At 42.5% G+C, this 121896-nt stretch overlaps 1 protein-coding gene across 1 annotated transcript; it reads left to right on the top strand.

The window, feature by feature from the left end:
• Positions 1–1030: 1030 nt before the first annotated feature.
• IDO2 (indoleamine 2,3-dioxygenase 2) lies at positions 1031–62599 on the top strand. The gene is given in 9 exon segments (XM_005897536.3): positions 1031–1230; positions 19516–19611; positions 26499–26618; positions 29947–30080; positions 33510–33609; positions 35019–35136; positions 51695–51746; positions 59415–59563; positions 61948–62599. Coding segments are annotated over 9 exon segments (1224 nt in total). The 5' UTR covers positions 1031–1131; the 3' UTR covers positions 62304–62599.
• The last annotated feature ends 59297 nt before the right edge of the window (positions 62600–121896 follow it).

Here is a 121896-nt window from a genome sequence, read left to right as displayed (position 1 = left end):
TAGAGAAAGGGAGGGAGGAGAAGATGTCTAGGTACAAGTCAGCCTCCAAATAAGTTTGTTGACAACCTGGCGACTTAAGTTCAGGGTCCAACTGGACCAAAACGTAGAATCTTTGGAATTTTCACAGTGCAAATCTATCATCTGGATTATTACTGGGCTCCTTGTTTCAGTGAATTCAAACCATCATGGCACCTTTTACAGACAGCCTTGCAGCCTGATCAAGTGAACAGAGAAATAGCTTGGAGATAAAGATAGCTCAGCTTTAGTCCATAATTAGTGGAGAGGCAGTGGACAGGGTTATTTACATGTATGTACTTCAGTTTACTAATCTGTAAAGTAGATCTGGTAGTACCTGGTTCATAGGTAAAATCACCCATTTTAGAGGTGGATTGTCAAAATATGTTTAATAAACATAGAGGGTTAAACAGATGATACATTAGGTTTTTCTTGAATTTGTTAATATCTGTTACTTTGTTTATCAAACTTCACAAAACATATATTCTCTGAGTGTTATTGAAGTTTTTTAAAAAATTAAACAGTATTTCTTAATGTCACTCAAAGTAATTATAATCTTGGAATATGCTGTTCAAACTACACACAGAACCCTTCAGAGGTTCTGATATGCCCACAGAGTCCTTGTCCCCCTCTACTCATGTCAATCACTGACATGTCTGTCTGAAAGTACTAACTTCTGGTTTTAATAGTTTATGCCCAAGACCCAGTTGTCAAAGTTCATCATGGACCAGGTTCTGTCAGAGTGTTTGAGATCAACAAAAACTCTTGTTTATCTCCCTTTTTCTAAAGAAGAACAGATTTGTCTCTGGGTTTAAAATCAATCTTCTTATATTCACATGTATGAAAAGAATTTGTGTGTGTGTGTGTGTGACGTGGTTTTGTTTGCCTTGTTTGTTTAAACCAGCAGTCTTTAACTGTTTACTCAGCTTTGTGTCAGAGAAAGTCCCATGGTAGTGTGGAATTTAACCTCAGAACAAGGTTCTCCCCTGTTCCTGAGACAACTGGACAACTAACTGTGAGGAAGAGATGCTATTCTGAAGCTCCCTGTGTCTTTGACATATTTGGAGCAGTTGTCTCTTCAGCAGCAGTCTCGGCACAGATACTTCAAACAACATTATGGAGCCTCAAAGTCAGAATTTGAAGACAGCACCATTCTTGACTTTAGGAAGATTTCACATTTCTGAAGATTATGGCTTTCTTCTCCCAAATCCTCTGGTAAGGCTGGGGTCTTAGAGCAAATCAGTATAGTTTTCTTGAGATGCTGATTTGTGTTTGTTTGTTTAATGATGTAGTCATTAAGAGAGATGCAACATAAATGCCAGGTCTGTGATGTGGGATGGATAATACAAATAAGTGCAGGTTGCTCACTCATGTCCAACTCTGTGACCCCATGGACTGTACAGTCCATGGAATTCTCTAAGCCAGAATACTGCAGTGGGTAACCTCTCCCTTCTCCAGTGGGTCTTCCTGACTCAGGGATTGAACCAGGGTCTCCTGCATTGCAGGTGGATTCTTTACCAACAGTACAAATAAGGCACAGGGTGATTACCAGCAAAGGCAAGTGACAGCTACAGCAGCAAGAGAGCAAGTGAAATGTTTTAATGTCATGTTTTTGTTTGTTTGTTTGTTTGTTTTTTAAATAGATTTCCAGTCATTCCAGTGATTTGTGAGCAAATGTGCAGTTATCAAAAAGAGAGAGAGAATTAGATAAAGATCAATTATATGATCCCTGGGTCTGGAAGATCCCCTGGAGAAGGGAATGGCTATCCCTCCAGTATCCTTGCCTGGAGAGTCCCATGGACAGAGGAGCCTCGTGGGCTACCCCAGTTAAAAGGTCACACAGAATCAGACATGACCAAGTGACTAAGCACTAAGGCAAGAAATTCAGTTTACCTTGCCTGGCTGCTGCTGCTGCTGCTAAGTAGCTTCAGTCGTGTCCGACTCTGAGCCACCCCATAGACGCAGCCCAGCAGGCTCCCCCGTCCCTGGGATTCTCCAGGCAAGAACACTGGAGTGGGTTGTCATTTCCTTCTCCAATGCATTAAAGTGAAAAGTCAAAGTGAAGTTGTTCAGTCATGTCCTGTTCTTAGCGACCCCATGGACTGCAGCCCACCAGGCTCCTCCGTCCATGGGATTTTCCAGGCAAGAGTACTGGAGTAGGGTGCCATTGCCTTCTCTGATCTTGCCTGGCTAGTGGTAGAGAAAAGAGAACACAGGTGGACCTCAGGTGTCCTTGAGGATAGCAGGAGGGATTCGATATTCACAGATATTGCTGTGAAGAGGAAAAAACCTTTGAGAACAAACTGAAACTATTTCTTATTTGTTCTTAATGCAGTTCCTTTTCAACATTGTTTAAATCTTTGAATGTGGTTGAGATGGAAAATGTTAAAACTGCAAGGGTTATTAGAAACTGAAGACCAGAAGTGGCTTGCCCAAAGTCATATTACTGGAAAAAGCAGAAGTACTCAGGACTCTTTATTTCTTTTTTTCTACTATGTTATAAATTAGGGCCAAGACTACTCAGTTAAAAATCTAGAGATCCAATGTTACAATCACTGCAATCATTTATTAGATCCAATTTTTCCTTCTACAGACCTAATTGGTGATTTAATCATGATTAATGATTGACCTAGAATTTAATTAACTTTTATGGAGTGTGATAGAGGAATACAGATGAAGATAGGATCTACTTGCTGATCCCCAAGTGCTACTCTGTAGAGCTGTTAGTTTTGAAATCAGATCTGCAAGAAACTTGAGCACTAACAGTAATGACTCCAGGGTGTTAGACGACAGTTGTGGCCCAAAACATTGGACTGTGTTCTCTGACCCTGCCACTAGGGTGACCAAGAATGTCCATTTGCTAGAGGCCAAAGGGGATTCCAAGAAGCAGGATTTTCTGTGCTAAGCCAGGAAAGTCCTGCACAAACCAGATACTTGAGTCATCCAAGGTTTTGCTTACTAACTCTTGTGACCTACAATGAATCATCAGCATTGCCTGACCCTCAGTTTTCACAGGCACTGGAAGAGATCTAGCCCCACTCCCACTGGACTGCTATGGAGCATGGAAGCACTTTCATAAATCCAGTGGACTGCTAGAAGCCAATTTGCCTGACCCTCAGTCCAGAGCTTATTCAAAACTTCATTTTGTGTATATAACTTGATTTAGGCACATTCAGATCATCTCTAGTTCACAAGAAAGAGCCAATCTACAAGCCAACACTCTCTTCTTGGGATTAAATATATACACTGAACTGAGAAAAATACTATTAAAATTATTGGATTGGCTGAAAAGCGTTTTCGGGTTTTTTGATAACATTTTATGTGTGAACATTGGGTGGGGCCACCATGATTGTGTTCCCATTCTTTGCAGTTTCCTTTCTTATAAATAAGAAAACCAGATGGGAAACAGTAACAACATCAAGTGATTGTGACTTTCTGAGACAATACAAGACCCCATCTGCCCTGTGGTCTGGTTGATGCATACTCCTTAGAAGAAATTTCCATTCTGGAACTCAGATAGAAATTTCCTGGCAAACTGGATCTGTTCTCACAGTCATTTGTCAGAGTTTTAAAGATTGCGAGTCTTTGTTTCAGTTTTAGTTTTCTCTCCCAAACACCTCCCTTTCTGGGAAGAGGTAGGGGAAGAGTGTTGAAACCAGAATCTGTCTCAGGTTATTCAGCTGACCAGAAGAGAAGCCCTCACTCATCACCAAATAAATAGCAGTGTTGTCACAACAGGTCACAAATCGAGAAATATCAGCCTGGTTTTGCTAAGGGCTTTGTTTGCTTTTAGGAAAGTGATGGGGTGGCTCTTCCGTTGTCAATCAGACCAAAGATGCCCTTCCAGCAAGCTTGGTTGTTTACCATAAATACTTAGAGCATGTGAGCATAATTATGTACCACGGTAGCAAAGATCATTATGTTCCAATGATTTTAATAGCATTTTTAGGTAAAGCTAATAAACACAAGAAATGGTTCTGATTTTTATCAGTAACAAAGAAGAAAAGAAAGCACAGTCAAACTAATGAATAAGCAATCATTCTGGCTCTGCGGGAAAGGGCTGACCTGGTTTAACATACTCTACCCTTCTGTTTGTATAAACTCTCAAACATCTGTAGGGTCTAACATTTCAGTGAGGAAAATGTGTCTCTTTTAGTCCCATAGGAAAGCCACAAAAATTGCTTGCCAGTCATGTAATCTGTGCGTGCATGTGTTTGGGTAGGTGGGTGGGGAGAAAGTTTTCTTTAAAGAATTTGAGCAAATCAGCTGGGCAGGAGAGGAGGGACCAAGATAGATGATAGCAGATTGGGGTGAGACCAAGGGAACTCAAATGTTAGGCTCAGGAATTTGCATTTCACACATCTGGTAAATGTCTTCCACAATGGCGTGTAAATGTATTCCTAGCAGGTTAAGTGCAGGCAATGTTCTGACAGTGATTGCTGGATTGTGTGCTAAAATTAGCTGGGGAGCCTAAATAAATACTGATGCCAGAACCCTAGCCAGTAGTTAAATCGGAACCTCTAGGCTAACTAGCTCAATACTTGAAAGTAACAGAATCTGTAAAAGACAGTGGAGGTTCACATGAGCAATGAGAGTTTTTGAAGGTTGTTTTTGGAAAGAAATGTGTTCCTAACTATGAGAAACAGTGAGAAGGGCTTGCGTGTATACTAAGTCACTTCAGTTGTGTCTGACTCTTTGCGACCCCATGGACTGTAGCCCACCAGGCTCCTCTGTCCATGGGATTCTCCAGGCAAGAATGCTGGAGTGGGTTGTCATGCCCTTCTCCAGGGGATATTCTGGGCCCAGGGACCAAACCTAGGTCTTTTAAGAAAAATAAATATACATATACTCTCCTGTAAAAATTCAAAGCACTTGTGAGAAGCAGTGGACTCCAGCTGTTTAGAAGGAAGAGTAGAAAAATTATTAACACAGAAGACCATAGTTTTCTAATGAAAAGTAGAGGTAGGAAGAAATCTAATATTTCCTTGAGAAAAAACTACCATTATTTACTAGTATCTGAGCTATATGCCTGACCATGTCAAATGAGATTTGAGGCAACGATGGCTATATTTAGTTTAGTTTAATCGCTCAGTCATGTCCAACTCTTTGCGACACTATGGACTGCAGCACGCCAGGCTTTCCTGTCCATCACCAACTCCCAAAGCTTGCTCAAACACATATCCATGCTTTATTTTATTTATTACATATTATATTACATATATACACATGGTTTATTACATACTACATAGCCATATAAATGGTTATATCACCAATAGATATATTATTATTATTATATCTACTATATTGCAGAGATACACACAAAGAGATCAGATTTCAGAACCCTGAGTGTAGATTAATAAAGAAAGGTGAGTTTGGGGGTGGGGAGGGTTGGACAGGATGTAGATTTCCATGCCAAAGTTAAGAAACCAAGAGAAATGTGAGGCAAGCCAATGGGGAAGTGATTGGACAATGGGGATAAAAATGGGGAAAAAGAGGCCAAGATGGTCCTAGAAACTGGAATCCGAAACAATGAATCCGCTCAGAGTTTTTCACCCTCAGGGTATCGAAGCTGTAGAAAAGCTTAAGACAACACGGGGAGAGCTGAGCTGAGTCATCTAAGAAAGGATGAAAAAATCATGCATCATGGAAATTACATATCTGCTATTCTCAGTCAAAATGAGGCTCTGGAAGTGAATTAATTTCCTAGGGCTGATGTCAAAATTACCAAAAATATGTTGCTGGCTTAAAGCAAGAGAAATGTACTTTCTTAGACTTCTGGAGGGAAGAAGTCTGAAATTAGGGTGTTGGCAGCATTCTCCTGCCCCAGCAAAGTCTCTCGGGGAGAATCCTTCTTGGCCTCTTCCATCTTCTTGGGGCTCCTGGCGTCCTTGCTCCCAGCAGAAGGACTCCACTCTCTGCTCCATCTTCACATGGCCTTCTTCTCTGCTCTGCAATCTTCCTCCCTCTCTCTCTGTCTTCTCTTATAAGGACACATGTCATCACATCCAGGTTTCCCAGGTAGCGTTAGTGGTAAAGAACCTGCCTGCCAATGCAGGAGACATAAGAGACATGGGTTTGATCCCCTGGGTTGGGACGATCCCCTGGAGAAGGGCATGGCAGTCTGCCCACTCCAGTATTCTCACCTGGAGAATCTCATGGACAGAGGAGCCTGGCGGGCTACCATCCACATTGTCACAAAAGACTCAGACATGACTGAAGCGACTTAACACACATCATCACATCCATGCTAATCCTTGGATTCTTATCTTGTGGTGACTAACTAAATGATATCAGCAGAGACCCATTTCCAATTAAGGTCACATTCACAGTTTCCAAGCAGACATGTCTTTTGGGGAGAAAAGGGTTGGCACAAGCCATTTGGCTCACTATAGGAAGTGAGGCAGAAAGATGAACAGTTAGAGAAAGGGAGATCCTGGGAGATGGAAACCAAAGCCTTGTTAGTTTTTTTTTAACAATTATTGATCAATTGATTTTGGGGGGGCTGCAGTGGGTCTTCACTGCTGTGAGAGCTTTTCTTTAGCTGTGGCAAGTGGGTTTCTCCTTGCGGTGGCCTCTCTACCTGAACACAGGCTCTAGGGTGCTCAGGCTTCATACTTGCAGTCCACAGCATCTGGAGCACAGGCTCAACAGTTGTGGTGCACAGGCTTAGCTGTGTCACGGCATGTGGGATCTTCCCAGACCAAGGACTGAACCCATGTCTCCTGCATTGGCAGGTGGATTCTTTACCACTGAGCCACCAGCGAAGCCCCAAAGGTTTGTTTTGCCCTGAGACCCCCAGAGCTGACCAGACAGGAGGGTAAAGGGCAATAAAACGTGATGGTGCAAAGCACAAAATGATCAAGGAAGTACAACGGGACTGTTAAATATTGACTGGTTTTGTCAGCATATTATTAACTTGTGTTCACCACTCTCTGATCTCAATGTTCTGAAAAAACTGAAGAATATTCACATGCTCTGCTGAAAATTGTAGCTTTAAGATCAGAGAAAAGCTGGAATATGAGAAAACACCTCATGAGCAAAGGGTAGACAGCTAAGCTAGCTCACATGAGCTCAAAGTCCAGCCTTGTTTTTCAAATGTGAGCACAGTAATTACATGACCACAGTTATATGGGAAAGCAGTCTCCATGTCAGCAAATTTGGAAAACTCAGCAGTGGGCGCAGAACTGGAAAAGGTCAGTTTTCATTCCAATCCCAAAGAAAGGCATGCCAAAGAATGCTCAGACTACCTACCGCACAATTGCATTCATCTCACACGCTAGTAAAGTAATGCTCAAAATTCTCCAAGCCAGGCTTCAGCAATACGTGAACCATGAACTTCCAGACGTTCAAGCTGGTTTTAGAAAAGGCAGAGGAACCAGAGATCAAATTGCCAACATCTGCTGGATCATGGAAAAAGCAAGAGAGTTCCAGAAAAACATCTATTTCTGCTTCATTGACTATGCCAAAGCCTTTGATGTGTGTATCACAATAAACTGTGGAAAATTCTGAAAGAGATGGGAATACCAGACCACCTGACCTGCCTCTTGAGAAACTTGTATGCAGGTCAGGAAGCAACAGACTGGTTGGAACAACAGACTGGACATGGAACAACAGACTGGTTCCAAATAGGGAACGGAGTACGTCAAGGTTGTATATTGTCACCCTGCTCATTTAACTTATATGCAGAGTATATCATGAGAAATGTCAAGCTGGATGAAGCACAAGCTGAAATCAAGATTGCCGGGAGAAATATCAATAACCTCAGATACGCAGATGACACCAGTCTTATGGCAGAAAGTGAAGAAGAACTAAAGAGCCTCTTGATGAAAGTGAAAGAGGAGAGTGAAAAAGTTGGCTTAAAACTCAACATTCATAAAACTAAGGTCATGGCATCCAGCCCCATCACTTCATGGCAAATAGATGGGGAAACCGTGGAAACAGTTGTTGACTTTATTTTGGGGGGGCTCCAAAATCACTGCGGATGGTGATTGCAACCATGAAATTAGAAGACGCTTACTCCTTGGTAGGAAAGTTATGACCAACCTAGATAGCATATTAAAAAGCAGATACATTACTTTGTCAACAAAGGTCTGTTTAGTCAAGGCTACGGTTTTTACAGTAGTCATGTATGGATATGAGAGTTGGACTATAAAGAAAGCTGAGCACCAAAGAATTGATGCTTTTGAACTGTGGTGTTGGAGAAGACTCTTGAGATTCCCTTGGACTGCAAGGAGATTCAACCAGTCCATTCTAAAGGAAATCAGTCCTGGGTGTTCATTGGAAGGACTGATGTTGAAGCTGAAACTCCAATACTTTGGCCGCCTGATGAGAAGAGCTGACTCATTTGAAAAGACCCTGATATTGGGAAAGACTGAAGGCAGGAGGAGAAGGGGACAACAGAGGATGAAATGGTTGGATGGCGTCACCGACTCAATGAACATGAGTTTGGGTAAACTCTGGGAGTTGGTAATGGACAGGGAGGCCTGGCGTGCTGCAGTTCATGGGGTCGCAAAGAGTCAGACATGACTGAGCAACTGAACTGAACTGAACTTTCCTGTATAAATATTGTATTGGAATATAATTGCATTGCAATGTTGTGTTAGTTTCTGCAGTACAAAAATGCAAATTATATATATATATGTATGTATGTGTGTATATATATGTGTGTGTGTGTGTGTATGCATATATGTCCCATTCCTTTAGAGCTTCCCTCACATGCCCCCATCTCACCCCTCTAAGTCATCATAGAACACCGGGTTGGGCACCCTGTGCTATACAGCAGCTTCCACTAGCTATCTATTTTACACATAGCAGTATATACATGTCAGTCTTACTTTCTCAATTTGTCCCATCCTCCTTCCCCTGCTGTGTCCCTAAGTCCATTCTCTGCATCTGTATCTCTATTCCTTCCCTGCAAGTAAGTTCGTCAGTACCATTCTTCTAGATTCCATACATACATTTTAATATACTATATTTGTTTTCCTGACTTACTTCACTCTGTATAATAGATTCTATATTCTTGCATGTCTGTTTATCTGACTCATATTTGTTTCTTTTTATGGCTGAGTAATATTCCATTGTATATATGTACCACAATTTCTTTATCCATTCATCTGTCAATGGACATCTAGGCTGGTTCCATGTCCTGGCTATTGTAAATAGCGCTGCAGTGAACATTGGGGTACATCTGTATTTTTGAATTATGATTTTCTCAGGGTATATGTTGAGTAATGGGATTGCTGGATCATACAGTTGTTTTATTCCTAGTTTTTTAGGAACCTCCATATTGTTCTGCATATTGGCAGTATCAATTTACATTCCCACTAACAGTGTAAGAGGGCTCCCTTTTCTCCACATGCTCTCCAGCGTTTATTGTTTGCAGATTTTTTGATGATGGCCATTCTGAACAGTGTGAGGTGATACATCATTGTAGTTGTCGTTCGCATTTCTCATAATAAACAATGTATATCTTTTCATGTTTTTGTTGGCCAACTGTATGTCTTCTTTGGAAAAATGTATGTTTAGGTCTTCCAGTCATTTTTTAATTGGATTTTTTTGTTTTTCCAATATTGACCTGTATAAATCTAAAAGGATAATCTAGAATCATGTTTCTGAAACTGTGGGTTATGGAGTGGGGAGATGGAAGAGGAGTAAAGATATGCTCCTATGGGTGCATAAATGCTGAGATGTTTAGTATTGTGTTTTAATCTCTGACTAGATATGGAAAGAAATGTTTTATATCATGGAGATAATGTGCAATGAAAAAACATTTTCCATAAAAAAGATTTTAGTTTCCTTCTTTTTTCCAACTCAGGTTTTTGAATCTTTGGGAAATTATTCTCTGGGATTCATGAAAATTATTCCTTAAAGTCAATTTTATATATTCCTTTAGTTGAGAAACAGTAGATGATTAATATTACAAATTCTGGTTCACAGCACTGACAACACTATAATATTTTTGAATTTGAATTTGATTTGAATTTGAAGTCTAGATAAATCTCTTACTAGTTTTAAAACTAGCAAGTCATATTTGCTCTCTTTTTACCTACTTTACTTGTGTGAGGATAACATGTCATGTATGAGGAGGATCAAATTAAGAAAACCCCTCATTATGCTGACACTCTGTGATTTCAGTCTGAAACTAAAGACTAAGCCAGGCCCAGGTCCAGGTCCTGTTAACAACAGGATAAGTTACTACTATATAATATAGATTTTCTAAATCATGGCCAATTTGAGAAGGAATATGTTATGACATTTCATACCATAATTATGTCAATATTTATCAAATTATGTCCTAATTTGATTTTATAGTATATAATTACCATAATTGTCTCCCAACTGCTTTTAATCACAACTTCCTGCTGCTGCTAAGTCGCTTCAGTCATATCCGACTCTGTGCGACCCCATAGACAGCAGCCCACCAGGCTCCTCTGTCCCTGGGATTCTCCAGGCAAGAACACTGGAGTGGGGTGCCATTGCCTTCTCCGTAATCACAACTTAAGACCCCATTATTGATTAAAAAAATTCTTTCAATTATATATAATATCAGGTTAATGTGTACTATAAATTGACCATCCTCTGCTTGAAATCTTACTTCAAACTCCTTTTATTGAATATTTATTTTATTATTAATCTTTAGAAATTAGGAGACTACTAAAATTCAGTGGCACATCATTAGCGACAAAATTTTTTATGAAAAAAATCTAAATGTGAGTATTTTGTTACCAACTTAATAAATTCATATCAAGTTCACATTGGAAGATTCTTAAAAGTAGGAAATTGATTATTCATAACTCTACCATAAAATCAATATACCTTAGGTATCTGGGGATAATTTATCTAAGGGTGTGTATGTTTGGCTATGTATTTGTCTGTGTATATATGTGTGTCTATGTGTTTGCAAAGCTGCAAAGTTGTAATTCTATTGCATATCCAAACCTGCATTGTGTGTTTTTAACTCAATGCTATAAAATAAAACTGCCTGAAATTAATCAGTCTTAACAATATAATTTTAATGGTTTCATTAAATCCTATTTGCATGATAAAACATTCCAATTTAATGGCATTAGACATTTTGGTTAATTTTCCCTCTATAAATACAACCAATATATGAAACTTCTGATGGTTTAATTCAAACCAACCAAGTCATTCCCACAAAAATTGCTTATCTTGTTCCTAAAATTAACTTGTAATCGTGAGCTAATTTTGAGGACGTTTGCTTAGGATGCTTCCCCATTCTTCATTCTAACCTCTGGGCATTCACTCTCTCTAGTGTCAGATTAATGTACCTCCCCTGATTCGCTATTTCTTCAATTTTTTTGCTGGGATTTTTTTTATCGTTTCAGTCCACTGCATATTTTTGCACTACTTTTAATGTTTCAGAACACTTAGTTTACAGATGTGAATTAATGTGAACTCTCTGCTCCCAGCCTAGAAAACAATTTTGATAGAGGATGAAACCAGAACAAAAGATGTAGTTCCCCTAGGTGGATGAATCAGTTTGTCACCAATGAAAAATTTTAATGCTTGTCCAATCTTCATCGTAGAAACTCCTGCGCTCTTATTCTAAATGGAGACAAGTGGGCAGAGATGGTGAACCCCTCTCTGTAGTAGCTGCTGTCCAAATCTACAGAACCTTAGTACCAAATCTATTTACATCCTCCAGAAAAAAAGACAAACAAAAAGAAACAGTTAAAAAAAAAAAAAAAATTTATCGTTGCCAAGTTCCACCTTGGAGGGCATTTTAACATCCATTTACTGTTACTTTGGGGCATCCCTGGTAGCTCAGATGGTAAAGAATCCACCTGCAGTGTGCGAGACCTAGATTTGATCCCTGGATTGGGAAGATCCCCTGGAGAAGGGAATGGCAACCCATTCCAGTATTCTTGCCTGCAGAATCCCCATGGACAGAGGAGCCTGGTGGGCTACAATCCAGGGGGTGGCAAAGAGTCGGACACAACTGAGCGACTAAGCACATTGTTAGAATCATAAACTTTGGCATGCCCTCAAACAACTTATCAAAATATTCTTTCTAAACATTTTCTATACTTTTTCTTGGCTTTTCTGATTTTACGTATTGTAACAACTTTCCAGGGGCCTCCCTGGCAGCTCAGTGATAAAGAATCCACCTGCAATGCAGGAGACATGGGTTCAGTCTCTGGGCGGGGATCCAGTGGAAGAGGGAACGATAACTCACTCTAGTCTTCTTGCCTGGGAAATCTCACAGACAAACGAACTTGACGGGCTCCAGTTCATGGGTTGCAAAAGAGTTGGATACATCTTAGCAACTAAAAGACAACAACAACTTTCCAATGTCAAAATATGCTCACAGTAATGCCAAACATGGGTTGGTCTTTTATACTAGTGAATTCAGTTTGATAACATTTTATTTAAGAATTACCTTTTTGTATTCATACACCACAGTAGTGTTACAGTTTCAGGGGTTAGTCCTGAGGGTCTGTTATCTTCACAAATTGCATTAAGTGCTTTCTCATCTTCATCTGTGCTCTGGAACAGATAATATATTATCATTCTTAAGAAAGGACAGATTTTAGGTGATACGTTTTTAATTATATTTTTCATTTCCTCTATGCTTATTGGCCTAGAAGCTTATTTCACCTAGAAGATTTCACACTTCTAGGTGAAAAAAGAACAAACAAAAAACGACCTTTTACAGTTTTTCAATTGGGGTTTCAATTCAGATTTTCAAAGTATTAGCAAAATTAATTGATATCATTCTTCTATATTTCATTGAGAATGGAATTTTTTAGTTCCTATAATAACCCCTTTATAATATATAGTTATTAAATATTATTTAGTCAGTGTTCACTTTGTACTAGACCTGTGTTAACCTTAACTACGTATTTTGTAATTGAGTCTTGCAGTAATCTTTATTATTCTCCAATGACTCCTGTGAATGAATTCATCCCTGTCTCTGAAATCTAGCTCTTGGCTGCCCACCTTTCTTTTTCCACCCTAGTGCAATCCACCACCATTTCTTCCTGGACTGTTGCTTTGTAATCTGTCTTTATTTCCCCTCTTGCCCAACTATAATACACTCCCTGCATGGCAGTCAGAGTGACCCTTAAATTAAAAAAAAAAAAAAAAATCAAACCACGTAACTCCTCTCTTTAGAACAAAATCCTATACTTTGGTAAGGTGTATCCTTAGGGACTGCTCGTGCTGCCTACCCATCTCTTCAAAGTCATCTAATATTTCTGTCTCCTCTTTACTTGGCAGCTATGTCACACCAGCCTCTTTCCATTTTTCCAGTCTTTTATTTCCCTAAAAATCATCTCTTTCAAATTCTACTCAGTCCAATAGATCACATTCTAATTTTTATGATACTAACATTATCATCCAACTTTTCCGTATTGACATTTGACTGGTTTAATTTCACTTAAACTTTTAATTTTTTTTTTTTTTAGCTTTCTGTACTATTTTCTTAACCAGAAGCTGATTTCATGAACCAGTATAATACAGTTTAGTGTTTCTATAAAATACATGACTCCTATAAAATCTGTTCTTTTTTAGATTATAAATGTATTGAGAAGAACTATCCAAAGCAGAGCAAAAGGAGGGCTGAGTTTTAGTCAATATCACCTGGAGCCCTGTCTAACTAGCAGTTTCACTTTAGGATTACTTAATTACCTTCCTTAAGAACTATGCTTCTTTTTTGACATGCTACTTACTGTTGAGTAGGACTGAATCTCTGAAACAATGTGTTAACTTGCAAAATTTTGTTCAAAAGAGCTGCAAGTGATTTCTTTTGAGTAGAAAATATAACCCTAAAGTTTGTGATGGTTGTGCCACATAAGACATTAACCCATTACCATGTCTTTTAACATAGAAATTAATTTTTTAGTGTTCATTCCTTAAAAAACTGGAAATAGAACTGCCTTATGATCCAGCAATCCCAGTGCTGGGCATACACACTGAGGAAACCAGAAGGGAAAGAGACACGTGTACCCCAATGTTCATCGCAGCACTGTTTATAATAGCCAGGACATGGAAGCAACCTAGATGCCCATCAGCAGATGAATGGATAAGAAAGCTGTGGTATATATACACAATGGAGTATTACTCAGCCATTAAAAAGAATACATTTGAATCAGTTCTAATGAGATGGATGAAACTGGAACCTATTATACAAAGTGAAGTAAGCCAGAAAGAAAAACACCAATACAGTATACTAACGCATATATATGGAATTTAGAAAGATGCTAACAATAACCCTGTGTACGAGACAGCAAAAGAGACACTGATGTATAGATCAGTCTTATGGACTCTGTGGGAGAGGGAGAGGGTGGGAAGATTTGGGAGAATGGAATTGAAACATGTATAATATCATGTATGAAACGAGTCGCCAGTCCAGGTTCGATGCGATATACTGATGCTTGGGGCTGGTGCACTGGGACGACCCAGAGGGAGGTATGGGGAGGGAGGAGGGAGGAGGGTTCAGGATGGGGAACACAGGTATACCTGTGGCGGATTCATTTCGATATTTGGCAAAACTAATATAATATTGTAAAGTTTAAAAATAAAATAAAATTAAATTAAATTAAAAAAGAAAAAAAACAACTCTAAACACTTCAGTATATCAAGTGCTTTTGAAGGAACTTGTGTGTTTACTCTCAGGAGGTGCTGGAAAGTACACTGAACTTTGAGTCAGAAGTGATTTGGCCTGACCACCAACGAGATGTGTAACCTTGAGAAAGTTTCTTAATTTCTCTGGCTTGAACTTCCTCTATTTTGAAAGAGCACTGATGAGATAATCTATCCTAACTCACAACACAAGTGTAGATAGATTAGAGAAGTAAGCATCAACAGTTAAACTAGAAATATTCTAAAAAGAAGTAATATTGGGACAAGAAAACTTTCTAAGTATAACCAAAAACCCAATGCATAAATGAAAATGCTGGCTCATTTGACTACCCTGATACGAATGGCAGTTTCACACCTGCACCCAAAATGCAATGACAAAGCATAAGACAAGATATTCAAACTCATCAAAAATCACAGAAATGTAAACAATACAATGATAACATACAAAATTTCTGGAAAACCACACAAACTTCTGAGGGTCATTACTGCTAGATGAGAGGATGAGAACAAGAGTAATTTTACTTTCCACCTTCCAAATTCTATGCTTTTTGACTGTCTTGCCATCAACATTGACTACATTATTTTAATCATCATTTTTGAGAAAGGAATATTTTTGGATGTTTATTTTATTATTGAATATTAAAATAACTATAGAATTTTAGTGCAAAGAATCCAATGTATGTATCTTTAAAAATAACAACAAAAAAGTTTGGTAATGCTCAACCTTGTTAGAATCATAAATAAACTGGCACTCCCATTATATGTTACATATTATATAAATGCAACTATCAATTCATGTAACTTTTCTGTAAGAAAACCAAGAAGTAGCTCTCAACCATTCCACAAGCAAAAATCTTTCACTCAATAAATCCATATTTATAAATTTATCCTGTTAATGAGACAATACCTAAAAATGCACATATAAGAATGACTATTTCAGATTTGTTAATGATAGCCAAAAATTGTAAGCAATTACCAATATTCATTCATAGCACATTAGGATTCTCTGCAGGTGTCTAACACCGAAAGGGATGCTGTGTAGAGAAATACTCATCAGCTCAACCTGCCCCGACACTGTAATTTAAAAAATAATCTGGCAGTCAGAAAGTAATGAACATAATTCAATATTTTATTCAGCTCCTAGAGGAAAAGCCCACAGGAAGGGTGGGTACTTAAAAAAAAGAGTTATTTGTTTATTTAAGTTTTATTTTTGGTTGCTCTGGGTCTTCATTGCTGTGCGTAGGCTTCCTCTAGTTGCGGGGAGTGGGGAACTATCCTTCCTCGAAGGGTGCTGACTTCCTATCATGGTGGCTTCTATTGTTGCGGAACACAGACTCTAGGCACCCGGGCTTCAGCAGTCACAGGGCACCAGCTCAGATGCTCCTCAGCATGTGGAATATTTCCGGATCAGCAATCAAACCCATGCCCCCTGTATTAACAGGTGGATTCTCAACCACTAGACCACCAAGGAAACCCTGGTGGGTACATTTTTAATGGATTGTGAACTAGCTTTAACATCCTTTTTCCCTTCGCTTTTGAGGTCGCCATATCAGTGGTTTTCAATCTTTTGGTTACATTAGTTTCACCTACAGGGCTTGCTAAAACACAGAAGCTGGGTCCCAGCCCTGAGTTTTGGGTTCAATATGTCTGGGGAGAAGCCCTCCAAATTTGCATATCTAACAAGTTTCCACATCATCCCAATGCTGCCGGATGGGGACTGCACTTGGAGAACCCAGAGGTTCTCAAAGCTCACTGTTTTCTTATACTTGCGGTGTGATACCAGAGTCCAAACACTTGAACTGTTTAAAGAATGGAGTGGATGAAAAAGAGGAAGAAGGGTAAGAAGCATCTAGGAGTCTAAGGGGAAAGGAGATATTAAAGAATAGAGGGTGGCTTAGATTGAGGAACACTGGAGTATTTAAAGATTTCCATGTAAGCCCAGAAACATAAATCCTTTGGCTGTGTCACATGGTTTGTGGGATTGTAGTTCCCATATTGGAGAAGGCAATGGCACCCCACTCCAGTATTCTTGCCTGGAAAATCCCATGGATGGAGGAGCCTGGTAGGCTGCAGTCCATAGGGTCGCTAAGAGTCAGACATGACTAAGCGACTTCACTTTCACTTTTCACTTTCCTGAATTGGAGAAGGAAATGGCAACCCACTCCAGTGTTCTTGCCTGGAGAATCCCAGGGACGGGGGATCCTGGTGGGCTGCCCTCTGTGGGGTCGCACAGAGTCGGACACCACTGAAGCGACTTAGCAGCAGCAGTTCCCATATCAGGCATTGAACTCAGGCCACCAATGTGAAAGTACCAAGTCCTAACCACAGGGAATTCCCCAGGGTGCTTTAATTCTCAGAATATGATCCCTTTTCTAGGTACCAAAGAAAGAAAGCCAGAGGTGATGACTTACTTACAGATTTTTCTCAAACCCATTTTAAAAAGACCTCCTGAATACTATGAGTCTCCTTCTGTGATTTCCTTTGAAAATATTATATTCCCTTGTCTCTGTTGCTGCATTCAATTGTTGTTTGTAAAACAGCAGAAAAACGAATTGCCAGTTCAGAGTCAGTTAACTGTAAATCTCTCTGCCCCTGTGAGTGTGAGCATGGTTGACCCTGCCACCACTCTGTAAATCCCCAAACTTGGGTCAGTTATCAGCTTTCTTCAACTCTGCATCACTGCTAGGGGAAATGACCATTATGCTTATAAATGACTTTTACTCTGAGAGACTAGGGGAGTGCAGTGGACTCTACCTTGAGAAACTGAGGGACTGAGTGAAGAATACATGAGGAGAAAATGGTACAATTTCTTCTTTGTGAATACCCATATTGTTGGGGCCCTAGGAAAGTCACCCCTGAATATGCCTCAATCATATTGATTATTTTGTCTTCTGTTCTTTACATTCTTTCTTTCTTTTTTTTTTTTTTTTTGATGTGGACTACTTTTAAAGTCTTTCTTTAATTTTGTTATCATATTGCTTCTGTTTTACGTTTTGACTCTTTGACTACAAAGCTTGTAGAATCTTCATTTCCCAACAAGGGATTGAACCCACACCACCTGCATTGGAAGGCAAAATCCCAACCACTGGGCCAGCAGGGAAATCCTTCATATTGATTATATTGAACTAAAGTTACTAAAGAAACAGTCAGGGTGGGAGTGGGAGGGAGGTTCAAGAGGGAAGGGATATATATATATATATATATACCTATGGCTGATTCATGTTGACATATGGTAGAAACCAACACAATATTATAAAGCAATTATCCTCCAATTAAAAATAAATAAATTAAAAAAAATAAAATAAAAAGGCCATTTAAAAACAGAAAGAAACAGTAAATTCAAACGGAACTTTGACCTTCTTTTCTGTCTCCCTAGAAGCAGGAAATAAATCTCTCCTATGAAAGATGCCCTGCTTGCATGTGGAGACAGGAAGACACCTATATCACCATAGGTAGGGAATGTGAGCCTACCTATGGTGATGCAGCCATAAGCATACATATATCCCCTCTCCTTTGAACCTCCCCCATTCCATCCCACCCCCTAGGTCATCACAGTGTGCCGGGCTGGGCTCCTTGTGTTATATAGAAGCTTCCTACTAGCTTTCTATTTTATGCAGAGTAATGTATACTCTTGCCTGGAAAATCCCATGGACCGAGGAGCCTGGTGGGCTGCAGTCCATGGGGTCGCCAGGAGTCGGACATGACTGAGCGACTTCACTTTGACTTTTCACTTTCATGCATTGGAGGAGGAAATGGCAACCCACTCCAGTGTTCTCGCCTGGAGAATCCCATGGACAGAGGAGCCTGGTGGGCTGCTGTCTATGGGGTCACACAGAGTCGGACACGACTGAAAGCGACTTAGCAGCAGCAGTAGCAGCAGCAATGTATAAATATCAATGTTACTCTCTCAATTCGTCCCACCCACTCCTTCCCCTGCTGTGTCTACAGGTCCATCCTCTGTGTTTCTATTCCTGTCTTGCAAATGGGTTTATCAGTACCACCTTTTTAGATTTCTTATATATGAGTTAATATATGATAGCTCTTTTTCTCTTTCTGACTTACTTCATTCTGTATAACAGGCTCTGGGTTCATCCACCTCACTAATGAATGAGTGACTCACATTTGTTATGAGTCATTTGTCATTAATTTGTCATGTCTCTTAAACTTTAGATTTGAGTAATACGGAATGAACTATAATCCCAAGAACAGATGATTTATCCATCATCTGCTCTGTTTGAAAACATGCCTTCTCATCTTCAAATTGCCAACTAGAAATGTCACTTTCAGACCCTATTACTGGCCCCAACAGTCATGTTTCTATGACCATTTCCCTTTAATCCTCTAGAATAACGCAATTAACCACTCCCTCCTCTCCTAGTTATTAAGCTTACTATGCCATGCTAAGTCACTTTAGTAGTGTCCAACTCTTTGTGACCACATGGACTGCAACCCTCCAGGCTCCTCTGTCCATGGGAATTCTCCAGACAAGAATACTGGAGTGGGTTGCCATGCCTTTCTCCAAGGGATCTTCCCAACCCAGGGATCAAACCCACGTCTCCTGTGGCTCCTGCATTGTAGGCAGATTCTTTACCACTGAGCCCCCGGGGGAGCCCTTTCTTAAGCTTACACACATCCATAATCAAACATATTATACTGCATGGGTTACGTCTGATGACACTTTACTTATCCCTTAGGAGTCACGTGCTCCTAACTGCAAGCACTGCATTTTAGTCACCTGGGTATCTGTAGTGCCTCACATTGGATTCAGTGAATTCTCAGTATTTGTTGAATAGAATTGATCTGAATTCTGCCTTAAGACTGAAATCTGAAAGTAGCAATGAGGCTGCTTCACAAAAAGGTGTAAAATACTGAGACATTTGAATTTTCTGAATGCAGAGAGAACTCCCTGGTCACTATAGTCCTTGGATGGAAATTGCCAACAGACTTCCCCAGTTGATTGAGAGCCGCCAGCTTCGAGCTCAAGTAAACGAGGTACAACATCTTGTGTTCTTCTCCTTGACCCTTTCTCACTACCGTATTTTCATCCTCTCACCACTTTTCTTTCTCAACATTGTAGACATGGGTCAGCTGACCACTGACTATGGTGACTTTATCCACAGAACTAAAATAATCTCACCCTTGGTGATGAGTGGAATAACACTTGCTTCTGGTATGATATGTGTTTCCCTAAAATTTCCAGAGCCTACACAGAAAAATTCCTGGACTATATTATATTAAGCACTCAACAAATATTTGTTCTTTAAATAAAGAAGGCAATCTGGTTGAGAATTGTCAGGAAATTGATGGATAAGATGTAGCTGGGTCAGAATAGGCATGGAATTCTCAGAAGCCCCATGGTTAGGGTTCCTCTCCCTCTGCATGAAGTCACACTGATTTATTGTTGGAGTCCTATAAAAGAATTGAGCCAAGAGACTTTCTCAGTTATACAGCCAGTGTTAGCAGATTCTTCAGAAATCGTTGATAAGCCTTAATCAGGAAGGAATAACAACGAAACTAGGGGACTTACCGGAGAAGGCAATGGCACCCCACTCCAGTACTCTTGCCTGGAAAATCATATGGATGGAGGAGCCTGGTAGGCTGCAGTCCATGGGGTCGCTAAGAGTCGGACATGACTGGGCAACTTCACTTTCACTTTCACTTTCATGCATTGGAGGAGGAAATGGCAACCCGATCCACTGTTCTTGCCTGGAGAATCCCAGGGACGGTGGGGCCTGGTGGGCTGCCATCTATGGGGTCGCACAGAGTCGGACACGACTGAAGCAACTTAGCAGCAGTTAGCAGCAGGGGACTTACAGAGGAATATAGGACTATTTATCTATGATAATAAGTACTAAAAGGTAATTTAACACCTATTTGAACAGCTAACATTTTTTAAAAATCTGGAGATAGCAAACACTGGTGATAATATATGCAAAGAGACTCTCATTCACATTGCTGATGGGAATGCAAAATATTACAGCTACCCTGGAAGAAGGCCTTCAAAATATCACAGCTACCCTGGCAGGTTCTTTAAAAAAAAAAAATGTATAATTTTGTGTTAGGGTATGGCTCTGATGGCTCAGAAAGACCTTTGCCTGCAATGGGGGAGACCGAGGTTTTGTCCCTGGATTGGGAAGAGCCCCTGGAGAAAGGAATAGCTATCCGCTCCCAGTATTCTTGCCTAGAGAATTATATGGACAGAGGAGCCTGGCAGGCTACAGTCCAAGGAGTCTCAAAGAGTCAGACACAACTGAGCGACTAACACTTTCACTTTCACTCATAGCCAATTAACAATGTTATGATAGTTTCCAGTAAACAGGGAAGAGACTTAACCATACACATACGTGTGTCCATTCCCAAACTCCCCTTCCATCCAGGTGGCAGATTCAAATCAAGAATTACCATATGACCCAGCAATCACATTACTAAATATTTACCCAAGTAAACCAAAATTTTGTGTTCATGCAAAAGCTGATGTGTAAGTGATTATCTAAACCAGAAACCACCAAGAGGTCCCTCAACAGGGGAATTTCAAACTGAGTACAAAGGCCTGAACATTGTCGTTCCCAAATTCATACATTGAAACCCTAATCCCCAATGTGATGGTGTTAGGAGGCAGAGCCTTTGAAGGTGATTAGTCAGAGATCTCCTGAGAAAGACTCTTTTTTGTTGTTGTTGTCGTTTTTTTCAGGAGGCAGAGCCTTTGAAGGTGATTAGTCAGAGATCTCCTGAGAAAGACTCTTTTTTGTTGTTGTTGTTGTTTTTTTCCCCTATCTATATAGAAAGAGACTTATTAGGAGGGATTGACTCACATGATTACCTAGGCTGAGAAGTCCCACAATCTGCCACCTGCTAGTTGGAGGAGGCCCAGGAAAGCTGAGAATCCAGGGAGCCAGTGTGCAAGTTCCAGTCTGAGTCTGAAGATCTAAGAACTAGGAGTGCTAATCCTAGGGATCAGGGGAAGTGGCTGTCCCAGCTGAAACAGAGCAACGTCACCCTTTCTCCACTGTTTTGTTCTATTCAGGTCCTAAACAGAGCAGTGATTCCACATGAGCTGGTGAGGTGAGGTTCCTTACTCAGTCCTCATCTCTTCCAGAACCTCTTCCAGAATCTCTCAGAGACACACCCCAAAATGTTTACCAGCCATCTGGGCTTCTCTTAGCCTAGTCAAACTGATGCATCAAATCAACCATCACCCAAGGTAATCAGATCATGAGAGAAGAAGGGGATAGTTATAAATAGGATGAGTGCCCTTATCAAAGTGACCCCAGGGCTCTATGACACTCTGTTGCTGTCATGGGAAGATACAGCAAGAAGACAGCAAGATGGTTCTCAATAGAACCCAATCATGCTGGCACCCTGATCTTGGACTGCCAGCTTCCAAAATCAAAATAATTAAATTTCCGTTGTTCATAAGCCATCTAGCCTGTGGTACTTTGTTACAGCAGTCTGGAAGACACTGAGTTGTCTTCATATGATGAAATGCTATTCAATGGCAAAAATGAATAAGCTATTGGTTTATTCAACAATATGGATAAACTTTATGTACATTTTGCTAAATGAAACATGTCACAACCAAAAGGTTACACATCCTGATTCCATTCATGTGACATTGCAGAGAAGGTGAACACTATAAGGACAGAACACAGGTCAATGGTGATGAGGGACTGAGGAGGAATGATTACTAAAGGAGGATTTTAGGATAACATAACTGTTATCTATGGTGTTCTGGTGGTGGATATGTGATTCTATGCATTTGTGAAACCCATAGAATTGTGTATCACATAGTGAAGTGTCTGCAAGTTTTAAAATATTAACCAGAATGTTGGGAGATGCTGGAATGGAATGCAGACAATAACACCTAGGTGAATCTAGCTGTCCTACAGATGCGTGACATCATTTTAGGGAAGAGGGTAGGGAAAAGGAGGTGACCTAGGTTACTCAGGAAAGTGATGCTGTGACTGGTGCTGGATTAAAAAAGAACATTTGTAATCACTGCGCTCAAGTTGGTGAATTTGTTTTGCAAAGCAGTACAGTTGAACAGTTCTGAAACCGCTGTGCGTGTGTCTGTGTGTGTGTGTGTGTGTACACACACACTAGCTGAGCAAATAAATAAATGAATTGTGGATGATATTTCACTGTCAGAGATGCAAGTTATACATTAGCAAGGGAGGAAAATAAGATCAACCTGTGACACCAGGTTAGAGTTGGAGACATCTGATATGTTTAGCATTTTAGCATCATTTATGTGGGTTCTTTGGAGAAGGAAATGGCAACCCACTCCCGTATTGTTGCCTGGAGAATCCCATGGACAGAGGAACCTGGCAGGCTACAGTCCATGGGGTCGCATGCATCGGACATGACCCAGCGACTAAGCCACCATCACCACGTGGGTTCTTTACCACTAGTGCCACCTGGGACGCCCTTATATACACACACATGCACACTGATACATAGATGGACAAATACATTTGTGTGGATAGACAGTGTATATAATAGGTGTACGGGCTTGCCAGGTAGCTCAGTGGTAAAGAATCTTCCTGTCAAGCAGGAGATGCGAGTTCTATCCCTAGGTAAGGAAATACCCTGGAGAACGAAATGGCAGCCCACTTCAGTATTCTTGCTTGGGAAATCCCATTGACAAAGGAGCTTGGCGGGCTATAGTCCATGGGATTGCAAAAGAGTTGGACATGGTTTAGGGACTAAACAGCAGTGGCAGCATAACAGGTGTACACACACACAACTTGCTGCTTATTCATCCAGTCGTGTCAGACTCTTTGCAACCACATGGACTGTAGCCTGCGAGGCTCCTCTGTCCATTGGATTCTCTAGGCATTAATACTGGAGTGGATTCCTATGCCCTCCTCCAAGGGATCTTCCCGACCCAGGGATGGAACCCAGGTCCATTGGGTTCTTTGCATTGCAGGCAGATTCTTTACCCCTGAGCCACCAGGGCACACCCCCACCCCCATACACATGCACTATTCCCTAACTTTGCCCACTGTGAGGATCTCGAAACAGTGGCATTCCAGTAGCAAAGAGCAAACCCAGTGCCCATTTATTTGAACTCTTTTCCAATCAACGGAAGTAGGGCTCCTTGGAGAAAAAGAGTTGATTATAAATCTTGAGCTAGGAAAAACAGAAGGTGACCCCAGAACATCTTGGAACTTTATTCCTTTACCTTGAGGCTGCAGGATAGGTACCCAGTAGCCACTCATGGCCACTGAGCCTTTGAAATATGACTGGGACAAATTAACATGTCAGATATCCATTGGATTTTGAAGACTTACTATAAAAGGAGAGTGTGAAATATCTCAATATTTTAAATATTGATCACGTGTTAACATTTTGCATATATTAACCTTGATAAAATGTTATTAAAACTAATTCTACTTTAGTGTTTTTTTTTGTTTTGTTTTTTCTTTCCTATTTTCAAAATGTGGCTGATAGAAAATGTAAAATGACACATACGGCTTTCAGATTTCCATCTGGCAGAGCGGACTTCATAGCACAGGGCAGTGGCCAGCAGAACTGAACTGGAACCCTGGCTCAGTCCCTCCTGGTTCTGTAACCTTGGGTGAATATCTTACCCTCGCTGATACTCGGTTCTGGCCTACGGGTCTTGGGAGAAAATGGGATACCAACCTGAGTGAGAAGCTTTTAGCATCAAGGCTTGGACAGTTTAGTAACTGCCTTAGCATAAGTACTGAATAAATAACTGTGGTTGTAATTTTCAGGCTGGTTCTTGTTAAAATGCAATATGTCACTGGTCCCCCCAACCCCGCCTTTCCCCTCTTCCCTCCCTCCCCCGCCCACACCCCTCTAACGCACAGAACTTTCAAGATTGTATCTCAGCCAATTTTTAGGGTGAAATGTGGAATCTGGTACAAAGCAGAAGACAGGGAAAGGCTGCCCCTAGCAGACCACGGAGGACGGAGTCCCATCCCAGGGACAGAAGCCTCTGCGAGGCGGTGGGCGATAGGACCCCTGGTCCCATCCCACTCCTCTCTCAAAGAGATACATGCCATGTCCACAGCCGCCCTTCTGGCGCTTGGGATCCCAGAGAGGGGCACCTGGAAGGATCTAGATCTGACTATGTCTAGAACTAGGGGCAGGATTGGGGGGCACCGAGGAAACCCAGCAGGGATGTGCAGGGAAATTAGAGCTCAGAGGCTGTTGGTGTCAACCGAAAAAGGCAGGACTGGCCAGAACTAAACCAAGAAACTGGTACTGTTTGCATAGGCAGGGCTGTCAGCGATAACATATTTGTGTACAGGGTGATGATTTCAGCAGCAACATGACCTTCACACTTCCCTATGACTCATCTTGAAGAGGAAGCCAGTGGAGAAGTGGAAAGACCCACCCAGGGTCACCTGGAGGGTTAGGACAAGGACTGAACAGCCTTTGGGCTCCCCCAACCACCTCCTAGGAGGGAATTTGTTGGGTGGATTCCTAATTCCGTTGGGCTCCGTTTACCTTTTCATCTGGGAATTACACCGAAAGAGTCACGCCCACAGCAGCTGGGCTGTTACTGGAGTACAATGGTACCCATTAAGCAGAAGGTGTTTGATAAGGCAGGATTGTAAAACTTGCCCTGGGAGACTCCACATTTGATACATGATGTCAGTCTTGGGACTACTTTATTCTGTTTATAGAACACTCCAATCAAGCTGCCACTTCAGTAATGGTGACCAGTGTCCAGGCATTACCATGGGGACAATTTGGGGGCTTGCATGGGATGTAAGTATTGGTATTTCATGAACAACATCATGTGAAAGACCTCTCTTACTGCAGTATCCTAAGATCAGGGCAGAAATGAGTGTGTGAGGATCACCTTAACTAAAAGATAACCTACCAGTTACACCCAAAGGACCCTTCAAACCACAAAACTCCCAAGGCCATTTAGTTCAGTTCAGTTCAGTTCAGTCGCTCAGTCGTGTCCAACTCTTTGCGACCCCATGAATCGCAGCACGCCAGGCCTCCCTGTCTATCACCAACTCCCAGAGTTCACCCAGACTCATGTCCATCAAGTCAGTGATGCCATCCAGCCATCTCATCTTCTGTCGTCCCCTTCTCCTCCTGCCCCCAACCCTCCCAGCGTCAGGGTCTTTTCCAATGAGTCAACTCTTCGCATGGGGTGGCCAAAGTACTGGAGTTTCAGCTTCATATCATTCCTTCCAAAGAAATCCCAGGGCTGATCTCCTTCAGAATGGACTGGTTAGATCTCCTTGCAGTCCAAGGGACTCTCAAGAGTCTTCTCCAACACCACAGTTCAAAAGCATCAATTCTTCGGTGCTCAGCCTTCTTCACAGTCCAACTCTCACATCTATATATGACCACAGGAAAAAACATAGCCTTAACTAGACAGACCTTTGTTGGTAAAGTAACGTCTCTGCTTTTCAATATGCTATCTAGGTTGGTCATAACTTTCCTTCCAAGGAGTAAGCGTCTTTTAATTTCATGGCTGCAGTCACCATCTGCAGTGATTTTGGAGCCCCCAAAAATAAAGTCTGACACTGTTTCCACTCTTTCCCCATCTATTTCCCATGAAGTGATGGGACCGGATGTCATGATCTTCATTTTCTGAATGTTGAGCTTTAAGCCAACTTTTTCACTCTCCTCTTTCACTTTCATCAAGAGGCTTTTGAGTTCCTCTTCACTTTCTGCCATAAGGGCGGTGTCATCTGCATATGTGAGGTTATTGATATTTCTCCCGGCAATCTTGATTCCAGCTTGTGTTTCTTCCAGTCCAGCGTTTCTCATGATGTACTCTGCATAGAAGTTAAATAAGCAGGGTGACAATATACAGCCCTGATGTACTCCTTTTCCTATTTGGAACCAGTTGCAACTGGTAACCTCTGGACATTTCTCCTGAACAGATGCCGCTCTTGAACTGCCAGTTCCTTACAGGTTACCGAGAGTGGCGCCTGGCACGCCTAGTCCTGAGCTTTATCACCATGGGATATGTCTGGCAGGATGGAGAGACGCAGCCCAAAGAGGTAGGGACAAAGGGACTCCTGTCTTGTCATATGGAGGTTCCCTGTACCTGGAGAACACTGTCCACACTGTTTTCCTGGTAAATGTGTCCTTTCGTGTTCTTCCCTTTGGGTCTGAGATGAAGGAAGCACAAAGGCTTCCCAGGTGGGTCAGTGGTAAATAATCTGCCTGCAATACAGGAGAGATGAGGTCAATCCCTGGGTCGGGAGGATCTCCTGGAAAAGGAAATGGCAACCCACTCCAGTATTTTTGCCTGAGAAAGCCCAGGAACAGAGGAGACTGGGGGCCTACAGTCCGTGGGGGTCTCAAAGAGTCAGACATGACTTAGCTATTACCCAAGAGCAGCAGTAAAATGAAGTGCAAAAGGCCCATTTAAATGAAAGACCATTTCTCCCCACCTGGCCAGGCAGTTAATTTTCTTTGGAACTGGAAGCCCTTTCATTTGTTTTGGCATTTTCTTTTTATTTTTCTTTCTGACACTCACCTTCTTCTAGGAATTTTAAACTGTTGCATTTGAAGGCAAGTCATAAGATATTAGGAAACACTGAATGACTTCCGTTTTACAGCATTTTGTGCTCTTACACACATCAGTAACCACAGTGTTCACAACCTGATACACTAAGTATAGCAATGCCGTACCCATTTTACAGACCGCCAAGGACTACAGAAGGTAAATTTCTGGCCCAAGGCTAGGTAGCAAGTTTGTGGAAAAGCCAGGGTCACAACCCAGACCTTCTGATTTCCCTAATGCAGCCTTCATTCCCCAGAGACACACATTACCGTTTATAACACTATGCTTATTTTTTTGATGTTGCTTGTTATCTACCAAATGCTGGTCTGTCTCTTAAAATTTCATGCAAATCTCTTCTGACTCCTTGCATAACTTTTTACAGTTTTTATCTGAATCTCAGAACATGAAGTCTTTGAGTTTCACTTACCTCAGTATAAATTACTATTGGTTTCACTTTTTTATAAATGGACCTTTTACAGAAATCAGGATGTTACCCTTGTTTTGCTTCTCCAAGCTTGAGTGAGCTACCTGTTCTTAATTTGTTTGCCTAGGTTTATTCTACCATTTGTATCTCAAGTAATTAGAGGAGACTCCCAGTGATGAAAGCAAAGCAAAGCGAGATAAGAGCCAGGAAGTAAGCAGAGAGCTGCTGCAGACTGTTTTAATGTCAGGACGTCTAACTTCAGAGTCATGTGTCTGATGTTGGAAAGTTTGAAGTCTAGGCACACATGATGGAACACCCCAATGGATTTTTCCTCCTCTTTCTGTTCTCCAGACCAGCATCCTCAATTGGGGAAGGGATGAAGTAGGTGACAAGGGAGGAAGACACCAGCTTCTGGTGTGTCTATGACCTTCCAGATCACCACTGAGCTCCCTACGCCCATTCCCACATGCAACCTCAAACCATCTCTACTTTCCCTGTATTTTCTCCTTTAACTTTTCTTACTATAGAGACACCTCATTTCTGCACTGTCTGTCCCTCCCTTCTCCTGCCCTCCATCTTTCCCAGCATCAGGGTCTTTTCCAGTGAGTCAGTTCTTCACATCAGGTGGCCAAAGGACTGCTTCAGCTTTAGCATCAGTCCTTCCAATGAATATTCAGGACTGATTTCCTTTAGGATGGCCTGGTTGGATCTCCTTGCAGTCCAAGGGACTCTCAAGAGTCTTCTCCAGCACCACAGTTTGAAAGCGTCTTCAGTGCTCAGCCTTCTTTATGGTCCAACTTTCACACCCATATATGACTACTGAAAAATCATAACTTTGACTATATGGACCTTTGTCTCAGATTTTTAATATGCTGTCTACCCTTGTCATAGCTTTCCTTCCAAGGAGCAAATGTCTTTTTAATTTTGTGGCTGCAGCCACTGCAGTGATTTTGGAGCCCAAGAAAATAAAATCTGTCACTGCTTCCACTTTTTCCCCATCTATTTGCCATGAAGTGATGGGACTGGATGTCATGATCCTAGTTTTATGAATGCTGAGTTTTAAGCCAGCTCTCTTTCATCCTCATCAAGAGGCTCTTTGGCTCCTCTCCACTTTCTATGAATAGATATTTTTACTTTAAGGGGGAAGGAAGTTGGAAGTGGGAAAGAGGAGGCATAAGAATTCTTTTGGATCTATTTAGCTTTGTTGATGGTTAGAGCCCCCCACTCCCATCCCCATGGGTCCTGGTAATTTTTCTGGATATTTGGACAAATAGAGTTCTTTAGAGTGGCCCTCAGATTACTCAGGGATTGAATGGGGACTGTCCTAAGGTGACTTACTTGAAGTTGCTATTGGGTATGATGAAATGTTCTAGTCTTCCCATCCATCTCTCTGAGAAAAGGACACAGGCACACAAACATATACACATATTTGTTCCTAAAACTAAGACTGTACACAAAACACTTGTATGCATTTATCTACATTATGTATCTGGATATATATAAATACATATATATACAGAGAGAGAGGGGGATATTTTCCCACTGCTCATGAACTCAATCCCCACTTACACCTCAACATTTGTTCATGCTCTGCATTGTACAATTTTCAGAGATTATTTTATACTACATATGTACATGCATGTTCCAATTTTGTACTTTTCACATATATTTCAGACCATACTCATAAATAATACATCCACTAGGTTGTTAAAGAATAAATATGAGAGTGAATTGTGTGTTATACTTGTATTAATTATATGGATATATGTTAATTAATTATATACATTAATTACATGGATTAATTATATGGATCACTCATATAATTCCATTTTTATTCTCAGGTTGTTTCTTTACCACACAATTTTTAGGAATTAAAAACAGATTGACATAGTTGCTCAGTCATGTCCAACTCTTTGAGACCCCATGAACTGGGGCTTTGTCAGGCTCCTCTGTCCAGGGGATGCTCTGGGCAAGGATACTGGAGCGAGTTGCCATGCCCTCCTCCAGGGGATCTTCCTGACCCACATCTGGATGGAACCCACATCTCTTATGCCTCCTGCATTGGCAGGTAGGCTCTTTACTGCTAGTACCACCTGGGAAGCTCATACACTATTGATACCATGTATAAAATAGATAACAAATGAGAACCTAGTATATAGCACAGGGAACTCTACTCAGTGCTCTGTGGTGACCTAAAAAAAATCTGAAAAAAAGGGGATGTATGTACACATGTAGCTGATTCACTTTCCTGTACTAACTACACAGGAGCTAATTATACAGAAACTAACACAGCATTGTAAAACAATTATATGCCAATAAAAAGAAAAGAGACAGATTGTGTCCTCCATTGCATTCTTTCTATAATGTGCTAACCGTCTGCATTTATATCCGCAAGATTCTGCCAAGAAACCTTGCCCTGCCCTTTGTTGAGGTCTCCAGGAAACTGGGGCTCCCTCCTATCCTCGTTCACTCGGACTTGGTGCTGGCCAACTGGGCTACTAGGAACCCAGGAGGGTAAGACAGGAGAGGGTGCTTGGGATCTGAACAAATGAAAACTGGATAAGGGAGAGGTTTGTGATTTCTCTTGCTACAGGAGAAGTCCAAACTTTCTCAGCTCTTTTGGATGAGGGATGCTCATATTTATTACCTGGGGCATTCCCTCATGGCTCAGATATTAAAGAATCTGCCTGCAATGTGGAGACCCAGGTTCAATCCCTAGGTCCAGAAGATCCCCTGGAGAAGGAAATGGCCACCCACTCCCCTATTCTAGCCTAGGAAATTCCATAAACAGAGAAGCCTGGCATGCTACAATCCATGTGGTCACAAGGAGTCAGACATGACTGAGTGACTAACACACTTGTGGTGCCAAAGAAGGGGTGAACTTAAACACAAGTTCAAAATTCATAGTTCACAGGAGTTTCCTCTCAACCCACTCTGAACACACTGGGACAGGTTGTTACAAAGATATAAAAGGAACAAGATAAATTTTCTGGATGGCCACAGTCTCAGTGTTTTGAGTCTGATATGTATATTGAGATTTGGCTCACTCTGTTACACCAAGACCTGTAGGGAAGAAAACTTTGCCCTTCTTCACATCTAGGCTCCTTGGCTAGTCTAATCATCAAACTGACACAAGACAGATGAACAGAGGGGGCTTCCCAGATGGTGCTGGCGGTAAAGAACCTGCCTGCCCAAGCAGAAGACGTAAGAGATGCGAATTCAGTCCCCTGGGTCGGGAAGATCCCCTGGAGGAGGGCATGGCAACCCACTCCAGTATTCTTGCCTGGAGAATCCCATGGGCAGAGGAGCCTGGTTGGCTATGGTCCATAGGGTTACAAACAGAGAGACATGCCTGAAGCGACTTAGCACTCATGTACGCACAGATGAACAGAGGAAAAACAAATTTAATTTGCACATGTTGGAACTCCATAAAAATATGAAGCTGAAGATGTGACTGAAGCGGGCAGCTTTTATACCTTCTAGACAAGGAAGCAGTACATTTGTAAAAACTTGACAAGACACTGGGGTTTAGGCTTGGGGTAGCTAATTAGGGGAGAGGTGGCAAGGCTTGTTTCTACAAGCTCCACTGCCCTGACTCCTTGTCTCTGGTGATAAGACTATCTCTCTACCTCCTGGTACAGGGAGGACGCCCTTCACCTGGAAGATTTACTTCCTCCTTTCAGGGGCACAAAGAGGTCAGCGTGTCCTTTTGGCATCTGCTGTTTCTCAAGTACCTTTAATTGAAAATAATCCACCAAAGTGGTGTATTTGGGATGGTGCATTCTGCTGCCCTCGGGTCCACAGTCTAGTCGCAGCCCCTGACATCCAAACTGTGTGTGTGTGTGTGTGTGTGTCTGCGGTTCATTTGCTCACAAATGCACAAGACTTGTGTACACATGACCCTGGAAGGCATATCAAGTTTGCAAACTGATTTGTTCCTTTCTTTTCTTTTTCTTTTCTCAATCACTGAACTTGGACTAGACCCCTGGAAATCAGGTAAGCTATCAGAAACCCTTCACTCACTTTAGTTCAGTTCAGTCACTCAGTTGTATCTGACTCTTTGAGACCCCAGACTCACTTTAGGATTTTCCTAACTGTAAAAACTTACAATAAAATAAACACACAAAAAAGAAAGCATCCCATATTGCATGTATAATATGTAAATTATAGAAATGCACACACAAAAAAGACTAGAACATATGCCTCAAATCAACAGCCCAAATGTTAACAATAGTTGTCTCTGCTATGTGTAAATTAAGGAATTAATTTTCTTTGCTACATTTTTCAGTTTGTACATTTAAAAAAAAGTAAAAGGCAATGCAAGAAGAGAAAACAAACAAACTACTCCTCACCACCCCTTAAACACCAAAGCTTCACCAGTTCTCTAATTCTTTGTGATTTTTTTCAAGTCTAATGATCTAGTGGTAAAGAACCCGCCTGCAATGCAGCAATGCAGAAGTAAGAGACATGGGTTTGATCCCTGGGCCAGGAAGATACCCTGTAGGAGCGCATGGCAACCCACTCCATTACTCTTGCCTGGAGAATCCCACAGACAGAGGAGACTGGCAGGCTACAGTCCATGGGGTTGCACAGAGTCGGACACAACTGAACCAACTTAGCACACATGCACGCGAAATCTGAAAAAGATCTCTGGTCTCACCATAACTTCTATGAAAGGACAAAGGGCAGGTTGTGGCTGCTACAGCTACAGAATCCCTTTGAAATATTACAGAGACTGGAGCTTGCAGGACAAGTCTGGTTGAGACATTTTTAAACTCCTCTTTCACTAGAGAGCACAGTTAACCTCTAAGTTGACATTGCCTCTCTAATCAACAAACCTCAGCTCAATAAGGGGTTCAGCATAAAAGCTTTAGCTCGGAAGATGGAGAGATGAAGGGTGAAGACCCCATTTTGCACAGAAATGTGACTCTGCTGAAACTATGGGGGTCCCTGACTTAGTTTTCTTTTGTGTTTTTCATTTCTTCTTGTTTTTAAAATGTTAGAGGCAGACGTGATTTATGGAATGAAGTTTGCATGCTTCATAGACTGGATCCAGCTCTGGGGTATTTGAATCCATGTGATAATAGGTCATTTAAGAATGATCATCTAACTAATACAATTATGTAAAGTTTAAAAATAAAATAAAATTTTAAAAAATGATCATCTATTAGTCTTCAGCTTTCACTACTATAATACAGAATTTGGTGGGGGATGGGGCGGGGGGGAGACTGATTAGAGAGAGTCCCAGCCTGAGTTATGAAACAGCTCTCAGTTTCATAACAGGTCCAGTGACTAAGCAACTGGATGAACTTGGGCAAGTGAGTTTGCTTCTTTGGGCCATATTTTTCTGTCTGTAGAAAAGGGGTGTGGAGTTAGCCATGGCCTGGGCCTTCCAGGTGGCTCAGATGGTAAAGAATCTGCCTGCAGTGTGGCAGACACAGGTACAGTTCAGTCCCTGGATTGGGAAGATCCCCTGGAGAAGGGCACGGCAACCCAATCCAGTATTCTTGCCTGGGAAATCCCATGGACAGTGGAGCCTGGTAGGCCACAGTTCATGGAGTCCCAAAGATTCGGACATGACAGAGCAACTATCATTTTATGCTTCCTGGAGCTCTATGACTCTGTGTTCCTAACAGGAAGGGTGTGTGAAAAATCAGCCCTACTCATCCACTTGTGCTTTAGTGGTTTCCTGAGGTGGAAGTGATGGTCTGGGACCATCAAGGCTGTGCCAGACTTTGGGAGCTCAGCTCAGGTGAACTTGGGCTGCAGCAGATGTTTCCCTTTCCTTCCTGAATGTTGCTGAAGAGCTGTTTGTCCTCAGTCATCTTGCAGAGCTGAGAAGGTTAGCTGCTGGTTCCACCTTGGACTAGCAGTTACCTGACTCAAGGCCACTGCTGGGCCCTGCATACTCACTGTGCCCAAACCTCTCTAACCACATGGTCATCTGTCCCTCCCAAGGAACTTGGACACCATCATCTCATTCCCTGGGGGAGAAAGCCTGCGTGGTTTTATACTGGTGACTGTTCTGGTGGAGAAAGCAGCTGTGCCTGGGATTAAGGTATCTTTCCACCCAAAGCACTTTTTTTTTTCCTAAATGAGAAATCTGTCTGAGCTTTCCTTCCCACCCAGACCCTTTCCCTGCAGTGACTGAATCAATATAGACTCCTGTTTTGGTTAGTTAAGCAAAGAGATATACGTTCTAGCTCCCTTTCCTCAACTACCATAAAGCTTAGAATTGACCACTTGCCCATCAACAAACAAACATTGTTCTAGGCAATGGGAGATCTGGGGGAATAAGAAAGACATTGCTCTGGCCTCCAACTGAGGCTCAGGATCCAGTGGGGGAAGGTGAGCTGATATAGGGTGTAATGAGAAAAAGAATGCTGAGTTTCATGTAAAGACATCTAAAATCTAATTCAGACTCAACAGGTTGGGCAAAACTCCCCACGGGAAATAACAGATCTGAAAGTTAATCCCTGAGTAATGTAGACAGAGAGACAGAGATGGAGAGACAGAGGCTGATCTCTGGCAGAAGGAGACGCCATACAAAGGCTCTGAGTTCAAATGAACCATCCTTGAGAACCAACCAAGACCTACTGTATAGCATAGGGAACTAGACACACATGTATGTATGGTTGAATCCCTTCGCTGTCCACCTGAAACTATCACAACATTGTTAATTAGCTATACCGTCAATATAAAATGAAAAGTTAAAAAAATTAAAAAAAAAACTAGCTAAACTAAAAATGTATCATCCTTGAGGTCACCTAGCCCTTTGGGGTTTTAAACTTGAATCCCTTTAAGGATCAGGCAGGTCCCAAGAAGGTCAGATGTCCACAGAGCATCCATGTCTTGCCTAGAGATGTTGGAGTTAGATTTCTGTTTTCACCACCTTCCCTGATAAGCATATTTTGGGTGCCTTCTGTGTCAAGAGTGGGGTGACCAGATTGGGCTACCATTATTACTGCTCCCTCCTTCACTGTAAAACTGTGTGGTCACTTTACTCCTCATCCATGTGTTTATTCTGTGTGTTTATTATGGAAACAAAATAAAATACTGGTAAGGGGTTCAGACAAAGTGGAGGCTGCTAATGAAGGGGGCTCTGGAGCTGAGGGCTCCACAGATTCTGATTTTCTGTAAGACAGAGTTGAGGAGTGAAGGTGTCCCAATTCAAGGCATAGAAGTAGGAAGGATGCTCATGTGTGATAACTCCAGAAGAAGGAAGGAGGGAAATTAGGGAGGGAGGCCCTTGAGAGGGACAAGAAGGAGCAGCCAGTGGAAAGATCCAGAAAGACCTAACCAGGTCCATCCAGCTGGTGACCAGAGAGACTGTCCTGTCAGGAGGATCTCACGGCCAATCCAGTGAGGAGCGCTCCCCAGGGGAGCAGGCAGAGGGCTGCCCTTCCTGGACTCCCCACCTCAGTGGACCGTAAGTGAATGCACTGAGGGACTGAATCTTGTCTCCAGGCCCTGGTTCAGGCCGTGAATGCCATCTTGCAGTCCAGCCCAGACTCCTTGCTTCAAGCCCTGCAGCGACTGAGGGTCTCCATCCAGGACATCACCGGAGCCTTGGGACAAATGCACGGTACATGCTTCTGATGCCTGAGGGCTCTCCTGGTGGGAAAAAGGGCCTGAAGGCTGGGCAGAATCCAGGGGATGGTGCTGCTGTGTTAGCCTGGTTTTAAGGTAACTGCTGTTCAGACTATTGGAAAATGAGCTCTCGGTTGGCAGGGATATTTTCATGCTTTTGCCCTCCTTTCCATTTACTTGCAATTAGGGTGATTTCCTATTTTCGGCCATTGCGTTTCTGTGTGTTGAGGTCTCACGTGAAGCTTGGGAAGAGGGGAGGGGCACACATATGGCTTATACCCGCTTTATCCAGCAATGACCCTGGTCCCAGAGAACATGACTGATCTTGGCTTCTTCAGTTCTTTTCTGTGGCCAGCGAAGGGATAGGTTGTCCTAGGAGTGGCCACTTAAAGGTCACACCCTTCGCCAACTGCTTAAGTATTATTCTGGTGATCACATCACTTGGCAATTTCTGGGCAGCTACTCAACTTCCTCTCTCAGGAAAAACTCCAAAACTGAAATGGAAAAGGGCCTGATCTTTTTAATAAAGGAAAAGGAGCTGAACACCTGTTATTTCTGCAAAACAAAATAGATTCTAGTAAAAGAGAGTGTTTATAGGAAATGGAGCAGGAGGGAAGGAGCTGGAAACTGGATGGAGCTCAGTTTTATCCTTTCATTAAAAGGATAGATTGTCATTGCAGACTCTGCAAAATTCATCTGATTACATACTCTTTCATTCAAAGGCCTCTTTTTACATGTCAGAGTCACATCTCCCCATTTCCCTGAATTTTAATGTAATTTTTTTTTAAGTTGGAAAAAGAAATTTTATTTATTTTCATTTTTTTAACTTTACAATATTGTATTGGTTTTGCCATTTTAATTTTAAAGCCCTCCCAATCACGAGTAGGTCTCTTGCCAAACCAGCTCTCCCAGCTTAGTGAGATGGATTTTAGTTTTGCCAAGGTGCCCAGAGTGTGTTACTCAGGATGTCAGGACCACTAGAGAGACGTTGCAGGTGTCCAGATCACATGAATGAGCAGAAGTGAGTGGTTCAGAAGGTCATGGGAGGCCCTCCACCCTGTCATAGGTATGTCCCGGCAAGGTGGCCTTAGCCCTGTCTGGCTCTCACACATTTCCCTAGTTCTCATTCTCCAAGTCACTTCTACAGCCTGGGCCAACCTTTAGCTTTCTTCCTTATACCCTGCAGGAGGTCTGATGGCCTGGGAAGGTGATGGGATGATTTCTCTTGTGTCACCCCAAGGCAAATTTGCCCACACAGACATCCTATACAGGTGTCTACTATAAAAAGTGACTACTAGTCACTGCAGTAAGAGACATGACCGTCTCTGCCTGCAACTTTCAAAAGCAACCCCAACAGCATCTTCCACCCTCTATGCTCCTTAACCATGTGGCCTGAATTCTCCTCTCATCAAAGGGTGAAGCCTGTGTGACGTATGTGGGCTTGTGACATGCCTGTGACCAGTAGAACTCAGCAGAAGTGGCACAGCATGACTTCCCAGGCAGGTTGAGAACATCTGATGCAGCTGCCACGCTGTGCTCTGAGTCACAATGAGAAAAGTCAACTGGGGTCACCAGGGCATCAAAAAGGATGTCAGACCACACAGACAGGCCAAGTGTAGGGGCCCCATTGGGCACTTGGCACAGGGGTGAATAAGCCCCTGGGAGAGTCTTAAGTTCCCACTGCCCAGGCACCTTCAGTTCCATCTCCTCAGCTGAGGATCCAAGCACTGTGAAGCAGATAGCCATCTCTGCTGAGTCTGGCCCTGATTCCTGCCCTGCAGGGCCGTGCTCACAATACAATGGTTATTCTATGCTACTGAATCTGAGTGGTTTGTTACTTAACCATGGTAACCAGAAAAGTGACATTATAAAAATGATAGATAATAGAAAGTTCAAGGTGTAAGGAATCACATGAATGTTTTAGTCATTGGTTGAATTTCTTTGGTAGTTGAATTTCGTCTGCCTGATAAATAGAGCTCAGCTTCACTGCTTTCCTCCCCTAAATGGAGCTTTCCAAGATTCCTTCTTTCTGAGCTCAGCTTTAGCACGAATTGTTTCTTCCTTTTCCCCACAAAGTCCTCCTTTCCAGGAATTTTCTGATCTGGAGTCATGCCTGAAGGAGTGCCCAAGGCAGAGGAGGAGGCAGGGCCAAGGCAGAGCCTCTTTGCTCTAGGGCTGCAGTTGACATAAGAGAACCACCCTGCAGTGAACTTTGTCACATAATCTCAGTCCAGCTCACACAGGATTTCCACTTGACAGTTTTACCCAGTTCTCACTGCTGACTGGAAATCAAACCCAGATAATTCTATTCCCATAGCCTGACTCACCCCAAAACAGAAGTCCATCACCACGTCACACACGGGGACCTTCACACTGCACACCTGCAGGACCCGGGTTCAGCTCTCCTGTTTTGGTGGTAAGCAAGCAAATCAACCAGGTCAGAGCTTTGGGCTCCATTGGAAGGCTAAGCTGTGCTAGGATTTCCAGGCATCCAAAATATGAGTAAGTCTGGATTTCAAGCCTGTGTGATTATTAAGGGCCCTTGTTCTCTGAGTTTATTTTCTCAGAAAAGCTGAGGGATAATTATTCTCTCTGAAAAGCCGTGAAAACTGTTGCCTTGTATTTTCTTCTGACGCAACACCATTTCTGGCTTACCCTTTGTCAACTACAAATTGGCACTTACCAAGAGCATTGCCAAAGAGTGAACAAAAAAGGCATTTGCCATCTGCCTCTATGGAGACTGAACCCCATGCTGCTACAGCTATCGACCTTCAACAACCCCAAAGGGAGTTCAGGGTGGAGTGAGGCACTCTGTGCTCCAGGGAATCTGGTGAGACAGGTCTTTAGATAGTTGGATGTTTTTAGGAACAGATTTTATGATCTAAATCCTTGTATCTCCTCATATCTAGCTCAGTTCAGTTCAGTTCAGTCGCTCAGTCGTGTCCGACTCTTTGTGACCCCATGAATCGCAGCACACCAGGCCTCCCTGTCCATCACCAACTCCCGGAGTTCACTCAGACTCACGTCCATCAAGTCGGTGATGCCATCCAGCCATCTCATCCTCTGTCATCCCCTTCTCCTCCTGCCCCCAATCCCTCCCAGCACCAGAGTCTTTTCCAATGAGTCAACTCTTCGCATGAGGTGGCCAAAGTACTGGAGTTTCAGCTTTAGCATCATTCCTTCCAAAGAAATCCCAGGGCTGATCTCCTTCAGAATGGACTGGTTGGATCTCCTTGCAGTCCAAGGGACTCTCAAGAGTGTTCTCCAACACCATAGTTCAAAAGCATCAATTCTTTGGTGCTCAGCCTTCTTCACAGTCCAACTCTCACATCCATACATGACCACTGGAAAAACCATAGCCTTGACTAGATGGACCTTTGTTGACAAAGCAATGTCTCTGCTTTTCAATATGCTATCTAGGTTGGTCATAACATATTCTCTCTCATATCTAGAGAAGCACTAAATCCCTTCATGGTGACATCAGATCCTCATGACTAACAAAAAACCTTTTGTAAAATGGGTGCTTCATGGCATTGAACTCCCCCTTCACTGAAACCTTATATATTGACTTTCCCCCACTGCCACTTTGGAGCAGTCTCTCAGGTATCTGAGGTACTGCCTCCCTGTCTGCAGTCCTCATTTTGCCCCAAATAAAACTTAACTCACAACTCTCTAGTTGTATATATATATTTTTTTGGTCGACACCTTAGTAGCTGTAGGGATTGTTCTTTTATTAGTGATGAGGGGTCAAAATGTTTGCTTCTGACAGTTTGGTAAGTGTGAATGCCCTTCACATTATTGATTACTTCTGATTACTTCACTTAGTTTTGTCTAAGATATTTTCCTTCTTAACTTCTGAACTTATTTTTTTAATTTTTATACTTTAAAAATTTACTTATTTTTTAAATTAGAGGATAATTGCCTTAGAGTGTGTTATGTTGGTTTCTGCTGTACAACACCACCAATCATTCATAATTATTTATATATAGATATGGGCTTCCCCGGTGGCTTAGCCATAGAGAATCCACCTGCAATGCAGGAGATGCGGGTTCAAACCCTGGGTCAGAAAGATTCCCTGGAGGAGAAAATGGTAAACCACTACAGTATTCTTGCCTGGAAAATCCCACAGCTACAGTCCATAGGGTTGCAAAAGAGTCAGGCATGACTTAGCGACTAAACAACAACAGTGTGCGGGCATGCTAAGTTGCTTCAGTCGTATCTGACTCTGCAACCCTATGGACTATAGCCCACCAGCTTCCACTGTCCATGGGATTCTCCAGGCAAAATACTGGAGTGGGTCGCCATGCCCTCCCCCAGGGGATCTTCCCAACCCAGGGACTGAACCAGTGTCTCTTATGTCTCCTGCATTAGCAGGTGGGTCCTTTACCACTTGGGCTTCCCTGATAGCTCAGTTGGTAAAGAATCCATCTGCAATGCAAGAGACCTGGGTTCAATCCTTGGGTTGGGAAGATCCCGTGGAGAAGGGAACGGCTACCCACTCCAGTATTCTGGCCTGGAGAATTCCGTGGACTGTATAGTGCATGGGGTCACAGAGTCGGACACTGAGCAACTTTCACCATCACTGATATCACATGTTCTTTTACTTTTTATTTACCACTAGTGCCACCTGGGAGGAGAAGGCAATGGCACCCCACTCCAGTACTCTTGCCTGGAAAATCCCATGGACGGAGGAGCCTGGTAGGCTGCAGTCCATGGGGTCGCTAAGAATCGGACATGACTGAGTGACTTCACTTTCACTTTTCACTTTGATGCACTGGAGAAGGAAATGGCAACCCACTCCAGTGTTCTTGCCTGGAGAATCCCAGGGATGGGAGAGCCTGGTGGGCTGCAGTCCATGGGGTCGCTAAGAGTCGGACACGACTGAAGCGACTTAGCAGCAGCGCCACCTGGGAAGCCCCCAAAACAGCAATGTATATATATCCTCTCTCTCTTGAGCCTCCCTCTCACCACCTATCCTAGTCCTCTAGGTCGTCAACTTGTGAACTTAGTCTAAATCCAGTTGGAAGAGAATGAACACTGTCAACCTTCTCTTCAAATAGCATACAATTATATGACCAAGGGACCAAGTTCACATTTCTAAAGTTGTTTTTGCTCATGGACTAGTGACACACAGTAATCTGAATAAACCCAAATTATCTGAGCCATCATCTCTTCCCTTAAATCTAATTTCATACTGTGAGTGAAGCACATCTGAAGGCAAGCATACACATATATACACAGGATATTGAACAGTTTTACAAATCTTCACAGAAGATTTCTTAGGGCTGTAAGCAGAAACATGCACATCAAACATCGAAGATACCTAAAAATCTACAGTGATCATTACTGTTTTATATGGTGAAGGCTCACTTAGACTTGCTTATATATATATATATAAGCAAGTCTAATATATATATATATTTTTTTAATTAAAAGCATTTTTTTTTTTTGTTGCCCTGTATGTGGAATCTCAGTTTCCCAACCAGGGACTGAACCCAAGGCCTCTGCACTGGAAGTGCAGAGCCTTAATTACTGGACTGTTATTTATAACCCTTGCTCTTCACTCCTATGTATACATACATTTTTTTGCCTGTAGGATTTCCTCTAGTGAGAGTCTCTGTTGCTGGGAAACTCATCTAAAAAATGCCTTTTTTTTTTTATTTATTTATATTTTATTATTTTTATGTTTATTTATATCTTTCATTTTTGCTAGCGACCATATTCTTAGGTGTTGAGTAGATCAGTACTAGTTTCCATTGTTGCTTCTGAGAAGTCTGTCTCCTGTCTTCTTCCCTGTCCTGTCATTTAGTCACTCAGTCATGTCCAACTCTTTTTGTGACCCTGTAGACTGCAGCCTGCCAGGCTCCTCTGTCCATGGAATTCTCCAGGCAAGAGTACTGGAGTGGGTTGCCATTTCCTCCTCACGGGATATTCCTGACCCAGGGATTGAACCCCTGTCTTCTGCTTGGCAGGCAGATTCTTTTCTACTGAGCCACCAGGGAAGCGCTTCTCCCTACTTGTCTTCTTTTGTCTGCCTATTTTCTGTGTTGTTCAGTTTATTACCCCTTGACAATATTATGCTTCTTTACTTGTTATGATTCATTACCCTAGAAAATCCTCAGCCATGAAACCCTCACAAACTGCCTACCTCACTCCCTTTCTGCCTCATACTGGAACTCTTTTCCTTTCTTTAAATATATCTAAAGAATTTTTACAATGTTGTGTTGTTTCTGCCCTGCTGCTGCTGCTAAGTCGCTTCAGTCGTGTCCGACCCTGTGCGACCCATAGACGGCAGCCCACCAGGCTCCCCCATCCTTGGGATTCTCCAGGCAAGAACACTGGAGTGGGTTGCCATTTCCTTCTCCAACGCAGCATGAAAGTGAAAAGTGAAAATGAAGTCACTCAGTCGTGTCTGACTCTTAGCGACCCCATGGACTGCAGCCCACCAGGCTCTTCCGTCCATGGGATTTTCCAGGCAAGAGTACTGGAGTGGGGTGCCATTGCCTTCTCCGTGTTTCTGCCCTACAACAATGCAAATCAGCTACAATTATATTAATGCATACATCCCCTCCCTCCCTCAGTAACCTCCCCCACCACCCATCGCATCTCTTCAGGTCATAACAGAGCACCAGACTGGACTTCCTGTGCTACGCAGTAACTTCCTGTCAGCCATCTTACACCTGACAGTGTATCTCTGTTGATGCTACTTTCTCAATTATCCCACTCCCTCACTCCCTCCCTGTGTCCACAAGTCTACTCTCCACATGTACTTCCTACCGGAACTTTAATTCCGGATGTTAGGCCATTCCTCTTTGCCTTTCATTTTCCTAAAATCTTGCTGCTGTTTTCCATCTCTTTCTTTGGGCTGCATTTTGGATTACTTCTTCCAATCTAATTAAATCCTTTACTCTTCAAACTGCTTCTTACCTACTATTAAAGACACACCCTGAGTAGATTGCTTGGTTTTTCACTTTCAGAAGCTGTTATTCTTTTCAACTTTGTTTTATTTTTTTAACTTTCTGTTTCCTATAAATGTTTTCAAGCTGAAATGTGCGTAAGTGTGGCTTTTTATAATCGGTGGGTGAGATGAGTGTGACAGTTTTAATATTCGGCACTTCTGTCTCTCTTTTGTCTCAGTGGTTGTTGTGTCTCTTTTTTTCTATGTTTGACCTGTTTTGTTTTGTTTTTCCACTTTGTAATGTTTACTGTTCTTGCAATATCATTTGTAGGCAGGCTTTTGGGACTAGAATAGAGAAATATTTGTATAGGATTCTTTCTGGCTCTTGGGAGCACTAAAATTCTGGATTATCATCTTCGATCAACTTGAGCAAGTAAAGACCCATATGTTGATCTGACAGTTGAACCTGGGTTAAAAATGTACAAAAACAATGATCCCAACTTCTCAGGAACAGATTTTTCTTTTCTTTTTTTTAAGTCCTGTTTTTCTTGGTGCCAAAGTTAGCTCTGATGCCTTCTCCTATGGCAAGCAGGGGTGAATTGAGGGCCTGACTCATACAGAAGTTGAGGGTATAGCATCTGGGGCTCCCTGGATAAGATGAGGAGAGTGTGGAGTAAAATTCCTCACCAAGGCTGGAACCAGGGCTCCTACCATAGCCGCTAAACCAGAGCCCGGATGAATCTGAATTGACAAATGCTTTCAGGGAAAAGTGTGTCTCCAGTTCGGTTTTCTGCGTCCCTGAGTTTCTGCTTTCTTTGCATTTTTGCTTAGTGGCTCCTTGCTGTCTTTTTGGCTGTTCAATTTTCTTTTGGTTACTTTCATATTTATCCAGCTTTTCCTGTTTGTTTGTTTGTTTGTTTTCAGTGGAAGGATAGGTCCAAGTAAAACAGCATTCTGTTACCACAAAGGGAAGTCTTTTTCAAGAGGACTGTTTGCATCTCTTCCTTCCCTTGTGTTTCTGCCATCACTTCCTCTGCACCTGGCTGTCATCATCTCTTGCCAGGACCCCTGCAGTAGCCTTCTACATCTTGTCTCTCAACTGCCTTTTTCCTAGTCTAATCCACACTCTATACAGAAGCCTGAATCGATGTTTAGGAGTGCAAATCAGATTGTGTCACTTTAGTTCTGAAAACTCTTCAGTTTCTCTCCAAGAACAGTCCAATATGGCAACCTGTAGCCACTGAACACTTGCTACATGGCTGGTGCAACCGAGGAGTTAAATTTTTAGCTGCATTTAATTTTAATTAATTGAAATTGAAATTCAAAAAAACTGAATCAGTATAAAATACTTTTGTATTAGACACAGCTTTAGTGTTAGAAAGATTGACTTTCACCTAATTGTTGAAAATTTAGCATCCAAATTAAAATACACTCTAAGTATAAAATAAATTTTAAGTCTATAAGAATGTACACAGAATCTCAAATAATTATTTTTAGAAACCTCATTAATAATTTTGTGTTGGACACATTTGAAATGATAATATTAGCTAAAACATGGTATTGGTATTAATTTTTTCTTTTTTTTTTTTTTAACCTTTCAAAGTATCTCTAGTAGAAAATTTAAAACTACATGTGACCCATCAGGCTTCGCAGGTGGTTCAGTGATAAAGATTCCACCTGGTGATGCAGGAGACGTGAGTTCGATCCCTGTGGGAATTGCACACAAAAAAAGATACAGTTCAGATGGATAGTTCAGTTATGCATCTATAGTGCTTTGTTTTAGATGTTGGTAACAGGTGCTTTCTTTTCTAAGTTGTTTCAGTCGTGTCTGACTCTCTGCAACCCTATGGACTGTAGCCCACCAGGCTTCTCTGTCCATGGGATTCTCCAGGCAAGAATACTGGAGTGAATTACCATGTCCTCCTCCAGGGGATCTTCCTGACCCAGGGATTGAACCAACGTCTCTTAGGTCTCCGTCTCTTGCACTGGCAAGCGAGTTCTTTACCACTAGTGCCACCTGGGAAGCCCCTTACCGACCTGTGTGGGACCATCATGAGCATTAATAACGTCATGTGAAAATGCTGCAGTGATTCTGGGCCTGTGGTTTTGGGACTGACCCAAAGCAAGGATTTGCTGAATTTTGTTTTTTTTTAAAGGCCCCTTCTCTGTATAAAACCTAAATCCTCTGCCTCTGAAACATTGAAATAGCAAGTTCCCTTTGGTTTTCCAAGCAAAACAAAAATATGATAAAATTTTCATGAAATGAGCGTGAACTAATCAAGAACAGACATTGTATTTCTCTTCACATTCACTTAAATGCAAAAGAACAAGATACTCAACCAAAATGGTTTGTGTTTTTCAGAACAACAACAAGGGAAGCTTTGAAAGACATCACCCCCATTCACTAAACACACCTGAGCTTGGCCATCAGGCAGAAGCTGCAGTCCACGGGTCATATCTCTGCTCTTCTAGGAAGACACAGGGAAGGACACGGGGGAGGTTTAACTCAGCTGTGTCCTTGGATCTTCTGTGCTCCCTGTAGGATAATGTCACTGGCTTTCAGGAACTACCCTTCTTCGTGCAAGTGTACACACATATGGTCCAGAAGTAAGACTATTTACATGGCTTTCATCCCTCACCAGTCCCGTGTTAATAGATGGTCTCCATCTGGTGTAGAGAGAAATACCGTCCATCAGCCTTGGTACGGATTCTAAGGCTTTTCCGCATTGGCTATGGATACACCTGCTCCAGTCTTGTTGCTCCCTCTTGTGGCAGAATTCCTTTAGCATTGTGCCTGCCTTCTTTTAATCTCCCAAAGCCAGGCCTGGAGCTGATATTCTTCTTTAGCTGATATTCTGTGTGTGTGTGTGTGTGTGTGTGTGTGTGCCCCTTCAGTTGCTCAGTTGTGTCTGACATTCTGAAGTCCCATGGACTGTAGCCCACCAGGCTCTTCTGTCCATGGGATTCTCCAGCCAAGGATGCTGGAGTGGGTTGCCATTTCCTCCTCCAGGGGATTTTCCCATCCCAGGGATGGAACCCTCATCTCCTGTACTGACAGGTGGATTTTTTACCCCTAGCACCACCTGGGAAGCCCCTTAGCTAGATGGTGGAGTGTGTTTGCTTTCTCCCAACGCCACAGAGTCCCACTCCACCTGCTCACTACCTGGGCCCACTCTTGCCACACTCAGGAGTGTTGCCAAGAAGATCTCTCTTGGTCCTGAGCTGAGCTACCCTTGGGAAGGGATGATGTGGATAAAGTGAAATATTCTTCTTATCCTCTTCGATGCATCCAATCCTAGAATTTTTGCTCCTATGGTGCTCTAGAACCTCCAAGGACTCCTGTACTTGTGCAAAGGCTGTCTTGTCCACGGTACTGTGTGTGCTCAGTTGCTTCTGTCGTGTCTGACTTTTTTGACTGACCCTGGGGACTGTAGCCCACCAGGCTTCTCTGTCCATGGGATTCTCCAGGCAAGAATACTGGAGTGGGTTGCCATTTCCTTCTCCAGGGAATCTTTCTCACCCAGGGATCAAACCTGGGTCTCCTGCATTGCAGTGGGATCCTTTACCCACCGAGCCACCTAGGAAGCCCATCTTATCCATGGGTGACTGTCTAAATCAACATTCTTTGTGGGGAAGAGAGAAGAAAACTCTTATTCAGCCATGAGAATGGCATCACTCTTGCATTTCCCTGATTTGTAATGAGTTAACTCTCTATGTATCTGGGGCGGAGGGGTAGAGGGGCCCGTGCTTTTGTGTGTTCACCACGCATGTCCCTGTTTTGTGAAATGCATGGCTTTCCTTAATTTTGGAAATGTCTTTTTATCTTTTACTCATTGCTTTTAGTCAGCTTTTGGGTACACTCTGGAGGGTGATTTTTGTTAGTTACATGTTTCAAATGTTTTGGATTGTCTTATTCTGCCTTTTGAAAGCAGAAGTTCTTAACTTAAATAAGCTAGAGTATTTGCCCTTTCTTTTACAGCAGTCTATTTTTAGGAAGTCTTATGTAAGATATAATTTAATAATCAGAGGTCATAAATCTATTTTTCTATGTTTTCTTCTGAAATTGTTTATCTTTCACCCTTCAGCCCTTAATACGCATTTAATGATTATCTCTATAGAGTATGACATAGGAAATACTTTCAATTTCCCTTCTGTGACTCATCACTAATCTGCAATATTAGCATCGTTGTACACCAGATTTTCTTAAATGAATGGATCTCTTTCCAGGCTCCCTATTCTGTTTCATTGTTTCTTTGTCTTTCCCCATACCAAAACCACCTGTCATAAGAGAATTGTAGCTTCACAATATTTCTCATTTTCAGGTAAAGAACTACTCCCTTCCCCCACCCCCACCCCCCACACCTTTGCTTTTCTTCTCCAGGGATGCTTGTCTTATCTTTGACACTTTGCCCTTCATATAAATGTAGAATCAGCTTGTCAGACCCCAATTTTTAAAAAACCTGTTAAGGACTTTGATCAAATTGCATTAAACCTATATTCTATAATTTGGAGAAAAATTACATGATTTTGATATTCTCTCTGGTCCTTCTGATCAGGGCAGGTGGAGAGGTGGAGACTGAACACATGATGTCAATAGTCCCAACAATTTTGGCATCAGGAACTGGTTCATGGAAGACAATTTTTACACAGGCCGGGGAGATGCTAGCAATGAGGAGTGGCCATAAATACAGGTGAAGCTTCACTGGATCATCTGCCACTTACCTCCTACTATGGAGCCCGGTTCCTAAGAGGCCACTGACCTGCACCTGTGGCCCAGGGGTTGGGAACCCCTGCATTAATGTGCTCCCCATTCATATCTTTATATTGCTGGGTATTCCTCTATTGTCACAGGGCCTAAAATTTACTCAGAGAACTCTTCTTTAGATACATTTCTTCTTCTAGATGTTGATACAGATTTTATTTCCCATCAACAAAGACATTTCTTAAACTTTTAATTCTTTCAAGATATAAGAGATTTAGATATCTTCTACCTTATTCATAATTACTCTATGTTTTTGCTGCTAATGAATATTATCTTTGAATTTGATATAATATCATCCATTATATCTACTACTGTGGGCAGGAATCCCTTAGAAGAAATGGAGTGGCCATGATAGTCAACAAAAGAATCTGAAATGAAGCACTTGGATGCATCTCAAAAATGAAAGAATAATCTCTATTCATTTTCAAGGCCAACCATTCATTTCAAGGCAAATCCAGTAATCCAAGTCTATGCCCTGACCAGTAATGCTGAAGATGCTGAAGTTAAATGGTTCTATGAAGACCTACAAGACCTTTTAGAACTAACACCCAAAAAAGATGTCCTTTTCATTAAAGGAGACTAGAATGCAAAAGTAGGAAGTCAAGAAACACCTGGAGTAACAGGAAATTTTGGCTTTGGAGTAGAGAATGAAGCAGGACAAAGGCTAATAGAGTTTTGCCAAGAGAACCCACTGGGCATAGCAAAGAACATGGACATCACCAGATGGCCAACTCCAAAATCAGATTGATTGTATTCTTTGCAGCCAAAGATGGAGAGTCTCTATACAGTCAGCAAAAACAAGACCAGGAGCTGACTGTGGCTCAGATCATGAACTCCTTATTGCCAAATTCAGACTTAAATTGAAGAAAGTGGAGAAAACCACTAGACCATTCAGGCGTGACCTAAATCAAATCCCCTATGACCATACAGTGCAAGTGAGAAATAGATTTAAGGGACTAGATCTGATAGACAGAGTACCTGATGATCTATGGACAGAGGTTCGTGACTTGTACGGGAGACAGGGATCAAGACCATCCTCAAGAAAAAGAAATGCAAAAAAGCAAAATGGCCGTCTGAGGAGGCTGTACAAATAGCTGTGAAAAGAAGAAAAGCAAAAAGCAAAGGAGAAAAGGAAAGATATAAGCATCTGAATGCAGAGTTCCAAAGAATAGCAAGAAGAGATAAGAAAGCCTTCCTCAATGATCAATGCAAAGAAATAAAGGAAAACAATAGAATGGGAAAGACTAGAGATCTCTTCAAGAAAATGAGAGATACCAAGGGAATATTTCATGCAAAGATGGGCTCAATAAAGGATGGAAATGGTATGGACATAACAGAAGCAGAAGATACTAAGAAGAGGTGGCAAGAATACACAGAAGAACTGTACAAAAAAATCTTCACAACCAAGATAATCATGATGGTGTGATCACTCAACTCACCTAGAACCAGACATCCTGGAATGTGAAGTCAAGTGGGCCTTAGGAAGTATCACTATGAACAAAGCTAGTGGAGGTGATGGCATTCCAGTTGAACTATTTCAAATCCTAAAAGATGATGTTGTGAAAGTGCTGAACTCAATATGCCAGCAAATTTGGAAAACTCAGCAGTGGCCACAGGACTGGAAAAGGTCAGTTTTCATTCCAATCCCAAAGAAAGGCAATGCCAAAGAATGCCAAACTACCACACAATTGCACTCATTTCACACGCTAGTAAAGTAAATGCTCAAACTTCTCCAAGCCAGGCTTCAGCAATATGTGAACTGTGAACTTCCAGATATTCAAGCTGGTTTTAGAAAAGGCAGAGGAACCAGAGATCAAATTGCCAACATCTGCTGGATCATTGAAAAAGGAAGATAGTTCCAGAAAAACATCTATTTCTGCCTTCTTGACTATGCCAAAGCCTTTGACTGGGTGGATCACAGTAAACTGTGGAAAATTCTGAAAGAGATGGGAATACCAGACCACCTGACCTGCCTCTTGAGAAACCTATATGCAGGTCAGGAGGCAACAGTTAGAACTGGACATGGAACAACAGACTGGTTCCAAATAGGAAAAGGAGTATGTCAAGGCTGTATATTGTCACCCTGCTTATTTAATTTATATGCAGAGTGCATCATGAAAAACGCTGGGCTGGAAGAAGCACAAGCTGGAATCAAGATTGCTGGGAGAAATATCAATAACCTCAGATATGCAGATGATACCACCTTTATGGCAGAAAGTGAAGAGGAACTAAAAAGCCTCTTGATGAAAGTGAAAGAGGAGAGTGAAAAAGGTGGCTTAAAGCTCAACATTCAGAAAACTAAGATCATGGCATCTGGTCCCATCACTTCATGGAAAATAGATGGGGAAACAGTGGCTGAGTTTATTTTGGGGGGCTCCAAAATCACTGCAGATGGGGACTGCAGCCATGAAATTAAAAGACACTTAATCCTTGGAAGGAAAGTGATGACCAACCTAGGCAGCATATTAAAAAGCAGAGACATTACTTTGTCAACAAAGGTCCATTTAGTCAATGCTATGGTTTTTCCAGTGGTCATGTATGGATGTGAGAGTTGGACTATAAAGAAAGCTGAGCACTGAAGAACTGATGCTTTTGAACTGTGGTGTGGGAGAAGACTCTTGAGAGTCCCTTGGACTGCAAGGAGATCCAGCCAGTCCATCATAAAGGAGATCAGCCTGAGTGTTCTTTGGAAGGACTGATGTTGAAGCTGAAACTCCAATACTTTGGCCACCTGATGCGAAGAGTTGAGTCATTTGAAAAGACCCTGATGTTGGGAAAGATTGAGGGCAGGAGGAGAAGGGGACGACAGAGGATGAGATGGTTGGATGGCATCACCGACTCAATGGACATGGGCTTGGGTGGACTCCAGGGGTTGGTGATGGACAGAGAGGCCTGGCGTGCTGCAGTCCATGGGGTCGCAAAGAGTCGGACACGACTGAGCAACTGAACTGAACTGAACTGATAGTATCTTTGGATCTCTCTTTGTTCCTAGTTTAGGATGAAATTGATATTTAATATGAAGCTTGAATCTAGCACTTTGATAACTACTCATTAATTCTAATAATGATTTGTTGACTAGGTTTTCTACATAGACATAATATTATTTGAGAATAACATTGTTTTGTTTTTTCATTTACCATCCTTATAACATTTCTTTCTTTTAATTTTTGTTCTTATTCTTCAGGTGAGGTGGTGCCTAACATAGTGTTGAATGGAAGTGCCGATACTTGGTTTTGTCTCACATTTTAAAAGACATTTTTAATATCTCACTATTAAGTATAATATGTCCTGAAGGCTTTCTCTGGATTCCTTTTATCAGTTTAAGGAGGATTTTCCTGCCTATTCCAAATTAGCTAATTTTTGTGTTTGTTTTAATCATGAATGGATTATTTATATCTTGAAAATTTTTATATTAAAATTATCTCACATTTGGGAATTGCCTAATGGTCCAGTGGCTAGGATTCTGTGCTTTCACTGCAGAGGATGTAGGTTCAATCCCTGGTCTGGGAACTAAGATTTTACAAGCTGTGGGGCATAGTGAGAAATAGAAAAACAAATTATCTCATGTTGTTGAAATACTCATTTGACTTTCCCTCCTTAAATATGACGAGATGGGTAACACATTAAACTACCTCCAGTCATTATTGCTTAAGCAAAAAGTTTTGCATAGTACTTAGCGTATCTGTGGGAACAGAGCACCGAATGGAGAAGACCCAGAAATAGGGCCCAAAGAAAAGTCCAGCACATGGCACCTTGTTGCAGATGAGCAGGGAGGCTGTGGCAGCCCTCAGAAGCCCTGGGGAGCCCTGAGGCTGATCCAAGACATGAGTTACCTGGGCCCCAGGGGCTTCAGAGAAAACAGAGATAGAGGACCAGAAACCAGGTATGACCGTGGAAAAGGTAAATTGATGATATACAGATGTCACTGATATACAGATGACCCAAACTGATGTCATTATTTGGGTCTCACCAAAAAAAAAAAGTTTCCATTTTTTTTTTTTTGCTCAGAAACAAAGAAACATAGACAGGAATCTGGATAACAGAAACACAGAAAGAAACATGTCAGATCCCAGAGGGTCACAAGCATGAAGAAGAGAGAATCAAGGTCAAAAGAGGATGGACAAAAGGGACTTCCCTGGCGGTCTAGTGGTTAAGACTTCACCTCCCAGTGCCGCGGGTGTGGGTGCCCTGGTTGGGGAGCTAAGATCTCACATGTCTCTCTCGGCCAAAAAAAACCCAAAGCATAAACCAGAAGCAATATTGCAACCAATCCGCACAGACTTTAAAAATGGTCCACATAAAAATAAAATGGATAAAAAAGAAACCCAAGGAGCTCAGTACAAATGTGAGGACATGCTTCCTTGCATACCAGTTAATGAACTAATGAAATCAGTGAGCACCACTCCCTGACTTCAGTTCAGAGCAAACTGCACAGACTAGTGAATATAGGCCGGCGAGCCCGTGTCCGGCCAGGTGCGGCAGAGCCTGGGGGAAGCTCTCCACGCTCTGCCTGGACACCGAGGGGTCAGAGAGCAGATCCTCTCTGCTTTTCTCCTTTCCGCTTCCCACATTCTCTCAAATATCATGTCTCTTTAAAAAGATGACACTAAATGTTTTAAAGATGGGCTTGATCTCCCTTTTTGGTTGTTGTTCAGAACAGGGAAGAACCCCAGATGGAAAAGGCCAGTTGTGCAGCTGTTTAACACTCCTGGAAACACCAGCGAGGGGGCGACAGAAGGGGACATTCCTCCCGCTCCTGCTGCGGGGCTCCTTCCAGATTTCTCTGCAGATTAGATAGGGGAGGCGCCCGGGAGGGCTTCGGAGCCTGAGCACATGGAACCTATTTTGCTTTCGTTGCCTGTAGTAAAGTTCACATTTTGATTGCTCCTCTAGATTACGTAGATCCAGACATATTTTATGCAGTCATCCGGATCTTCCTCTCTGGGTAAGTACATTTCAGCTCTTCTCTGGCTTGAGACGTCTGTAGCCTTTCCCAGGCTTATGAGGGGAGAAACAGGCAGAAACTTCCCAGAGAAAGAAAGACACCAAATAACTCTCCATAACAAAGGAATCACCGGGGATTCACTCTTGGATAAAAGCAATGGGGAATGGGGTGCCATCTGCGTGGCAAATGACCCTGAAGCGTGACTATTTAGAGTAATTGTCCTGAGGCCATCCCTTTAGATTCAATTTGTATTCACCTTTCTTAGAAAACCACCTGGAGGGAGGAGGGAGAAAAAGCTCAGCGTGCCACCCCAAAGCTCTACTATTTATAACCCTTTTCCCTTCCCCCTCCCCATTATCCAGGCTGGTGAAGGCAAAGGCCTTAGCTGAAAAGCTTCCTTCTAATATTCCTGAAATAGCTACCCCATGACAGTTTTTCATATTCTTGGTATTCTTCACAATTAGATACATTTCTTATTTATAATATATTAGCCATAATTTGACATATTTTAATGAGATGGCTTCCTATTCACATCAACTGAGAGAAAGGAAGATTTTAAGGATGAAGAGTGAAAGGTGGGAGCAGTGGATGAAAGAGGTAAATGTAAAATAGTCATCACCTAGAGACCATCTTGATAACTAGAAGGTGCCTGAGACACTGTTGGTAGCATGTTAAGCTGTGTCTGGGTGTAGCAAGAGTCATACCTAATACCAACATCAATAGATGTACTGATTCATCAATAGCTTTAGTGCATGGAGTCACCATGTGTATTAAGCATTTTCTCTAGATTGCGTGAGTGTGTGCTGTGAGACAGTTTCGGGGAAGGCCAGCCTGGGTGTGGACCCCTTACTGTAGGGACAGAGAGTGGAAGCAAGTTTTCTAGAGAATAATTTGAGAGTAACAGGTACCTGGATTATGGGGAAAAGAGAAGGACAGAGGAAGAGCAAAGGAATGGAATTGAGAGTGTATCTCAGAATTTAGACTTTCCCTGTGTACCCTTTACTCCTAAAAACCCCCACAAAGGGATTATCCATCCTGGGAAAGTGAAAGTGTTAGTGGCTCAGTTTCCTGAGAATCTGGGGAAGATTCACTTCCAAACTCATTCAGGTGTTCAGCAGAATCAGCTCATTGTGGTTTGGGAACTGAGGTCTCTTTCTCTCCTGGCAGAGTCTGCTCTCAGCTTCTAGAAGCCTCCAGAGTCCCTTGTCACACAGTATGTTTTTGTGTCTGCTCAGTCACTCAGTTGTGTCCCACTCTTTGCAACCCCACGGACTGTACCCAGGCTCCTCTGTCCATGGAATTCTCCAGGCCAGGATACTGGAGTGGGTTGCCATTTCCTTCTCCAGGGGATCATCCCAACCCAGGGATCAAAGCCAGGTGTCCCATATTGCAGGCAGATTCTTTACCATCTGAGCCACTGCAAACCCTTAAACTATGTCCTTAAAGAGGTCACAGGGACAGTCATCCCTGGGTGGACTCGAACCACCAATCTTTTGGTTAACAGCTGAAGACTTTTCTTGCTCTCCATCTTTAGCATGTAGCATCACCAGGGAGGCTTCCCAGGTGGCACTTGTGGTTAAGAAGTCACCTGCCAATGTAGGAAGAGACTCAGGTTTGACCTCTGGATCGGGAAGATCCCCTGGAGGAGGAAATGGCAACCCACTCCAGTATTCTGGCCTGGAAAATCCTATAAGCAGAGTAGCCTGGTAGGTTAATTCTGCTGCTAAGTCGCTTCAGTAGTTTCCGACTCTGTGCGACCCCATAGACAGCAGCCCACCAGGCTCCTCCGTCCCTGGGATTCGCCAGGCAAGAACACTGGAGTGGGTTGCCATTTCCTTCTCCAATGCATGAAAGTGAAAAGTGAAAGTTAAGTCGCTCAGCCGTGTCCAACTCTTAGCGACCCCATGGACTGCGCCCTACCAGGCTTCTCCGTCCATGGGATTTTCCAGGCAAGAGTACTGGAGTGGGGTGCCATTGCCTTCTCCAAAGGTTAATTCTATGAAGTTGCCAAGAGTTGGACATGACTGAGCTACTGAGCACACACACACAAAGGTTAAGACAAAGATCTGCTTGTAGAATAGATTCCAGCAATAAATATTAAGCAAAACATGTAGAGAAGCTTTGGTAGGATTAGAAGGGAGAAGAAAGGGCCATTAAAAAAAAAAAATGTTTGAAATAGCCTGGGATTTAGGAAGACCTAATTCTGGAAAATGTCTTTGTGCTTCATGTTTCCCTTTGATTATGTGTTGGTCTCCACCATTCCCTAACAAATTAACACAGTTTAGCAAGGCACCTTCCTATGGGTCACAAGGCCAGGTAGGCTCAGCTTGCTTCACTGCTTGGGACCTCAAAAGGCTGAAGTCAGAGGGTCTGCTGGGCTTGAGCCCTGATCCTGAGAATCTGAGGAAGATTCACTTCCAAACTCATTCAAGTGTTCAGCAGGATCAGCTTATTGTGGTTTGGGAACTGAGGTCTCTTTCTTTCCTGGCAGAGTCTGCTCTCAGCTTCTAGAAGCCTCCAGAGGAGTCCCTTGTCACACACGTGTGTTTTTGTGCTTGCTCAGTCACTCAATTGTGTCCGACTCTTTGCAACCCTATGGACTGTAGCCTGCTGGGCTCTTCTGTCCACTGAATTTTCCAGGCAAGAATACTGGAGTGGATTGCCATTTCTTTCTTCAGGGGATCTTCCTGACCCAGGGATTGAACCCTCATCTCCTACATCTCCTGTATCAACAGGTAGATTCTTTTCCACTGCAGCTCCTGGGAAGTAGCAAAAGGCCCCTGCTATTTAGCAATAGCACTCCTGACTCGTCTCATAATTCAGACCTCTCAGAGGTCTCCTTCTGCCACCAGCCAGGGAAAACACGCTGCTTTTAAGGTCTTGTATGATTAATCTCCTCTAGGTAATCCAGGATAACTGCCTATATTAAGGTCACTAGTTAGTGGCCTTGATTACACCTTCAGGGTTCCTTTTGCTTGCCATATATCATATCCACAGGCATGCTGTCTTACAACATTAACAGTTCTTGGAGTTAGAATGGGAATCTTGGGGCAATGTTTTTAGAATTCCATCTCCAGTAAGTCCCCTACATATGAACGAGTCCATTCTGAGAATCCAGTCCTAAATCCAATAAAGTTTGCCTGCTGCTGCTAAGTCACTTCAGTCGTGTCCGACTCTGTGCGACCCCATGGACTGCAGCCTACCAGGCTCCTCCATCCAAGGGATTTTCCAGGCAAGAGCACTAGAGTGGGGTGCCATTGCCTTCTCTAGATACCCATTTAACACCATCCAGTATATGGTACCATACTGAATAGGTTTATAATACTTTTCACACAGATAATACATAACAAACACACACACAAAATTAAAAAAAATTCAATCTTTCAGTATAGTACCTTGAAAAGTACAGTAGTACAGCACAGCAGCTGGCATCCAGGGGCTGGCATCCAGTGAACAGGTAAGAAGAGTTACTGACTGGGGGAGAGGGAGGAAGGAGGGGATGGTAGAGCTGAAGGGTCATCAGAGGGAAAGCTGCAGCGTCTTTGAAAGTTTGTAACTGCAGGGTTCCTATGTAGGGGACTTCCTATGTCGTGATTAAATGGACACCAGAGGGTAACTTCATTTTCATTAAAATAAGTTTCTGGGTCAGTGATGTCCTTTGTCTCTGATCTACATAAATGCCTGCTTTCTGTTTCTGAGCCTCAAAATTATTCCCCACATAGTTAAATAAACCAAGTGGCCAGGAGCCATTCCTAAACATGCTGGTGGCCAAGAACATCTGGATTGTTGAACGTTCCTAGTAGACTTGTCTTGAAAAATCTAAATCTGTCCCTGTGTTCTTGATTTGTCCTATGCTTGATTTATTATTTCTGTTGACTTAAAAAAAAATTACTTAAAAGTTTTGAGAGAGTCCATCTGTAAATGAAACAGTTTCCTTTATTTCTCATTCATGTTAAATTTCTCAGGGAAGGTATCAGTGCCTTTGGGGAAAAAAATGTCATTGCATTTCTTTCTTTTTTTCTGTTTAAACATCCCCTTCTCTGAGGTTTACTAGAAATATGCTACAAAAAGGGCTAAAAATAAACTTGCCTATAGAGACTTGAAAATAATTCCTTTTCTTCACCAAGAACAATTTGGGCCTAAGAATGCATGGGAGCAATTCTTGGGCTATTGAGAGGAACCCAGTTTTTCTTCCTCAGATTAATCTCATCATAGATGGGGAATATGGGTTTTGAAAATAGAGGCCTTCTTTTTATTTATTTTTAACTTTCACGCTGTTTTTCTTTTATCTATTATCTTCTGTTAAGCTGGCCAGGTCCTTTCAAGAAGTACACTTGGATTTACATATTCTGGGGCTTCTCTGATGGTTCATATGATAAAGAATCTGCCTGCAATGCAGGAGACCCAGGTTTGATCCCTGTGTCGGGAAGATCCCCTGGAGAAGGAAATGGCAACCCACTCCAGTATTCTTGCCTAGAGAATTCCATGGACAGAGGAGCCTGGTGGGCTGGGCTGTATAGTCCATGGGATCACAAAGAATCAAACACGACTGAATGACTAACATTTTACATATTCTAGATATTTAATGCTTAATTATATAATGCTATTTTTTCATCCTTTCATTGATCAAATACTTAGTGAGGGCTATGTCAATGCCAGGCATGGTTCTATTAATAGGTGCTGGGAATGAAGCAGTAGAACAAACAACCAGTTCATTCCTATGGAGCTTACATGTTAATCATAGCACATGTTTATTAATATGTGAATAATTAATGAATAAATAAATAATTATAATTTATTATAATTATAAATAAATTTATATTTGATGAATAAAATAAACATTTATTTTATTAATATGAATGAATGAATGAGTGAATAAATATAAGGAAGGCAAGTATCATACTCTATGTGTTACAGCAATAAAAGCTATAGAAGTAGAATAAGAGCATTACGGAATGTTAGGAGTGGTGGCCAAAGTTCTTATTTATTTATTGTGGTCTGTGAATGCCATGTTCCTAAAGGATGTTTTAGAAGATGCATGAAAGAAGTGAGGAGTAAGCTACTCAGGTACCTGCTCCGTGCAAAAGGAGCAACGTCACAGTGACCCAGGCGTGGGAGGACTTTTGAAGGAAGAGCTGCCCTGAGCCCAGAAGTGCTCTCAAGGAGGAAAGGCGGGGAGAATGAGGAATACAAGTGATGGGGGTCCAGACCATGTAGAGGTTCCTTGGTTTCCTTTCTGAGTGTGATGAACAGCGTGGGCAAGTTCTGAGAAAAGTGACATGAGCTGTCTCAAGTTTCAGGTTGTCACTCTTATCTTCTGAGTGGGGGAATAGATGGGGCCCAGGAAAGCACTTAAGAAGCTCTGACCGCAAGATAGGGTGGTGGCCTGGGCTTGGATGGGGGCAGTAGAGACACTGAGAAACGGTCAGTTCTGAATAGATATGGATTGAAGGGAAGGTTGACAGGATCTGCTCTTGGATCGCACATAGAATGGAAGAGAAAGAGGTCCATCAGAGAGGACTCTAGGTTTATGGCTGGACCTGTGGAAAGGATGGAGCCGCCATTGGCTTTTCTCCGACGGTAGAGACATGGGAGGAGCCGACCTGGCAAAAGGAAGGGGGAGTGGAGAGGTCACTTTGGGGTGAAGCCCTTCCTATGGAGATGTCTAGTAGGCAGCTGAACACATGTATCTGGAATATAAGGAAGAGGCTGAGGTCCACGTGCACATTTGTCAATAGTCTAGTATAGCTGGCTTTGAAATCCACGAGGTGAGATGAGATGATGTGGGAATGAGAGTAGTGAGAGGTGCATGGACTAAGTCCTGAGCGTGTCCAGCACTTAGGAGCGGTCATGAAGGGAAGGGGCTAGGGAACGAGCCCAGAGACCAAATGAGACCATCAACAGGATTACAGAGAACAATCCAAACCAATACTGCCAATGTTTGGTCCACTTATCACACAATAGCAGTCCGGGCTTCAACATTTCTGCCCCATAAAATGTTGTTTAGAAGTTTTATTGGACCAATGTCCCAAACTCTGATGAGTCATCAGAACTTTCTGGAATGCACTTGATGCTTTCAGCCGCTCTAGGTACTAGGTGTCAGGAGGGACTTCACAGGTGGCTTAGTCGTAAAGAACCCACCTGCCAAGGCAGGAGACGAAGGAAATGTGGGTTCCATCCCTGGGTCAGGAAGATCCCCTGGAGGAGGAAATGGGAACCCACTCCAGTATTCTTGTTGGAAAATCCCATGGACTGAGGAGTTGAGTAGGCTACAGTCCATGGGGTTGCAGAGTCTGACACTGAGTGACTGAGCTCATATGCACAGGTCAGGAGAACTGAGACTAAGAAGGGCTTGTATAAAGTTACCAAAAAATGAAAGGAGGGAGCTGAGGTTGCAATTCAGTGTGAATAGTATGATAAAATGGCTGATATTTATTGAACACAATATTTTTCAGACACTGGGCAGCTATTATTTTAATTAGTTCTCCCAACAACCCAATAAGATTGATACTAATATTATTCCAATTAAAAAACTGAGGCTTGGAAAGTGAATTAACTCAGCCAAGGCTCAGAGTTACTAAGTATCAAAGCTGAGACTCAATTCCACATCTGCCTAAGACAGAGTCCTCTCTCCTAAGAGCCACAGCAGGTTTTGATCTTAGACTCAGACCCTCCCTGGGCTCCTCCCATTCACTCCCGGCTCTTCTGTGTGTCATCTCCTTGTGTGGTGATATTTCTCCAAATGCAAAGGCCACTATGATATTCATCCAGCAAAACTGCAGAACAGCCAATGCAAAACAGCCCCCAAAGAAAATAAGCGTGTTTCCTATTCAGGGAGGTATTTGAAAAAGGTCATGGATGCCAGCTGAGCCGTCTGTCTGAGGCTTCTGTATGTGTGTGATGTGTGTGTTTCCCTTCTCTTGAGCAAAATGATTTTTAGAATTACAGGAAGGACAGCAGACATCAATGTAAGTCTGCCATCTGCTATTTAAAGCCTTAACAACAGGGTTCCCGGCAATAAGAGAAGAATATTTTGTTCTCAGCAAAAGAAATTAACACGTGGGTGGGTGGGGTCTTGGGAAGTAAAACTAGAGAATTACAAATTTAGGGGTCAAGTTCTAGTTGCTGCACTAAGAATGGTGGTCCTGGAGACAGCGCCTTGAGACTGCTTCTGTATTAAATGGGTTTTAAAATGCCTGGATCTACTCCAGGAAGAATAAGTGCGAAAATGTAGGGGAATTTGATATGTGAACTATATTCTTGCCTGGAGAATTCCGTGGAAAAAGAAGTCCGGCAGGCTACAGGCCATGGGGTCACAGAGTTGGACATGACTGAGTGACTAACACACACACACACACACACACACACAGCGTATTCTTGGGGTTGCTGATTCTGTCTCATTGTGGAGTTACCCACATACACGCCGAGAATGTTCAAGACCCCCTAAAATATCAGAAATGAGTAAAATGAGTAAATGAGTAAATGAAATGAGTAAAATGGTTGGGAGACTCAGACAAAAAAGATGAAGACATGGAATCAGGGTGAAAGAAGAGGAGAGAAAAGAAGATAGGAAAGGGTGTTCCCTTTCTTGCTTGATCTGTATCCTGATCAGAAAAGACACTCTTAAATCCTAGTATGCACTTCCATCTGACTTTTGTTCTTACCTAGATGGAAGGATAACCCAGCACTGCCTGTGGGCTTGGTATACGAAGGTGTCTCCAAAGAGCCCCTGAGTTACTCTGGAGGAAGCGCTGCTCAGAGCACAATACTGCATGCCTTTGATGAGTTCTTGGGCGTCCGTCACAGCAAGGAGAGTGGTAAATCAGTCATTTTTCTTTTTTCTTGTTTTTTTCCTTATCAGAGAGGAAGAGCAGAGCTGTTTATACCAGTTGGTAAGTCCAACTATAAGTCAGAAAGTCTGCACTCCTCCCGATTAACCAGGAGACTGTGTGCCTGCCATCTGTGATTGTATCCAGCCAATTCGTATCAGAGCTCAGCTGAATGTTGGGTTTTACTTCCAAACTTTAAAACACTAATGAATTTCCAGCAGTCCCCTGTAACTTTATTTGGATCCTTAGATTTGGAGAAGGCAATGGCACCTCACTGCAGTACTCTTGCCTGGAAAATCCCATGGGCAGAGGAGCCTGGTAGGCTGCAGTCCATGGGGTCATGAAGAGTTGGACACGATTGAGCGACTTCACTTTCACTTTTCACTTTCATGCATTGGAGAAGGAAGTGGCAACCCACTCCAGTGTTCTTGCCTGGAGAATCCCATGGACAGGGGAGCCTGGAGGGCTGCCATCTATGGGGTCGCACAGAGTCAGACACGAGTGAAGCGACTTAGCAGCAGCAGCAGCAGCAGCAGGCAGTAGATTGCTTTTTCTAGAGTTGGGGAGTGGTCTGGAGACTGAGGCCCAGACACTGTGTTGACAAGTCAGGATGTAGCTGCTGATAGATGTGGGTTCCTCCACTGAAGCCTGTCCCCATAAAAATAGTGCAGCCTCAACCCACACCCCTCTAGACCCGAACAGGGTTCTGCCATCTTGCAAGCTTGAAAGGGTGCCTTTCCTTACCTGCCATCATCAAGCCAAATGCTCAACAGCTGCAAAAAGACATTTCCTAGTGCAAAGTTTCTAAGCTGGAATAAAAAAAAAAAAAAAAAAAAAAAACCGACTAGAATTTGGTCATAGAATCTAGAAAGAAAGAAAGTGAAGTCGCTCAGTCATGTCCGACTCTTTGTGACCCCATGGACTGTAGCCTACCAGGTTCCAGTATCCGTGGGATTTTCCAGGCAAGAATACTGGAGTGGGTTGCCATTTCCTTCTCCAGGAAATCTTCCCGCCCAGGGATTGAACCCGGGTCTCCCACATGGTAGGCACTGTAGGCAGACGGTTTACCGTCTGAGCCACCAGGGAAGAATCTAGTCTCACCCACAAAAGGCAGTTCTCTAGAACTATGATCAATTTTCATGGGCTTTTTTATTTTTTTTCTGGGGAGGTGGGTGGGGGAAGTATAATGCTTTACAATACTGTGTTAGTTTCTGCTGTACAATGAAGTGAATCTGCCACATACACACATATATCCACTTCCTCTTGGACATCCCTCCCATTCGCTGCCCCATCCCACTTCTAGGTCATCACAGAGCACCGAGCTGAGCTCCCTGTGCTCTACAGCAGGTTCCCACTAGCTATCTATTCTGTACACAGTAATCTACATGCGTCAGTCCTTCTCTCCCAACTTGTCCACATGTCGGTGTCTCTACTCTTGCCCTGAAAACAGGCTCATCTGTACCATTTTTCTAGATTCCATATGTATGTGTTAATATATGATATTTTTTTGTCATTCTGACTTATTTCACTCTGTGTGACAGACTCAGAGCCCATCCACATCTCTGCAAATGATCTAATACTCTTCTTTTTCATAACTGAATAATATTCCATGGGCTTCTGATTTGATGATGTTAATGATGTACTATGATTAATAGTAATCCCATAATGAATTTCCTATAGATGATCTCTCTTCTATCTATATTTCCCATACTTATCTATTGACCCGATTTTTAAACAATTTGACTTTGAGGCTATTACTAAAACAATTATTCATTCTTTATCTTCTTGCCTTCAGAAACTTATATCACTTTCCTCTTCCTTAGCACTCCCTCTAAAATGAAGTACTTGAGAGACAAAATTCAGCAGAATATTTAGCTCCTCCGTTTAAGGGTCCATGCCTTACCTTTGTGGATCCACCTTGTGTGACGAGGGAGATATTTCAGCCCACATTTCAGAGATGATAACTATTTATACATTGGCTGGTAGAGCTGGTTCCAGGTTAGTTATCTGAAATGGGGCTTGCTTCTTTTCCCTTCCTCATTTCCAATCAACATTTGGAGGCTTTGGGAATTCCCTGGTAATTAAGACCCTGTGCTTCCAATACGTGGGTGGAGCTTCAGTCTCTGGTCAGGGAACTAAGTTCCCACATGCTGAGTGAGGGAGCAAAAATACTAAAAATAAATAAATAAAAAATTAAAAAAGAGAAAAGGCTTTGGAGGATGTGATGTCTGTAAGCACAAGAGCCAGCCAAGTTGCCTGGATACGTTAGGATGAGTAATGAGGATCAGGGCGGCATGATGTCTTGACAGGTAGACTGGTTTGCTTATCTTTCCACGGGGAGTTACCACCTTGTCCTGCCATCTTTCTTTCAGCTGATTTTCTGCACAGGATGAGGGATTACATGCCTCCTTCCCACAGGGCCTTCATAGAAGAAATTTGCGTGGCTCCTTCCCTGAGGACCCACGTCATGTCCTCTGGGAACGGCCGGCTTCTGACGGCCTATAACCAGTGTGTGGAGAGCCTGGCAGCCCTGCGCACCTACCACCTGGCCCTGGTGACCAAGTACCTCATCACAGCTGCATCCAGAGCAAAGGCCCAGAGGACGAGCCACCTCCCAAGGCCCCCTCAGGCCCTAGAGGAGAGGGGCACCGGGGGAACGGCCGTCGTGAGCTTCCTGAAGAGTGTCAGGGACAAGACGCTGGAGACACGGCTCCACCCAAGCGGCTGAGGGACCGCCCTCTCACCGGCAGCGCGAACCCAGCAACCGCAGGGGTCTGTCCTTGTTCTCCTCTCGCTGGACAGTGGGCAGACCTGGAGAATGGGACTGTTCTGTCTGCAATAACCTGAAAGGGACCTCAGTGCCATTCACGTCCTTGCTCCCCAGAACACCACCTTCTCTTTTACTGAGAGCTATTCACAGAAGAGAGTTTTCATGGCCTGAAACTCATTATTCCCTCTCTAGTTACTGTTTTATAGCAAACAGCTCTGGATTACCCCTTTAGAACCACCCCCGCCCCCGAGAGCAAGTATACCCCTACTCTGTTTGTCAAACTATAGAAACCCAATCTACATTTCACTAATCAAATAAAATTGCTTATGCACGGATCACCTTGCTGATTTCTCAAAAAACAAAAACAAAACTTTCCTGCATCCATTCATTTACTCACCAACTTACTAAGTTCTTACTGAGTCCTGGCTTAGGGGTCGTGCTGTGCTGTGCTTAGTTGTTCAGTCATGTCTGACTGTTTGCAAGGCTATGGACTGTAGCCCCCCAGGATCCTATGTCCATAGGCATTTTCCAGGCAAGAATACTAGAGTGGGTTGCCATGCCCTACTCCAGGGGATCTTCCCAACCCAGGGATTGAACCCAGGTCTCTTGCATTATGAGCAGATTCTTTAACATCTGAGCCATCAGGAAAGCCCATTAATACTTCAATGGGTAGCCATCCCCTTCTCCAGGGGATCTTCCCAACCCAGGAATCAAACCGGGGTCTCCTGAATTGCAGGCAGATTCTTTACCAGCTGAGCTACCAGGGAAGTCTGGCTTAGCGATTACAGCAGGGCTTTTTCAGGCCCCAGGCTATCACTCTCTCCCTGCATGTGCAGAATTTGGGGGCAGAAAATTGGAAATGCTCCAGGGGATATGAGAAGGGAAGAGAAAGTGGAAGACAAGACTGAAATCACCAGCATGGAAACGGGTAGTTAATGTTACAGGAACAGATGAGGCGTAGCCACACGCTTCAGAAGTTTGTACTTTCTAGTTCGGTTTCTTTCTTTATTTTTAAAAGAATGATTCTTTCTTCTTATGCTGAAAGTTTGTATTTGTAAAGTGAATGAATTGATCCTTATGGACTCTCCTCAATGCCCAAGACCCTTAATAAGAAACCAGTACAATCTTTGGGGTGCCAGGAAGTCCCTACATCATCCAAGGACTTGGTCTTGCCAAAAAAAAAAAAAAAAAAAAGGAAAGTGTGGATGATGAAGCCAAGAGCATGTGGTCTGAGTGGACCAAGAAAAACTCTGATGGTGTCCTCTCTGTCTACAGCTTAGGTCAGAGTCTCAGCTCAGAAGACAGAGGCTCTCATCACTCATAAAGCCTTTTCTCTCCATATACCGTCCTTGTGCTTGACAAGTGGATTATAAAACTTATGGAATTGTACTTGGATATATTTATTTCTCTTTGATCTGCTCTCCTAACTGCTCTAGCTTGGTATCAATAAACCCAGACTGCTTGTACACTGGGTCCAAGGAGGCGGATCAAGTAGAAACACCATCGCCCATTGTTGCTGTCATTCTTGTTCAAAAAGAAAGTAACATTTAAAATATGTCTGAATTCTGTCTTTGAATTCTGACTTCTCCATTTTTAAAATTTAGTTTGCTTAATTGATGTAGAGTTGATTTACAATATTGTGTTAGTCTCAGGTGTACAGCAATGTGATTCTGTTATACATATATCTATGGGTGAATATAGATACATTGACCAAATTTAGAATATCCTTCATTCTCAGCTTCCTGTTTTTTTTTTAATGCACTTTCTTTCCTTAAAAAATTTATTTGTTTATTTTAATTGGAGGATAACTGCTTTCCAATATTGTGATGGCTTTTGCCATACATCAGCATGAATCAGCCATAGGCAGACATGTGTCCCCCCATCCTGAAGCCCCCTCCACCCCCCTCCCCACCCCATCCCTCTAGGTTGTCACAGAGCACTGGCCTTGGGTTCCCTGCATCACACATCAAACTCCCACTGGCTATCTATTTTACATATGGCAATTATACATTTCAGTGCTTTTCTCTCAACTCATCCCACCCTCTCCTTCTCCCACTGAGTCCAAAAGTCTGTTCTTTAAGTCCGTGTCTCCTTTGCTGCCCTGCATATAGGATCATTGGTACCATCTTTCTAGATTTCATATATATGCATTAATATACGATATTTGTCTTTCTTTCTCACTTACTTCCTTCTGTATAATAGGCTTTAGTTTCATCCACCTCATTAGAACTGACTCAAAGGCATTTCTCTTTATAGCTGAGTAATAGTCCGCTGTGTATAAGCACCACAACTTCCTTATCCATTCATCTGCTGAGGGACATCTAAGTTGCTTCCATATCCTAGCTGTTGTAAATAGTCTCAATTTCTGTTTCTTACACAGTCGAGATGATCTTTCATAATCAAGATTGGTCTCAGGGTGGTTATAAGTCACAAACGTTATAGTTCTTGTCATGAATGAAAGTTTGCGTGGTTGCGGGGTGAGGCTCAGAGCATCGTGCAGACACCAGTGCAAGAGAGAACACGGTATTCCTCCAGCTTCTTGGATTCAGAGTCTGCTTGGCAATAAAAATGACCATTTATCATTTAGGGATCCTAGGAAGTAGAAAGTGACCAAAGCGTGGACTTAAAGAGAGGAAAAAACCTGGGTCCGTATTCCAGTTTTGTTACATTTCACGACAGGCAAATAAATTATTTAATCTTTCAGAGCCATAGTTCACTTACTTGAAGGGAGCTGAACTAGAGAGTGAGTGAAAAACTGTTGGTTATGGTTTTTATTATGTGACCTTGAACTAGGGGGAGCCGTGTCTAGTTCTCAGGAAGCTCTGGCTTCCTAGAAGGAAAGTTGGACCTGTCTCTATCCTGCACTTGGTAAAGGAAACAGGTAACATGGCCTCAAAACAGGCAAGGAAAGTGAGACAGAACCTGGAATTTTCTTGAAATAAGTAGGCCTGAGTGGGGAGTAATGAAGGGCTTTGAGAACTTAAAAAAGAATACCAGTTCAGTCTAGGTTTTGAATCTAGGCTTATATCAATGAAAAAATGTTTTTCCCCTGAGAGTGACCAGATTCACAAAGACTCGTCTTCCCTGGAATCCTTTCCACAGATCCAAGCCCACACAAAGAGACCACAGGGCTTGATTCTGAGCAGGTTTTCAATAAATGTTGAATAACTAGAAAACCAGGTAGACTGAAGGAAGCGGGAAGGGAAGTGAACAAAGTGTGACCCTCAAAGCTTTCAGAATGTTTTGTTTGTTTTCATTATACAAGGATGAAATCAGTGCAAACCAAAGAGTTTCTTTGCCAAGGAACCAACTCCTAATTCATGTTCAAGGTTTGATGTCTATGGCCAAGTGAGTTCCATTTTCAGCTTTATGGCAGAGTAGGGAAAACAAAGCTTCCATAACAAAAAAGAACACATTTCCCCCCAAGAATTCTAGAGATAAAGGGTGTCCACATTAGTGGGGGAAAATGACTTATTGTATGATTGAAATGATGTGATGATGATGCTATGAGGATGTTAGCACAAGCTTGAAGAAAAAGTAGAAGTATAGGCTTGACATGTAGGCTCAGACACTCTCTCTGTATCTGTATATGTCTATACTTATGTCTATACCTACATCTACATCCATACCTATCCCAAGAGGAAGACCCAGGGAGAGCCAATGCTGTGGTTCAAGTCTGAAAGCTGTGTGCTGGAGAGTTCTTTCCTTCTCGGGGAGGATGAGCCTTTTGGTTCTATTCAGGCCTTCACCTGATTAGATGAGACCCACCCACCTAAGGTGGGGCTTCCCAGGTGGCACTATGATTAGATGAGACCCACCCACCTAAGGTGGGGCTTCCCAGGTAGCACTAGTGGCAAAGAACCTGCCTGCCAATGCAGGAGATGTGAAAGACACAGGCTCAGTTCCTGAGTTGGAAAGATCCCCTGGAGGAGGGCGTGGCAACTCACTCCAGTATTCTTGCCTGGAGAATCCCATGGACAGAGGAGTCTGGTGTGTTACAGGGCATGGGGTCACAAAGAGGCAAGTTAGCATACACCCGCCTCACCTAGGGTTGGGCAATCCGTTTTACTCCAAGTCCACAGACCTAAGTGTTCATTTCATCCCCAACACCCTCACAGAAACATCCATAAAGTAGTGTTTGACCAAATATCTGGGCATCTGGCCAAAGGGATCAATTAAATTAGTCATCCCAAACTTCTTTGAGAAATTATGGAGTCTAACACATACTCTCCCCATGCTCTTCACTAGCGGAGGAATCTTCCTCTGTAATGATGGAGAGGAGGTAAAAAAAATGGCACAAAGTTGAGCCATCCTCTAAGAGAGGCAGGGAAGGGGTGAAGTAGTGAAGGGGCAGATGCCACCAGGAAAATCAAGGAGGCCCACCCAGAAAAAGCTGACCTCGTTCACATCTGAAAGCTCATTATGCTGGGGATCCATGTGCAAAGGAACCACTGTCTCTCTTAATAGCGATAAAATCCCACTGCTCTGAGGCTGAGAATGTAGGACAAGTCTTCCTTCCTGTATCAGTTTCTTTACCAAGGAAGAAGTTCTTCCTTGTTCCTACCTGAGAAGGAGGAACAAGGTGTTAAGTCCGAAACCCTGCAGATTCACCTTCTCCTTGGGGGCCCCCACCACCCACCACTGTTGGTGACAAGGAAGCACGGAGTTCTTTCTATCCTCTGCTCTTGTCCAGCTAGGATGAGTTTAGTAATTTTTCCAAGAATTTAAAGATTCAGGCTTTCAGACTATAGGAAGTTTTGTCTCCGGGGGGTGGGGCGGGGGAGTTCGTTATTTATTTTTGTCATGACAGTTTTATTTTTTATTTTTGAAAAATGAGTGTCTTTGTTTAGACAAGGCCTTAGGGCTTCCCTGCTGGCCCAGACAGTTAAGAAACCGCCTGCAATGCGGGAGACCTGGGTTTGATCCCTGGGTTGGGAAGATCCCCTGGTAAAGGGAAAAGCTACCCACGCTGGTATTCTTGCCTAGAGAATCCCCATGGACAGAGAAGCCTGGCAGGCTATACGGTCCATGGGGTGGCGAAGAGTTGGCCAGGACTGAGCAACTAAGCACAATTGGGGCATGAGGGATTAGTCACTGTTTTATTCAAAATGATGCATTTATCCAGGGCAAGACTTAGTGTTCTTCACCTTCTACAGAAGAAAGAGCTGCAACGGTGCCCTGAAAGTTGGGTAGGACTTGAAAGTTTGGATGATTTTAAAAGAAGACAAGCAAAAAGTACAAAGGAAAAACCTGGAGATGGCAGAGCTAACGTGTCAGGCTCTCTCTGTAGGCTTGCAAGCCTCACACCATCAGGATTCCCAAGCTGCCTTCAGGTCAAACCTGAACACAAAGACCTCTCAGTTTATAGGACATCAAGCACAACGGAGCTCAGAGACAGGGTTCCCCTTTCTCACTATGAGTCTCTAATTCACTTTCTGTAGTTTCCAAACCGGGGTTAAAGTCAAAATGAAAACCACCACAACAAAAGCATGCTTAAAACCTGGGAGATCTTATCCAGTTTAAGATTTGGGACAGAAAACTTTCTGTACCTACAAACCAGTTGTTCCTTCCATGACACTGGACTGCACCCACCAAATCGTGTGTTTCATTTTCTTGTGCGCAGATGTTCTATTTGCTTTGCTAATGGAAGAAATGTTTTTCTCTTTCTTTGTTCACTTAACAGTAAACTTAATAAAGAAGTCGGATATCATCGCTTTCTGAAATGCCATTGCTAGTTAATTTTTGCAGTTTAGCATCTGTTTGCCAGCAACATTAAAAAACTGAGTTCTTGAATACGAGCATTGTCAAAAATAAATGATTTTTTTTTTGCAAAGTCATTTCCTTTGTAAACTCACAAATCTGTTGGTTCACATGGTTCTACAGCTGTATACAGATTCCAAACCAAACTCGATTATGTATTTTCCTTTCATTGTCTATAACTAGGTTTTTTTTTTCTTCTTCTTCTCCTTCCTAAAGGTATCAGTCGGAGATTGGGCTGCGTCTTTTGGGGAAGCATTTTCAGTATAACGTGAGACTTCACTTTGACCTTTCACAGGCCACCTCCCACCTCACAAGGAAAGGAGAACTGGAACAAGCATGGTTGGCCTTCAGGGTAACCAAATATCTAGAGAACCAAATGGGCAACCCATTCGGGTCACCCTAGTTGCACCCCAAGAACCCAAACCATTTACCTTACAGCCACCTTCTAGATCATGCTCTGGGTACTTGGAGCCCAGAATTCTTGCATAAAAGGCCCCAAGATGGCCTGTGAAACCTGCACAGCCCTCTCTCCATGAACTAGAGAGAGGAGGATACATTTTTCTGCCTGGCTCTCTATTATCTCCTGTTTCCCATGGGGCCAAATTCAAACTAACTTCCAGCCATTGGCAGTCATTCAGAAAGCTAGATTCCATTCCCCGCTGTAATTTATGGTGTTTGATTTATGGTGTTTCAACAGACAAATAACAGCAGTGATACAACTAATAATGAAAATAAATAATAATCATCCACATAGTGTTATTAATTTATCATTGAAATATTAAAACATAAATCTGTACTTGACATTATATTTTTATATTCGGCTTTACTTTTCTGTTACACAAATGCTATTATTTAAATAAAACAATTGACTAGTTAGCCCTGGCATCAGTAGTGGTTAAGAACAGGACTAAGCAAACCAACACTGTGTTCTTGTCTTCAATTTAATTTTCTGAACTTTTCAAAAGGGGTCGGACATGATCGCAATCGTCACAAAGTGAAAAATCAAACTTGCACTGTCTCCATACAAAGAAAGCACCATAGTCAACCCACAGGTAAGGTTGGAGAGATTGTGAACTTGGGAGTGAAAGGCAGTCTCTGGGGTGAGCATCAGTGGGGGACCACAAACCACGATTGCCAACATCGGGGACCAGTGACCGTGACTATGGAAGAGAGGTAATCTACATTAGACCTATTTTTTTTAAAAAGGGTGGCCACACCCCGAGGTATATGTAATCTTAGTACCGCAGTCAGGGATCCAACCCACACCCATTTGCACTGGAAGGCAGAGTCTTAACAAGCGGACCAGTCGGGAAATCCTGTATCACATCCATTTGACACTGAAAACACTATTACCTTCAGCTCCTGTTTGGGGGTCTGTCATGAGGATTCTGCACTTTTCCAGTAATCTATGAACACAAGATTGAAAAGTGAGATCTTTTATGTCCTAACGAAGGGTTTCCCAAGACATGGAACTTGCCCTTTGCTGAGAGCAGGACAGAATGCAGCAACCCAGTCGGGCCACCCTAACTAACCCTGCAAGAGCTCACACCACCTCCACCACCACCACCTTCTAGATCTTGCTCTGGGTACTCGGGGCCCAGAATCCTTGCATAAATGGTCCCAAGCTGGCTTCTGAAACCTGCACAGCCCTCTCTCCTGGAGTTGCTCCTGCTGGAGCCTGTGCTGTTCATTCCCTGGGCCCACAGCAAGTGTGTGGGGAGCAGGGTCTCCTTGTTGCAGAGCTGGGACGCGACTGGTGCTCTGCCAGGAGACTGGGGTGTTGTGGGCAGGAGGGCATGGTCCCCGGAGGTGTGCAACAGAGCAGACCTGGGAATTGAGAGCTATGCCTGAATCCCACTGTCTCCAGGCCTCTAGCTTTCATATAGGATTCTCAGGGGTCTGGGAAGTTTAACCTGAAGGTGGGCTTCCAGGTTATTACACAAGTTTTTTTTTCCTAAGTGTGATGATGGAACACCTTTATATTTAATAATTTGCTCTCTTGATTTATTGCTTTTAAATATGTGTAGACATGGCAAGAGTCAGACACGACTAAGCAACTTCACTTTCACTTTTCACTTTCATGCATTGGAGAAGCAAATGGCAACCCACTCCAGTGTTCTTGCCTGGAGAATCCCAGGGACGGGAAGCCTGGTGGGCTGCCGTCTATGGGTTGCACAGAGTCAGACACGACTGAAGCGACTTAGCAGCAGCAGCAGCAGCAGCAGCAGACATGGCAAGTGGATGTTCATTTACAAGGAAAGGCCCTGGCAGAATCAGGGGTAGGGATTGCTTCAGACCTGAAGTTGTTGTGTGTGTGTGTGTGTGTGTGTGTTTGCTGGCTTTTTTTTTCTGTTTTCTTTATTTCTTCACATGTAATTTTTTTTTTTTTTTTCATTATCCCTATCAAGAATATCATGAGGCTATAACTTAAGAGTTCATGATTGAGTGGCTGGGCATCAGTGAATCTCCTAAAATTATTTTCAGAATTTGCATAAGAAGGCATATCTTTTTTCTTGAGAGTAGGGGTCACAATTTGAGCAGATTCATGAGTTTTCATGATACACAAAACATTAAATAGCACATTATAAAAAGAAAAGTTGTATTGCGGAACACTTTTGCATTTTACCTTTGCTTGCAAGTCTGCGCTGTGACCACTAGAGGGCAACAGTGACCTGCAAGATAGCACCCGCCTAAGCAAGATGTAGCTTCCCGATCATCTCCAGGGTCAAATGTTCTGTTTTCCAGAATTATCTCTGTAGTGGTGTGATTCCTGCTCATTTTCTAAAATTTTAATTTAAAGTGCAGAGCCCTGACCACTGGACTGCTGGGGAATTACTGATTACTTCCTTGGGAGAAATGTCGAATTTTTCTACATAAATGACAAGAGTATTAATAAAAGTATTCTGATGAATAAAAGAAATAGAATTATCTCTTTCTTTGTGGTAGGACAGAGGAATGTTGGGAGGTTATCACCCAGGAAGAGGTTATCACTCTTCCTCCAGACAGAATCACAGTTATCCATCCTGATAGATCTGTCTGTGTCTAAAAGCGAATCCTATTTTATTTGTAAATGTTAACAAGGATATTTTTGGTGGTAGAGCTGTGGATAACCTGTATTCCTCTTTTTTAGAGCTTTCCTTATTAAAAAGAAACACACTGATCCCCGTTGTTTTAAAAGTTGGAGAGGAAATCTTCCTCCTGCCTCAGTGACCAGTGTTATCTGGGAATCTTTACTGTCAGGGAAGCTTAAATGCTGGCAAACTGTGAAAGGAAGATTGGTAACAGAACTTAAGATCGAAAAGAAAGAGCACATAAATACTACAAACAGGAAAGGCCAAGCACTGCCTTGGGCTTAGAAAGACATTAGTTGGGGCTTCACCTAGAAGGAAAGACAGATGTCATCACCGGTAAATAGTTCTGTCCTCATCCCCCCAGGCACCTCTATTCAGAGCCGCTGCATCCTCACCCGTAAGTGACTCCTGTGGAACTCCTGCCATGGGAAGAGGTTAGTGGTGGAGTCCATACTTGCAAACAGATGGTCCACATAAAGATGTCCTACCAGGGCAACCCCTGAAGTCATATTCATAGTTGGAAGGGGAGCGTTCTGGTGAACGGAGGCATGAGAAAGAACAGGCAATGTGACAGCTCACCCATCTGCTCATCATCACCACTTTCAACCTTCTTCTAAAATACAAAACAAGCTTAAAAAGAAAACAAACGCAAAGCATCCTTATTTATCATCTCCCTAGTCCATTAATTTCCGATACAGAAATTAAAACAGAAAATTAAAAAACCCTGATATGAAACGAATGAAACAATAAATGTAGACTCTACATTGCAAAAATGCCCTGTAGCCACTATTACACAAATTAGGGATTAGCACTCTCAACACAGAGCATGAAGCCCCCAGACATCTACTCATAGCATCCTCCTTTCTATGTCACTGGTCTGGGTACAAATCCCAGCTCTTCTAGTCAATACACTTGTGACATTTTTGTGGGTCATTTTCAGACTGATAATGATGCTTACCTTACAGGGTATGATGATTATGTGAGCTAATATTAATGTATATATATACATCATTTAGACCAGTAACTACAAAGATCAAACACTATGAAACTATTTACTGCTGTGATTGTTGCTATCAGTAATTTCCAGAGACTGACAGACACACAATTGAACAGTGTAGATGGAAATTCCTTTTTTAAAAAAATTTTATTGGAGTATAGTTGCTTTACAATGTTGTGTTAGGTTCTGATGTACAGCAAAGTGAATATGTGTGTGTGTGTGTGTGTGTGTGTGTGTATATATATATATGCTCTCTCTTTGGGATTTCCTTCCCATTTCGGTCACCACAGAGCACTGAGTAGAGTCCCCTGTGCTATAGTGTAGATTCTCATTAGTTATCTATTTTACACATAGTAGTGTATAAAATTTCAATCATGCATTCCTGAACCTAAGGCATAGAGTCAAGAAGAATCCGGCTCATTTCTGTCCTTTCAGGCTTCACCTAGAAGGGAATTTATACTCTAAGAACCCCAGAGGAAGGCCATGGGGAAAACTGAGAAATTTCTATAATATTACATGGTCATCTTCTTAGAGAGATATTTTTCTGACATTGCTTGATTACTGTCTTGTTCACTATAAAAGACTGTCTCCAATTCTAGATTCTAAACACTATAAAATGACCAGTTCTAAAATATGTAACTAAAATCATGTCATTGTTGTTGTGAAACCTTACAACACTCTTTGAGGGAAATGGAGATACTATAGATTTCAGAAGAAAAAAAAAAAAAACTGGAACTAAAGACTCACTAAGGACTCATAGGTGTGTCGGGAAGCAGGATAACTGGAAGAAAGAATGTATTATCCTGCTGCTTCACAGAATTAGTTAAGCTGTAAAGTAGGGAAGTCCAGCTTCCACACTTCTAATCTCCCCTTTCTGTGCTGTCCATCCCTGTCTTGGTGCCATCTCTTCTATCAGGAGAATGTTGCATTTTGTATAATAAAAAAAGAAAATGCCAAGGAAAGATGCTTGTTTATCTCTCATGTTTTAAAATATCTGGGAATAGAAAGGTGGTTCCCATCAGTCACTAATGACTCAAGTTGTTCTCTCTCTGCCCTGGCATCTCAGTAAGAGTCTTCTACCTCATGACTTAATATGGCTGCTGGAGCGCCAGCCTTTATATCTGCCTTCCAGGTGATGGGAAGATAAGGGGAAATACAGACAATTTTGTTTTTATTTTAAAAGGCTTCCAAAAATTTTTCTGCATATCTTTTACTTTCTACTGACTATATCTTAATCACATAGGCTTCTTAGCTACAATGGAGGCAGAATAGCCATGAAAGTGAAAGTGAAAGTAAAGTCTCTCAGCAGTGTCTGACCCTTTGCGACACCATGGACTGTTGCCTACCAGGCTTCACCGTCCATGGGATTTTCCTGGCAAGGGTACTGGAGTGGGTTGCCATTTCCTTCTCCAGAGGATCTTCCCAACCCAGGAGTTAAACTCGGGTCTCCCACATTGCAGGCAGATGCTTTATCCTCTGAGCCACCAGGGAAGCCCCTAGCAAAAAATAGAGTTCTGTTAGAAAAAAAAAAAGAAGAAGAAGAAGAAGAAGGCCATGTATGCATTTTGAGGTAGACAAGAAAACAAATTTTTATTGTACCTTCCTTAAATAGTCTAATTTTCTCTGTGCCTTTCATGGTTCTCAAAACTTTTCCTCCAGAAGGAATCCAAAACTCAGTCCATTGTATAAGAGACTGATAAAGGATGAAAGTATTAACCTGCCTACGGAATTTGAGGTATAATAGGATTAAGTCCTTCAGTATAGTTATTAAGCATTATTAGTGAAATTTCAGTCAGGGGAGAGGCAAATGCGGGGAGCAGAGGCTGATGGGAGCAGAGTATAAGATCACATCACACGGGCAACTTACTCCTCAGCTTGTGCAGGGCAGCCTGCTCTAAACAATATGTTATCTTCAACTTGCAGCCACAGTGATCTGGAAACAGTCCGGCCTCGATCAAAATACCAGCTCTCAGACTGGAAGAAATTCGACCTGTTCTCATAGTCAGTAGTAAATTCTTAAATGGGTTGCATTCTTTAAGTTTCCAGCAACCTATATCTCAAACTTCAGGCTTATATCGGAATTATTTGATAAAACACAGATTGGAGGACTCCCAGAATTTCTGACTTGTAGATTTCAGGGTGGACCTGAATATTTGCTTTTCTAACAAGTTCCCAGGTGATGGCATTACAAGCTAAAGTTTGAGATCCACTGGTTCATGGCATTTTCTTCTTTCTCTTGTTAGCAAGGATACCGTGAGACATAACCTATAATTCACCTCACATTCAATGAAAAAGAGCTTTGCTTTCTGGAGGGGAAAACTTAAGCTCTTTATTATCATCTGAATATGAAGCAAAAAAAGTCTAAGGCTGTTTTGAAGGCCTGCCTACCCATCCCTCTCCAAAAACTTGCATAAAATTGTTTGTCTTTATTACAAAGGGAAATGCTCTTTTTGATCATTCTCTTGGATCAGTAAGTTTCAACTGAAATAGAACACAAATTCAGGTTTCAGGAGAAAAAACAGCAACATTACTACTGTTAAACGAAGGACATACTAAAAAATTCAGGATGGTTTGGGCCAAAAGACACAGGAAAGGAGACAGATGGCGAAATTCCAAACAGGCTGCTGACTAACCAGGATTTTATCTGAGGGGAGACTGTTTCTGGGACTTGAAACTAGTTTGGTGTGTTTCTTTTTGTTTTTCTTTTTAATTTTTATTGAAATATAGTTGATTTGCTACATTGTGTGGTTTTGCATATTTCTAAGTGATGCTAACATCACATAGAAATCACATCAAAAAGAGTCAGACACAACTGAGTGACTTTTACTTTCACATGTCTAATTGAATCACTTTGCTGTACACTTGAAAAAAGGTGAAAGTCACGTTCGACTCTTTGTGGCCCCATGGACTACACGGTCCATGGAATTCTCCAGGCCAGGATACCGGAGTGGGTAGCCAGTTCCCTTCTCTAGGGGATCTTTCCAACCCAGGGATCGAACCCAGGTCTCCTGCATTGCAGGTGGATTTTTTATCAACTGAGCCTCCAGGAAGTACACTTGAAGCAAATGCACCATTGTATATTAACTGTACTCCAACATCAAATAAAATGTTTTAAAAAGTTCGTGAGAAAAGAGAGCACTGGAAAAATGTTTCATACAAATCTGGATTCTTCTGCAAACAAATATAGAACGAAACGGTGGGATGGTTGTGTTCCTTTCCTCTGCCTGCCCATTGTAGACCGTTCACACCTCCTCACTGAAACTCAGAATCCTCAGTCTTGAAGAGAGTGAGCTGGGCTGGAGGCTCTGTGAGGTTTCTTTCTTTTCTAACATTCAGTGATCCTCTGATGAGTGTGCAGTTGATGAGTCAGTGCTGAGTACATGTGGAATTAACTGTCTTTCTGCGGTCAATCAACATGTATTCGAAGCTGTTGCCATTTGGGCTAGCCCCTGCCTGTTTGCAATAAACACAGGCGATATTTATCAAAAATAGCGTGTGAAATAATAGACCAATTAATCCTATTTCAACAGCAAAAGGTGCCTGAGAAACCCATTTTTTTTTTCTTACCCAAAATTGCCCACCCCCATGACCACCAGCAAAAGGTGCCCGAGAAACCCATTTCTTTTTCCTTACCCAAAATTGCCCACCCCCATGACCACCAGCTCCATGGAATAAGCCCTCCCTGGACCATGGCTGTCTGCTCTTTCCAAACAATATCAGAGCACATCAGCATGGTTATTGCTATTTTAAATCACGTTATCTGAACTCCTCATAATTTAGGATAGTTAACCAAGTCATTCCACCCCCATAGTGGGAGAGCCTGGCACTCCCTGGATACCTCCCCTCCTGTCTCTTCCTAATAAGGTCCTACAAACCCCAGAGACTTAATCAGCTACCAGCTCCTGTTTCTCCGCCTCCTCGCTCAACCAGCCTATGTGTTGCTTAACACCTTGGGTTTGCCCTCATGCTGGATTTGCTTGTAATTTTCTGTTCTACAGCTGCTTCTGAGGCAGGAGGTCGATTCCCCCCTCCTCCCCACCCACCCCCCATGGTGAAGTAATTGGAGGTTCATTCCCTGTGATTGAAACTCCAAGAAGAGAATAGCAGGACAATTGGGGGAGGAGGCTGGGCCCTGCCCAAACCACCACGTATTTCACATGCTCGAAGTCAGGAGACCTCCCCGACCACACATGCACAGAAAGGTTCCACAGCAGTCAAAGGCGAGTGATGTTAACTAATGCCAGGCTACCCGTAGGCCTTTGTGGTAGAGGCATGCGCACACACACACACATACATGGAAGGTCCTGAGAGATGCTAAATACAGATTATGAACCAGGCAAATCAAAATGATTTGCCAAAGGAAACCTGGAAGATGTACCCCATGTAAGTGATTTAAACTGCTGCAGGGGTGTGACTCAGGGACTCTCTCTGAGTCTGCCATGTGCCTATCCACAGGTACTGTACTCTTTCTCCTCTTAATAAATGCTTTACTTGCTTCACTACCTTCCGTCTCTGTGGAAATTCTTTTCTGCAAAGCCCAAGGGCTGGGGCTCGTCACTGACCACTGGTCTAGTGGCCAGGATTTGGTGTTCTCACCAAATTGACTGGATTCTCAATCTCTGGCTGAGAACCCAAGCCCTGCTTCAAGCCAAGGCCACCTGAGACCATATCCTCCACTCCACTATGAGCCCCATGAATTCACCTCTGTGTCCCTCATGCCCATATCCTTGGAATGAATGAAGGAATGAATGAAGAAGCTCAGAGAGGGGGTAGAGGGAGCCCACTCGAGGCAGCCAGTGATGCAAACACAGTCTGAACATCTGGTCTAAGGGGGAAAATGCCCTGCCCAGAAACAGGAGCCTACTTATCATTCTAGAATCTGTATCTTGGGGCAAATTACTTTGTGAGTCTTTCTCTCAATACACGTTCAAACCCATCAAATGGTACTTGAATTTGTACTAACACTGTGAGGGCTTAGGTCAGAAGTGTTCAGGGTGTGCAACAATGATGATAACACGGGTGTGATTCCTGATATGCCCTCACAAACATTCTTTCACTGAGATTTGACCACAGACTGGTAAGGTGAATGCTACTGTTTTCCCAGTTTGGGCTAGTAAAGAAAAGGCCACTCAAAGGAGTTAATCAAGCTACCTTGGTGGCTCACAGTAAAGAACCCACCTGCAGTGCAGGAGACCCAGGCAGTCCCTGGGTTGGGAAGATCCACTGGAGAAGGAAATGTCAGTCTACTCCAGTATTCTTACCTGGAGAATCACATGGACAGAGGAGCCTGGCAGGCTACAATTGATGGGGTCGCAAAGAGTCGGACATGACTAAGCAACTAACATTTTCACTTTTCAAGCTCTGATTGAACCGGAAGCTCAACCCAGGTTTTTTGGCTCCAAATGCAATGGTCTCTGTATGGTTCTTTCATGAAGTAGTTCTTTCATAGTTCTTTCACGAAAGATAAGTGATTTCAAAAACTGGATGTATGTTGCCTGGGGGTTGGGGGAGGTTGAAGGAAGAGCGAGCTGTAAACCAGTCTAACTCCTTGCCTCCCAAGTGGTCACCAGACTCAGTCCTTTAGCCTCAGCTTTCTGTAGCTTTCTCCTGTCTCAGTGTCCATCCCTAGAGTCTGCTGCTTTGGTTGCAGAAACACAAAGATGATGGCCCTAATTGATGACTCTGCACCAAGCGCTTTGGGGAGTGAGTCCCCTGCAGTGAGCCACCTGTCAATCACCAGTGAGTCAGGCCACTCAACTCCATCTATAATTCATGTTCCATAAACAGCACCAGTCACTTTGGAAGTCTTTCATTAAAAAGCCAGCAACAACGGCAAGAGCAAAGCTAGGAGCAATGGCAACACCAATCGCCAGAAGTCCCCTCACAGAGAGAAAAGAGAACAGGAAATGGATGCAGAGGTTCCTTTTTGTTCTCACTGAAGATCACCGTTCATATAGCATCTTCTCCATCATGCCCATCCTCACAATCGCCTCCAGGACTTCTCGATGGTGAGAGAAGGAGTAATACAAAATACATTTGCAGTCTGTCCTCCTAGCTCTGGGATGTACCCAGGGGCAGGGATCCTCATCAATCACCCTTTATTGAAGCAAGGACAGAGGAATTCCACAGATGTGGCTTTGAAATATCTTCCCCAGCTTTCAGCAGAGCTGCCCTGGGTAGAGAAAGCAGAAGATGATCTGGTTTGGGGCTTCTTTATAATGCCAAAGACTCAGCCTCTGCAGACCGGTGCCAAATTGAATCTTGGAGACAGAGGTTTGGGTGAAGCAGAAAAGAACAGCTTTAATGTTTTGCCAGGCAAAGGGGGACACGGTGGGGTGGTGCCTCTCAAAACCATGTGCCTCCAACCCCAGGAGGATGTGATGAGATTCATAGCAGTGGTGGCTCAGAGGGTAAAGAGTCTGCCTGCAATGCAGGAGACTAGAGTTCTATCCCTGAGTCAGGAAGATCCCCTGGAGATGGAAATGGCAACCTACTCCAGTATCCTTGCCTGGAAAATCCCATGGACAGAGGAGTCTGGCGGGCTACAGTCCTGGGGTCGCAAAAGAGTAGGACCCGACTAAGCGACTTCACTAATATATATAATAATAGCAATGGTTCAAGGACAGGTTGCTGATAGGGATCTGGGTGCACAAGGCTGATAGCCCTTTTATCCAGCCTCAGGTGGTCTCCTGAAGCATCCCTTGAGGTTAACAAACTATGACCTTCTCTCTGAAACATCTTCCATTCATTTTCAGTAATGTCCAACTCTTTGCCATCCCACGGACTGTGGCTGCCAGGGTCCTCCATCCAGAGGATTCCTCAGGCAAGAATACTTGAGTGGGTTGCCATGCCCTCCTCCAGGGGATCTTCCGGACCCCGGGATCGAACCCAGGTCTCCTTCTTGGCAGGCAGATTCTTTACCATCTGAGCCACCAGGGACACCCTTTAAGTTCAATTCAGTTGCTCAGTTGTGTTCAACTCTTTGTGACCCCATGGACCACAGCAGGCCAGGCCTCCCTGTCCATCACTAACTCCCAGCTTGCTCAAACTCATGTCCATTGAGTCAGTGATGCCATCCAACCATCTCATCCTCTGTCATCCCCTTCTCTTCCTGCCTTCAATCTTTCCCAGCATCAGAGGCTTTTTCAAAGAGTCAGTTCGAATCAGCTGGCCAAAGTATTGGAGCTTCAGCTTCAGTATTAGTCCTTTCAATGAATATTCAGGACCAATTTCCTTTAGGATTGACTGGTTTGATAGTTCTGTAAAAAACACTCAAAGATAGCATTCTGTTTGTCCCTTGGGTGGAGCGAGGACCCTGCCCCAAGGCTGCACTGCTGTTTTTTGGGCCCCTCCTTTGTCTCTGCATCCCCTCCCTTCCCTGATTAGCAACAGCTTGAAAGGCTTCCGTGCCCAGAAGCCCCACAGGGTCCTGCTTGGTTTCATTTAGTGCTCATTTCTGAAACCCTAATGTATTAGTTAGTTTTGAAATACTTTTCAAAAGTGTTTTTGAAAAGCTATATACCTTGATTTTTTTGTCCAAAGAGGAAAGAAGGTCTGATTTCCTGTCCTGAGCACAGAAGGATAGCTAGACGGAATTCTCAGCAACACAGTCAAAGAGCTGTCTGATGTGGGTGCTGCTTACAGCTAAGGGACTCAATCAGAGTCAGCATATAATCTTTCATCGAGAGCCAGTAAAATCATTTAGTGATTTCAGAATGGGATAAAAGCAGTAGACACTGGATTTTATGCTTCCAAGCCAAGGACATACTTCAGATTCCTGTCTTTAGAGTATTCACTTCTAAACCATCTTATGATAATTTTTAGAGCAAATTTTATATGTCAAGCACTAGATTATATACACTCTATACTCTATACATATACAGTGGTCTCAAGGCATGTCTTCAAAGCACTGTGATCCTACCAGAAAGTCAGATGAAGAGTGTGGATCAACTGCAAGTGTTATGGGGCACCTTTCAAAACATAAGAACTAACTCTGTCCTTTTCCTAGTATCTAAAGACCATGAGTTTCAGGCATAAAATGATATTTTAGCCTATGGTTCTGCTACCAGATGAAAAGCTTCAAAACATCCATCAGTCTATGAATACTTAAGTATTTTAATAGGACTTGCTCTATGAGCTATATCCCTGGCCTGTTGCTATGCTATTTCTCCTCATGTTTTAAATATAGCTAAAAGCTATTGGGGCTTCCCTCATAGTTCAGTTGGTAAATCATCTGTCTGCAATTCAGGAGACCCAGGTTTGAGTTGGTGATGGACAGGGAGGTCTGGCATGCTGCAGTCCAGGGGGTCTCAAAGAGTCAGACATGACTGAGCAACTGAACTGAACTGAATTGGGGCTTCCCTCATAGCTCAGTTGGTAAAGCATCTGCCTGCAATGAAGGAGACTCAGGTTTGATTCCTGGGTCGGGAAGATCCCCTAGATAAGGAAATGGCCAACCACTCCGATATTCTTGCCTGGATAATCCCATGGACAGAGGAGCCTGGCAGGCTACAGTCCATGGGCTTGCAAGAATCTGACATAACTTAGCAACTAAACCACCAACACCAAAAGCTATTCCAGGGCCCAGATTTTCCATTTTTTTCATTCAAGTGCTGAGGAGGATTCCAGACTGGCTTAGCACATCCATTTTCCATTTCTTCCTGAGTTACATGACTTTTACTCCACTTAAGCACTCCCTAGAAGCCGATGGCACCCCACTCCAGTACTTTTGCCTGGAAAATCCCATGGACGGAGGAGCCTGGTAGGCTGCAGTCCATGGGGTCGCTAAGAGTCAGACATGACTGAGCGACTTCACTTTCACTTTTCACTTTCATGCATTGGAAAAGGAAATGGCAACCCAATCCAGTGTTCTTGCTTGGAGAATCCCAGGGATGGGGGAGCCTGATGGGCTGCCATCTACGGGGTTGCACAGAGTCAGACACAACTGAAGTGACTTAGCAGCAGCAGGGACAACTGTTAAGTGCATAGACAGCCTGGTGTAGATACATGGAAATTCAGAAGCTCCCATGTTTCCTCCTTTGACCTTCCATGTCGCTATGCCAATGTGGCATCTGTATGTTAAAATTGTTCTATGTGTGGTCTCCTCCCAGGCACATCTTTTCTGACAAAACTCTGAAGTAAATGCTTCTTGTCTGCACCACCCTCCTGCATCTATGTTTACTTTTATGCCATCCTTCAAGCATGCAAATGCTTTTATGCCCAAGTCCTAATTCCTCACATGCCTAGCTCATTTTACCTGTAAGAGTACCTTCCAGTCGTCTGAGTCCTTTAGGGTCAAGGTGAGAATGGCTTTTTTTCCATTTCAGATATTGCAGTGGGTCCAGGTCCAATTCTTCTGCTCACAAGGTGAGTAGGTGACATCATCACATTTAAACAGAGTGCTTTGTTACCCTCGCCATAGGGATAAACAAGGGACCGCCGGGTCAATGGACTCTTATTTCAGATATCTGGGTGCTGAGAGAAATCCATGGGAAAGTCTGTCTAGGGATGACTGTGTAAAGAGTCTAATCTGAGGACAAAACCAACAGAAACAGGGAGCGGAGTCGAGAGTGGGAGAGATGGGGCGTGAAAGAGAGGGCAGGGCAAGAGAACCAGCTGAGAAAACACCTTCCAAGGCAGAGCCACTGAGGCGAGCTCTGCCATTGGGCTTTCCTGTTACCTAAGCCAATAAAGTACATTAAATGTTTTTAAAAAAGAGCCTAGACACAATGAACTGTTGTCTATGACCATTTGTCCTCATTGTGTTACCTGTTCTGGAATGTGAACCTGGCTAGATGTGACCTCAAAGCTATCAACAGAATTTCACACTCACAGATTTCCAGATAAGATTTCATGCCCTCCCTGGCGGAAGGCGAAGAGGAACTAAAGAGCCTGTTGATGAAGGTGAAAGAGGAGAGTGAAAAAGCTGGCTTAAAACTCAACATTAGAAAACTAAGAGCATGGCATCCGGTCCCATCACTTCATGGCAAATAGATGGGGAAACAGTGGAAACGAGTGAGAGACTCTATTTTTGGGGGGCTCCAAAATCACTGCAGATGGTTACTGCAGCCATGAAATTAAAAGACACTTGCTCCTTGGAAGAAAAGCTATGACCAACCTAGACAGTGTATTAAAAATCAGAGACATTGCTTTGCCAACAAAGGTCCATCTGGTCAAAGCTATGGTTTTTCCAGTAGTCAGGTGTGAATGTGAGAGTTGGACCATAAAGAAAGCTGAACACTGAGTAACTGATGGTTTTGAAATGTGGTGTTAGAGAAGGCTCTTGAGAGTCCCTTGGACTGCAAGGAGATCCAACCAGTCCATCCTAAAGGAAATCAGTCCTGAATATTCACTGGAAGGGCTGATGCTGTAGCTTTGATTCTATTACTTTGGCCACCTGATGCAAAGAACTGACTCATTAGAAAAGACCCTGATGCTGGGAAAGATTGAAGGCAAGCCGAGAAGGGAACAATAGAGGATGAGTTGAGTGGCATCACTGACTCCATGGACATGAGTTTGAACAAGCTCCTGGAGTTGGTGATGGACAGGAAAGCCCGGTGTGCTGCAGTCCATGGGGTCACAAAGAGTCACACACAACTGAGTGACTGAACTGAACTGAACTTGAGGTAAGCAGGATTCTCCTGCTGACCATGCCCTTGGCTTTGATTTTGCTTCATAAGTAAGTTTTACAGTCTCACTCGTTCCCGTGACCTCAGCCCATTTAAGCCCACCAGTGTATCCACATTCTGTCTCATCTTAATTGTCTTTGCTTTTCTTACTTTTCTTGAAAGCACACAGATCATATCTATGTATAGACAGATGGGATTGAATCCCCATTCAGAGTATCAGGTAACCCTTGAAAAGAAAATACCCTAATGGAAGGAGCATGTCCATATTAGTACTTTAGCCAGACGTCTGCATTCTGAAACCCAAGATGTGTTACACTGGAAAGGAGTGCCGATGCGATATCAAGAAGTGAGACAGGTCAGCAGATTTGGAAGCTTTCCCAGGCTCCTCTGGGCAAAGCCACACTCACAATGTTGGTCATTTCCTGTTCAGTTCACATTCCCTTCTAAGGAAATCTGCTCCACGTACAATCCCCACTACTAATGGGCCATGTTTTATACTGTGTTACTCTGTCCTCTTGGGAGCCAGAGTCAAACAGGCAACCGCAGAAAAGCCAGGGAGAAACACCTGCATTTTCAACAGTTGACTCAGGCTGAAGGAGGAACACTGGACTATTTCAAAGAAAGTCCATGAAAAACCACTTTGAGTCAAAACATGCAGTTTGTAGATCCTGATTTTGAATAATTATGGAAAGCCCTTTTCCCAAGCTACTCTACACGAAAGAAATTAATATTCCCAACTAAACTCCTGGTGCTTACCTGGCTTGGTGACTTTCTGCCCTGGGCAACCATGTATTAATATGTTCAGCAAGTGCTATAAAATTAGTGGGGGGAAAAAAGTGTAGTGTCTCCTTACCAAATGTAAAGATGACTCTGATTTTCACAACAGATGAAGAAGGGCGGCACTTGATGGGATTTGGTAGTGAGGGGGTGTGTGTAAAATGTATCACTGTATTCAGCAAAAAAGAACACAAGTCAAATTTAACACAACCTGGCTTCAGTTCAGTTCAGTCACTCAGTCGTGTCCGACTCTTTGCAACCCCATGAATTGCAGCACACCAGGCCTCCCTGTCCATCACCAACTCCCAGAGTTCACCCAAACTCATGTCCATTGAGTTGGTGATGCCATCCAGCCATCTCATCCTCTGTCATCCCCTTTTCCTCCTGCCCCCAATTCCTTCCAGCATCAGAGTCTTTTCCAATGAGTCAATTCTTCGCATGAGGTGGCCAAAGTATTGGAGTTTCAGCTTTAGCATCATTCCTTCCAAATAACACCCAGGACTGATCTCCATTAGAATGGACTGGTTGGATCTCCTTGCAGTCCAAGGGACTCTCAAGAGTCTTCTCCAACACCATAGTTCAAAAGCATTAATTCTTCGGTGCTCAGCTTTCTTCACAGTCCAACTCTCACATCCACACATGACCCCTGGAAAAACCATAGCCTTGACTAGACGGACCTTTGTTGGCAAAGTAATGTCTCTGCTTTTGAATATGCTATCTAGGTTGGTCATAACTTTCCTTCCAAAGAGTAAGTGTCTTTTAATGTCATGGCTGCAGTCACCACCTGCAGTGATTTTGGAGCCCAGAAAAATAAAGTCTGACACTGTTTTCCTGTTTCCCCATCTATTTCCCATGAAGCGATGGGACCAGATGCCATGATCTTCGTTTTCTGAATGTTGAGCTTTAAGCCACCTTTTTCACTCTCCTCTTTCACTTTCATCAAGAGGCTTTTGAGTTCCTCTTCACTTTCTGCCATAAGGGTGGTGTCATCTGCATATCTGAGGTTATTGATATTTCTCCCAGCAATCTTGATTCCAGCTTGTGCTTCTTCCAGCCCAGCGTTTCTCATGATGTACTCTGCATAGAAGTTAAATAAGCAGGGTGACAATATACAGCCTTGACATACTCCTTTTCCTATTTGGAACCAGTCTGTTGTTCCACGTCTAGTTCTAACTGTTGCTTCCTGACCTGCATATAGGTTTCTCAAGAGGCAGGTCAGGTGGTCTGGTATTCCCATCTCTTTCAGAATTTTCCACAGTTTATTGTAATCCACACAGTCAAAGACTTTGGCATAGTCAATAAAGCAGAAATAGATGTTTTTCTTTAAGCATGTTTGTCCACCTGATTATTAAGATTCCCTTTTGAACTGCTGGTGATATTGCATATGAAATAGAAGGTTGAGTTTATTTAGAGTATCAAATCATCTACCTAAAAAAAATAAAGCTCTACTTTCTAGCTGGCATTGTATCTAATCGTAGCCATGTAACTAAATTCTGGCCAAAGAGTTGTAAATGGAAGTACCATATGGAATATTCAGGAAGATTTCTGACTTAGCTGAGAGGTACTCCATTTTTTGCTTCTGTCTTCCTGTCTTCTTCCTTTCTGACATGACAGGTGGAGTTCCAGCAGACATCTTGGACCAGGAAGTAACCAGGACGGCCATGGAGTAGTTCTATCAGTCCTGCATACACAGATACAACTTCTTTACATGTGAACAGAAAACAAAGCAAACCGAAAAATGACTTTGCATCCTGTTTTAGTTACTGTTCTGTAAGATTTTCTGTTGTAGTAAGCTGAAACTTATCCTAAATATGTATATATGAGGATCCATTCATCAGGATCCATCCACATACATCTCTAAACATCCTTGTCATCAATTCCCTCATCAGGATTCTTCTAAGATCCTCATCCTCTAAGCTGACTATCTGCCGCTGCCCAGGATGAAGGGAAGGTGTTGTCTCTGACCATCTCTCCTATGCAAAGGTGGTGAAATGCACTTTTTAGAATTTGGCTCATGAAAGAATTTTCTTTCTTAATTATGCTTCAGGACTATGCCTGAGTGAGGTTAGAGTGATGTGGGAATTACAAGTATAATCTCATAGCAAGAGAACCTGATGGATGAGACTGAGATTAACAAATTTTAATCATATCTCCACCACCTGCCTCAGATCGTCAGCATTCAAGTGACAACCTAGAGAAGTGAGATGGGATGGGGTGGGGGGTGGGAAGGAGGCTCAGGAGGGAGGGGACACATGAATACTTATGGTGGATTCATGCTGTTGTATGGAAAAAACCAACACAATATTGTAAAGCAATTATCCTCTAATTTAAAAAAATTATAAAAAGATTCAAGTTCCTGGAAAAAATAAATGTACTCTAATTGTCAAGTTAGATGGTCGGTCTGCATTTTGTCAACATGAGTCAACTAAAGGTAAAATCTGATCCCTGTAGTTTCTTTAGTAAAAGGTAGAACCATGGGGTTCATTATCCCAACTCCAGACACAAGAGGTAATCCCTCCCAAACCCCTGCTCCCAAATAATGCCAAATCAAGATGCTGATAAGAAGGGGGAAACAGATGCCTTGCAGACAAGGTAATGGTAGACTTGTATTAGCCCTGGGAGTTTCCACCTTATTAGCTGCAGTAGAATGTAAGCAGTGTGTTGTGCAGCTGGCTGCAAGCGCAGACAGAGTGGGTGTTGGTCAGAGTTCTACCACCTAGTTGCTGATTGTTTATAGCAAATCACACGACCTTTAGGAGCTCCGATTTTCTCATCTATATAAAGGGGCTAGCGTACCTAACTAATTAGGTACACAGCCTAAATTTTACATGAGACAACTTATATTACAACATAGCATCTTAAGATAGCTGCTATTAGTCCAAGTCTCAGTTTTTTAAATGAGGGTACTAATTTCAGCCTTCTGTAGAGTATTCCTTCATGCATGCTAGTAAAGTAATTAAGAGCAAAGAATGTGAATCAAACAGACTTCTATTTACCATCTATAAGACACTGATCAAATTACTTACCTCTCTAAATTCCCATTCTTTGAACATAAACTGAAAATAACAAATGCTTCAAAAACTTAATTCAAGGAATAAATAAGATTATGCATATAAAGAGTTTAGTACAGAGTTTAAGACTTAGAAGGCTTCCCAGGTAGCTCAGTGGTAAAGAATCTGTCTGCCAATGCAGGAGACATGGGTTTGATCCCTGGGTCAGGAAGATCCGCTGGAGTAGGAAATGGCAACCCACTCCAATATTCTTGCCTGGGAAATCCCATGGACAGAGAAGCCTGGAAGGCTATAGACTGCTGGATGACAAAGAGTCCGACATGATGGAGCATGCATTCATGTATGCATACTAACATATAGAAAATGCTCAAAGATGGTAACTATTCCCACTATTATTATATTATTATTATTATTACATAAGAGATGTTGACTCAAGCTATACAACTTTCTGGAAATAGTCAGTGCTATATGAGAGTAGGAAAATTTGTCTCAGTTCTACAATATGATTCTAAAGTGAAAAAATAAGCTTTATTTGATATAGCACTTTTAAACAGCTTTAAATGGATAAAGATAACAATGACTGATTGCCCCTATTACTCTATTATGGTCTTATAAAATGTATTGCATGCCCACAGTGTACTATAGATAACAGAGCTGGTACTTGCCCATGGGGACTATTTGCCTACACTTAAGATCACAGACAAACTCTTACTCAATTATGGAATTTGTCTGGAACCTAATTATAACCCTGATCTTCTCCCCCACTACCTAATTCTTCCTAGATGCCTCAAAAGACTAATATAAAACAGAATATGGGAAAAGGGCATATGCCAAAAGCAAAAGCACAATTCAAATGATGTCTTACCAGCCTCAGGAGTGCAAACTGCCACAAAAATCACTTCTACGAGACTACACTCACTCAGGGATTACAGCATAAAATCTACCAACAGCAAGGTGGGAGGCAGATCCTCTGGTTTCCGTAGAGATTTATTCTTTTCTAGGCACATTATTGATCCATTAATTCACATTTATAGAGCATCCACTATGCACAAAGCTAATTATTCAGGAAAGATATGCATCGCATTAGCCTCAATCCTTCAAACTGAAAGAATTAGGCATACATTCATTAATCCATTCCTGTGTGCATCCACAGACTCAATGCGAATTTAATGAGCATCTCCTAAGTGCCAGACCCTCTACTTAGGAAACGGATATGAAGATAAATAAGAGAAAGTTACTCAGATGCCCAGAGTTTGATCCAACGTACTGCCTGTGAAACATATTTGCTTTTTAGGCACCTGTGAGTTCTTCCTGATGGGGTGGTGGGAAAGGATTCTGGGGGTCGGGCTAAGGTCATAGAGAAAGGGGAAAAGAGTTAAGTCATGCCCAGGGACACTAAGCATGGAGCCACCCTTCTCCTGGGGGACAGCTGAGAGGACTGGAATCAGAAGCACACATATCAGGGCAGAGGTGGCACCGACATGCATCAGTGGAACTGACCTTTGGAATTTAGAGAAATGCCCCTTGAACAAACAAACATTTCAGCAACTCTGGGAGAACAGGTTTCAGAAACTCGTTGTGCAAGAGTTGACCTGGGGCGGTTGGTGTGCCGTTCCTGGGCGTTTTGCTGTGTGGGACGGTTTTTTCTCCTGTACAGTCTCCACTCTTGTTCACAGACTGTCTGCAATTAAATGTGCACGTCTGGAAGTTAACCCTGTCTCCTGCTGCTGGCTCGGTCTGCCCAGCTCATGAACTGGTGATGGCCGAGGTATTTGCAATGTCTATCCTCCCTTCACGGCTTCTAGGCGGTAATTCCAGCCAGTTTGGATAAACAAAGGACACAGGGAACTGGCACAGAGGTTGGAAATTGCTTGCTCTGTGCCAGTTACCAGGCTGCCGCAGGTCAGTGCCCTGAGCAGGTATAAGAACCCAGCATTGGGAAGGACAGTTTTATCCAAGCTTGGCATTTGGTGGACAAAGTGGGGAGGGCCCAAGGTAGCATGGGAGACTTCTTGGAGATGAAAGGGACCCTGAAGGATCATTGGCTGAGGAGGCAGGTGGGGAACACGGCAGGAGGGTGGCCTCCTTTCCCTGGCTTTTCATACTTGTTACGGGTTTGTCAATATCTTGTCCAAAAGAAGTTCCCAAGACAAAGACTCGGGTGGGAGCATTTACCTGTGGTGGCGCCTCTCCATGCACGAATGAGAGAGTGATGACTGCGGGTCGGGGGGGGGAATCCATTCCAAGGTGTGCTCTTGAGCAGCCCAGCCCTGCAGCAAGCTGGGGCTCCACCCCAGTAATGGAGACCCTGCGAGGAACCGTGAGGAGGGAACCCACCTCATACCCGTGCTGCCAGAGAGTGTGGTGTGACTCATCCAACAACCCCCATCCCCACTCATCGGGGACTGCTTCCCAGGTCATCAAAACCCCTCCCCACACTGCTGGGCTGCACTGGCGTGCAGGGGAGCAGGTACAGGTCGTGCTGGGGAAACCCGGAGCAGAGCGGAAGAGGCATGGAGGGGCTTTTCATTTTTAAATTAATTTTTATTGCAATATAGTTGCTCTACAATGTGTTAGTTTCTGCAGTACAGCAAAGTGAATCAGCAGGAAGTATATATATTTATGCTGAGCCATGCGAAGTCGCCTCAGTCATGTCTGACTCTTTGTGACCCCATGGACTGTAGCCCGCCAGGCTCCTCTATTCATGGGGATTCTCCAGGCCAGAATGCTGAAGCGGGTTGCCGTGCCCTCCTCCTGGGAATCTTCCCAACCCAGGGGTCAAACCCACATCTCTCACGTCTCCTGCATTGGCAGGCAGGTTCTTTACCACTAGAGCCTCTTGGGAAGCCTATACATATATTTATATCCTCTTCTTTTTGGATTCTCTTCCCTTGTACGTCCCTGCAGAGAACTGAGTAGAGTTTTGTGTTCCATAGAGTAGGTTCTCGTTAGTTATCTGTTTTATACATAGCAGTATATACATGTCAATCCCGATCTCCCGATTCATCCCACCCTCCTGGTGGGGCTTGAGGTGGGAAGTTCCCCACATTCTGGAAGCTGTCTATTGGCGCCACAGGCAGACTCAGGGGTGGACCATGCGGACAAGGGGTAGGGCATCAGCCGTGTCAGATGCAGTCAACAGACACAGTGTTTGCATTTGGAGAGAAATCAGTGAAGACATGCCTAGAGAGAAGGAATCTCCTTTATATGAAAGAGGACGCCAAGACGTGAGGCCTTGCGACATCAACAAAGGCTCCAATGAGAGGTTACCCCATCACTTCGTTTGTGGCCCTCCACGGTTGCCTGAATTTTTAGAGATCTCAATCTGCATATCTGTGAAACCAGATCTGTAAGATCGGTTCCATCTTGCTGGCAGAAGTTGTAAGAGAGCAAAATGAGAAAGTGCTTGTGCAGATATTTGCATAGAACCAAATGTTGACTCATGGTAAAGAATCTGACTGCAATGCGGGAGGATCCCTGGGTTGGGAAGATTCCCTGGAGGAAGGCATGGCAGTCTACTCCAGTATTCTTGCCTGGAAAACCCCATGGATAGAGAAGCCTGATGGGCTGCAGTCCATGGGGTCGCAAAGGGTCAGACACAACTGAGAAACTAAGATGAAAAGAGTATTACGCCCTGAATTTCTTTATTCCACCAATGTTATCAGATGCCTGCATACTGGAGGTCAAGACCTATGCTGAACCACCAGGGAAGTCTCAAGCATTAAAGATAGCAAAGTGAATAAGACCAATGATGTTCCTGTTCTTGCAAAGCTAGTAATCTATTGAGGGATATAGAAAAAAAGAAAAAAGAAGAAGTTTAATGAAGAGTAGTGATAATGGGAGTGTAGCCACCATAAAGGAATAAGTACAAGGTACTATAGGAATGCAAATAGGAGCATAAAGGAGGCTTAAGAAATCACTCCTGATTGCTCATTGGAAGGACTGATGTTGAAGCTGAAACTCCAATATTTTGGCCACCTGATGCGAAGAGTTGACTCATTTGAAAAGACCCTGATGCTGGGAGGGATTGGGGGCAGGAAGGGAAGGGGATGACAGAGGATGAGATGGTTGGATGGCATCACCAACTCAATGGACATGAGTTTGAGTAAACTCCAGGAGTTGGCCATGGACAGGTAGGCCTGGTGTGCTGCGGTCCATGGGGTCACAAAGAGTCAGACATGACTGAGCGACTGAACTGAAGTGAACTGACTGAAGGGAGCTCAAGAAAAGCTTCCTGGAGAATGTGATGTCTAGGCAGAGTCCTGGAGGAAGATAAAGGGTTAGCCTTGTGATGGGACTTCCCAGGTGGTCTAGTGGTTAAGACTCCGTGCTCCCAGTACAGGGGACCTGGGTTTCATCCTTGGTCAGGAACTGGATCCTGATGCTGCAACTAAGCGTCCCGTTCCACAACTGAAACAGCCCACACGCTGCAATGAAGATTAGAGACCCTGCCTGCTGCAACTCAGACCCCGTGAGGCAACTAAATAAATAACCTTTTTTTTTTTTTTAAGTTAACCTGGTGAATGGGGAGAGGAGTGTTTCAATAAGGGCTGATAGAGAGCTATGGGGAGAAAGAGGGTGTGAAGGAGGCACAGGCCCAGCAGAGGTCTAAATGAATGAGGGACGACAGAGGATGTGAACACAGTCCAGGAGGGCCGGAGTGAGAAGTCAGGGAGTGAGGGGTGGCAAAGGCAAGCACTAGAGGTCCCTGGAGCTCCGACGACAGATCTTGGAGCTGTGTTAGGGGCTGTGAGTTCATCTGGAGGGAATAGGGACTCAAGGTCATGTTTTAGAGAGACAAGGTATGATCATGTTTGGCAGAACAGAAAGATCAGCCTGGCTGCTGGCAAAGGGAAAGCTGATCATGGATGTGACTGTCCTGGTCCTAGGGCTTTGCACCAAGCCCCTACTGGAACTGGAGAAGCACAGACCACAACTATCTCCTGCCAAGGGTCTCCTCCAACATCGGGCCCCCATCCCCTCCACAGACCTCTCACCAACCCAGATCTTTGCCTTTGCTGTATGAGCTCACTTTTTTTTAAATTATGGTACAATACACACATCATGTTTACCATCTTAACCATTTTTAAATGTATATTGTTGTATAATGATCACCGCCATCAATCCATAGATCTCTTTTCATCTTGCAAAACTGAACCTCTCTGCAGAAGGTCTCCTACGTACAACTGAGTTCTGTACTGAGAGCACCTTGGTACAGAAGTCAAACTTGTTGGTAAGTCCAACAATTTAGCCTAGGTACCCAACAAATACAATTGGCTATATAGTACTATACTGTGAAAAGTTTATAATACTTTTCACACAAATAATACATGAATGCAAAAAATAAAATAATTTTAATCTTACTGTACAGTTCCTTCACCAGTACGGTAGTACAGAACAACAGCTGGCATACAGAGCTGGCATCAAATGAATAGGCAAGAAGAGTTATGGACTTGAGGAGGGGAAAGGAGATGGGAGATGGTAGAGCTGATGGATTGCCAGCAATAGGAGGGCAAGCTTCGACCTCACTCGTGCCCGATGTTGACGGAATGCATGTTCGCACCTTCAAAAGTTCACAACTTGAAGGTTTGTATGCAGGGGACTTACTGTATCTATTAAACAATAGCTCCCCATTTCCTTCCTCCACCCAGGTCCTTTCTGTCTTTATGACTTTAATTACTCACATGGGTGAAATCATCCAGTATTTGTTCTTTCATGACTGACTTACTGCTCTTAGCATGGCAAGGTTTGCTCACGCTGGAGCGTTTGTCAAACTTCCCTTCCTTAGAAAGGATGAGTAATATCCAATTGTGTGCACAGACCACATTTTGATTATCCCTCTATCTATTCGTCAGCTCAGGGACAGCTTTTGCACTCAGCTTTGGCTGCTGAGAAAGATGCCACTGTGAACATAGGTGAGTCCCTGCTGTCAATTCTGAAACCTTGATCTCTTGCCATTTGTTGTTTTTGACCAGTTTCCACATGGAAATGCATATCTTTTCTTCTTTACTGGAGAATATGGAGGATCTTGCAGTAGACAGAGTTCTCTTCCTGTTGGGAGTGTTCATCAAAATCCCTGTCAATCCTGTTTTCCCAGCAGGCATGTAGAATAAGGAGAGTGTAGACGACACGTGGTTCCACTTCTAGCGCTTCCACCTATTAATTGTGTAGAACTAAGCAACTCATCTTGCTCTTTAAGTCTCAGCTTCTAAGTCACTCAGTCATCTCCGGCTCTGTGTGACCACATTGACTGAAGCCTGCCCAGCTCCTCTGTCTGTGGAATTCTCCAGGCAAGAATACTGGAGTGGGTAGCCATTCCATTCTCCAAGGTATCTTCCAGACCCAGGGATCGAGCCCAGGTCTCCTGCATTGCAGGCAGATTCTTTACCATCTGAGTCACCAGAGAAGCCCAGAGCCACCAGGGAAGTCTTAGCTTATTGTTCTTTAAAATAAGAAGGCTATAACCACAGAACTGGAAAAGGTCAGTTTTCATTCCAATCCCAAAGAAAGGTAATGCCAAAGAATGCTCAGACTACCACATAATTACACTCATCTCACATGGAAGCGACGCAGCAGCAGCACACGCTAGTAGAGCAATGCTCAAAATTCTGCAAGTCAGGCTTCAGCAATATGTGCACCGTGAACTTCCAGATGTTCAAGCTGGTTTTAGAAAAGGCAGAGGAACCAGACACCAAATTGCCAACATCCACTGGATCACTGAAAAAGCAAGAGAGTTCCAGATAAACACCTATTTTTGCTTTATTGACTATGCCAAAGCCTTTGACTGTGTGGATCACAATAAACTGTGGAAAATTCTGAAAGAGATGGGAATACCAGACCACCTGACCTGCCTCTTCAGAAACCTATATGCAGGTCAGGAAGCAACAGTTAGAACTGGACATGGAACAACAGACTGGTTCCAAATAGGAAAAGGAGTATGTCAAGGCTGTATATTGTCACCTTGCTTATTTAACTTCTATGCAGAGTACATCATGAGAAAGACTGGACTGGATGAAGCACAAGCTGGAATCAAGATTGCCGGGAGAAATATCAATAACCTCAGATATGCAGATGACAAAACTCTTATGGCAGAAAGTGAGGAAGAACTAAAGGGCCTCTTGATGAAAGTGAAAGAGGAGAGTGAAAAAGGTGGCTTAAAGCTCAACATTCAGAAAACTAACACCGTGGCATCCAGTCCCATCACTTCATGGCAACTAGATGAGGAAACAGTGGCTGACTTTATTTTTTGGGGCTCCAAAATCACTGCAGATGGTGACTGCAGCCATGAAATTAAAAGAGGTTTACTCATTGGAAGGAAAGTTATGACCAACCTAGACAGCATATTAAAAAGAAGAGACATTACTTTGCCAACAAAGGTCCATCTAGTCAAGGCTATGGTTTTTCCAGTAGTTTTGTATGGATGTGAGAGTTGGACTGTAAAGAAAGCTGAGCGCTGACGAATTGATGCTTTTGAACTGTGGTGCTGGAGAAGACTCTTGAGAGTCTCTTGGACTGCAAGGAGATCCAACCAGTCCATCCTAAAGGCAATCGGTCCTGAATATTCTTGGAAAGACTGATGTTGAAGCTGAAACTCCAATACTTTGGCCACCTGATGTGAAGAGCTGACTCATTTGAAAAGACCCTGATGCTGGGAAAGAATGAGTGCAGGTGGAGAAGGGGATGACAGAGGATGAGATGATTGGATGGCATCACCAACTCAATGGACATGACTTTGGGTCAACTCCGGGAGTTGGTGATGGACAGGGAGGCCTGGCGTGCTGCAGTCCATGCGGTCGCAAAGAGTCAGACACGACTGAGAGACTGAACTGAACTGAAATGAAGAACTAAGTGTGACGGGGCTTCCATCCTGGGGCTTCCCAGGTGGCTCTAGTGATAGAGGATCCTCCTGCCAATACAGGAGACATAAGAGACATGTGTTCCATCCCTGAGTCAGGGAGATTCCCTGGAGGAGGGCATGGCAACCTATTCCATTATTCTTGTCTGGAGAATGCCATGGACAGAGGAGCCTGGTGGCCTGCAGTCCATACCATAGTGCCACACGGAGTCGGACATGACTGAGTGGCTTAGCACGCAGAACAGGTACACAACAGTAATTACACAATGTGTTTATAACCAATGTAGTTTAGGAACTCAACACCTAAACAGTGGTGTTAAAAAAAAATAGTGGCTATTACTCTTATAGGCATTTAGTGAGTTATTTTGAATTCACAGGTCTAGGAGTCAGCAAGGGAATGAGTGAGGTGGCTGGGACATCAGGACTGAACCAACTGGGGGCATCCTGACCCCCCCGACCTGAGGCAGAGATAACGCGGCTGTGGAGGGGCCTCCACCCACCTTGCTGCAGGCACAGCCCCAGGTCTGGGTGACTCAGGACTCATGTGGCTCCTTGACACAGGCTCCCAAAGTCATCTCATTAATTTGGGACACACTTTTGGGGTGGAGAGGAAGAGACACAGAAGGTGACCCTTCCCATAGTCCTGCCTTAGTCCAGTAAAGCCTGGGGAGGGTTTTTCAGAGATCCTGCCTCATTTCTGTACAGGCTTTTTAGTCAAGACACATTCCCCTCTCCCATAACCCACAAGACTGTCTTCTAACTCTCCCCACAAGCTCAATCTTATATTCCTATCAAAACTTTCCCTTGCAATTTGGCAAATGGCTTGAATCTTTCATGGAATGAGGCATTTAAACATAGTACTTGGTTATCAGAATATAAAATACATGATTTTATTTGGAGATGGGCATCCTGCAAACTCGATGTTGAATAGTTTAAAAATACTTTCAGCCTCTAGAAAACATTGGTCTACTTTCTGTCAATGTTTGATGGAACCAGAAATCACCATCACACAACCAAAATGTGTGGGTAATGAACTTTCTCGAAAGGTTAGTAAATCTTAGTCTCTAAGGTAAGAAACAAATCAAGGGGAGCTTTGTTCAACTCTTGGGAAATAACTTTGCAAGGCGGAAACATGTGGCCACTTTGTCACTCCAACTTCAACATTAAAAAAAAAAACCAAAAATCACACATCAAAACCACAGCCCTCAGATCCAGAAGTCAGTGTACCAGAAGCTAACAGGTCGTTAGAGTGTTTAGTCCCAGGCGTATTTTCTTCAAAGTTTCGAGAGCAAGAAGTTTCCAAAACAAACATCAAAGTTTTCTGCAAATGAAGGTACTTGTCTGCGGCTACTTACTCCCTTTTAGAAAGTGCAGATAGCAGGTGACTCAGCCTGGTGATTCTTCCACCAGAGTGCCTTTCACTTCAGGAAGGGCCAGCTAACTGTGATATTCGTTCAGGGAAGCATGGGGCTTTCCGTTCCCAGACCTTAGTAGAGACACTTAGAAAGGGAAAATGAATGTCAGATATCTTCCTGAAGTCTCCAAAAGGAAAATGCCCCGTTCCCTCAAAATTCGCTCTTCTGAGCACAGAATCGTAATATATTGCTGCAATATACAACATGCAATGAAGCATGTCAATAGTTCCAGGCTCTGAAAAAGAGCCAGGTGAGGAAGAACAAAGAGTGGTGAGACTTAGAAATGATTCTCTCCTCCCACAATTCCAGATGACGCTTCTTTTAGTAACAGATGTGACAAGTCATATGTTAGAGAGTTTATGATATCCCTTAGGTTGTAGCCTGTGGACGAAAGATTAATCAGCTGATCTAAGAAAGAAATGAGAAATTTTACTGGAGCCAAATTTGAGGATTATAACCCAGCGAGAGCATCTCAGAAGGCTTTGAGAACTGTTCTGCCCATTATGTAAGTGTTCTGAGACAGAGGGCTGTACATCAAACGATGTATTATTGACAGTTCACATAATATAGACCTAAGCAGCGTGGTGGTGGGTCATGTGACCCCCTCCTTACAAGCTCAAGAAGGAATGTTATCTTTAAGGAGTTGTCTTGTTGATGGCAGGAGAATGTTGCTCTTTATGATTGAGCAAATATTTCTGCCAAAGGGTGAGGTTTGGTGATGCCTAATATGGATACATGATGTGCAGTAGGGTGAGAGAGGAGGCCAAAGGGCAGAGATCTTTTTTATGTTTGACTTCTTCTTGTTTTGCCAAAAGATATGAATTTTATTTTGCACGCCTTTTTTAGATGCTTGTCATACGTGTATGTATTGTGTGAATGTGTAGGCAGCTAGGGCAGGACCTGGATTAGAATTCTGGACAGCGTCCTAAAGTCAAGGGTCATGAACCTTTGAGTCAGATCCCTCTCTGTTCAAATCCTACCATGCAATCAACTGCTCTGAAGCTCAGCTGTCTCATCTGGTATTGTTTTCCTCATTTTTTCAGATAGTAACACTGAAAACAAAAACATTCAGCATACTATTTAACTCCCAGTTAGCTGAAGTAAGGGGATGAAATAAAAGAAGTGCATGAAATTATACATAAAATGACAGATACATGGGCACTACTGAATACATGAAGATGTTTTTGTTGGTATTAGTAGTAGCAGCACAGCCTCCCTGGGCTTGCTGATCTGAAGTATAATTCGTTGTGATCTTTTAAGCTTTTTGGGTTTTCAACAGTTCTTTATTGAATTGATTTGGCTGTTTCAGGCCTTGTAGCAGCATGCGGGATCTTCCGTTGCAGCACATCGAGTCTCTAGTTGTGGCCCTCGAGCTCAGTAGTTGGGGCTTAGTTGCCATGAGCTAAGTTGCCCCACAGCATGTGGGATCTTAGTTCCCTGACCAAGGATCCAATCTGCATCCCCTGCTTTGCAAGGCAGAGTCTTAACCACTGGACCACCAGGGACGTTCCATCTCTTCACTTTTATAATGTGATTCACCCTTGGTGAGCAGTAGAGTCCCAGAATCCGGAAGTTATCCCCTAGGCTCCTCTGAGAGCTCTCTCTAGGACAATATATATCAGAATAACACAAGATTAAGAATGATTTCTGGTGTGCACATCCCAGACCATCATTAAAGGTCAAAGTGACAGGTTCAAAAGTAACAGTGAGAAAGCAGGGTTTCTAGAAATGAAAAGCTAGATAATCAGCAGTTTAATGGTTCAACTCGACTTTTGAAGTCAGCTATCTTATGTATTAAATTATTTTGCCATTCATCTGGCCATATGTATTTATTAAGTACCTAATACATGTTGGGCTCTGCGTAAATAATGATGCATGAGGTAGACATTTCCCCTAATAAATGGGACTGACATTTTAAAAAGAAAGCCCATTGTGTGATACACAATGAAAATATAGGTTTTGTAGTTCCTTCATCAGATCAGAGATGGCATCTCTGAAGAAGGTGTGGTGAAGCGGATATTGGAGAACTAAGTGGGAGTTAGTGGGCAAAGGAAGGAGGGAAAAGCATTCCAGACCCAAGAACCCACATCCTGAGGACCTCGAGGAAGGAAAAAGCATGAGAACCTGAAAGAAGACTGGAGTGACGTGAGAATAGCAGCCTTACTGTAAATCTGGGGAGAGGCTGGGGTTGGGGTCAACAAAGGCAAAGCACCTGAGTGCCGCTCTGGCGGCCGGGAGGGAACGCAATGCAGAGATGAGTCAATCTTGGTGCCAGGACAATGGCGCCCGCCTGGCCAAGGGGTTCCTGACTTCAGGCATGTTTGAAAAAGCAGTATGTCTTTCAGACTCCTGAACAAAGTCCAGAACAGGGGAAGACTGACTGACTGCTCACTGACTGAAAGGAAAATGAAAACATATCCATCCTTAAAGGAGCAAAGATCCTGACTACTTCCTGGAAATATAACTGGGGAAAAATGCTCTTTGGGAAATGGAAGCCCCAGTCTATGCTCTAGAAAAAATGGGAGAAAAAGCTGGCATAAATATTGGTCCCATAAAGATGTACTAAGATCCTGATTTAAGTAGATAACTAAAGTGAAAGTGAAGTCCCTCGGTCACGTCTGACTCTTTGCAACCCCATGGATTATAGTACACCAGGCTTCTCAGTCCATGGGATTCTCCAGGCAAGAATACTGGAGTGGGCTGCCATTTCCTTCTCCAGGGGATCTTCCCAACCCAGGGATCTAACCCAGGTCTCCCGCATTGTAGGCAGACGCTTTACCGTCTGAGGTACCTTTGGCCCCGAAAGGTAGCTAAAGCAGATAACTAAACCAACTGTTACTTGGGAGGATTTTTCTCCCAGCATAAATATGCAAACGCACGCACACACATACATACACATATGTCAGCTAAATATATAGGAACACACAAAAATTACAAACCACTCAAGAAAATAATCTATCCTGAGGGGAAATCTGCTTAAAAAGTAATACTAGGAATAAATTTTCAAAAGTTACAAGAAATAGAAAAATCATAAAGTATGCTTAAAATTGTTAAAGATTTAAAGATATAATAAAATTATAATAAAGGGCAACATTTTAAAAATAATGTTTTTCTGAAAGAAAAACAAAACTAATTTTAAGAAACAAAAATATAATCAGCAAAATTAAATGTCCAAAATTTTGGTTAAACATCATGTTGAACACAATTAAATAACAAATCTTGAACACAAATGATTAAAGAATCAGTGAGCTGAAAAAATAGTCTGCAGCAAGTACTATAGGAAATAATCACTCAGTGGGATATGGAAAAAGTAAAGATTGAATGTCATGGCAGGTAGAATAAAAGTAATTGTATCTAATAAGAACTCTAGAAGAAAAAAATAAGGGACAAACAGTAAAAACATTTGTGCTCAGTTATGTATGACTCTTTGTGACCCCATGGACTGTAACCTGCCAAGCTCCTCTGTCCATGGAATTTTCTAGGCAAGAATACTGGAGTGGGTTGCCATGCCCTCCTCCAGGGGATCTTCCACACCCAGGGATTGAACATGCATCTCCTATGTCTTCTGCATTAACAGGAAGATGTTTTACCACTGAGCCACCTGGGAAGCCCTAAATCAACTATACTCTATCATAAAATAAAGATAAAAGAAAAGCTGAAAAAAAAGAATAAGTTGGAGATGAGGAAGTAAAGTCAGCAAGAAAACACGCTTCAGAAATGTTTGTGTGTTTTTTAATGAGGCTGCAGGAGGTTGAGAACTAGAAAAGTTCCTTTACAACCTAACATTCACATTTTTCTTCTTCTGAAGAAAGACTGATGCACCCGGTAATGTGATAAAATTACCCACCACAACATATTCTTAAACATGCACATCAAACTCTGGCTCTTACTGCAGGCACCTACTGATTGTGCATTGTGGGTCCTCTTCGGTAAATACGTTTTATTGAGCCATTTACAATCTGGTGTTAAAGCATAATCAACCAAATCAAACTGTATTAATTCAGAAAATGCCTAACAGGTGTTCCTTTAGTTATAAAATTGATTTCCTGGGTGTTGCATTAGGAAAAGAAAGCTGGTGGCCTTCATTTCACTCTGCATGCATGTGTGCTGAGTCACCCCAGTTAGGTCTGAGTCTTTGTGACCCTAGAAGTGTGACCCCCACAAAGACCCTGGTCTTTGTGACCAGGCTCCTCATCCAAGGGATTCTCTAGGCAAGAATACTGGATGGGTTTCCATGCCTTCCTTCAAGGGATCTTCCCAACCCAGGGATCGAACCAGTGTCTCACATCTCTTGCATTGACAGAGGGATTCTTTACCACTAGCACCACCTGGGAAGCCCTCTTTTCACTGTGCTAAGTCACTTCAGTTGTGTCCGACTCTGTGCAACACCATAGACGGCAGCCCACCAGGCTCCCCCATCCCTGGGATTCTCCAGGCAAGAATACTGGAGTGGGTTGCCATTTCCTTCTCCAATGCATGAAAGTGAAAAGTGCAAGTGAAGTCGCTCAGTCATGTCCGACTCTTAGCGACCCCATGGACTGCAGGCTACCAGGCTCCTCCGTCCGTGGGATTTTCCAGGCAAGAGTACTGGAGTGGGGTGCCATTGCCTTCTCCGTCTTTTCACTCTACTTGGTAGCAAAACAGATGAGAAAGTTTGCACAAATTGAGCTTTAAAAAAGCTTCCTTTGAAAAGTCTGGGATGTTTGCTGACTCTAGGCATCTCTCTCTCCTCACATGTTCAGCTAATATTTCTCTCCAACCGGCTCTGCGTAACCTTGGACGCCTTTCCCCCTGCTGAGAATTCCACAAAGCAAAATTTCCTTTTCAAGCATAACCCAGGGCTTCTGAAATGGTCCCTACCGCTTACAGTAGCTGTCTGGTTCTCACAGTGATGCCATTTGCCTTCTTGGGGGTATTCCATGGCCCCTGAAGCCAGTCTGCGCAAAACAAAGACATCTTCCTGCTTCTCTTTTTCACTTGTAGAGTCATGATTATTTGAAAGTGAACTGGGTTGAAAACACTTGGATTGGAGATGCTTCCTGCTTTTAACTGTTTCTCTCACATTTGGTTAATTTCCTGGAACCAGATTGGGTGGATGCACCAGATGATTCTGGCTTTATTGTTGGTTTGTCTCTCGACGTGAAAAAAGTGCGCAACGTGAGAGTTGCTGGTGAAGTTTTCCTTGGGGCAAAATGAGGACTGCAGCCTGAGACAACACCGCAGATAGCTCTGAGAAACGGCTCCAAAGAGACAGGGGGAAAGGACAGTATATATGTGATTTTGTGAAGGGAAAGTACATGCAATCACGCACATGTTTTTCCAGAAAGTTTCTGCTCTTCTCGTGAGGCCTCCTGTTAGTCACAACGAACAGTCGTCACTGTGAAGGATGTTAATGCTTTTCTAGATATGAGGAGATACAAGAATTGGGCTCATAAAATCAGCTCCTGAAAATATCTGACTATTTAAAGGCCTGTTCTGCCAGTTTTTCCCAGAGCACAGAGTGCCTCGTTTCTGCTCTCCACCCTGAATTGCTTTCAGGGTCGTTGAAGGTCAGCAACTTCAGAGGCACTTGATTGAATTCTTGTAGAGGTAGAAGGCAATGCCTGCAGCAAATGCCAACTTTCTAGTTGGAGTCTTTCAGCAAATTGTATAGAGGATACCTCTGCCCTAGCTTTCCATGTTAGGTGTGCTTTGGTACATACTCTCACTGCTAGGATGTCTTTAAATTAATGAATATTCTATTTAGTCTCTCTTCTTGATGTTTGACCTGTATGTGAATCAAAAAGCAACAGTTAGAATTGAACATGGAACAAAGGACTGGTTCAAAACTGGGAAAGGGGTACATCAAGGTTGTATATTGTCACCCTGCTTATTTAACTTCAATGCAAAGTACATCATACAAAATGACAAGCTGGATCAATCATAAGCTGAAATCAAGATTATTGGGAGAAATATCAAAAACCTCAGATATGCAGATGATACCACCCTTATGGCAGAAAGCCAAGAGAACTAAAGATCCTCTTGATGAGGCTGAAAGAGGAGAGAGAAAAAGCTGGCTTAAAATTCAACATTCAAAAAACTAAGATCACGGCATCCAGTACCATCATTTCATAGCAAACAGAAGGGGGAAAAGTGGAAACAGTGACAGATTTTGTTTTCTTGGTTAGAAATCACTGTGGATGGCTACTGCAGCCATAAAATTAAAAGACTCTCTCCTTGGAAGGAAAGCTCTGACAAACCTAGACAGCATATTAAAAAGCAGAGATATCACCCTGCCGACAGAGGTCCGTATAGTCAAAGCTATGATTTTTCCAGTAATCATATATGGATTCGAGAGTTGGATCATAAATAAGGCTGAGCACTGAAGAATTGATGCTTTTGAACTGTAATGTTGGAGAAGACTCTTGAGAGTCCCTTGGACAGCAAGGAGATCCAACCTGTCAATCCTAAAGGAAATCAACCCTGAATATTCATTGGAAGAACTGATGCTGAATCTTTGGCCACCTGATGCAAAGAGCCAACTCATTGGAAAAGACCCTGAAGCTGGGAAAGATTGAAGGCTGGAGGAGAAGGGGAGGCAGAGGATGAGATGGTTGGATGGTCTCACTGACTCAATGGACATGAGTCTGAGCAAGCTGCAGGAGACAGCGAAGGACAGGGAAGCCTGGTACACTGCAGCCCAAGGGGTTGCAAAGAGCTGGATGTGAGTTAGCAAATAAACAACAATTCAGTGACGGAAAGACTTCCAGTTGTGAAAATACTCCTTGGGCAACCAGGGTTTGATCCCTGGGTTGGGAAGATCCCTGGGATGGGAAGATCCCTGGGTTGGGAAGTTCTTCTGGAGAAGGGAACGGCAATCCACTTGCCTGGAGAATTCCATGGACAGAGAAGCCTGGCAGGCTACAGTCCATGGGGTTACAAAGAGTTGGACATGACTGAGTGACTGACACACACACACAGACATTCCTGAGGTATCTAATGTCATCCTTAAATTACTTGAATTGCTCTCTTGACTAATGATTTATCCAAAGAAACTTTGCTAGGAATCGATATGTTATTATTATTTCCCTCTGCAAGTTATTGGCACCCTTAGTTCTGAATCTTAAATTTCTGTTCTCCTGTTTGGCTTGCTTCATTGGCAATCTCTTCTGTTTCAGTTCAGTTTAGGTCAGTTGCTCAGTCGTGTCTGACTCTTTGCGACCCCATGGACTGCAGCACGCCAGGCCTCCCTGTCCATCACCAACTCCCAGAGCTTGCTCAAACTCATGTCCATCGAGTCGGTGATGTCATCCAACCATTTCGTCCTCTGTCATCCCCTTCTCCTCCTGCCTCCAATCTTTCCAGCATCAGGATCTTTTCCATGGAGTCAGTTCTTCGCATCAGGTGGCCAAAGTATTGGAGCTTCAGCTTCAGCATCAGTTCTTCCAATGAATATTCAGGACTGATTTCCTTTAGGATAGACTGATCTCCTTGTAGTCCAAGGGACTCTCAAGAGTCTTTTCCAACACCACAGTTCAAAAGCAGCAATTCTTTGATGTTCAGTTTTCTTTATGGTCCAATTCTCACATCCATACATAACTACTGGAATGACTGCATGACTCTTCTGTTTATACCTGTTTTGAATCTCCTTATGATTTTGACTAGCAGAACTCCATTAAAGTGGCAACCATTGAAGGCTATACCATCTGCAAAGATGTATTTATAAAAAGAGTCCAGTGCTAAGACTCAGTGCTCCCAATGTAGGGGGTCCAGGTTCAAACCCCGGTCAGGGGACTATAAATAGATTCCACATGCAGCACCTAATGATCCCGCATGCCACAACCAAAGATCCTGCACGCTCTACCTATGACCCAGTGCAGACAAATAAATAAAAATAAATATTTTTTAAAAGAGTCCAAGTCAAAGAATGCCCAAGTGTGTCAACTCTGTAACTTCCTATATTGTCATTTCTCATCTCTACATTACATCTTCTTCCTTTGAGAACACAGAGTGTCTCTATAAAACACTGTCTTCATATCCAAAGAGAGTTATAGTGTTTGTACAATTTTTTTGAAATTGTGCATATTTCTTTTTCTCTCTGTGTGTTGCGAACAGACTTCTGCTCTCACACTTCTCCACTTTTCTTTTCCCAAGCACTTGTTATGTTCTCTTGCCTAGCCAGGATACTCAATGGTGATGTCCAAAAAGAAATTTCAAAGTTTAATACAATGTATTACCTACTTTCAAGAACTCATAGTCTACTTAGAGAGAGAGAGATGTGTAACAAATAGCTATAATGTATTACATTCTATAAGAGAATTTTGGTCAAAATGTATGGCTAACTTTGCCTCTAGGTGCCAAGAAAGGCAGTAAGAGACAGGAGTTAGCATCTGAGCTTGGTCTGAGGTAGTATCACATAGTGGTTAATGGACTTAGAGTCAGCCCAGGGACTACGTGACGTCTCAGATCTATTATTAATAGCTGTGTGATGCTAGGTGAGTTTATTCCTTATCTCTAAGCATCAGTTTATTCACTGTCCAATTCCCTTAATGATATTTGTCTCAGGTGGTTGTGGGAATTAAAAAGTAGAATATATATGTATCATATAGCACGTTGCCTGGGACATAGTAGACACTTAATAAATAGCTGTAGTGGGCTGGCATTCTGTTTTGTCCTAGGTAGGGTACCTTCGAGGTGTCCCAGATGGCACTAGTGGCAAAGAATCCACCTGCCAACCCAGGAGACATGAGACTAGAGTTTGATGCCTGGATCCAGAAGATCCTCTGGAGGAGGGCATGGCAACCCACTCCAATGTTCTTGCCTGGAGAATTCCCATGGACAGAGGAGCCCGGGGGGCTACAGTCTGTAGGGTTGCAGAGTCAGACACGACTGAAGCAACTTAACACAGAGCACACAGGGCAGCTTCAGGATAGGTCTTTGCTAAAGGAATAGTATTTCCAGTGACAGAGTTCACACACATTTGCAACATGCTGAAGAAAAAGCAGTAAGTGAGGCAGTAAATTTAGTGCATGGCCCAGAATGAGTTAAAATTTCACTGAACAATGTAAGTAGACACAGATAAAGTTTCCTTTAGCCTGCTGAGGAGTCAAAGTTGATTGTTTCATCTGAAACTGAAAATGTTTTTTAGTAGGAAAGCAGCTTAGTCTGCTTTGCATGCATTGGGCTGTAAGAGACAGATTGCAAGGTAAAGGAGGAGAGTTGTAGTCCAATTAGCCAGTGATGGACATTGTCTAAGCAAGAGATAATGAGTTTCCAAATTAAGCCCCCAGAATTGGACAATAGGGGAGTGTGAGGTATGTAAGTGATGGAATCAATAGCCTTCTGAAAGAACTAAATGCCTACACATATGTGTGTATAGGATATCCTCCACTTGGCTACCAAGAAACGAGTTTAGTTACACATACTCTAAATGGTATGTCTTTAGTCCAAACTATTGATACAGATTTCATTTAATTATCAGCCCTTTCACATTTGTTTTTCCACTTAATAACAATTTATTGACATTACTGGCAGAGGAATGTATAAGTAAGATTTTGTTCACTCCTGTCTCCCAGAATTTCTTGCTGATAGTGAGAAAAGAGAGAAAATCCATTTTTCTAATGTTGAACCACAAAGACTTGTTAAGTCAGAAAAAGTCCAAGAACTCACCCTTGTTATTTTGAGATTTGACTAGTGTTTTGCTTTCCCCATCTTCCCAGCTCAGTGGGTTATAGGAAGTTCCTGTGCACATGACCTGCTGCACAGAAGGCTAAATTAGTTATTTTTGGATGACCGTGAAAATGTCACAGAGCAACTTGAGCTAAATCCCATATTGCCAGGTCCTTCCCTAGACAAGCTCCCACAGATTGCCATGCCCTGCATTTTCTCCTTCTAATTCACTTCTCCTAGACGTCACTCTATGTGTGCCCTGCTAAGTCGCTTCAGTCACATCCCACTCTGTGAGACCCTCTAGACTATAGCCCGCCAGGTTCCTCTGTCCATGGGATTCTCCAGGTGAGAATACTGGAGTGGGTTGCTATGTCCTGCTCCAGGGGATCTTTCCAATTCTGGGATGGAACTCTCATCTCTTATACCTCCTGCATTGATAGGTGGATTCTTAACCACTAGTACCACCTGGGAAGCCCAAGACATCTCTCTGATCATCTCTTAAAAAAAAGAAAAAGTAACTATAGGGACTTCCCTGGTAATCCAGCGGTTAAGAATCTGGTTTCCAATGCAGGGGACACCTGTTTGATCCCTGGTCAGGGAACTAAGATCCCACACGCCACAGTGCACCCTGGCATGCCACAGTTAGAGTCTACGAACACAACTAGAGGTAAGCCTGCATGCAGCAACTACAACCTGACACTGGAAAGAGTAAATATTCAATAAATTAATTAATCAAATAAAATAGCCATAAAGGTAATATTCAATTATGCAAGCCCTCTGCAATGGCAAGATTATGATCCATGAAAGGGAAAAAGAGGAAAGCAACAGAATGGGAAAGACTAGAGATCACTTTATGAAAATTGGAGATATCAAGGGAATATTTCATGCAAGGATGGGCATGATAAAGAACAGGAACAATAAGGATCTAACAGAAGCAGAAGAGATTAAGAAAAGGTGGTAAGAATACACAGAAGAGCTATGTGAAAAAAGTCTTAATGCCCCAGCTAACCACAATGGTATGGTCACCCAGCTAGAGCTGGGCATCCTGGAGTGTGAAGTCAAGTGGTCCTTAGGAGGTATTATACAGACAAAGCTAGTGGACATGATGGAATTCGAGCTGAGCTATTTCAAATCCTAAAAGATGATACTGTTAAATGCTGCACTCAATACTTCAGCAAATTTGGAAAACTCAGCAGTGGCCACAGAACTGGAAAAAGCCAGTTTTCATTCCAATCCCAAAGAAGGAAATGCCAAAGAATGTTCAAAACACGGTACAATTGCACTAATTTCACATGCTAGTAAGATTATACTCAAAATCCTTCAAGCTAGGCTTTAGCAGTATGTGAACCAAGAACTTCTAGACGTACAAGCTGGGTTTAGAAAAGGCAGAGGAACCAGAGATCAAATTGTCAACACTAGCTGGATCATAGAGAAAGCAAGGAAATTCCAGAAAAATATCTACTTCTGCTTCGTTGACTATGCTAAAGCCTTTGACTGTATGGATACAACCAAATGTGGAAAATTCTTAAAAACATGGGAATACCAGACCATCTTACCTGTCTCCTGAGAAACTTGTATGCAGGTCAAGAAGCAGCAGTTAGAACTGGACATGGAACAATTGACTGGTTCAGAATTGGGAAAGGAGTAAGTCAAGGCTGTATATTTAATTTAATTTCTCATTTACTTTCTGTGCAGAGTATATCATGTGAAATGCCAGGTTATATGAATCACAAGCTGGAATCAAGATTGACAGGAGAAATATCAACAACCTGAGACATGAAGATGATACCACTCTAATGGCAGAAGGTGAAAAGGAACTATAGAGCCTCTTGATGAGAGTGAAAGAGGAGAGAAAAGGCTGGCTTGAAACTCAGCACTCATAAAACTAAGATCATGGCATACCGTCCCATCACTTTATGGCAAATAGATGGGGGAAAACTGGAAGTAGTGGCAAAATTTTATTTTCTTGGTTTCCAAAATCATTGCAGATGGTGACTGCAGCCATGAAATTCAAAGATGTTTTCTCCTTGGGAGGAAAGCTATGACAAACCTAGACAGTGTATTAAAAAGCAGAGACATCACTTTGCCAACAGAGGTCCTTATAGTCAAAGCTATGGTTTTCCCAGTAGTCATGTACAGGTGTGAGAGCTGGACCATAAAGAGGACTGAACACCAAGGAATTGATGTTCTGAAATTACGGTGCTGTAGAAGATTCTTGAATATTCTCTGAAAGGACTGATGTTGAAGTTGAAGCTCCAATATTTTGGCCACCTGATGCGAAGAACTGACTTATTGGGAAAGACCCTGATGCTGGGAAACATTTTAAGCAGGAGGAGAAGGGGACAACAGAGGATGAGATGGTTGGATGGCATCACCTACTTGATGGACATGAGTTTGAGCAATTCTGGGAGTTGGTGATGGACAGGGAAGCTTGGTGTGCTGCAGTCCATGGGGTTGCAAAGACTCAGACACGACTGAGGGACTGAACTGAACTGAGAAGATTCTTGAGAGTCCCTTGGACAGCAAGGAGATCAAGCCAGTCAATCCTCTGGTCCAAATTGGGGATTTCTTGATGCAGAGATTTAGGAGGCAAAAAGCAAACCCACCCGACCTTTCTCAACACATGCAGCCAATATACAGGAGAAGAAGAGGAGCAGGAAATCAGACTAAGTTCTGCTTTTCTGAGAGAGGAAAAATGGGAAACACATAGTTGGCAGAGGTCTGCAGAAATTCCTAAATGCCAAGGGGAGAATATATTTAGAGGTCCCCTATCTGGGGAGTATGGAATGTTTGGAATGTTCCTTAATTAGGTTCCAGGGAGAGCTTGGGCTCCCTTCACCTTTGTCCTCTGTGGTCCTCTAAAAGTTTTGTTTTCATTATTCTCGCTGACTGACTGATGATAAAAGCTTAGGGAATTCCACCCTCTTTAGGTACTAAGAAGTTTTTGGGTTTTGGTTCCACTTCTTTCCCAGAAACTGCTGGATCATACAAGGGTTAATTTAAAACAAACAGATAGTTGAGGATTAACATATACACATTATTATATATTAAACCCTAGTCTTCCCTGGTGACTCAGGATACAGAATCCACCTGCAATGCAGGAGACCACCGGCAGTGCAGGACACTCAGGTTTGATCTCTGGGTGGGGAAGATCCCCTGAAGAAGGAAATGGCAACCCACTCCAGTATTCTTGCCTGGAAAGTCCTATGGACAGAGAAACCTGGCAGGCTGCAGTCCATGGGGTTACAGAAGAGTCAGACAAGACTGAGTGATTGAAAAACAATGATAACAATACATAAATAAAACAGGTAATCAACAAGGACCTACTCTATAGCACAGGGAACTCCACTCAGTATTCCGTAAAAATCTATATGGGAGAAGAATTTTAAAAAGAATAGATATATGTATGTGTATAACTGAGTAACTCTGCTGTACACCTGAAGCTAACACAACATTGTGAATCTATTGTGAAAATGTTAGTCACTCAGTCAGATGCCGCAACCCCATGAACTGTAGCCCGCCAGGTTCCTCTGTCCATGGAATTCTCCAGGCAAGGATACTGGAGTGGGTAGCCTTTCCCTTCTCCAATATAAAATTTAACATCAACAAAAAAACTGAATAGACACAGTCTCCTTTAGTCCAAGCAGATGAGTCTCTTGACCATAAAATTCAAACAAAAATAATTTTAGAGCTTTGTCAATTAAGTTGTTAACTTTCAGAACAGTGCTAAGCTCCATTAAATACAGAGTGTCTGGCTGCATCTATGTGTACCTGTCATCAATAGATAAATATTAAAGAAACTGCAGTGTTTTTTCCCTTGAACAAATGTCAGGATGCTTTTATCTGTATTAAATATCATGTTCTTATATGTCTTTCTGAAGGAATATTATACTGGGACCATCTCTTTTTTTCAAATGGATATCAAAATTTCTCTTTATGTATATATTTTACTTTATTTACTCTGACTGCCCTTGCTTTCAAATTGCATATCTGGTTTTATTATCTCTTCTCTTTTCAAAAGGTGTGTTGGGATTGGCTTCAAATATGTATTATGGACTCCTTGTTTTTCTACCAATAACCCCTGATGGGCCTTATCTGGCCCTCAACAACCCTTCAACAACAAGAGGCAGTGACAGCACCTGAAATGCATGTGAAGGGACCTTCTTTTCCATGACACAGATTTATCACTGATTTCTTGAGAGAAGTGGCATTTCCAGCTGTTCTTGGAAAGCCAGATGATCTGAAAAAATGGGTACAAAAGAAATTCTGTCATCTCTCAGAGATGCAGGGTCACTAATAATATGGACTATCACTATAATGATAATGATTTATCAAGGTTATCTCTTTTGAAATTCATAAATGGGAGACAAACTTTTATGAGTGCACCTGTCTGTCTTCTAGGCTTTGGGAATAAATTGGTGAAAATAAAAAAGTCTCTGTCTTCACTGTGGAGCTTAAGCTCTGATGGGAGAAGGCAAGCTGACAACATCTGGATAAGGAAAATAAATCATATGCAACGTATATTGTTTGTTGTTGGTTTTACTTTTTAAAAACCTTATGGATTTCAAAATAATTCTTGGAAAGTTGATGGTGGTGGAGGGGAATCTTGTGTGGGACTCAAAAATACAAGAGAGCCTGTAAAACCAATACATTTAAACTGAGGTATGAGTTTCTTACGGGTGATGCCATCCCTCATTTCTTCTTGAATGCAGACCTTCACTAAGATCTGCTACATGGTAAATGAAACTTTATGATATCTTAATATATGGGGATTCCCTGGTGGCTCAGATGATACAGAATCCACCTGCAATGCAGGAGACCTGAGTTCAACCCCTGGGTTGGGAAGATGATCTGAAGAGGGAATGGCAACCCATTCCAGTATTCTTGTCTGGAGATTCCCATGGACAGAGGAGCCTAGCGGGCTTCAGTCCACAGGGTCGCAAAAAGTCAGACACAGCTGAGCAACTAGGCACACACATGCACACCTTAATCCATTCCCAGGTTTTATAACTGTGTGAGATGTATTCTTTAAAAAAGTTTCTGTATATTGACATGTATCTGTTCGATCCATAAAATTTGTATTGGTTAAATTCTTCTTGAAGTAGATTATTATATATTTCACTCTGAAATCTGCTTTTGTTTTTCACTAAACAATATACCTTACAGATACATGTTAACTGTATATAGTGTTTGATAGCAATTCCCATATTGATGGACACTGGATTTTTCTAATATTTCCTCACAACAATAAATCTGCAATTGATATCACTGTATATGTTATCAGAACATTGCAAATAATTCTCTTGAAAGTGAAATTGCTGAGACTTAAGATGTACATTTTTTTCTTTTAATACTGTTAAATTTTCAGTAGAAAGGCCATGGCAATGTCCCACCTATGGCAACCAGTTTCCATGGATCTGCCAATATGTTCTGCTGGTTTGGTCAAAAAGTTTGTTTGAGTTTTTCATAACATCTTATGGGGAAACCCAAACAAAATTTTTAGTCAACCCAATATTATCAAACTTCATGTGTAGCCATACTGTTGGACAGAAAATGTTCATTTCTATTTTCATTTGCATTTTTTCTTGATTACTAGAGAGGCTAAACATTTTTTTGTTGTTGTTTTTATGTTTAATGACCATTTATGTTTTTTTCTCCTTTTGAATTTCTTCTTAATATAGATTGCTAGTTTTCCTATGAATTACACGTTGTTTATTTGATTTTTGTATTTGTGAGAAAATAATTTTTATTACAGTACTACAACCAATATTTCCTATAGTCTATGACTTATAATTCTTTTATTTTTGCCTTGTGTTTTATCTTACAAAATTTGAAATTTTATTGAACTCAATAGTTTTCATTACATCAATTGCTTTATGTACCCAATTTAAGGACAACCATGCCCTATGTTGGTAAATATATTATTTCACATTTTTTTCTTGTATTTGCATATTTTCTTACATGAAGGTCTAAAATCCATATAAAATGTATTTCTGTGAATGTTGAAAACTACTGATTAATATTTTCCCAGATGTGTGACTAGTTTTTACAATACCATCTAATGTCTTAGCATTTCTCTTCAATATAAAGACAGCATTTATCATGTAAGAAATTCCCTTGTATACATAATTGCTGCTTCTGGACTCTGATATTTTTTTCTATTGTCCTATTTGTGTTTATTTGTTCAACTGACACACTGCTTTGATATTTAAAAGCTTATAATACATCATGATATTTGTTAGGACAAGAAATCCTCTCTCTCTCTCTCTTTTTTTCAAAGCTGTCTTAATTATCCTTACACATTTCTCTTTCACTTGAATTTTAGAAATAGTGTCCCAAGTTCCATGAAAATTCCCCTTTTATTCATGATTTTTGCCTCTCTTTTGATCACAGTTGCCAAAGATTTATTCATATTATTAACCTTAAAGTACATATCTTTCCTGGGTATGGAACTTCAAGCCCAAATAACTTCTTTTTTAAATCTAATTATATTCTTATTTTTCCAGGCATTGTATCAAATTCCATTTTGAGTTTCTAATTCATGTGCTGAAAAATTCTAATTGATATTAATTGAATTGAACATTTTAAAAATGAACGTTTCATTTATCTTGCTTGGGATTCTTTAGGACTTTCATTTAGAGAACTCATATCTTGGATTGAAAATGAGGTTATTGGTTAGAACTCAGTTTTTGAAGTGTAATGCATAGATTTTTAAATAAATATAATGAAAATTTGTGTATACACACACATACATCTTTCTTAACTCTGTCCACTGAGAGCTTCTTAGAACAGTTACATTGCCAATTAGCACATTTAGCTCCAGATCTTGGATTTTAAGTACTGCTTACTAATAAAAACATCAAGTTCCCTTATGTTGCATTGTGTGTGCAGTCGCTCAGTCATGTTCGACTCTTAGCAGCCTCATGGATTGCAGCCCATCAGTTTCCTTCTGTCTATGGAATTTTCCAGGCAAGAATATTGGAGTGGGTTGCCATTCCCTTCTTCAGGGGATCTTCCTGACCCAGAAATCAAAGTTGCATCTCTTGCATCTCCCACATTGACAGGTGGATTCTTTACCACTGGGCCACCTGAGAAACCCCTAAGGCCCCTTGGAACCTGTTCAAGCAGGATCCTGTGTCCTTCTAATACATCCCATTCTTCTTTGAGCACCTCCTTACTTTTTGGTATAAAAATATATTTCAAACTTATCTTTAATAAGTTTGGTATTTTAAACTGTGAAATGGAATCTCCTGCCATATCAGAGAATGAGGATGTAACAGACATCAGAGATTTTGTGTATCCAAAAATGAATGGAGCCTCCTCAAAGGGAAAACAGTACCTGTGATCTGGCAGATGCCACTCTCCCCCCACACCACCTGACTCCATGGTGATTGCTGAAGAGCTTGGGGTGGGGGAGTATGTGAGAAATCAAAAAACAGGATGCTGGCCCCAGATAGCTAAGATGCATATGAAAAGAATGACTTCAATAATCCCAGACTCTTGTATTTTCCCATACATAGAAGAACACTAAATTCCTTAACTTGATATCTGGTTTTCCTTACATAAAATAATTTCTGATGTCCCTGGTGGCTCAAATGGTAATGAATTTGCCTGCAGTGTGATAAAACCCACTTTCGATACCTGGGCTGTGAGGATCCTCTACTGAAACGGCAACCCACTCCAGTATTCTGGCCTGGAGAATCCCATGGACAGAGGAGCCTGGCGGGCTACAATCCATGAGGTTGCAAGAGAGTCAGACACGACTGGGTGTCTAACACTTGATGTTCAGACTGCCTGCCCACTTTGTTGCAAACTTGTATATACCCCGGGCTTCCATGGTGGCTCAGATGGTAAAGAATCTGCCAGCAATGCGGGAGAAATGGGTTAGATCCCTGGCTTGGGAAGATCCCCTGGAGGAGGGCATGGCAACCCACTCCAGTATTCTTGCCTGGAGAATCCCCATGGACAGAGGAGCCTGGTGGGCTACAGTCCATGGGGTCGCAAAGAATCAGACACGACTGAGCATACACATATAACCTGACTCCCTCTCCCACCTCCTCAGAGCAGTATCTCAGGGCTACCTAAGTCCTAAGATTTTCCCACCCAATAACACACTCTCTACTTTGAGGCTGTGACTAATTTTTAAGTCGACAATATCAAAAAGTAGGAAGTGCTCAAAGAATAATGGGATTATCAGAAGGACGCAGGAGCCTGCTTAGACAGTTTCCAACCAAAACTGACATAATTTGGGTGTCAAACAATAATTCGGTTTTGACACGCAAAATGGGAAGTCACAAATCCATATTAAATATGAATATTAATACATACACTGGTAATAAAGAAACAAGAGGAAAAAAAAAAGAAACAAGAGGGGAAAACCTTTTTTTTAACTCTTTATTTTTTATTGGAGCATAGCTTATTAACAATGGTGTGATAGTTCCAGGTCTATGGGAAAGTCCTTTTCAAAAGTAGAAAGGCAAATAACAAATATAGATGGCATGATAAAGTCAGAAAACCCCTATTTGACACCATGGTAATAATTGTTTTAGTCAAGAATCATCAGTGGATACTAAACCAGTGGGTGAAAATTTGATGAGAAACCTTAACAAAGTGAATGAAATTCGCATCACCATTAATGAGACAAGTAGATACCTCCTGATTGGAGAAGGCAATGGCACCCCACTCCAGTATTCTTGCCTGGAGAATCCCATGGATGGAGGAGCCTGGTAGGCTGCAGTCCATGGGGTTGCTAAGAGTCGGACACAGCTGAGCGACTTCACTTTCACTTTTCACTTTCATGCATTGGAGAAGGAAGTGGGAACCCACTCCAGTGTTCTTGCCTGGAGAATCCCAGAGATGGGGGAGCCTGGTGGGCTGCCGTCTATGGGGTCGCACAGAGACGGACACGACTTAAGTGACTTAGCAGCAGCAGATACCTCCTGATGGGTGTTCTGTCACTCTAAACATAGAGAGGCTTCAGAAAATTCCCAATTAAGGAGTATTCTTCAAATAAATAGCCACTACTCTTCAAAACTATTAGAGTCATGAAAGACCATGAGAAGCTAGGAACTATTTTGAATTATAGAGCATAAAGACACAAGTAAACCAAAAGCGTTTCCTAAATCTAGTTTGAAAATTCTTAAAGAGATGGGAATACCAGACCACCTTACCTGCCTCCTGAGAAATCTATATACAGGTTAAGAAACAATAGTTAGAACCAGACATGGAACAATGAACTGGTTCCAAATTGGGAAAGTAGTATATCAAGGCTGTATATTGTCACCCTGATTATTTAACTTATATGCAGAGTACATCATGAGAAATTCCTGGCTGGATGAATTAAAGCTGGAATCAAGATTGCCAAGAGAAATATCAATAACCTCAGATATGCAGATGACACCACCCTTATGGAAGAAAGCTAAGAAGAACTGAAGAGCCTCTTGATGAAAGTGAAAGAGGAGAGTGAAAAAGCTGGCTTAAAACTCAACATTCAGGAAACTAAGATTATGGCATCTGGTCCCATCACTTCATGGCAAATAGATGGGGAAACAATGGAAGCAGTGACAGATTTTATTTTTATTGGCTCCAAAATCACTGCAGATGGTAACTGCAGCTATGAAATTAAAAGGCACTTGTTCCTTGGAAGAAAAACTATGACCAACCTAGACATCATATTAAAAAGCAGAGGCATTACTTTGCCAACAAAGGTCTGTCTAGTCAAAGTTATGGTTTTTTCAGTAGTCATGTATGGATGTGAGAGTTGGACCATAAAGAAATCTGAGCTCTGAAGAACTGATGCTTTTGAACTGTGGTGCTGGAGAAGACTCTTAAGAGTCCCTTGAACTGCAAGGAGATCAACCCAGTCAATCCTAAAGAAAATCAGTCCTGAATATTCTTTGGAAGGACTAATGCTGAAGCTGAAACTCCAATCCTTTGGCCACCTGATGTGAAGAGCTGACTCATTTGAAAAGACCCTGATGCTGGGAAAGGTTGAAGGTGGGAAGAGAAGGGGATAGCAGAGAATAAGATGGTTGGATGGCATCACAGACTTGATGGACATGAGTCTGAGCAAGCCCCTAGAGTTGGTGCTGGACAGGGAAGCCTGGAGTGCTGCAGTCCATGGGGTCGCAAAGAGTCAGACACAGCTGAGCGACTGAACTGAACTGAAATCAAAAGCAACATTAATCGTGCCTTGACTCCCGGACCAGAGAAAAAGTATAAAATCTTTGTGCTATAAAGTAGTAAGACAAATGACAAAACTTGCTGAAGGCCTGAAGTTTACATAACATAGATGTACTGATGTAAATTTTCTGATTTGGAAAACTGTACATACTCTAGATTTATAAGAGAATGCTCTTGTTTTTAGGAAATACAGCATGAGGGAAAAGGGCATTGTTTTTGCAACGTACTCTCAAATGGCTGAAAAAAGAATTTACATACACACATTAAGAGGGAAAGAATGATAAACATGGAATAAGTATAAAGTTATTTCCAAACAAAACAGATAAGACAAATTCCTTCAAAAATACATTGTTGGTAAAATAGTGTGTAATCTCTCTGGGCACAGAAAGCAGAAGGATGCATGTTATAAATGTCCTGTCTTGAGCAAATTACTCGAATTACATTCTGTCCCGTCCTCTGAAGGATGGAGTCAGGGGGAACAACAGCCAGCTCTGGATGATACTATCTCTGCAGTGCGTTGGCAGAACAAGAATATAGTTTGAACAAATGCACAGTTCTGGCATTTACCAGCTGAAAGCGGGCAATGAACAAATGCCATGTAAATAGTTATTAATCTTGGTTCAGTTTACAACAAAGAAGGTCACTAACAGGGCAGGCAGATTTGCTTCAGAAAACTGAACCTGTCCAGGGACTTCCCTGGCATTTCAGGGGTTAAGACTCCCCCTCCCAGTGCAGGTGGGTGAGGTCAGGGAACTAAGATCCTGAATGCCACAGGGTGTGACGAAAAAGTAAAACAAATAGACTGAACCTGTCCAAGTCCAGGGATCACTCACACAGACGCCAGGTGGAACTTTACAGTGTGTTTTCCAAAACCCTTAGACACGGAACAAGATGAAATATCAGGCAAGTGAAATCTTCCCCCTTGTGAAACTGCAGGACACAGAGAAAACCTGAGATTTGCCTTATCTGATCTTCGGGTGACCGGTGGTGACATTAACGAATTATACTTTGAAAGAATAGGCCATTGGTGAGTGGGTGATACCTTTATGAGAAGGTCAACAAGATGAATATTTTTCCCTGCTTCCAGTGACAAAAAATTTTTACATAAACAGGAAATGAAGTCGTTTGAGCTCCTCATTCCTAGGAATGTAGACTTAATTAAATAAAGATGTTCAAGAGTTATTTTTCTCTTGGGCTCTGGGAAAGGAAATTTATTTTAGATTCACCTCCGGTGACTTTTTATTGTCCATAAAGGGCTGTTAATGTGAGGATCCATGTTTATGGAATCATTCATATTTCCTTTGAAGTCCTCTCACTTTCTCTGCCATGACAAGTTCGAAACAACTGAGTTTTTCAAATACATTAATTTTTTTAAATTCTATTTATTTATGGCGATGCTGGGTCTTCTTTGCTGCATGTGAGCTTTCTCTAATTGTGGTGCACAGGGTCTCCCCTTCATTACGGTGCTTCATTGGGTTCTCACTGCGGTGGTTTCTCCCGTTGCAGAGCACGGGCTTTAGCACCAGGGGATCAGTAGTTATGACCTTAGTTGCTTAGTTGCTCTGCAGCACATGGGACCTCCCCGGACCAGGGATCACATCCATGTCCCCCGCACTGGCAGGTGGACTCTTAACTACTGATCACCAGGGAACCCCCCCCACACCCTGAGTTTAGGTCTCTAAAGAAAGCTGAGAACTCTGTGGGAAGGAGCATGCTGGGCCAGGGGAAAGCTCCTGCTCAGATTCTTTGCTGTGCATCCTCGTGCTTCCTGCATTTATGTGCAACTGTTGGCTCAGGGCACCCTTTCATGCGTTCCTTTATTCATTAACCTATACATTCACCCAGCAGGGGTTCACAGAGCAGGTGTGCATGCGTCCAGCACAGCTGTAAGGGTGGTTCACAACATAAACCAGCCTTTATGTTGAAACATAAAGGGCTTGCAAGACATTGTACTTTAGTGAACGTCTATATAACACACACAGAAAAGCATCACGTCCCGTCCATTTGTTGCTCCTCAGTTTCCAAGTAAGTTATGCAGACTGTGCGTGCTCAGTTGCTTCAGCTGCGTCTAACTCTTTGCGACCTCGTAGACTATAGCATGTGAGGCTCCTCTGTCCATGGAATTTTCCAGGCATGAATACTGGGGTGGGTTGCCATTTCCTCTTCAGGGGATCTTCCCGACCCAGAGATGGAACCTGTACCTCCTGCGTTTCTGCATTGCAGGCGAATCCTTGACTACTGAACCACTGGGGAAGCCACTGTGCAGACTAAACGGGGTCAAAATTCAGACGAGTTTCTTTCCTAAACCCACTTTATGGAAGGGGTAGAGAAGACGATACCAGAGTGGGTGGGAAATGCTTGGAAAGGGACCATTCAACTGGACCCTGAAAATAGATGGAATTCAGAAAATTAAAATGAAAAGGCAATTGTGGTGAGAGATCCGATGAAGGACAGTGTGTTTAGGAAACAGTGATGAGGTTATTCCTGGGGGAGACCAGTGTGGGAAAAAGTGGGAAAATGTCTTGTCATGGCCACAACGCTGGGCTCCCACTGGCCATATCAAGAGTGTAACACAACATCCTTCCATCCCCTCTTTTTGCTTCTGCCTCATCTCCTTCCAGCCTTTTCTCCTTTCCAACAGAATCCTGTTGGTAGAACAAGATAAGACTTCATGTTACTATTCTAAAAATGTGGGAATTTAGCCTATAACATGTATGGATGGTGATACATAAATTCCTAACATATCCTTCACTGTCTTTATCAGTTCCTGGATGATTTTATAACTAAAGAATCTCATTATTCTTTTTAAAAAATATTTTACTGGAGTATAGTTGATTTACAATGCTGTGTTATTTTCAGGGCTATAGCACAGTGAATCAGTTATACATGTTGACTCTTATTTTAGATTCTTTTCCCATCTAGGCTGTTATTGAGGAGTAGAGTTCCCTGTGCTATACAGCAGGTCCTTATTAGTTTTCTTCATAATTTGAAAAGATACATGCACCCCAGTGTTCACTGCAGTGCTACTCACAATAGCCAGGACACTGAAGCAATGAAAATGTCCATCAACAGAGGAATGGGTAAAGAATATGTACATATATACCATGGAATATTACTCAGCCATAAAAGGAACAAAAGAATGGCATTTGTAGCAACATGGGTGGGTCTAGAGATTATAATAATGAGTGACGTAACTCAGATAGAAAAAGACAAATATCATGATATCGCTTATATGTGGAATCTGAAAGAATACAAGTGAACTTATTTACAAAACAGAAGTAGAGTCTCAGATACAGAAAACACACTTATGTTTACCAGGGGGTAAAAGGGGAGGAGGGATAAATTGGGAGGTTGAGATTGATATATACACCTGACTATAAACAAAATAGGTAACTAATTAGTCCCATTATTCTTTTAAAGAGGTTTCTGGGGTCAGAGTGGGTTCATTTTGAGCAACAAAAGCAGGCACTAATTATATGTCAGGTGATATTACTCAGAAGTTGAGAAAATGTCCTCTCTCTCCTCTTCTTTCCTTAAATTGGTAGAAATGTTGAAACTCACCAACTCTGGGCTCTTACTCAAGGCATACGGTAAGCTTGGAAGAAAAGTCAGAAATAGGATTATGTGCATGGCAGTTTGAACATTTATTTCCCAATGAATTCTTATGTCTTCTCGGTAAAGCCCAGAGAGTCCTGTTTTGTGTCATGATGAGACTGCATAATGTTGTCAAAAGAGAACTCAGTGGTCAATTTGCAAAAAGTCATTTCGCCAATAGATCAGGGTTTTTTTAATCCTATTTGCCAGTTATTGAGAGTATTTCAAAGTTTTGATATTGTTTCAGCCCTTATCTGGGGCTTCCCAAGTGGTGCAGTGGGAAAGAATCCCCCTGCCAATGCAGGAGACCCAAGAGACGTGAGTTCAATCCCTGAGTTGAGATGATCCCTTGAGGTAGGACATGGTAACCTGCTTCAGTGTGCTTGCCTGGAAAATTCCGTGGACAGAAGAGCCTGGCAAGGAACAGTCCATGGCGTTGCAAAGAATCAGACACAACTGAGTGACTAAGCATATACACGTGCGTGTGCACACACATGCGCACACACACACACACTCACACACACACTCACACACACACACACTCACATACAGCCCCTATCCAGCATTTGCCTCAGCATTGTCTCTTGTTCCTGTTCCTGCCGTTTTGTTTGTCAATGGAGAGCCTTTCCTTTTGTGCTTATTAGTCTCCTTATTTTGTGGATTTAAGTCCTGCCACTGCCTTCGATTCTGTACTTACCTTAGCCCAAGAGGTTATTAGAAACTTTACACTTCTATAGGATCTGGCACTATGCCATAACTTTTTCTGTGCCAGTGATTAAAGGAAAATCCCACCACCTTCATAAAAATTAATAGGCTGGAGTAGAAGCAGATGCAAGTGAGCATTGCTGGAGAGGATTGCGGAAGTCAGGGGAAAAGGTTCGAGTTAAAGGAAAATTTTGAAAAATAGTTTATTGAATAGTTAACTGCTAAATTAACTATTAAATATTTAACTGTTTAGTTCAGTTTAGTTCAGTTCAGTCGCGCAGTCGTGTCCGACTCTTTGCGACCCCATGAATCGCAGCACACCAGGCCTCCCTGTCCATCACCAACTCCCGGAATTCACTCAGACTCACGTCCGTCGAGTCAGTGATGCCATCCAGCCATCTCATCCTCTGTTGTCCCCTTCTCCTCCTGCCCTCAATCCCTCCCAGCATCAGAGTCTTTTCCAATGAGTCAACTCTTTGCATGAGGTGGCCAAAGTACTGGAGTTTCAGCTTTAGCATCATTCCTTCCAAAGAAATCCCAGGACTGATCTCCTTCAGAATGGACTGGTTGGATCTCCTTGCAGTCCAAGGGACTCTCAAGAGTCTTCTCCAACACCACAGTTCAAAAGCATCAATTCTTTGGCGCTGGCTTTCTTCATAGTCCAACTCTCACATCCATACATGACCACTGTTACATAATTAATTAAATTACTTGTTAAATTTAATAACTTTAATAATTTGTTGAATAAGTTGATCGTTCACTTGGATTCATTTTCAGGACCCTACTTTTAAGCAAATTGACCTGAGTAAGTGTAAAGCCATAAAGCTCCATGATGAAAATGTCACACTGAATGATGACTTTCACCCCTCCTCAGTTATGAGGTCTTCATTTATTTTTCCAGTCCTCTAATAGAGACATATGGCTCAAGTGATACAAAGATGGTCTTCAAGGTCACTTCTGGAAAGGGGCATACACTTTTCCTGTTAGTACTTACTATGCTTTCTTTATGGAGTTTATTTTAAATATTACAATCAAAAAATTATTTGAATTCTTGCAACTGCATGATACGTTTCTCCTTTAACCTTTTTTTTTTTTTTTTTAGTTGCTGTTTGTTTTACAAAGCTTAATGCAAGCATTAAAGTCTAGTACATTTGAGGTTACTCTTTGGACTGGACTAAGTGGGAAGAGGTGGGGATAGTTAGGTGTATTTATTCTGTGCTGGGCCTTCTCAACAATGCAATGCCCTTATTCTCTTTCAGTAATTGTATTTCCCCTTTGTTTCTGAGCATCGTGGGCTGAAGCCCCATGTCATCCCTTTCCTGTAGAACAATTTGCTGTTGTTTTCAAAATTTCACTTTACTGAAACCCACGGTCCATAAATTAAACTTAATGAAGAAGAGTGGGCAGATAACTAAGTTCCTTTTTCTAAATTCTTGGAACAGGCTAGCTATGGCAGCCTCCAGACTATTCATCACCAAACCTGGCAGGATTTTAATGTTACCCTTGCTGAGTAGACACATATAGATTCTCAACTCGCAAACCTAGTCATCGAGAAGACAGTCAGCAAGACAGCTGTGCACATGGTGAAGATACTCTTTTGAGTTTTGTCAACATTTATTTTTTATGTTATCAAAACTTTTGTCAACATCTTTTTATTTGAACCCTTTTTAAAATAAGCTTTTTTATTTCAGAACAGTTTTAGAGTTACAAAATTATTATGATGGTAGTACAAACAGGTCCCATTGACTCCAACCTGTTTTCCATTATGGTTATGATATTTTATTGGTATGCTGCCTCTGTCACAATTAATGAGCTGATATTGATACATTGTTATTAATTATGGAAAATGCTTAATTCAGACATCCTCAGCTTTTCCCTCATCTCCTTTTACTATTCCAGGATCTCATG

Source organism: Bos mutus, chromosome 27 (genome assembly GCF_027580195.1).
Source record: "Bos mutus isolate GX-2022 chromosome 27, NWIPB_WYAK_1.1, whole genome shotgun sequence".
NCBI lineage: Eukaryota > Metazoa > Chordata > Mammalia > Artiodactyla > Bovidae > Bos > Bos mutus.
The sequence above is the reverse complement of the archived record's forward strand: the minus strand, read 5'-3'. Positions and strand labels throughout refer to the sequence as shown.